Source organism: Lissotriton helveticus, chromosome 1_1 (assembly GCF_964261635.1).
Source record: "Lissotriton helveticus chromosome 1_1, aLisHel1.1, whole genome shotgun sequence".
NCBI lineage: Eukaryota > Metazoa > Chordata > Amphibia > Caudata > Salamandridae > Lissotriton > Lissotriton helveticus.
Window position 1 is genome coordinate 857528811 of NC_136057.1, and position 144179 is coordinate 857672989.

Genomic DNA, 144179 nt, shown 5'->3' on the forward strand with positions numbered 1-144179 from the left:
TCAGAACGCAGGACTGTGGCTCTCAGGGGGTCTCGGGGGTCTCAGGACGCAGGACTGTGGCTCTCAGGGGGTCTCGGGGGTCTCAGGACTGTGGACTGTGGCTCTCAGGGGGTCTCGGGGGTCTCAGGACGCAGTACTGTGGCTCTCAGGGGGTCTCGGGGGTCTCAGGACGCAGGACTGTGGCTCTCAGGGGGTCTCAGGACACAGGACTGTGGCTCTCAGGGGTTCTCGGGGGTCTCAGGACGGAGGACTGTGGCTCTCAGGGGGTCTCGGGGGTCTCAGGATGCAGGACTGTGGCTCTCAGGGGGTCTCAGGACGGAGGACTGTGGCTCTCAGGGGGTCTCGGGGGTCTCAGGACGCAGGACTGTGGCTCTCAGGGGGTCTCAGGACGGAGGACTGTGGCTCTCAGGGGGTCTCGGGGGTCTCAGGACGCAGGACTGTGGCTCTCAGGGGGTCTCGGGGGTCTCAGGACGGAGGACTGTGGCTCTCAGGGGGTCTCGGGGGTCTCAGGACGCAGTACTGTGGCTCTCAGGGGGTCTCAGGACGGAGGACTGTGGCTCTCAGGGGGTCTCGGGGGTCTCAGGACGCAGGACTGTGGCTCTCAGGGGGTCTCGGGGGTCTCAGGACTGTGGACTGTGGCTCTCAGGGGGTCTCGGGGGTCTCAGGACGCAGTACTGTGGCTCTCAGGGTGTCTCGGGGTCTCAGGACGCAGGACTGTGGCTCTCAGGGGGTGTCAGTACACAGGACTGTGGCTCTCAGGGGGTCTCGGGGGTCTCAGGACGGAGGACTGTGGCTCTCAGGGGGTCTCGGGGGTCTCAGGACGCAGGACTGTGGCTCTCAGGGGGTCTCAGGACTGTGGACTGTGGCTCTCAGGGGGTCTCGGGGGTCTCAGGACTGTGGACTGTGGCTCTCAGGGGGTCTCGGGGGTCTCAGGACGCAGTACTGTGGCTCTCAGGGGGTCTCGGGGGTCTCAGGACGCAGGACTGTGGCTCTCAGGGGGTCTCAGGACACAGGACTGTGGCTCTCAGGGGGTCTCGGGGGTCTCAGGACGGAGGACTGTGGCTCTCAGGGGGTCTCGGGGGTCACAGGACGCAGGACTGTGGCTCTCAGGGGGTCTCAGGACGGAGGACTGTGGCTCTCAGGGGGTCTCGGGGGTCTCAGGACGCAGGACTGTGGCTCTCAGGGGGTCTCAGGATGGAGGACTGTGGCTCTCAGGGGGTCTCGGGGGTCTCAGGACGCAGGACTGTGGCTCTCAGGGGGTCTCGGGGGTCTCAGGACGCAGGACTGTGGCTCTCAGGGTGTCTCGGCGGTCTCAGGACTGTGGCTCTCAGGGGGTCTCGGGGGTCTCAGGACGCAGGACTGTGGCTCTCAGGGGGTCTCGGGGGCCTCAGGAGGCAGTACTGTGGCTCTCAGGGGGTCTGGGGGAACTCAGGACGCAGGACTGTGGCTCTCAGGGGGTCTCGGGGGTCTCAGGACGCAGGACTGTGGCCCTCAGGGGGTCTCGGGGGTCTCAGGACGGAGGACTGTGGCTCTCAGGGGGTCTCGGGGGTCTCAGGGTGCAGTACTGTGGCTCTCAGGGGGTCTCGGGGGTCTCAGGATGCAGTACTGTGGCTCTCAGGGGGTCTCAGGACAGAGGACTGTGGCTCTCAGGGGGTCTCGGGGGTCTCAGGACGCAGGACTGTGGCTCTCAGGGGGTCTCGGGGGTCTCAGGACTGTGGACTGTGGCTCTCAGGGGGTCTCGGGGGTCTCAGGATGCAGTACTGTGGCTCTCAGGGGGTATCGGGGGTCTCAGGACGCAGGACTGTGGCTCTCAGGGGGTCTCAGGACACAGGACTGTGGCTCTCAGGGGGTCTCGGGGGTCTCAGGACGGAGGACTGTGGCTCTCAGGGGGTCTCGGGGGTCTCAGGACGCAGGACTGTGGCTCTCAGGGGGTCTCAGGACGCAGGACTGTGGCTCTCAGGGGGTCTCGGGGGTCTCAGGACTGTGGACTGTGGCTCTCAGGGGGTCTCGGGGGTCTCAGGACGCAGTACTGTGGCTCTCAGGGGGTCTCGGGGGTCTCAGGACGCAGGACTGTGGCTCTCAGGGGGTCTCAGGACACAGGACTGTGGCTCTCAGGGGGTCTCGGGGGTCTCAGGACGGAGGACTGTGGCTCTCAGGGGGTCTCGGGGGTCTCAGGACGCAGGACTGTGGCTCTCAGGGGGTCTCAGGACGGAGGACTGTGGCTCTCAGGGGGTCTCGGGGGTCTCAGGACGCAGGACTGTGGCTCTCAGGGGGTCTCAGGACGGAGGACTGTGGCTCTCAGGGGGTCTCGGGGGTCTCAGGACGCAGGACTGTGGCTCTCAGGGGGTCTCGGGGGTCTCAGGAGGCAGTACTGTGGCTCTCAGGGGGTCTCGGGGGTCTCAGGACGCAGGACTGTGGCTCTCAGGGGGTCTCGGGGGTCTCAGGACGGAGGACTGTGGCTCTCAGGGGGTCTCGGGGGTCTCAGGGCGCAGTACTGTGGCTCTCAGGGGGTCTTGGGGGTCTCAGGACGCAGGACTGTGGCTCTCAGGGGGTCTCAGGACGGAGGACTGTGGCTCTCAGGGGGTCTCGGGGTCTCAGGACGGAGGACTGTGGCTCTCAGGGGGTCTCAGGACGCAGGACTGTGGCTCTCAGGGGGTCTCAGGATGGAGGACTGTGGCTCTCAGGGGGTCTCGGGGGTCTCAGGACGCAGTACTGTGGCTCTCAGGGGGTCTCGGGGGTCTCAGGACGCAGGACTGTGGCTCTCAGGGGGTCTCGGGGGTCTCAGGACGGAGGACTGTGGCTCTCAGGGGGTCTCGGGGGTCTCAGGACGCAGTACTGTGGCTCTCAGGGGGTCTCGGGGGTCTCAGGACGGAGGACTGTGGCTCTCAGGGGGTCTCGGGGGTCTCAGGACGCAGGACTGTGGCTCTCAGGGGGTCTCGGGGGTCTCAGGACGGAGGACTGTGGCTCTCAGGGGGTCTCGGGGGTCTCAGGGCGCAGTACTGTGGCTCTCAGGGGGTCTCAGGGGTCTCAGGACGCAGGACTGTGGCTCTCAGGGGGTCTCAGGACGGAGGACTGTGGCTCTCAGGGGGTCTCGGGGGTCTCAGGACGGAGGACTGTGGCTCTCAGGGGGTCTCGGGGGTCTCAGGGCGCAGTACTGTGGCTCTCAGGGGGTCTCAGGATGGAGGACTGTGGCTCTCAGGGGTCTCGGGGGTCTCAGGACGCAGTACTGTGGCTCTCAGGGGGTCTCAGGGGTCTCAGGACGCAGGACTGTGGCTCTCAGGGGGTCTCGGGGGTCTCAGGACGGAGGACTGTGGCTCTCAGGGGGTCTCGGGGGTCTCAGGACGCAGTACTGTGGCTCTCAGGGGGTCTCGGGGGTCTCAGGACGGAGGACTGTGGCTCTCAGGGGGTCTCGGGGGTCTCAGGACGCAGGACTGTGGCTCTCAGGGGGTCTCGGGGGTCTCAGGACTGTGGACTGTGGCTCTCAGGGGGTCTCGGGGGTCTCAGGACGCAGTACTGTGGCTCTCAGGGGGTCTCGGGGGTCTCAGGACACAGGACTGTGGCTCTCAGGGGGTCTCAGGACACAGGACTGTGGCTCTCAGGGGGTCTCGGGGGTCTCAGGACTGAGGACTGTGGCTCTCAGGGGGTCTCGGGGGTCTCAGGACGCAGGACTGTGGCTCTCAGGGGGTCTCAGGACGGAGGACTGTGGCTCTCAGGGGGTCTCGGGGGTCTCAGGACGCAGGACTGTGGCTCTCAGGGGGTCTCAGGACGGAGGACTGTGGCTCTCAGGGGGTCTCGGGGGTCTCAGGACGCAGAACTGTGGCTCTCAGGGGGTCTCGGGGGTCTCAGGACGCAGGAATGTGGCTCTCAGGGGGTCTCGGGGGTCTCAGGAGGCAGTACTGTGGCTCTCAGGGGGTCTGGGGGATCTCAGGACGCAGGACTGTGGCTCTCAGGGGGTCTCGGGGGTCTCAGGACGCAGAACTGTGGCTCTCAGGGGGTCTCGGGGGTCTCAGGACGCAGGACTGTGGCTCTCAGGGGGTCTCGGGGGTCTCAGGACTGTGGCTCTCAGGGGGTCTCGGGGGTCTCAGGACGCAGGACTGTGGCTCTCAGGACGCAGGACTGTGGCTCTCAGGGGGTCTCGGGGGTCTCGGGGGTCTCAGGACGCAGGACTGTGGCACTCAGTGACTGAGACTCATTGGGTTGTAGTGAACACCTGGTGCAGGGGACTTCTGCCTGTTATTCCCCAGACGTGACTGCCTTACTGACTGTGTTACCCTCTGGGGCCCCATAAAACATGAAGACGTTACAAGGAGCCCTGCCTCACCACACCGCTATTACAACAACCACCCTCCCCAGGCGGCGTAGCTAGGGGGGGGCGGGGGCGGTCCACCCCAGGCGGCACCATTGAGGGGCGGTCGCGCTGCACTCGAGCTCCCTTGCGGCGGCATTTATCATTGATTTGGTGACGCCCAAATAAATTATAAATGCCGCCGCAACCAGTGTTGCCAGATTGGGTTATTTTCCCCCCCGCACAAATGGGAATAATGTCACGAGAGAAAAAAAGCATAAATAAAATTAATAAACCGAAGCACGCATGCGCAGAGTGAGTGACACTCGTAGGGTGTGCAACTAGACAGCGGAGCACGAACAGACAGGCTGAACCTGCATGAATCGACACCCCTCTGACGTAGGGGGTGTACAAAACGACGGGTGTGGAAATATAGTTAGAACACCGGTAAGGGGGACGCACTGCCACACACACAAAAAAACAAGTAAGTTTAGGTACTAACGCATATCTGTTTCGCCTAACTTAGACCGGAGAAAATGTCTCGAGCACCCCAATCAAGCACAGAAGCTCTGTATGAGAGGTAATAATACACGCTTAAAACTCTGCATAACGATGCTGCTTTTCTGTAAAAACTTTACTGTAACAAACACAAGAGTCACGATTAGCCTTGAGCACATAACAGAGTGGGCGTGAAATAATAGAGGGAGTCCAATTAGGATTTTGTTACAAAACACAAATAACCACACCAACGTCCGTAGGCACTTAAACTAACCACAACGTTCTAGTACCTGCCTTCAAAACGCTACCGCGATAAAAGACGCCACTTTTTTAACTTAGTAACATGAATAGAGACTAATACCACCAATAGAACACGGCTTGCTTTGACGAGTATAACCATCTTTAAATTACGCAAAGCATTTAAAATGCTGTTTAGGAGTAAAAGATGATACCTTTGAAATAAAAAGAAATCCAGAATCTCTAAGGGTTGAATGCCACATTTATTGTAGTTTTAGTGAAATCCTCGGTGCACCATCTAAAGTATGATTTTGCTCCGAGTCTGGGAGCGAAACGCGTTGGCTGTTTTGTGCACCTTGAAAAAAGAAAAAACTAATAAAAAGAAAAATATTTTTATACACTATTCTTCGTTTCTGCGAAATACTTTGACTTTGGTGCTGCCTCCAAGTATCTCAAAAATTCTCTTCTGGGTATCCAGTGGGACCTAATCACACAAGGTCTCGGAGGTTAACAGCACAAGAGACTTCATTTTACTTGGGATTTCTTGAAGTTGAGGTGCTTTTTTGGCTGGTCCGCTGTGGAAACATTGTTTTTCCATATTAGAAAAAGTCATGCAAAAACCAATCTAACTGCTAATTGTAATTAGAATGTAAAACATGTCTGTGTTATCACTCATATGTATACAACGTGAAGTGATTACCTGAAGAGCACATCAAAGAAAACTCCTCAATAAACAGAACTCAGGGGAAGCACAGAACTTTCTCGTTTTCCTAAAAGGCCAAATCAAAAAGTTAGGGAGAGACACTACAGGGGCCACAGCAGTGTTAGATGAGTGAGATGCACGAGCCCAAGGTAAAAAAAATTTGATGCCACAGTAGAAGAAAGAAGAGTGCTCCACTGTCCACCAAGTTCAAGGGTTGGAGGGACCGCAGTAGTCGGTAAACAACACAGGACTTCTCTGAACTGTTAATCCCAATGCCAAAGTAAAACACTTACGGTGGGGCGCGGCTAGAGCAGGTAGTGGCAGTCCCTGCTCGAATCCTGCTTGGACTCTGGCTGTTGGGGCACTAAGCTAACTCTGTTCCAGCTAAAATTGAGATTGTGTGTTTTTAGCTGTTTTAATACTTAATCATTTTAAACTTCCTCCACATTGCTGCTATATTCACCTGATCTTTGGTCTATTTGCTGTTATTACGCTTCTTTGCTTTCCCGATACTTGGCTGACACTTACCCCTGTTTTAGAGCCAAGGAGGTGTGCTGTCCCTGCCCTGGTCCACAGCAGCTTCCAGTGCCGATTGAGTGGTGGGCAGGGCGCCATCTTGGGTCAATGCTCTAGCTGGGGGAGGGAAGTTACATAAATTGCCCATGATCCCTCGGACGTGCAGCGGACGCGCGCAGCGGGCACGCCGAAGGTGCGCCTAAGGCAAGCCCATCTGCGCCCGTCCACGCCCCGGGAGTGCCCGTGGCCGGTTATGCTGCTGGTGCGAGGCCGGTTGACCTGCACGGTAAACAGCCTTTTGTCCGCGAGGAAATTGCTGGCACTGAACCCCTGTTATTATTATTATTATTATTATTCTGAGTTTTGTATAGCGCCTGGTTACCAATAGGCATCCCAGCGCTTACCAGAACATAACACTACTAGAAAGGTGCAGGGATTAAACGGAAAACAAAAAAGTTTTTAAAAGCTTACGGAAACGAAGAAGACTAGCCTCCGAGCGCAGATGTAAGGGCAATGAGTTCCACAAGGAAGCCACATTTATTGAGAACCTTCTGCCACCAGTTCTTGCCTTTTTCACCCTGCCAACCTGAAGAAGATGATGTTGGTGGTCAGAGCGAAGTGAACGAGGGGCCTTGTAGGGCTGGACCATCTCATCCAGAATGGGTGGACCGACTCCGTGCAGAACTTTGTGGGCAATACAGAGTGACTTGAATTTCACCCTGTCCCTCACAGGGAGCCAGTGCAATGCCCTCAACGCTGGACGGGCAGATTGTCGCCTAGGGAGACCCGTCAAAAGCCTGGCAGCCACGTTCTGCACATGCTGCAGTCTATTCAGGGTAGATTCGGGAGATGTTGTAAGTTGACAACATTCTTCATGAGTGGGAAGTCCTACACATCCTTAACAATTTCAATCATTTGATACATTTGTATTCCTGAAGCATCGATTTGGCTTGGTGATTGCCTCCTCTCGGGTTCTGTATGAGTACCTCAATCACCTGCCATCTTATTTCATCAATAAAATGTCCTTGTTAGTGATGGAGTTCTCCAAAGATGGTATTATAAAACCCTCTTCAAGGGTAGTCCGATATTAAGCCACAATTCTGAAAATACCACTTTTAGAAAGTTGGCGATTTCTTGTTCTAACCATTTGGTGCCTGCAGCATGGCTCCTTTAGCCTGACTCCTGTGGAGTGGTGTGGCGGTGGAGAGGCGTGGTGCGGCAGTCAGGGCAGCTGACTTCGGAGCAAGGGCTCATGGTTTGACCCCCTGTTCTGGCAGCAGCTCAGCTTAGCACCATGTGACTCTGGGCAACAGTTTACTTAATTTCCACGACGGCCCCCAGCGCCTTGAGACCCGTAAGTGTGAGTAGCTTTTGCTTTACAAATACTGGATTTATGTTTTACGATTTATTTTCTTGGGTCACATGACTAGCTGAGGGAATTCCTGAGGGAGGGGGCGTGTCTGATGTCTGACGGTAGATCGTTCCAGGTCTTGGCTGCAATGTGAGAGAAAGATCTTCCGCCTACTCTGGCTCTGTGGATGCACGGGGTTTCGGCAAGTGCAAGGTTGGAAGATCAGAGGTTTCTTTTGGGTACGTGGAAGTTGATTCTGTCGTTGAGGTGTTTGGGTCCGTTGTAGTGTAGGCATTTGTAGGTGTGAGTGAGGATTTTGAAAGTGACTCTTTTCTCCATGGGGAGCCAGTGGAGACTTTGTAGGTATTGGCTGATGTGTTAGTGTCGCGGATGCCGAGGACAAGTCTGGCGGAGGTGTTCTGTATTGTCTGGAGTTTGCGGAGTAGGGACTTGTTGATGCTGGCGTAGAGTGCGTTTCCATCGTCCAATCTGCTGGTGATGAGTGCATGGGTGACTGTCTACCTTAAGTCAGGGAGGATCCACTTGAAGGTCTTACGGAGGATGCAGAGGGTGTTGAAGCAGCTGGAGGTGACAGTGTAGACCTATCGGTACATGGTGAGTGATGAGTCGAGTACAATGCTGAGATTCTTGGCATGGTCTGAGGGGGTAGGTGGGCTTCCAATGGCGGTCGGCCACCAGGTGCTGTCCCATGTCTTCTCGGCATTAAGCTTCAGGCAGCTGTTGGTCATCCAGACTGCGACGTCTTGCATTCCTTTCTGGAAGTTGAGTTTGGCAGTCGTGGGGTCTTGGGTGAGGGAGAGGATGAGCTGGGTGTCATTGGCGTAGGATATGATGTTGAGGCCGTGTTGTCGGACGATGGCTGCGAGGGGGACCATGTAGATGTTGAAGAGGGTGGGGCTTAGATGTTGAAGAGGGTGGGGCTCAGTGATGAAACCTGTGGGACTCCGCAAGTGATTTTTGTGGGGTCAGAGAGGAAGGGTGGGAGTCTGGTCCTTTGGCTTCTTCCGGTGAGGAATGATCGTATCCAGTCCAGGGCTGTTCCTTGTATGCCTCCGCCACGTAGTCTGGCGACTAGTGTGCGGTGGGAAACCATGTCGAAGGCAGCTGATAGGTCGAGTAGGATGAGCGCTGCAGAGTGGCCTTGGTCTAGGAGGGTGCAGATGTTGTCTGTGGTGGCGAGTAGGGCGGTCTCTGTGCTGTGGTTGCTTCAGAATCTGGATTAGGACAGGTTCTCTTCAATAAATCATGCCAGTTTCCTGTTCCCTGTTTTCTCAGCAACTTTGGCTGCATAGGGTAGGAGCGAGATGGGCCGATAGTTTTTGAGGTCGGGGGGTCAGCTGTGGGCTTCTTGAGCAGGGTTCTGACTTCTGCACACTGCCAGTCATCTGGTAAGCGGCCTGTTTTGAAGGTGGTGTTGATGGTGCATTGTAGTTCGGGTGCAATGGTGGCCGTGGCTCTGTGATAGATGTGAGGGGGGCAGGGGACGGTGGGGGCCTTTGAGTGGATGCTTTTCATGGTCAAGGTAGTGTCTTCGACCTGATCGTGTCCAGTTGGAGATGGTGGGCTGGCTGGTGTTTCTGGGGGGTGGGGGCCATCTGTGGCGCCTGGTGGATGGTCGATGAAGTTGTCGTAGAGGTTTTTGATCTTGAGGTGGAAATAGGTTCCAGGCTTGTCGCAGAGGTCTTGGACTGGGATGATGGCTGTGGCTTTGCTGCGTGGGTTAGTGAGTTCTTGAATGACATTGAAAAGTTCCTTGGAGTTAGCCAGGATTTTGTTGCGGATAAAGTTCCTCTTAGTGGTCTTTTAAGTTTATCAAGTTCCTGTCCAGAGCTGACAGAGAAACAGAAGCACACCCTTACACTCAAGGTCTTTGTCCTGCTATGGGAGTAGTTTTCACACCTCATCAAGAGGTGACAGTTCAAATTCTTGCAAATGGGCCTACAGAGGCTTAGGCCGAAAAAAGGCAACTTTCTAAAAGTACATTTCCTATTAGTTATCACAAGTTTGATTTCAGCATTAGATTTGATTTGAAATAACTGATAAAAAGAGTATTTTAATTACATTTCTAGATGTTTCCTAATTGAAATTTGGATTATTACTTGTAATATTGTAATCCAGAACTCTTCTTGTGGACCAGGCAGATTTGCTACAGTGAAACTAGCTTTCAGGGCTTTTTCCCTTTAAGGATATGTGTAAAAATAAATGTCTACATCTCCTACTTATAAATACTATGCGCCCTCTTTTAGGGCTTACAAGGCCTACATGGGCGTGGCATCAATATTGAAAAGGAAGGTTTTGGCCAGTCAAAAGGGTTTATTTTAACAGGTGGAAGTGTAATTGTATAACTACGACAGCCAGGCTACAATGGTTGGTCTGAGGTTATGTTTGCATTGTCACTGTAGGAGGGTAGCACAATGGATGCTGCAGTTCACTAGAGATTTTTAACTTATAGGCCCCTTGTTACACTTTGTGCCATTTACTCGAGACTTTTGGGTAAGTAAATATGCCAATTAAGAGTATAGCCTCTTTCTTCATGTTTTAGGGATCAGAACACCTGCACTACGCTTGGTAAGTTTTATTTGGGTTTAATAACCCTAATCTGTGTTCCTAAGACACTAAGGACTCATGGCCCTTGTTAAGCCTCCAGTGTTCTCAATGGATATGCAAACTTGTGAGGGGGCTCACAAGGACCCGCAAACATAGCTGTCTCTCTCAGAGATTCATGAACCGTACACCAAAATTTCAGTTTTCAAATTTTGTTTTATACAAATAGAGGCTCATTTGCCCTCTAAAAGCTAATGGATTAATAAGTACTTTTCCTCTCACATTTTGGCGGCTATTCTTATTGTTTTTTTGGGGCTGGTTGTAGGAATAGAGCTGTAATGATAGTTGCAACATAAAGATTCATGTTGCGGATACCTTTGGGCCCCCTAGACCCAGCTATGGGACCACAGACTAAAAATGAATGACAAGAGTAAAATGCTTCTTTGACCAATGGGAGGGCTTTTATTTATTTTAATTAGGCCTGTTGGCATTCCACAAACCAAGGAATGAGGACTGCTTGTGGACTAACTGTGAACATTTCTAACAACTATCCCTTTCAAGCCCAGCAAAACATTTTTGTAATGTTAATTCCTCATAAGTTACTGAACAATTTACACAAAACCAAGCAAAGGCACTTCCCTGAGGAAAGTTCTAACTCATGCTAGGGTTGATGTAATGTCATTCAATGTTTCTTTTTTTCTGTAGTGAAGAGTAACAATTGTTATGGGAATAAAAATTTGAAAACAGTTTTGTTTACTCCTCCACTTTAAATGAGCCCCCTTTCAGACTTCCACGAACCTCAAAATATGAAGAATAAACTACAATGTAGTATCTGTCAAGTTTCGTACAGATGCATAAAACTGCTCCAAAGTGATTAGCAAACTAAAGATATTGTTGCCCACCCTTTAACTTTGCCCACCACCCCTTTTGTTGAATTTGCATTTTTTATTTATAAAGTTTTATATAGCGCAAACTTGACCCAAGAGGGTATCAGAGCGCTTTACATTTAGAATCGCTGCGTTACAAGTTACATCAGATGCAAAAGCATAGTAATGAACAGTACACATAAAACAATGTTACAGTAATTCGAAGGAGGGAGGGGAGCAAGGAGTAATAGCGGGGAGACGAGGAGGAACAATGCCCAATGTCCAGCTGGGTAGGTGACGGTCAAGGGGGAAAACCAGGGCCAGACTCCTCATTAGCTGTCAAGCAGCTCCACTGGTCATAAGCCATGTTGCTCTGTTCTCAGCGTTCATAAAAAGCCAATTTTTAGTTTATTTGATATGCAAAGGTGATATGGTGCTATCTAGACCCAGAGGTATCAGAGCGCATAACCAGGGAAACGTTGCATTATAAGGTACATCAAAAAGGATTATAAAGCGCTGGCTAGACCCGTAGGTATCAGGGCGCTATAGCAGAGGAAGATTGCGTTACAAATGATATCAGTTACAATAGCGTAGTAGGTACAGCAAACAAACAACGTGAGGAAGGATTAATAGCGGGGAGACGAGGAGGAACAATGCCCAATGTCCGGCTGGGTAGGTGACGGTCAAGGGGGAAAACCAGGGCCAGACTCCTCATTAGCTGTCAAGCAGCTCCACTGGTCATCAGCCATGTTTCTCAGGTCTCAGCGTTTCAGGAAAAAACAGTTTTTAGTTTAATTGATTTGCGAAGATTATATAGCGCTATCTAGACCCGGAGGTATCAGAGCGCATAACCAGGGGAACGTTGCATTATAAGATACATCAAAAGGATTATAAAGCGCTTGCTAGACCCGTAGGTATCAGAGCGCTATAGCAGAGGAAGATTGTGTTACAAAGTACATCAGTTACAATGGCGTAGAAAGGTACAGTAAACAAACAACGAGGTTGAGTGAATTTATAGGAAAAGGAGGGGAGGAAGGAGCCTTAGCAGGGAGACGAGGAAGAACTGTGTCCAAAGTCCGGAGAGACAAATAGAGAGGGAAAGGGGAGAGGTGGAGTGAGAGGGGAGAGGACGAGGGGAAAAAAGGAAAGGAGATAAAGGGAAAGTCAGCCCAAGGACCGTGTTTAGTTGGGATTATATCCCATCAAACCGGAGTCCCAGTACTCTCCGGACCCCTCTGTCATTGCCCACGCACCTGTGGAGTCCCAAGTCGCAGCATGGCACCCCGGGGTCTGCCGCGGACGTGCTCTCCACCAATATGCCGATGCCGGGGGGGGGGATGGCCCGCTTGCCCTCCTCTGAGCGCACTCAAAGGGATTTGGAGCACCCTGCTGACACGTCACAGCTGAATTACCTCATGCATCATGGTCGATGTGGTTCAATGTTGCTCGCTTCACACACAGTTCTCACAGTTTGTTGGCCAGTGCCAGTACCAGTATTCTTTTCAAGTGTATCCCCAGACACGCGTTTCTAGATTCCTCTTTCATCAGTGGGGAAAATGTTCATAGGTCGCTGGACGTGCTGCCGCAGTTTCCTCAGGGTTAGTGCCTATTCTCCTCCTCCGCACATTCAATCGGGGCAGTCTGAGGCTATCCGCTCTGGTAGTCGTGTGCGCCGCCACCCTCTGCTCTCAGGCTGCATCTTACCAGGCCATATCGGGGACAACAAGGTCAACAGGTCTGCTGTAGGACAGGAAAATATTTTGCTTACATGTTAACTTTGTCCTCCTCAGTGGATCTGTACATAATTTCATATACTCACAGAAAATTAAGCATGCTAAATATCTCCTGAATTTCACGCGGATTCATCGTACACCATACGTAGTAGCAGATATAACACAGTTTTTACACTGCTTTTAACTATGACCCCTTGACAAATTGCACACACTCTAAATACCAGAGTCCTCTGAAGATGCTAAGCATTAGCCTTATAGTGTTAACATTTGTCAAATGGTCCTCTGCAAATAAAAAAACAACGTTCAACTGCCAAAACAAAACTCTTCATACTGTACCTTTGCGAGGCAGAGGGAAAAGGAAATGGAGCACATTGCCAGCAATCTGAAGATGTGTGGCATAAGTAATACTCACCTGGGTATGATAACATGACCCTCACAGGGGCCATTTAAGTCATCGTCAAGGGTGAGAGAAAGACTGTCTGTGGAGGAGAGGACTGCACAGTGTAAGTGAGGAGTGCCTTCTCATTTTTTCAGCATCTAAGGTAGGGTCAGTCTCCTTTTGCAGTTCCTTCCCAGTGCCAGAGAACTCCAGCAGTGCCTTCTCAATGCCAGAGATCAAGATCAGTGAGAGCTTCTTTCAACAAAGCCTTGTGTGTGCATTGCTGGACATCCCCTTATCTCTTCTCGGCCCTAAGAGACGGGCAGGCGTACCTTCCTCCAATAATGTTTCCACAGACCTTTGTCACACCTCTAGCTGTGGCTTGCATACAGCAGAGGGCTGTGGCATTGTACCACAGCAGGGTGGCCATCCTCCAAGAGTGATGTCTCATTGCTCCGGGACACCAGAAGTATGAGCAACATCCAGCAATGATGACTCAGTGCTCTGAAATCTGTGCTAATGTCTGCTGTCCCCATCCGTGCTTTCTGAGCACTAAAGGGCTTCGCCAAAGTGATCGTCTTCTCGCAGTGCCTTCTCAGTGGGAAAAGATGCCAGTAATGTCATGATTGAAATAATGTCATCTTTAATTGCAAATAGGACATATTTGCGCGGATTAATTTCCTTTCTTTCCTATTTTATTTGAAAACCTTTCTAATTTTTGTGTTAATATTTTTATAACGAGTAGATGATTCTAGGAACACGATCAGCTGTAACTTGACTCTGTATTGTCTCAGTACTGTCCCTGATGCCCCCTCCCCCTTCCCAAATAGAGACATTTTAAGGCATGGGCATAGTGGACAATTGCTCAGGCCCGTCACCTTCCAAGGGCCCCCACTGTTAAAATGAATTTAATCTCAATTTGACCTCTGTCTATCTTATTTCTCTAAACCTCTCTCCCTCTCTGACTGCCTCTACCTCTAACTCTGTCTTTCTACCCTGTATCAATTCAAGTATAACTGCAATCAGGAGCAAGACATATTTAAACTTTTTAGTGTGATCGTGTTATAGTTTAACATGTAATTTAGCATATGTTGCCATCATCCTGACTTGAATTTGCAGGAAATAGGTCATAAAATAAATTTGTTCCTGACAGGGGCTCCCAAAGAGGTCTTGCCCAGGGCCCTGAAAATCCTTATAATGACACTGTCCCCATATACTCTCTCAGACTTCCATTCAGAGCTACAGCTATCTGTGGCAGTCTGCTTTCCCAGCCACAGGAGTGGGTGTGTACACACACACATTGTGACTGACCCTTCATACATGGAATACAACCAATCCGCATCGTGATATGTCGTGCTGCAGTTTGCTTGGCTGCCACAGTGAGCTCCTGGAGCTCAGCTCAGTTCCAGCCACTCTGGATGACGTATTATTCTCGGTTTCATAGCCATGAACTCCTTGTAGCTGGAAAGCTACCAGTAGCTCCAGAGCTACTTGCTAAAGGCCCTTCTTCTTAAAAACAAATTCTTCTTACTACTGAAATAGACACAAAACCATCCATGTGTGTTCTTCCTGTCTTTAAAAAAATCACATTTTTGTGAGTTAAACAAACGCTAAATGTTATTTCCCAAATGAAAACAAAGCATTCCTGCATCAGTGAAGAGTACAACTTTTTCACCGTGACCTTTAAATGAATACAAGTGCCTCTAACTGAGGATAATATTAGGATAAGCAAGTGCTGGCTGTGTGAACATTAAATATATTTGTGTATGCTACTTTTACTAGCAGCCCTCACATTTCACACTAGTGGGAACGATTTCTTGCTGTGACATTATGTCTTTGGCAGTGTCACGAACTCCATGAAATTATGAGAGAAAGCGGCTAGTTTGTGGTAAATATTGACATCATGCTATACGTTTCCTGTTAGAGTGTTGAACTTTATCTTTCAAATGAACACATTTTCTTAGTACTAGTTGCATCTCATTAGAGAAAGTACCGTGCACAGTTTCTAGGAAAAGCTTCACACTGGGAAGTCATGATGTGTGTGTTCCTAGACAGATGGCCTGGAAATAATAGTTGCTCAAATAACACCTAATCAAGCAATAAAATGATATTTAATAACTTTATATGCTCTCGTTACTATTTCAAATGCTTAAAAGAACTATAATCACAAGAAAATAAAAAACATCTAACAAACAGGATGTGGTTAGCTATTTTTGCAGTTAAATAACTTAAACTACAACAACTTCAATTAACAGGATACCCTAGATACCATTGGGGCGCTATACTGTTACCATGGTAATAGGGATAGTGGTAATACATTCTTTAACTTTATTTTAATAGCCTTCTTTGGTTTTGGCAGAAGAAGGATACCCCTAATATTCTGGTTATGCCTCTGGACAACATACATGTGACCCTAACATAAAGCAACGAACTGTCCCGGATCACACATGCAAAACCTGATCAGGATAGCCTAGAAGCATATTGACATAACCCCGAGAACCTAGATGTTAGTAAACCTTGAAAGATCACTATCAGAAATGTATCCTTAAATAAAAGGAGAAGCTGATCAGTAAAAGCTCTGCAAATATAATACATATTAGACCAATATCTTGACAGCACGCCCAGTCCAGAAATGGCTCGGGTTGCACATAAGGGTGTGCCGTGTTCCAAATGTAGCCTTCCTGATACTGTATATTTTTTAACCCCCTCATGTTCTGTGGTTCTCCTCTCCAATGCCAGGCCATTTTTAGATCTATCCGTCTTTCCAGCCTCATGCTTTAAAAAAAAGTCTTACAGAAATAGATACATATATAGAAGCTTTCAACCAACACTCTTTCACCATTGGTCTGTTGACAGTAACCCAAATTATACTCCCTCTCACCCCAGTAGAAGGTATAGATCAACAGACCAGCCCACTCCAGTCATTTGATTCTTTCACTTCGAGTGACTGCATTTTGCCCTTGTACATGTGCACATACACTTAATGCCCAAGAACAGAACATGTTAGACACTTGCACTTCCCAATGACTGATACTACCCATGTATAATAGGGTTTCATCAACTATTTCCATAACTCTCAAGAAAAGTATTGTAAATTTCAATGTTGATTCCTCACTATAAATCAGCTTTGGTATATTTACTTATCCTATAGAAAATGAACACAAGCCATTAGAGAAGCTAGATTATAGATGCAGATTTGAAGGTTGAAGCCACAGCCCCTCAGCTTGGTGCAGGTATTTTGAAGCAGTTGCATCTGTTGTGTGGAACGTCTGTTAGTAACAGGTAGAACTGCTACTTTATGCAAGAATATCAATGCGTTTGAATTTTACTTGCAAGGGACACCTAGTAACAACTAGTAGAACTGCAGCTTCATGTAAGTGTTTCAATGCTTATACATTTCACTCCAGAGGGACCTTTCCAGAGAGACACCTAGTAATGACTTGTGGAACTGCAGCTTCATGTAAGAATGCCAATGCTTTTGAATTTGACTTCAGAGAGACACTAGTAACAGCTAGTAGAACTGCAGCTTCATGAAATAATTCAAATGTTTTTGCATTTGACTTGTGAGGAACACCTAGTGACGACTACTGGGACTGCAGCTTCATATAAGGGTTTCAATGCTTTTGCATCTGACTCAATAGGGGCACCTAGTAACAACTAGTGGTAATGTGGCTTCATGCAAGAATTTCCATATGTTTGTTCACATAAAAGAGTCATATGTAGCATGAAAAAACTAAAGAAACATGTCTTTCATCTAGGTGTCAGGATGAGTTCCGGTTGTGGGTGAATGTTCATGATGGGACAGGAATGAGAGCTCTGGGGAGGAGTCTATAGACAGTGTGAAGTTTACACAGTGCCTGTCAATGTGTCATAAAGGTGTTCAGACTTCATTCAGATGCAATCTGGTCTACTAAAAGGCCTGCTCTTGCTGCCCATCCTAAGACTTGTTAGGTGTGGGTCATCAATTTCAGGTGTTCGATCCCACAGTACCTGGTCAGTCATAAAGGTTAATTGTATAGGTTAGATGCCCAAGTCGTGATATGTTAAACACGACTGGCAGTGTCAAAATCCACCCAACAGCGACCGCGATGAGTCATCCGGCAATGACTCATTGCCGGAGGACTCATCGCGGTCGCTGCTGGGTGGATTTTGACACTGCCGGTCGTGTTTAACATATCACGACTTGGGCATCTAACCTATACAATTAACCTTTATGACTGACCACGCGCTGTGGGATCGCACACCTGAAATGGATGACAGATAGATCTATTATCACATGTAGATCCATCTTCTTGGACCCACACATATTAAAAACTCTGAAAATAGCGGATATATTTACTAGATGACCATTGGATCACTTGTCCTCAATTTGGCGAGACAAGCCTTCCGTCATTAGCGGTGCTACATTTTTTGATCTTCGTTTATCATCTCTACTTGAAGACTCTTTCTACTAGCAGAAGCCCTGAAGAAGTCCCTTTTTGGGACGAAACGCGTCGGCTGTATGGTGCTTCATTTTTCTATTGAAATAAAGAAATCAAATCAAGGAACTTCTTTCTCCGTGACATATTGGAATTGTATATCAAATATTGATTTGCCCTATGTTAAATGTCGTGGTGCACCTGTGCTGTTATATTTAATTGATTTAGTTCCCTAGGGAACCAGTATTGTTACAGTGGGTGCTCTTCAGTGTGCACACGAACCCCTGTGAAATTAGTATGGGTACCAATCATCATCTGGGGCTACTATATGTTAGGTGCTGACCCTAAGAAGGTTAAACTGTTAGGTCTTCTTACCTGCACTTGTTAGGTGTGGGCTTATGCTAGTCTGCACTCCAGGGGCTCTCTACCCTACGTTGCTCTGAGGAGGAACTGCCCTATGGTGGACAGCATATTACAAAGTATCCATTCTCTGGATATCCTTAGGTTTTAGTTATTTGGAAAAATAACACCCCTAATCCTGTCCACTACTACTGTTAAGTTGTGCCAGCCTGCTGTATCCTCTTTACTTGGGTACACCTTGTTGCTTGTTGGGAAATCTCAATCTCACACCCACAAAAACATTATGGACTAAGCTAGGCCCTGATCAGTTCAGCTGTGCTTCCCATGTCCATTCCTCCTTCAAACCTTGTACTTCACTCTGAAACGTCAAAGGGGGCTACTAATAGACATAGAAGACATTAGTGTACTCTTTCGTTCTTATTCAGACTGGGAGTATCCCCTGGCAGAACTAGCAGAGAGATGCTGTTATCAGCCTCTAAAACTGAAAGCAGCACTGCATTTACCCAGCAGGGCAATAGTAGTTGAGATGAATGTAGTGCAGTAGGAACCGATTGCACTTCGCATGCACAGTGAATGGCAACATCCAGTGATCTAACTAATAACATACTATGGGGTATATTTACCAAGGTTTTGTGCCATGTTTGTGGCCCTAAAAGTGATGCAAATTGACGCAAAATCTTTTTTCAAATTTACTTTACATTGCAAAACTTGTTTTGTTCTGGAAAGTACGTAGCGGTGCTTTGCACTACCTTCAATTGAATTTCCAAAGACAAGAGCTGTTTTGCATTGGTTAATTGCAAGGGACCTTCCTTGGGTGGTGAATGGGCGTTCCAATGCAACCAGCAATATTTTTTAATGCAAATCCCCACCTACAAAAAAAAGTAGACAGGCTTTTGCATCTACAAGATACGGCGCATTCCTGTGCTTCTCCCCTGTGCTGGCTCAGAAACAGCAGCCGTGCACCAGCACAGACATCCTTGCACCATTTTGCAAGTGTGCCTGCACTGAGGGAATGATTGTTTTTGTGCAGGAAGGGACACCTTACTGCACAAAAACAATCATTAAAGGAATTTTCCTCTTTCTATGCGTGCTGCAAAATGCAGCAGCCATAGACAGAGGAAAAAATGAGGAAAAATAAAATTATTTCTCCTCGTTGCGCCTCCATTCAGGATGCTGACTCATTCCGAGGTTTAGACAATGTTGTAAATCTGGGAATGTGTCAAGTTCCATGGATGTTGCGTGGGAACACACCCAGAGCAACACCCATTGAGTGCCCCTTTTCACGCAGAGTTATGCATGAAAGGGAAACATATTTACAAGGCCATGAAAAGCCATGCAGGGTGACTTTATATTATCTTATAAACATGGGAAAGCCCAATGCTCTGCCGGTGCATCACTAAAAGTGACGCACCAGTGGCGCAATGGACTTATAAATAAGCCCCTCAGTAAAAAGAAGCCTGTATATCAAAACAAGACTAAAGATTGACGCTTCTTAGTGAGTGGCTGCAAAGACAGAACAAAGAAAGTCACAGCAAAGTGCAGTTGCAGCAGTTGCTGATCCAGTGCTGCACATTAATTGGGGAATGCCATGTAGCAGACAGAGCAGTTTCAAATGAAAAGGGAGAAGTAAGGGAGCAGATGAAGAGCCTCGTGCACTCAGACAGAGGGAATGGGTGAAGCTACAGAACGTGATGTGGGAGCAGCAGAACAGCTATGTCTGCAGTTGGAGTGGGTAACACCAGAAGAGGAGAGATGTGAGCGTGGTACAGACCTCTCAGTGCCCTTTGAGGTCGGAGACCCTACAGTCTGAAGGTGATGTTAAAGTTTGTCATTAAATATAACATTTTCCCAGCACATGTCCTGCAGGAACTGCATAAACAGTGATCTACTGTAGTCGATAATATTGTCTTGCCGGCATTATTTTAGGCAGTCTTCATCCATGCATCTTAGATCTCTCCACTGAAGGTGAAGGTTTCCTGACACTTCCCTCATTGTAACTCCCCATCCATATCCCTTGTTTTGGACGACTTCTCTTTTGCTGTATTCACCACAAAGTTTCTCCTGTGTACTCTTTCGAATTCCCACCCCCTTCCTTACCACATAAACACAACTAGCAATCGTGCAATCCCTGTTGCTTTTACTCTTCCTTGTGTCTCGTCCACCCTCACCCCCACATTGTAAACAAGCATTAAAAATGCAATAGGTCTCGCCTTTCATTAAGTTAAAGCCATTTGCTTTGCTACACAATACCATTAGCAAAGCAAATGGCTTTAACTTAATCAAAGACGAGACCTATTGCATTTTCAATGCTTGTTTCATTATTGGGTATAAGAGGAACACTTTCAATTGTGTGAGTTCTGTATATGCACTGCACAAAAACCTCATGTGTTTATCAGGCTATAATGCTGCTCTCTATAGTAAGAATCGAGGCCACATTTAGTGGTATTGGCAGCGGACTATCCTGTAAGTTCACTAGTACGCATCCTTATCTGGATGGGGGCAGGAATGTTTTTCAGTTCATGTTTAAAAACTTCCACTTTCAATAACAACTCTGCACATAATCTGTAATAAGGTTAAACGCTTCTGTGAGTGAACGATATACACGTCCTGGAATTTTAAAGGCACCTTATCATATTTAACACACTGTTTGAAGCATGATTTTTTTACGCGTCTAATATTTTCCTGGTGCAGCTCGTGAAAGAGGCAAGCCACGCACTTGGCTCGGCTCTGGCTCGGGTCTGCTGTTAATTCGATAGCTCGTCCACTTCTAATTTAGAAAGACCTGCAGGCACACTGCAAATTTACTACATAGCGCTGTGCGATCGCCTACTCGACCTTTCAGTTGAGAGGCCTCTCAACTGAGTTACTTTGAAACATATGGGTTCGCTTCTGGCTTTACTTTCCCTAGTTCATGCAGGGTATCCCTCTGTATGATGACATTAGTTCATTTAATCATATAACTGTTACTGTACACGGAAAGTACAGAGTCAGGGCATTTTCACCTCAGGGAAGCCCGCACAGGCACAGCACACCACCCACACAGTAAACATTCACAGCAAATGCAGCACCTCCCTTTTATGAGGAAGGGAAAGTAAAATACTCGACAAGGAAGCAGGAAAGGTGAATGAAAGTGCTTACAAGACGAGTCTGTCCCAGGGGAATCGCACAAGATAGTTCTATGAAACCCTGGTTGCAAAGAAAACACAAAGGTCACAGGTCAGCTGCTGATTTCATGGCTAGCTTAGCATTTCTATTAATACACCTAACAGTAGGTTCAGGGAAGGGATCACACAAAAAACTGTATTTGATCCAACACATTAACTATCAGTTTACAAACAGTAGAAAAGAACAGTTAGTCAATGAAAGATGAGACAGAGTAATAGAAGAACCCCTTCAGACAATATTTCAAATATCACAAAAACATTATTTATTAAACATAATACAAAGAAAATTGATCTAAACACAATTACGCTTAAGACAAAAGTGCTGGTATACAAAAAAACAAATCACAAACCAGACATGTGGCAAACGAAACCATTACACATTACGGTAAAGGAACAACACAAACATAAATAATGTGTCCTTGATTCAATCTTGGCCACAAAAAAGCGTTGACGGTGTTTCGACCGCTATATTATTGTGCGGTCATTTTTAGGACTCACAATTTACTTGAGCGTTATGTATCTGTATAAAATCATTAGGACCAATAGTTCATTATGGTCATCCGCAGGAATTCTAAAAATTATGGCACTGACACGTGAAGACACACTGCGTCGTAAAAACTTAATGGAATCTTGTCAGTGGTATCAAACTTCATCCAAGCTGAACACCCTTTTAATTGGCGACTCCATAAAAATGCCGGCAAAGATAATACTGCGTCAAAATCCGCCCGCTGTGAAACATTCCCAGCGAATGCAGCACTTCCCTTTTATGAGGAAGGGAAAGTAAAAAACTCGACAAGGAAGCAGAAAAGGTGAATCAAAGTGCTTTCAAGACGAGTCTGTCTCAGGGGAATCACACAAGAAAGTTCTATGAAACCCTGGTTGCAAAGAAAACACAAAGGTCACAGGTCAGCTGCTGATTTCATGGCTAGCTTAGCATTTCTGACCACATACTCTGCAATGCTTCTAAAAAAACTTCAGTTTTTGTTTCTCGAATGCCTTAGGCCTGCCAGATCGAGTTATGTATGCGGGGGGCATTGAGGACCATTGCAATATCAGTAGTCGCAAAGGTCACCATTTTTGTGAGGATGTGGCAAAGTGAAAAACCTATGTACGCTGAAATATTTTGTACAGAGGCTGCAAAACACACACACACTTGGGCAACTTCACAGAACCCAAACAGAGGATCAGAGGCCCTGATGGAATAGCCATGCAAAAGCTGGGATGCATGTTGGTCACGTAGTCATGTGACAACTGCTCGTCAATCAGAGCCTGTATTCACTTAGAACTGACTCACACCACACCCCAAGGTCAATAATTGTTTCATTATGATGACTGGTGTTTTGTGCGAGGTCTGGTGAGAGTGTGACCTCCCCCTGGCCTGCTGGAGTGGTTGCTGCCCTTGCTGCCACCTTTGCTAGAGGCTGAGAGCTGAGGCCGGTGACTCATCAATTATGCACATGGGAACAAAGTGGCTGAGAGAGGGAATCTGTGAACTGCTGGCCTGGCATCAAGGGCTCTCAGGGGAGGACAGGGAAGAGGCTGCAGTGAGAGGATGTGCCGGAGTGAGCATGGGAGGAAGAAGGCTGAGTGAGGGAGGTGTCGAGGCCGCAGGGGAAGGAGACGGCGCCGGCTGCCTAAGAAGGGCCGTGTCATCATTTATGCACACGGGAACAAAGTGGTTGCCAACGGGAAAAAAGTAAACATTGTCTTTTTGTCCATCCTTCCTTAATCTAAAACAGTCGAACATTTTTGTGCAGTTAATGCCGTACAGAGCTAGCTGAGAAAAAATCAGGGCTAAAACGTTATCATTGCTTCATGCCACCCATACCACGCACAAATTAAAAACGCCACACAAAAACATTCTGTAATGCAATACCGCCTCGCTCGTCACTGAGGCTAAAATAACTAGCCAGCATACACGAAAGCACAACAAAAGTCTGTAATGCTATACTGCCTTGTTCATACTGAGGCTAAAATACCTAGCCAGCATAGACGAAAGCGAAAGTCTTCAGTTACCAGGCTACAGTGTGAAAAACAGATGGCACACTGCACTTCAATTAAAAGAAGTGCAAGCAGAGCGGACTAAAACTGTAGTTAGGTGCCGCTGTATCAGGACTACACGGAAGTTAGCAAATGACCAACAGTCAACAGAAAGAGAGATAACAACAACACAACCACAAGTAAGCCAATAGCAAGCGGAAAAACAGATTACATGAAGTTTAAGTCAACATACAGATTACTTTATGTCTCTCTGAGACAGCGCATGGAGCGCATGCGCTGCCAAGGCGAGACCTAAAAATGAAAACCTGTCTTCCACAGCTATTTTAACTCACTTCGTTTCTATTTTTATACAGTGTCAAGTCAAACAGGTCCCAACTCTGCTGTTATTTGTACACCTCTTCAAGAATACATTTTGGAGGCTCTTCTTTACCACTTTAGTAAGATGTGGCTGAAGTAACTTTCGGTCAAATTACGGCAGAGAATCTAATTGTCCTAAGAGCTCCTGGATGGGTTTTAATGAGTGAATAATTTGCCCTTTCCTTTCTGAAAAGTATTTAATTGAGGGAGGGTCGCACTCCTCATGCCGGGCTAGATTTGTTCCAGTCTCCCTTCTTCTGTTTTCATCTCTATGGCCACCACATGTGAATGGAACAGTTAAATTGTCTCCAGATCCCATCTTTTGCCTCCTGTTCAGCCCTGGTAAATTACCCTTCCTTTCCAGCAGTGCTTAAATTGTAAAATATTAAGTGCCAGGACCCTCATCAGGAGCCCTCCTCAACTTGCACCACCCGCTGTCCCTGCCATCTCTGACAATTATGGTTTCAACATAATTACTAAGCATCATACTTGTTAGATTTGGGGGTCTCTAGTTGGCACAGGTAGTTACTTGTGACAAATAGGGACCCTTATCCTGACAATAGGGACCCTTACCTCTAGTCAGGATAAGGGGATAACACTCCTAAAATAACCCCTGCTCACCCCCTTGGTAGCTTGGCATGAGCATACAGGCTTATCTCAGAGGCAGCGTGTAAAGCATTTGTGACCACATACAGTAACCCAGTGACAACACTACAGATGGACACCACACAAGGTTTTATATAAAAAATAAAGTATACTTTATATAGAGTTACCACAAGACCATAAACGACAAAAATACACAATTCTATTACTTTAAGATGGTAGATTAAGCTTAGTTCAGTTCAGTTTTTAGATGCGACACTTTGCGTCAATGTACCTTAGGTTGTGTTGTGCTTCCACGGCAAGCAATGTCGCAGCGCAGGAAATGCGGCAAAGTTCAGGTGAAAAGAAATAAAGACGTGAAGATCTTCCAGATGCGGCACGCTTCTCGGAGATGCGAGAAGTTCTCGGTTCAATTCGGGGACTGCAGCGGCGACACCCTTGTTCCGCGATGCAGCCCAAGTGGCGGCATTCTTCTCCAACGATGCGTGAAGCTTCCGCACAATGCGACAACTGCAGTGGCGACATCCACGATGCGACGGCAGCAGCTCCGATGGCGGCGCGCTTCTCAGGGATGCGAGCTGCTCTTCGTCGATGCGGTGCAGTGCGACAGTTCCAGCGGCGACACCCTCCTTCGGAGTTGAGACAGCAGGCTTAGCGACGGTGACACGCTTTGACCTCGTTGCGAGACTCTTCTCTTGATGCAGTGCAGCGACACCCTCCTTCGGAGTAGCGACGTCAGCAGCAGTGATGGCGACACGCTTCCTCTTCGTTGCGGCACGCTTCTCTCCGATGCGGTGCGGTGCAGTGCGACAGTTCCAGCGTCGACACCCTCCTAAGGAGTTGCGACGGCAGGCAAAGCGACTGCGACACGCAGTTCCTCAGAAGGCTCAATACAGCAGCAAATATATCTTTAGAATTAATTAAAAAAGCTTTTGGAGGACAAATCAATGGTCCTGAAATGGTTTTTGCTCAATAATCATATATTCTAGTAAATAATGCACATCAATGTTCAACAAAAAACATACATCCAACAAAAACAGAAACCGAAAAACAAAACAGGTGTATAAGGAAATCTTGATTTTATCAAAAAAGTGAGAGGCACATAAAGTTATAGTACAAATATATAAACAGGCCTACAGGGAAAACAATATTGCAAAAAATCTTATGCTCTGTAGGTTCCCAGGGTTCCGCCAAACACGGAACCAATACTACGAGTGGTGAATGAAAATCTAACCATACCTATTTTCAATCTCTCCTCCCACAACCTCTCGGAACATGACATATCAGTTCTTTCCAATGGTTTGAGCTTTGTTCCAACATATAAAAACGATCTCTTTCAAACTAAATTAGAACTATACCGATTTTTTCGAACTGTCCGTCTTAAAAACTTCTTTGCCTCTAATACCTCAGACCCGAAGAACGGTATTACGGGATTAAGAAATCCTTCGACTTTCTATCCCACAAATGTGATGGTAAGAAAAGAGATTTTAACCTTTGAAAATGCTACTCTAATAGAGATCGAGAATCTCTTTAGAAATCCAATCAAATATAAATCAAATCTCCCGAAGCCACAACAACAGGCTCTAGAGAACCTACAAAATCTGCCAAAAGCTTTACTTAAACCCGCTGATAAAGGAGGTGGCATAGTACTTTGGGAAAGATCTAAATACGATGAAGAAATGTTGAAACAACTTGCAGTTCCATCTCACTATAAGAAACTGACTGGCAATCCCTCCACAAGACTAATAAAAGAGATTGCAGCCTTAAGCAAATTAGGTCTGGAAGGAGGCTGGCTTAATGAAAAAGAAGCGGCATTTGTAAATAATAAAACACCAACAGTCCCTGTGATATATATGCTACCTAAGGTGCATAAGGACCCCATTAATCCACCAGGTCGTCCTATTGTTTCAGGGTGCAATTCTATACTTAAGCCCCTAGCCCAATTTGCAGATTATTTCATCAGACCATTTGCTGTTGATCAAACATCCTATATAAGAGATACTATGTCAGTGATTAATACTGTAGAAAATTTAGATTTTGGCCCTTTAAGTGACTTATTGGTTTATATGGATATAGAAAGCTTATACACAAATATTCCACAATCTGAAGTTGTAAGCATTCTCAGTAACCTTCTAGAATTGCGACCCAGACCGCATGCGGTACCAACCTCTTTTATTCTTGAATGTGTGAGAATATCTCTCTGCGAAAAACATTTCTTTTTCAAAACACCTTCTTCTAACAAACAACTGAAAGGAGTCGCAATGGGGGCAGTCTTTGCCCCAGATATTGCGAATATTTATGTGTTATGCTTTGAAAACGAATATATCTGGCATGGATCAAATCCATTTGCAAGTAACATCCGCAAATGGCTTCGTTATATAGACGATGTTTTCATGGTTTGGCATGGTACCAGTCAAGAACTCAACGATTTTCATACATGGTTGAATTCCAGAAACATCAATTTGCAATTCACTATAGAACAAAGCACACAAGAGATGCCCTTTATTGATATAAAAATCAAAATCGACGATAACAATCAGCTTTACACTACCCTTTTTACTAAAAAGACAGCGAGAAACACCTTATTGAGCTACAAAAGCCACCATCCACAAGCTCTGAAAGACGGGTTACCGTTTGGTCAATTCCTGCGATTACGCAGGAATTTTACCTTCAAAGACGATTTTTTCTGTGAAGCTCAGAAACTCAAAGATAAGCTACAATCTCGAGGATATCCATCACGATTACTCAGAAAATCAATGAAAAGGGCGTGGTATTACAACCGTGATGCTCTATTGACAGTAAAAGAACGTAAAAGTAAAACAAACATAGTGTGTGTATCCACTTTTGGTACCCATTCAAATGCAATAAAGAAAATAGTGGCAAAACACTGGAATCTTCTTAATTCCATTCCTGAACTTATGCAAAAACCAATGTTCACGTTCAAATGGGGTATAAATCTACAGGACAGACACATTCATGCCTATGAGGATCTGTCACTTAAAAATATCGTTGAAAATATGAGACAGATAGTACCAAATATTGGTCACTATAAATGCAACAATTGTACAGCTTGTACAACAACAACAACTGTCAAGACTTGCAAAATCAACGACATTAAGTTCACAGCAAGATCATTCTCGAATTGTAACACCACGAACGTTATATACTGTATACAATGCCCTTGCCTACTGCATTATATCGGTAAAACTATCCAACCGATTAAAAAACAAATTCTCCAACATCAATCCCGGATTCGGTTTAAGAAGGAGAATGCTCCCCTGGTCGAACACTACCTTCGTCTCGGCCATAAAGAGACAGACATGATGTGGTGGGTACTTGAAGTAATCCAAGCCAACAAGAGACAAAACAGTGTAGGCAAATTAATCTGCCTGACTGATACAGTTATTCGAGGTTTGAACTCAGCCACTGAATGGCACACATTAGCATGCCTAGTGTAATCTACATACATAGATCAATGCACATTTTTAGTGATAGCATTTTTACAATGATTTGATACTTTAATCCACAAGTGCAGATTAATGCCACATTGCTCTGAAGTAGACCAAATATTATAATGTTTGTAATCATGCTTTATGGTGTGTGGTTCTACCTATAACAGTTATGTAGGCAGTTTCTCTATCATGATGGCTTTAGCTATCAGTACACTATCTACTGTTTATATATTGGACATTAGAACATGGATGAACAATTGTGATTCATGTATAGTTAATGTGATACTTCTATATTCAGTGTTAACAAGATCTACTGTATCCACTATATTTTGATTATCAGAATAGATATGTATATATTTAACATTTACAATGCAGAATGGTTCAGTTAAAATGTAGATATACTGGGTCAATTACAAACTCTGTATGTATTTATCCCTCTGTTGATGACTGTGTTTTGTATCTCCAAAACGATAGAAATAACTCTGTTAGGTGGTTTAACCTTTTGTAAAGTGTGATTCCTTTTTCTTAGCGCCCGGATTTAATAGGTTAGGGATTTTCCCAATATTAGGTTTGAAATACGCTAGTGTAACCATGGCTTAACTTTAACACACTACCTCCTGATAGACAAATTTTAATATATCACATCGATGAAAATAAAAAATCTATAATAGGACACTCTCTAGCTAATTGTAAAAGACGACCCTCGGAACAGCTTTATAGTCATGTTTTCGTAATTTTTTAAGATGTTTGCTTTTCCAAATAAACGGGCACCGTTCCAAGATGGCGCCGATGTAATGAACATAGTCCTCTTTCGCACTCCAAACTGAGCTTAAGATCGAGCCAGCAGCACGTTTTCTGTTAGTTCCTGACTCAGAACGTACCTGACGTTGCGGTTGGCAGGCGCTGTGACCGAGTGATCAGGTAAACGCGTTGCCATTTACCCGCAATTTCATTTGTGATAAATTGCTCTATATTTAAATCTTATAGAGTCCTTTTATCTATTGTTTCAGATTGCACTTTGCGACTGACTGTCCATTCAATTCATATCGAAACTGGTATAACAAAACTAAGGTAATTAATCTTATATATTTGAGTCGCCCACTAACGATAAGCTACTCTACTTTAGCGGGTATTCTGACACAGTGTGTATATATATATATATATATATATATATACATTTTTCAGATCGGTGTGCTTCAGTCTATACGCCAAGCAAGCGGCCCCATTCAGCATCAACACTCCATGCCATAATTATCGATGCAAAGCTCAATTGAATGCTTGATACATCGAAAGAAGGTAATTTTAAAGACACCGATGATGTTAAACAGTAGATAGACTGATTTTTACAGTATATTTAGCATATAACAAATATGTATGTTTCTGTAGGGTAACTTCTATTGATCTGCAACCAATGGCAAGCTCTACATCCATGTGATTCATAACGGACTTGTAGGTATATATATACAAATGTAGGGCAACCTCATCTCCTTTCTAGTTGGTAATTTGGCTAAAACAAAATGATAACTTCACTAAACAATATCCTCTTTTTTCAGCTCTGTCAATTGCTGAATTTTTAAATCTACACTTCCTCATCAGTGAATTGCTTAAATCGAATTTCGCTACCATGGAGGTACGTTAATAAATCCCCAAACTACGTACATTATAGATAAATAGAGGATAATAACATCAATGAAGGTAAAATCCCTAAAGTTGATGAAGCTAAATCAGCAAGACAAATTGTATATGATAGATATTGGGATAGCGTGTATCATCTTTTTAACCCAAATGAGGCTAATTCTGATTAACAAAGTCAATATTGAAATCATGTATCTCACTAGATGTAATAAATAATTATTTACCCAATGGCACTTGAACACTTGATGCTTAGCCCACCAGTCAACTTAGAAAGTTTATCGTTATGAAAATGGCTTGAGAAAATTAGTTATTTAGAAGTTGACATTTTTTAGATCAGCTAATGTTAGCATGTAACAATTCAAATAATTGATTATGTATGTCTTGATGCTGTCCTTTTTGTATGTTTTTGTATATTTTATAACACTGGTGTATTATTTAGGATTTAGATGACAATGATGGATCTAATTGTAATTGTAAATATTTGTGTTTCATTTTACAATAGGGCATTACAAATATTATCCCAACAGTCCTGAAGATGGTCTCACAGATATACACATAGGAGACCGAAACGTCGACCTTCGCTTTTTCCTTATCTAATTGATAAATCTATGAAATAGGAAAGGTGTTAGCAGAACCTACAGAGCATAAGATTTTTTGCATTATTGTTTTCCCTGTAGGCCTGTTTATATATTTGTACTATAACTTTATGTTCCTCTCAATTTTTTGATAAAATCAAGATTTCCTTATACACCTGTTTTCTGTTTTTCGGTTTCTGTTTTTGTTGGATGTATGTTTTTTTGTTGAAAATTGATGTGCATTATTTACTAGAATATATAATTATTGAGTTAAACCGTTTCAGGACCATTGATTTGTCCTCCAAAAGCTTTTTTAATTAATTCTAAAGATATATTTACTGAACAAATTCCCTTGGAGGCATCTCCTACCCTTTCACATTTGTACCCAAGCCCTCAAGGGTATATCGGGTTGCTCACTGTTATATACTCAATACAGCAGCAGGCACTTCCAAAGAACTCTGGGGAGCTGGGGGTTGAAGTCTGTTGTCCCTGAGACTTCAGCAGGAGGCAAGCTCTTTTCCAAGCCCTTGGAGTTCCTTCACAAGTTGAAAGCAAAGCACACAAAGTTCCTTTCTCCTTCCTTTGGCAGTAAGGCAACCACTGCAGGCCAATCCCCCAGGCACCACTTCAGCTTGGGAATAGTCTCTCCTCAGTTTCTTCTCTGTAAAGGTTTCTTCTTGTAGTCCAAAAGTGATCTAATTTCTTGGGATCAGGGTCCCAATATTTATACCCCAAAATCCTTTGTTCTCTGAGGGGAGAGGGGGCTTTGCCTAGTCCAAACCAGTTCTGAAGCACTCTGTTTACCAGACTTCTCCTTTCCTTTCACAGTGCAGGGCAGGCACATCAGATGCCCCACAGGAGGTGGAGCCGGCATTGTGGAAGGCAAGTACAGTCCTGGAGCACTTTGTTTACAGGACTCCTTCTCTTCTTTCAGTGTGCAGGGCAGAGACATCAGCCGCTCCCCAGGAGGTGGTGCCAGCATTGTGAAAGGCAGGCACAGCCCTATTCAAGGTTCAGGTGCAACTCCTCCCTCCCATCTAGATGCAGATCTCTCTATTCACCACTGGGTGACTCAGCCTGTCTCTAGGAATCCCCCAGCCCTGTCACTCACAAAACCAGACAAAGGAATACACAACCTAGCAGAGGCAGGTTTGAATGGTTAGACAAGCAAATACCTACTTTCTAAAAGTGGTATTTGCAAACACAGAATGTTAAAAACAACTTCACTGAAAGATGTATTTTATCATTCTGAGTTCAGGCCTACTAAATTCGAATTTCTACCATGTTCTCTGAGACAGTTAGGATTATAAACGTGTATTAATCTAACAGCCCATTCTGGCCTATGGAGAACAGGTAGCCTTGTAATAGTGAAAAACAAAAATGGCTGTAATTCACTATTAGGACATGCCACACACATCAGGGCTTGTCCTACCTTATACTTACAATGCACCCTGTCCTTGGGCCAACCATAGGGGTGACTGATATGAAGAAAAGGGAAGGTTTAGGGACTGGCAAGTGGGTGCACTTGCCCAGTCAGCATGACAGTACCAGAGTGCACACAGGTTCTGTAATGGCAGACCTTTGACACATTTTACAAGGCTGCTTCTGTGGGTGGCACAACCAGTGCTGCAGGCCCACCAACAGCATTTGGATTTACATGCCCTGGGCACACTCAGTGCACTAGACTAGGGTCTAACAAGTAACCAAATAGCCAAACATGGAACCACTGATTAATACATCAATTTACAATAGGGATCAATAGCACTGTGGCACTGGATAGTAGTGGCACAGTCCCCAAAGCATCTAACACCAGCAAAAATACATGAGGCAACAGCAAAAATGGAAGGGAGACCCACGCCAATGGTGCCAGGTCTAACAATGCTCCTATAAGTGTGACAATTCAGACGATTCCAGGTCCCCAAAGCTATGAGAATGGCTTGGGGGCAGTTATTAGCTATTTAATGTATATTGAATTAATAAGCAAATGTTGTTGTGCTTATATGTAAATTAGACAGACAGTGCCACCTTGTGTCAGACTGTCATAAGCACCGGTGTTGACAATCGAGTGCCGGCACCGAGCACCAGAAACCACTGCTGAAATTCAGCACTTCTTTCAAGGCCTCTGTTTCAACTGATGCGATTTAGATGACAATGATGGATCTAATTGTAATTGTAAATATTTGTGTTTCATTTTACAATAGGGCATTACAAATATTATCCCAACAGTCCTGAAGATGGTCTCACAGATATACACATAGGAGACCGAAACGTCGACCTTCGCTTTTTCCTTATCTAATTGATAAATCTATGAAATAGGAAAGGTGTTAGCAGAACCTACAGAGCATAAGATTTTTTGCATTATTGTTTTCCCTGTAGGCCTGTTTATATATTTGTACTATAACTTTATGTTCCTCTCAATTTTTTGATAAAATCAAGATTTCCTTATACACCTGTTTTCTGTTTTTCTGTTTCTGTTTTTGTTGGATGTATGTTTTTTGTTGAAAATTGATGTGCATTATTTACTAGAATATATAACTGCATTTTTCTCCCCTGAGGCGGAAGCCGGGGGTTCTCATCCTATCCCTGTGTAAGGTTATTCAAAAGCGCGATTGCTGGTAAAGAATTGTTTTAAAAAGTGTAAATATCTTAAAACGCATTTTTTAGCTTACCTGCATTGAGACTCTCGGGTGTGAGATTACTTCACACCGGGGCTTGTATAATTGATTGTGTGTCACGGAGCAGCCGAGTAAGGTGCTGACGCCGTGACTCTGACACTTCAGCCGACATTTTACTGGTAGGAGAGGGTTGCGGTCCAGCTGCTGGACGCCTCCCGCCCTCCCAGAATATTTAAGGCACTGAGTGGATTTCACGCTCACTAACTGCATTTTTCTCCCCTGAGGCGGAAGCCGGGGGTTCTCATCCTATCCCTGTGTCAGGTTATTCAAAAGCGCGATTGCTGGTAAAGAATTGTTTTAAAAAGTGTAAATATCTTAAAACGCATTTTTTAGCTTACCTGCATTGAGACTCTCGGGTGTGAGATTACTTCACACCGGGGCTTGTATAATTGATTGTGTGTCACGGCGCAGCCGAGTAAGGTGCTGACGCCGTGACTCTGACACTTCAGCCGACATTTTACTGGTAGGAGAGGGTTGCGGTCCAGCTGCTGGACGCCTCCCGCCCTCCCAGAATATTTAAGGCACTGAGTGGATTTCACGCTCACTAACTGCATTTTTCTCCCCTGAGGCGGAAGCCGGGGGTTCTCATCCTATCCCTGTGTCAGGTTATTCAAAAGCGCGATTGCTGGTAAAGAATTGTTTTAAAAAGTGTAAATATCTTAAAACGCAATTTTTAGCTTACCTGCATTGAGACTCTCGGGTGTGAGATTACTTCACACCGGGGCTTGTATACTTGATTGTGTGTCACGGCGCAGCCGAGTAAGGTGCTGACGCCGTGACTCTGACACTTCAGCCGACATTTTACTGGTAGGAGAGGGTTGCGGTCCAGCTGCTGGACGCCTCACGCCCTCCTCCGCCCTGTATAAAGGAAGCATGCCCTCTCGTCCGTGCAGCGGGCGGGCGCAGCGGGCGCGCCGGCGGCGCGCCAAAGGCAAGCCCGTCTGCGCCCGTCCGCGCCAGTACCGGGCCGAGGGCCGCAACCCCTGGGTCTTTTGTTACCGATGGCCACATAACCTACTCAGCCTTAGAGCTGACTGATCTTCGCCCCACGCCCGCAGACAATTGTACTAAGTTTAACCTAGACCTCAATGTAGACACTCCCCTTCTTGAATGTATGCACTGTTTGACTAACATATCTATAGAGAATAACCATATTCATGGTTCTAATCAGAAACATCCCACTAAAACCATACTAGCGCTCACTAATGTCCGGTCTTTGGGAAAGCATCGACAAGAAATATCAGACTTAATTAAAGATAGGAATATTGACATTATGTTTTTGACCGAAACATGGATGGATAAGTCGTCCGATCCAGACCTAGTGATTGCGGTCCCAAGTGGTTTTAGTATCCATAGACACGATAGACATGGGAAAAGAGGAGGTGGGATAGCGATAATTGCTAGAGAAACATACAATATCCGGACCTCACCGATTCCCTCGACCACCTGTGAAGCAATGCAATTTGACATCCATCTCTCCCCTATGTACAACTTTAGGGGTTTGCTAATTTATAGACGGCCAGGAACACGTTCCGGATTCCTCACGGAAGTCGGCACTATTCTGGAATCCTTAGCAACTGAGAATTCACTTACAGTACTCGGAGATTTTAACTTTCATCTAGATAGAAACGATGATAATGATACAATATCTCTTCTAGCTGAGATGGAAATTTTGGGGCTCTCCCAATTAGTAAACCAGCCAACTCATGATGCAGGACATACGTTGGACGGTATTTTCTCTAATTTGGAGAATCTCCAAATAACTGATATCCTCCCACTTCCTTGGTCGGATCATCATATAATTCTCGGCGCAATCACAACTCACGAAGCCTCTAGTTTGAGGACTCCCCCCCCAAGTCGCAAATCATCTAAAGCTTGGAAAGATTTGAATATTCCCAATCTTAAAACTCTACTTGCCAGTACCAAACCAACTTTGTCCAACGACCCGGACATGTCTACTAAGCAATTTCAGGACTGGCTAGAATATGCTATTAATGGGCTGGTACCGCTCAAATTGATAACTCGAAATAGGAAGACCCCCTCTGCCCCATGGTTTTCTCAGGAACTGAGAAAACAAAAACAACTTTGTAGAAATAGGGAAAGGTACTGGAGAAAAAATTATGACGAGGAAAGCAAACAAATTTACAAAGAGCATCTAACTCAGTACAAATTCATGATTACAGAAGCCAAAAAAAAGTATTTTAGCGAGCAAATAGAGAGGGCAAAAAACTCCAATAAGAAGCTATATGACATAACCAAGCAGTTAGCAGGAAGTGCTTCTGATCTTAACCCCCCTCCTTCACAAAGTCTCTGTGATTCTTTAGCACTATTTTTCTTCACAAAAGTGAACGATATTTATTCAGCCTTCTCCTCCAACGCTAATTACAGTATCAATGCCACACACCCTGGCTCCCCCAGCTGTGCATTCTCTCAGTTTGCTGATATTTCAGAGATCCAAGTTACGGATATCATAGGGACCATTAAATCTGGATCACCTCTGGATCCCTGTCCTTTGAAAATTTTGGTCCCTATTATGGACTCGTTGATTCCTGTCATTACGCAAATCTGTAACCTTATGTTCAGTACAGGAATCTACCCAAATTCACTGAAACATACCCTCTTGAAGCCCCTTTTGAAAAAACCAGGCTTAGATAAAGCAGAGTTGAAAAATTATAGACCTATTGCCAATCTGCCATTTTTGGCCAAGGTGGTGGAAAAGGCCATGAATATTCAGTTAGCAGCTTATATCGAGGAACACCATCTACTCGACGAAACCCAATATGGGTTCCGCAAGTTCCATGGAACAGAAACTGCGCTGAATAAGGCTGCGGATGACATAAGAGTCATCCGAGACCAGGGAGGCTCAGCACTTCTGGTTCTCTTGGATCTCTCTGCAGCCTTCGACACGGTCGACCATCAGATTCTGGTCGACCGTGTCAAAAAAATGGGTATTCAGGGGACGGCCAAGAAACTTTTGGCTTCCTTCCTGAATGAAAGATCGCAGGCTGTAACGCTGGGACCTTTCCAATCGGCTAAGTTGTCTCTGCCGTGTGGGGTACCTCAAGGTTCATCCCTCAGTCCGACACTATTTAACATCTATGTGTCGGACCTAGTAAAAACTATCAAAGCACACGGGATGAACCTTACCTCATACGCAGACTATACACAGCTGGTTCTGGCCATCAAGAATGATGGAGATAAAGTGGCAGAGAGTTTTAAATCAGGTATGCTAGCAATTGGACAGTGGATGTCGGCAAACTGTTTAAAACTCAATTCCGATAAAACAGAGGTGGTAACCTTCTGACACCTATCTCCGAGCTGGTCCCCTGTTTGGTGGCCAACATCCTTCGGTACTCTGCCAAAACCATCGCCCAAGGTCAGAAACTTAGGTGTTATCTTTGATAACGATCTCAATTTTGTAGCCCATGCTAATCAAACTGCCGCAACAGCTCTCTACAAATTGCGATTGGTGAAGAAAATCCTGCCTTTCCTTCCAAAGAGTGCAGGCAAGACCTTGATAAGTTCCCTAGTTTTATCTGCATTAGACTACTGCAATGGCTTGTTTGCCAATGCTCAGATTAGGGTCATCAAAAAAATGCAGACGGTACAGAATGCGGCAGCTAGGCTTCTATCGGGAACTCCAAGGTATGGGCCCATAGCTGATACCATCAGAAGCTACCATTGGCTCACCATAGGAAACCGCATCAAATTCAAGACCCTGTGCATAGTCTACAAATCTCTGCACCAACAGGCACCTCAATTTCTGATAGACCACTTAAATCCATACCGCCCCTCGAGACCTCTCCGTTCAGCCAATCTTAACGAATTGGTGGTGCCTCGCACTAAGTTGGTTACTTGGGGTGATCGCCGTTTTCTGGTGGTGGCACCAAAATTATGGAACACTCTCCCCCAGTCTATCAGGACTAGCCCCTCTCTCATGTCATTCCGAAAAAAATTGAAAACCTGGCTGTTGAATCAGTAATCATCAGACCCTCAGCCACGGAGACGTTCGCAGTAGTATTAGCGCCGAGACGCCTACGGGCAATTGTACGCGCTTTATCAAATGTCATAAATAAATAAAATAAATAAAATTATTAATTTTGTCTGATTTAACACACATGGTAATTACTAGATGTGATAACATATCACAGTCAGATATGTCCCCCAATAACCTTCAGGTCAAACTTGCAAGATCTCCCTGGTGAGAAAGTCCTGATGAATAGCAGGAAATGGGGATTTGTGTGCAGAAAGTTCTACAATCTGCATGTGATGGCACATTCTCATGGTCAAACTCGTAATTTACAATATTTTTCTCAAACGATAAATAACGTTCCCCAATATATAGGGTATTTACTGGTTGCTATAAAATGGATCACTGACAGAATATCTATGAGGAAAATATCGACCTGACAAAATATCGAGGACAAAATATAAAATACAAAAATATCGAATTCCTATCTACAAACAGGTAAGTACAAAAATATTGAATCAAAAATACAGTTGTAAAAAATATAGTTAGTCAAAATATCGAATTATAAAAAATGTCTTAAAAGTAATTTAAAATGAATTAAATAATAAATATAATTAACTAAAACATACTTAAAATTCGTAAAACCTCTTAAAATTAATAAATAATTAATGTAAGTAAAAAACATACATTTTTATTTTTTAATACTTATATATATTAACGTAATATCAATAAAAAATATTCAATATTTTTACCGTAGGATAGCGGAAGGGTAAAATGCACTATTATCACTCCAGTGAGTGCGACAGTAGGGAAAGCGTTGGCTAGCGGGAGAGTAAAAATTACTATTCCCACTCCAGTGAGTGCAACAGTAGGGAAAGCGCTGGATAGGGGGAGGGTAAAAATAACTATTACCACTGCAGAGAGTGCAACAGTAGTGAAAGTGTTGGATAGCGGGAGGGTAAAATTTACTATTACCACACCAGTGAGTGCAACAGTAGGGAAAGCGTTGGATAGCGGGAGGGTAAAAATGACTATTCCCACTCCAGTGAGTACAACAGTAGGGAAAATAATTATTTAATATATTAATAAAAATAAATTAAATATCAATACCAGTAAAAAAATTATTAAAATAATTACCAATTACATATTATTTAATAATTAATCAATTATAAATACAAATATATATGAGTTATTACAAAGTAATTACCTAATCATAATTAATTAACAACTAATTGATTTTCAATAACAAAAATTAATTAATAAATACCAATTAATAATAAATTAACAGTAAATTAATTATCAATACACAAAGGTAATTTTAATATGTAATTAATTACAATTAAATTACTTCCCACCCTATTCCCCTATGAACCCACAACCCACTACGGAAAATAAATTAATACAATTAACATAATTATCAATTACTCAATTACTAAAAATTAACTACCAATAAGAACTAATTACCCATTAAAAAGTAATTAACAATAAATTACAAATCAATACCAATAAATAAATAAAAATATTTACTTCATTACAATTAAATTACTTCCCACCCTATTCCCCAATAAACCCACAACCCGCTACAGAACGAAAAGGCAAAATTAAATTAAAAATAATTAATAATTACTTAAAATTAATATTTAATTTACTATAATTAAATTACTCCCCACCCTATTCCCCTATAAACCCACAACCCTCTACGGAATTAAATTACGCAAAAGTGTAATAACATAAAATTCATTGCTTAAAAAAACTTAAACATACATTACAAAAATAATTTAAACTTTTAACACATATACTAACATAAAAAAACTTGAAAAACATTCGATATTATAAATAATTCGATATATTTTAATGCTTATATTATATACTTTGATATTTTGACAATCAATATTACTTACCTTCAATTCGATATTTGGAACCACTATATTATATCCATTCAATATTTTGTCCATTCTATATTTTGACTTCGATATTATGTCCATTCAATAATATTTTTTCGATATTATGTCTAGTTACCCTATAAAACTTGTATCAGTCTTGAAGCACTTACAATTGATAATGATTGGTGGATGTGGAGTCCTCCTGCAGTTAATATTTTTGCTTTCTTGTCTCTGTCATGGCTTTATTGGCTGACCAACATCTAATATAATGAAAGTATCCAACATGTAAATGAATCATTACATTTGTAGATTTATATAGCGCAGCTGATCACCAGTGAGGGTATGCAGGCGCTGTCTTTGAGCACTGGGAGATTAAGTGATTGGCCCAGAATCACAAAATGTTGCGTGAGGGTCGAGCCTAGAACCCGGATCACCAGTTTCTGAGTCAGGCGCTCTGGTCGCTGCGCACAGTCAGATAGATATGTACAAATGCAAATACCCAGTTTCAAAGGTAATTTGTCCAACAAGTAATCCAAATATAAATGCTCAAGGTTGACAGTGCAAGCAAATAAATGATGACATGAACACATTTCTCAGGTTCACACTGAGATTGTGAAAGTGATTCATATGCATTTTGCCTCTGTGTTAATGTACAAGTTCTATCATTATTTTTACATATCTCCCCTATTTTACATTTGTTTCCCGAAATGCTGAATGATTTCCAAAATGTCATGATTCTGTGTATGAAATATTCCCATCCTTATGCTGTGCATCACAGTCAGAACATCCCCTTTGGTATTTCCCCTCAAAGAAACGCGAGAAAACATTTAAAACATCAAATATTTTTACGGCTGAAATTTTCTGTTCAATAAGAAGAGAAGATAGAACTTCCACAGAATATAATTTTCTGATTTTTTTCATGCAGATTGGTAAAATTCCCATTTTGCATGCAGAGCCCAGAAGACATCTCGAGTTGACTCACAAAGGTTTCTGAACAATTTGAGTAAGGAGCGCCATGCATAACTATGCTTATAGGTAAGCAGGGCATTTTTACTACAGCTTATAATTTCAGGCATAAATCAAGAGCATGGCAATTCGCAGATATAAGTGAAGCTTTGAAGAAACCAACCCCATTGCCAGCAAGAGGTGAGGAGCATTTCAAAGCAATTTACAACACAATCAAAACTAATCCGCAGAGTTGTTGGACCTAGAGGTGTTATTGGAAAACCTGAACCACAGCATTACCTATTCCCTGAACAGGTTTGTGCCTTCAATTTAAGAAAATGCAGAACGAGGGAAAGATTGAACACCAACTGATTTTGTAGAACACTAGCCAAACTAATTTGACAATGCAGCAACTTGAGATGGCACTAGAGGAGGTCTCCATTTGAGGAGGACAATCAATCAATCAATCAGGGAATTGTAAGCGCACTACTCACCCGTAAGGGTCTCAAGGTGCTGAGGGGGAGGGTGAGCAGCTCCCTTCTGGCAAAGCGCCACTTCTTGGGCGTCTTTCTGAAGATGTTCAGGGAGGAAGCGCGTCTGATGTCAATCGGGAGCTTGTTCCAGGACTTGGCCATGATGTAGGAGAAGGACCTCCCGCCCTTTCTGGTTCTGTGGACGCACGGGGTTTCGGCGAGAACGAGGTCGGCGGATCTTAGGTTTCTATTGGGTGCGTGGATGGAGATTCTCTCATTGAGGTATTGGGGTCTGGTGTTGTGGAGGCATTTGTAGGTGTGGGTGAGTAACTTGAAGGTTACTCTCTTCTCAATGGGGAGCCAGCGGAGGTCTTGTAGGAGTTGGGTGATGTGTTCCTGTCGGGGGACGCCAAGGAAGAGTCTGTCTGTGGTGTTCTGAATTGTCTGAAGTTTGCAGAGCAGCGACTTATTGATTCCGGCATAGAGGGTGTTTCTGTAGTCTAGTCTGCTGGTTATAAGTGCAAAGGGTGACGGATTTTCTTGATTCAGGGGGTATGCATTTGAAGGTCTTGCGGAGGATGCAGAGGGTATTGAAGCAGGTGGAGGTGACGGCGTTGACTTGGGTCATGGAGAGGGAGGAGTCGAGTACCATGCCGAGGTAGGTGGGCTGCCGAGAGCAGTGAGCCACCTTGTTGTGTCCCAGGCTGTGGGGGAGGGTCAGAGGACCTCTGTCTTCCCTGAGTTGAGCTTCAGGTAGCTGTTGCTCATCCAGGTTGCGATGTCCTTCATTCCTTCCTAAAAGCTGAGCCTGGTGGCGATGGGGTCCTTGGTGAGGGAGAGGATGAGTTGGGCGTAGGAGACTATGTTGAGTCTGTGCTGTCTGACAATGGCACCGAGGGGGGCCATGTAGATGTTGAAGAGAGTAGGCCTGAGGCACTCTGCAGTTGATCTCTCTGGGTTCGGAGAGAAAGGGTGGCAGTCTGATTACTTGGGTCTTGCCAGTGAGGAAAGAGCAGAGCCATTCGAGGGTGGTTCCCCATATGCAGGTGTCGAAGAGTCTGGCGGCGAGTGTGTGGTGGGAGACGGTGTCAAAGGCAGCGAAGAGGTTGAGTAGGATCAGGGCTGCGGTGTGGCCTTGGTTGAGGAGGGTGCAGATGTCATCTGTGGCTGGCAAGTAGGGTGGTCTCTATGCTGTGGTTGCTTCAGAATACGGATTGGGAGGGGTCGAGGATGGTGTTATTTTTGATGAATTTTGTTATTTGGTTGTTGACGGTCTTCTCAGTGACTTTGGCCACGAAAGCCAGGAGGGAGATGGGTCGGTAGTTCTGAGGTCCATGGGGTCTGCCGAGGGTTTCTTGAGCAGGGGCTTGACTTCCGCATGGTTCCAGTCATCGGGAAGGTGCCGGTTATGAAGGTGGTGTTGATGGTGCTCCGTAGTTCTGGTGTGATGGCAGCTTTGTGTAAGATGTGCGGAGGGCAGAGGTCCATGGGTACTCCTGAGTGGATTCCGTTCATGTTCGATATGGTGTCTTTGGTGGTGGCTGGGGTCCAGGCGGAGATGGTGGGTCAGTTGGTGGTGGAGGGGGGAGTGGTTTCGGAGTCTGGAGTTTGCTCGTTGAAGTTGTCATAGAGGGCATTGATTTTCAGGTGGAAATATGAGCTGAGCTTGTTGCATAAGTCATAGGAAGGGATGATGTCTGAGGCCTTGCTGGGGGGTTTGATGAATTCTTGGTGATGCTGAAGAGTTCCTGTGAGTTGACAGCGTTGTTGGAGATGTTTTTCTGGATGAACGTACGTTTGGTTGACCTGATGAGTTGGTGGTATTCAGTCATGGCATTCTTGTAGGAGGTCCGGTTTTCCAGTGTTTTGCTATTTCGCCAATTCTTTTTGAGACGTCTGCAAGTGCTCCTAAGTTCTTAGAGATCGGCAGTGAACCAGGTGGACTTCCTGGGGCGTTGTCTGTAGGGGTTTGCCCAGGGGTGCAAGTTCGTCTGCGCAGTTGGAGATCCATCTGTGTAGTTCTTTGGCTGCGAGGTTGGCGTTGGTTGAAGGGGGGGGCGTTGCGGTTGAGGGTTGAGTTGAGGTACTTCTCAGTGACCTTGCTCTAGTTCCTTTGCCGTTGGCGGGGTTCAGGTTTGGGGGTGGTGGGTTTGTTGACGTGTAAGTGTACGCAGTGGTGGTCCGTCCATGGGGGCTTCGTGGTAAGGCTGAAGTGGATGTTGTTGCCTCCTGCGAAGATGGGGTTGAGGGTGTTTCCTGCTTTGGGGGTGGGGGTGGAGATGAGTTGTTTCAGTCTGAGGTTAGCGAGGTTGTCTAGGAGGGTGGAGGGGTTGGGGTCATTGAGGTTGTCGAGGTGCAAGTTGAGGTCTCAGATGAGTATGTAGTCCGTGGTGGTGATGGCGTGGGGTGCGACGAGGTCGGCATGGGTGGTGGTGAATGCGGTTCGAGGTCCAGGGGGCCAGAATGTTAGCATGCCGTGTAGTGTGGATTTGGGGCTGATCTGTATCTGGAAGTGGAGGTGCTCAGTGGAGGACTGGGAGTTGCTCGTCGAGGAGGTGTGAAGTCAGGGGAACTCTTGTGTGCAATGACGAGTCCTCCTCCGGGGCAGTCTGGTTGGTCATTCCTCTGGATCTTGTATCTGTCAGGGATGGTGGTTGCGATGTCTGGGGCGGAGAAGGTGTTGGTTCAGGTTTCTGTGAAGAAGGCGACATCTAGCAAGAGGATGTCGAGGAGGTCCCAGATCTCTCTGGGATGTCTGTGCAAGGAGTGTATGTTGAGCAGGATGAGTTATTTCAGTCCAAGGTTAGCTAGGTTGTCTAGGAGGGTGGAGGAGTTGGGGTCATTGAGCTTGTCGAGGTGCAAGTTGAAGTCCCCGATGAGTATGTAGTCCGTGGTGGTGATGTCGTGGGGTACGACGATGTCGCCAATGGTGGTGGTGAATGCGGTTCGAGGTCCAGGGGGCCAGTAGGTTAGCATGCCGCGTAGTGTGGATTTTGAGCTGGTCTGTATCTGAAAGTGGAGGTGCTCAGTGGAGGACTGGGGTTGCTCGTCGAGGAGGTGAGGGAGCTCTTGTGTGCAATGACGAGTCCTCCTCCGGGGCGGTCTGGTTGGTCATTACTTTGGATCTTGTATCTGTCGCGGCGGAGGTGGTGTTGGTTCAGGTTTCTGTGAAGAAGGCGACGTCTGGCTAGAGAGTGTCGAGGAGGCCCCAGATCTCTAGGGGACGTATGTGCAAGGAGTGCTTGTTGAGGAGGATGCACTTCAGTGGTGTTGGCGTCTGGCGAGGGGCTGGTTCACGTGGGGGTGCGGTGGGTGGGGAATATCTGGTGGCAGTGGCGGCAGGAGAACTGGCCGTGGGTGGTGTTCGACATGGACAGCTCGCAGTTAATGTTTCTTCCGGGGTTGAGTGCGAGGTGGGCGGCGGAGTCGTAGCGGTGGATGCTCGTAGATCCAGGGCCCCCTGCGCTGGTCGCAGTTGCAGGTGAAGTTACAACACCGTCACCACAAGAGTTCACAAGCTCCATATTTTCAAATGCATTAATAAAACACCAAATCAAACAAAAGCCATATCTAAAAGACCAGGAAATCACCAAAGTAGAAGCCTTAAAGAAACATTCCTGTGCCTCATGCAAGCAATGTGAAGTCCCATCCTACTGGGGCTTTTATGTAGAGGCTCAGACCTCTACATTAAGAATAAGATGGCACAGAGTGGCACACAGAAGGAGGGGACATCTAGGTTGTGGGAGAACACATACAGGGCTCGAGCACTCGGATACTACTCTCCCCTCCGGAAAAAGACATAGAATGTCAGCTTGCTAAATCAGATTGAAGTATGTGTCCGGTGTTCATCTCGGGTTCGAAGATAAGTCTTATATCCTTAGTCACGATTTACCCACTCAGACTAAGCTCTAAGCAAACCTAAGAACTCACTGATGCCAGCCTCTATGAGCTCACCCTGTCTCTCTGTCTGGTAAATGTGTGTTCTCTCTGTAACAAAATGTCTTACAGTAAAAACACATTTTTGTCCGCCGCTACCACTCTGAGTCATCATTGTGACATGGATAGATTTCAATGACTCTTCTAGGTCCCCGCTCTCCAAAGTTTGTTTGCTTCTCTTATGCACCACAAACCAACTACAAATACAGAGGGATTGCCACTCTGATTGACAAAACTAGCATCCCTCCTCTTTGACCCACTATGCCTTCGTTCATGTTAATTTCACACAACCTCATTTGCGACTCCTGAAAGCTAATATTCCAGTGTCCTACAATTCACAAGGTACTATCTGTTCTTTCATCGTCATCCTCATCATCAACAAGTTGATTTCGGGGATACTTCCCTTAACAACATACAGTAAATTCGTCAGGAAAAGAAATCACGAACGTGCTATCTGTTTTTTCATTAAAGACCATGGCTAGCTCATGGACGTATTTGAAACCACCATTGCACTTATTCTATTTGGGGACTTCAATATAAAAATAAAAGTCCATATTCTAAACACCCTATTTTCACAACTGCGTTATGCAACATCTTGATAATGTTGACCACTGCAAAGGTTCCTTAAACATGCTATTGCTAGCCATAGACAATGCAAAATATAAATATTTTCAAAACCCATCTCATTTCTCACTCACTGGCAAGGATTTTGCCACCTCCATTTTCTCAAATGCCACCACCACCAGAGACACTCTCACAATACTAATTAACATCCAGTTTCCTCACTACTCCTCTCACCTACTACAACAATCAACGCCATTCTCAACTTTACTACCACTTCACGTAGAGAGCTCATCAGTAAGCTCAAATCAGGAAATCGGGAAATCCTTCATGCATTACATCTGAACGCTTTAGCTCACAATTTATTTATTTATGCATTTTTATATAACACAGACTTTACCCAAAGGTGTCAGAGCACTTCACAATACGACCAGTTACGTTACATGAGGATAATGTTACAAAAGTATATGTTACAGAAGCAAACGAGATGCAAGAAGAGGTATAATACAGCATTAGATGGCAGTCACTCACAAACACACTAGGATGACACTTGTACAGGCATAGAATACAAATTTACAATAGTGAAGGTAATTCCTTGGGGTACTTGAAAGGACGTGTATTAGTTCTGGAAGTGTCTCTGGAAGAGAAGAGATTTGAGGTCGGTTTTGAAGGTCCGGGTAGAGGTGGTGGTACGAAGCTGTGGCGGAAGCGAGTTCCAGATTTTCACTGCATTGCCTGAGAAGGACTGAGTCATCCATCTTTCCCTTTTAAAAGTGGGGGGTTCAAGCAGTAGTTTTTCCGCTTGACGAGATGGTCTAGAGCCTCCAGAGATTTTCAGTTTATTCGCCAGATAGCGAGGGGAGGAAGTGTGCAAGGCTTTGTGGGTGACACAGACAGTTATCGCACCATTGTCTTTCTCCTTAAAGGCCATTGATAAAAAAAAATGAAAGAACAGACTGAGCTGTCCGAAAATGTACCCTCCTACGTAGGAATACATAAATCGCGAAAAAACACTTTGGGCATAGAATCTAAGCCCATGGGGGAAACAATTTCTACCTATCTGAGTACTTTACTTAAAAAGACACAAACTCTCACCCATCAACCAAGGTGGCATGCTTTATCATTTACTTGCGCCTCTTCAAAACCTCAGTACTAGTACAATGGATGGTCCTGGAGATGCCGGTTGGATTATAAAACATAACAAAATGAGAAAAAATGTTTTTTGGTCAACATCATAGCGGTGTAACTTTGAGTAAAAATATCCCACTCCAAATGCATGCAAATACCATTTCCTAATAACAGTGCCACATTCATATCAGATTTAATAAAATGTGCTTTCATTAATATATAGGAAACAACCATTTGTTCTTACCCCATGGAGAGGATACAGTGAGAGCCCTCTGTAGTCGCACACTATGGAACAAGATATAATCTGGAGAAAATTGGGTTATTAGTTGAGAGAGGAGGAAGGGGAGCATGGCTAGCACAGCCAAGATGGCAGACGCACTCTAACAAGTATGCGCCAAGACACCCCATTTCTCCGCAAACATCCTACTTTCTGGCAACCATCAGGGGCACCAGATGTACGTCCCGCATACTTGGCATCACTTTGTCAAGATGGTCTTCTCCTTTCTGTGCCAAGGACACTGAAATCGGCAGCAATAGCCTGGGGAGCTGTCGCTACTGCCAAACATAGAGCACTGGTCCCGCTACAGTGACAAGACCTTGCTGCCATAAAGACGACACTGAGCTGCCTGGCTGCTGGTGCCGGCTGAGGTCTGGCCCAAACAAAGACAATGGTGCTGGAAGACAGAGGCTGATGTCCGGTTTGTGAGGTGCGGCTCAACACAATACGCCCTCTCACAGTAAGGCCTGTGCTCAATTTAAAGTTTATACCAGAGCACTGCTGTCCAATCTACACATAACCCTGCACCACCAGCAGTGCTATGCTTGACCATCAGATCAGCCCCCCAAGAGCAAAGTCACACTGCACTCCACAAACAAGGGTAAAGGAGTTCCATGAAAACTAGTAGCCAGGGTTTGCTTGGTCAGGCGGACACTCGGGCAATGGGCAAAGGGCCGGTATCCAAGGTTCAGCTCTGGTCTGCTTTTTTGGGCAGCCTGGGGGGCCAATTTGGGCTGTGACTGTTGTTCAGATGCTGCCATGGGCCCAGCGGGTGCCTGAGTGGCCTTTCTGGAGGCAGATGCGCGTCCATTACCTACCTTTTATCAATGGGCACAGTTGTCACTGCCTTTCTCTCGCTGGGCTGGCCCATTAATGTGTGCAAATTGAGTGGGGGCAAGGGGCCCGAGCAAAAGTGGCCTCACTTGTTTTCAGGTGTGTTTCACCTGTGTAATCTAATCTGTGCATTGTATTGCAGAAAGGCAATATGCAAATGTGGGCTACTTTTTATTTGCGTGCCCGGGCCAAATTTTAATCCCAATCCCACAAAGCCGTAGCCTGCTCATGGTTTGGGGCACCCACTCCTTGCTGGGGGGCTCAGAGGGGGCGGGCCCTCCCTCATCTGCCCTTCCTTTGTACTCCGCAGTAGGAATCGCCCATCAGGCCCCTGAAAAAAGGTGCACTGCCCCAAAATCTAGACTTGTCAGTGCCTGTCTCTATTTCTTTGCTGTAGTGCACTAAAATGAGGCCAGACACATCTACAGAGCACACCGCCCATAGATTGATCACAGTGATTGTCCCCCCTGTGAGGCACTGCTAGTGCCCCCCAACATTACCTATCGCATTGCTTCTGGAAGCAAGTACGCATTTGAACGTCGGCATGGCCTTCTTTGGGCCTTTCAGCTAAAGATATGAGGCTTGCCAGAAGGCAATACCAGTAAACCATAAAACAAATGAAAGTGTGGAGACCCCCTGGTCTACACCATCTGGGGGTGCCACTCATTGCAGGGGCTGCACTTCATCCAATGCTGCAAATATGCATCCTCCTCACCCTCTCACGCACAATGCCCCAGGTGGCTATCACCGCTGAGTCCCTCATGCCTGATGATTGCTAGAACATGCACCTGATCTCCCTACTGTTGCCCCCCTGGTGCCCTACCCAATGTGAATTTCCGCCTAGATACGACTAGATGAGCCAGCCTGCTCATGCTGTGGCAGCTGGGTGAGCCTTCAGACACTGGCAAGCAGGCCCGCTGTCCTAGAGACCTGGACCTTTCCCATCCATGGATTCAATTACATATAGCATCCAGACTTAAACTACGCGACCACTTGCCCCTGCTGACACAGCGATTGGCAACCCTACCTCCTTGGACCCTCCCGATCACTCTTTGTCCCTGGGGGAAAAGTTGGACATCATTCTGGAGGCTGTGGGGAGGACCCCGGCATCCATAGAAAGCACCCCATTTTCCTTGGAAAACAAACTAGACAATATGGTGGAAGACCTGACACTGTTACACGCAGACCACAGTAAACTGGCTGACAAGGTCCACATTGTGGAACAAACTCTTGCTGAACTCCAGCGGAAATCCCAAGTGATGGAATCATCCCTGCAGACACTTGTGGATCGTATGGACACCCTTGAAGGCAGGGCGCGGAGGGTTGCTCCAGAATCACAATGTCCAAGTGGTTGGCCTTCCTAAAGGAGCAAAAGGGCAAAATATGTTGAACATTGGATGCGCAAGCTGCTCCCTCCGACCTTTCTATCACAGTTCTTCTCAGTTGAGCAGGCCCACTGCGTTCCAGCATGGAAATCCCCACCTGATATGAACCTCAGACCCTTACTTTATCTGCCTGCTTCACTGTCATGACAGCAACTCTATTCTGTGGGAAGCCAGGAAGCTATGAGATATTGTCATTGATAATTCATGCTCAATGTTTATTCCAGACTACTCAGTGGATGTGCAGCCTCAGTGGAACTCCTTCTTGACTATTAAATGACTCCTATTGACCTGGATCTGCGGTACTCCCTCTAGTTCCCTGCACGTCTTCGCGTTGTGGCAGAGGGGTCGATGAGCTTCTTTGAGTCCCCAGGTGACGCCTGGGACTGGATGGAGTTATTGGCACTCTCACCTTCCTGTGAGTCCCCATTGAAAAATGCTGTGACTCGCAGTCCCCCTGGACTCCACCAGTGCAGACGGCAAACACAAAGCTCCACCAGCCCAAGGCTTCTCCTGGTCTGGAACACGCCATACAAGAGAGAAGGTGACCTCTGCAGTTAGCGGCGCTCATACAAGAAGCTACCCAGACCTCGAGACCAGACAATGACCACGCAAAGACCTCCAGAAAATGCAGCTCCTCCACTACATGGCCATCTGAGAGGAACTTAACAATCCCCCCTGATGTGACTTCACAGACGGCATATGATATCTTTTGAAATACGCTCCACGTACCACTGCAGTCAGTTTGAGATAACTCCAAGACGGCGACCCACTGTGGACTAACTTGCATGCGAACTAGTCTTTTCCTTTTCAGCTTGCATATGAGCACTATGATCCCGTGCTCCTTCGCCATGCATTGTTGACACTCTGCATTAACCTTGGGCTGCAACACGGCTGCCTGGTCCATGCAGCTTGCCCACCCCTGGTTGGCACACACGTTTTCACTGCATGGGGTGCAAAAGCTTTGGCTTCTGCACCTCCCCCTCTCACCCTCTTTGCTGTTGTTCCGCTGATTCTGATACACATTATTTGGCAGTTCTGGTGGACATTTGTTGTCTCTCTGCTCTAATAATATTCAACGTTCCTTCTTGGTTTTACTCTCAGCTGCATTTCTCTGTTCTCGAGAACCGACCCCGAAAACCATCCCTATATGCCATTAGCGATATCCATGTGCCGGAATCCTATTTCATGCGCTGCAGCTAACCATTATATCCTTGCATATTGGCAACATAACACACACTAATATCATCACCTGGAACATGTGAGGAATGCAGGGTGGCAATCTCGAAATTATACTTACCCACAGATCAGGGAGGGCTTGCAGTACCAAACCTTGAACATTGTTACCTCGCATCCCAACTCCAATAAGTAGCCACATGGTTGCCGACCCTGCTACGACAATGCTTGCCTGGTGCCTACCAAGTACCTTTCACCTGTTTTACCCTTGCATGCAGGAGCCAATACCTGACCCCGTGTTTCTGGGAGTAGCACATCGCTGCTTTTGCAAAAGTCTTTACCCAATGAGATCAGTGTCCCCTATGCACCAGCAATGGCCCTACTTGGCACAAACAGAGGATGGACCACCACTTCATTCACGGAACTTGCTGCCTGGCATGCGGTAGGCCTTCCCACCCTGAGGGATCTCTATCTCGATGGGACCCTCCTACCATATAAGTCCTTGATAGAAGAAGATGGTCTACCCCCTGGCCCTTCCTCCTATTCAACTTCCCAATAGCAGTGCTGGGGAACAAATGGGGCAGCATGACACGGGAACATCCGACAAACCTTACCATGCAGTACCATCATGTGATGGGACCAGGTTGGCACTTGATCCATTGGTTTGCTGACTTGCTGCGAGTCCACACTGCATTACAGCTTACAAACCTCAGTCACTTATGAGATGACGATCCTGCTCATCCGGTCACAGACAAAGAATGGGCTGGATTGCTGGAAATCCCTGTCCACATCCCACGCAACGCCTGTTTCCACCTTATAAAACTTTAAATTATATACAGAGTATACTAATCCCTGCCAAAGTAAATAGCTATTTCTACCACACAGAAGCTGCTTGCCCCTTGTTCTAAATTGAAAGATGCTGATTTCCTCTTTATGTTATGGACCTGCCCATCCCTAAAATGATACTGGCAAGGGGTCATGTACCATCTGTCCGCCTGCACAGTATACCCTGCATTACACACATATAAAACATGTCTTCTGGGCCTTTACTGCAGGGACAAGAAGCAATAGGTCACATCTAGCTTCTTTGACCTAGGGTTGCTGACAGCTAAGCAACTCATTACTCGGTGATGGAAATCACACAAACCCCCAGTGCTTGTGGCGTGGACACAATCCCTCATCAGATGGGCTCAGGCGGAAAGCGTCGCCTTACACAGGGAGGACAGTCTAGGGCTGCACAAATTCCCAATATCAACCAACTGGGATATCATTCTGACTGATCTGAAAAGCACCACTCAGCACGCCACTGTTCTCAGACAGACCCGCCAACAGGTAGGGTAGTGCCAACGGCCGATCAAGGGGCCACCAACTGAAGGGTCTACATTGGGAACAAACCTCATCCCACACGTTATACTCCAGGACCCAAATCTGCTGTTTTAACTAGATACACAATGTCTTCTCCTGCTTAAACACAAAGTGTATGGCTTTTATGAGAGATGGAAGGCTTGGGTTTCTTTGATTGCTGTTTAATTATAAGTTTTACCTGTTTACTTTCTATGAGTTTGTGTTACCCTTCTTATGGGTTGATATGCTTCTGTCATATCTTCTCTCCTAGGAGGGTGAATGCATTCTAACAACAATGGTAGATAAATGTATGGTCAACCCATCTCCACATCGTGCATGTCAGTTGGGCCCAACTTATTGTATCTCATGACACTGCACTCCTGGAGTGTTGTAAAGATGATCTTAATGTGATGTACCTTACTTTTTGTAAACCTTACTACTAATCTAAAACAACAATAAACAGATTCAAACAAAAAAACACTTTCTTTCTCAATGTGAAGCACAATGGTCACTAAATTAAACTGTTCTTGAGCCTCTGGTAGCTTGGAACAAAAATGGTCAGGCTTAACTTACAGACAATGCGTAAAGTATTTATGCAGCACATAAACAATAATAAAGTGAAAGCACAACACAAGAAAAATCCCTAAACCAATTTAGAAGAATGGAGTAAATTGTAATAAATTAAAGGATACCAGAACTACAAAAGTCCAATCAGTAGAACCAGTGATAATGAATTTCATAGTTTTTAGTGATTATGGCACCAAGAAGCAGAAAAGTGAAACTTTCAGTTATTCTGCTGATGTTAGATTGTGGGAAAGTCCCAAGCCTAGGCCAAACACGAGTCAGATACAGCGACCAGGTTAGTCCTGTTGAAGAGTTACATTCTTAACTCCAGCCCGAAGAGTTCTGTTTGCATTGGCGGGGCACTGATGAGGAGGCTTTCGGCCCAGGCATTAGGTTAAGAGTCGTGGACAGATGTTGCTATAGCGCGAAGAGCTGCTCATCGCTGGGTGATCATGATTGAAGGTCCCTGTTGGCGCAAAGATCAGGTCTTGTGTTGCTGGTTGTTATGGACAACCGCTGTCGATAGGAATAACAAGTCCTGCTGAACTTTGCGTTGGCGACGCGATCAGTTGATTCTGGCACACAGTGGTCACTTCAAATTCTTGAGGAGCACAAACCTCAGGCCAAACTTCACCTTTTCTGCAGGAAGAGCTCTCAATGTTTTCTGGCAAGGGTCAAAGACCTGGGGGGCCCTCTTGTGGATCAGGACTCACTCCAGCAGTGGCCAGCAGCTGGCTCAGGTAGGTCCAGGCAGGTCCAGTTGGTGCTGGTTAGCTGGGCAGTTGCAGGGAGACCTCTGGAAGCTTGTTGTGTCCCTGTAGATCACACAGGTCAGTCAACTGACCCATTGGCGGAAACCTGGGCTGAAGGAAAGTAGGTCCAATCGTCATTTGTCAGAGAGAAGGCAGTTCTTCCAGCAGCGGGGCAGTTCTTCTTCTGAAACTTCCACAGGTCCAAGAGTGTTCTGAGGAGTGGTCACTCTTTTATACCTGGTGTCAGCCTTTGTGTGGGTGAGTTCCCCGACCTACCCACCAAACTAGTACCTATCAGTTCTTCCTCTTCTCCTCGTCCTGGCTTCAAACTGTCTAGGAGGACAAAAGGTAGGGCAGGCCTGGTGTCAGGTTCCTTTGTGTGTGCTTCATGCAGGTACCTTGGAAATTTAATCAGGGCACTAGGCAACTCCTCCCCAGCTATCCTTTCAGGAGGACCATCCCCTCTCACACCTTTGTCTCACTGTCTGGAAGCAATACACAAACACCAACAGTAGAGTCGTTCACAGTCATGTGGCCCATGACATTGACAGAAAGGAACAGTTAGTTTGGGAAAGACAATTCCAACATTCAAATGCATTACGCATGCATTCTGTAATGCATGCTTAACTTCTCCACTCTAGTTCGGGACCTGCATCATTTTTTTTTAATTGTGCTATATTTTCAGTTGCACTATTTTTTTTAGTTGTACTAGGTTTTTCTTCTCTCTCGTAGGTATGGCTGTTTTCCATCTCATAGGTAGTTAGACCTTTATACACCATTGTGGGTAAAGCTTCATGTTTTACATCTTATTTTTATCATGTATTATGATTCTTCATGTGTGCAGCCGTATGCATGTCCAGCTCATTGAGAAACCGCTCTTGAACACTTTGGTATTGTATATTGGGATGATACTCATTGTGGTTTTCCTGTTACAGAAAGCCTTGACGAAGGGCAATTGTGAATGCCAGAAATGCCTTGGGATCAGCCTCACCGCCAGGCATTTATTTGCTAAACCTGAATTAATTCTCATTTATGGACATTGGTATTCAAGACTCATTTCGTATGAAAATGAAATCGGCTTGAGCAACACACCGCTTACCAGTGCTTTTTTCACCTGAGGACGCTTTATTTAAACCTTAATTACTTCATCATTTTGATTTGTTGTTGATGTTGTTGAAACATTTTACATTGTAGTGTCTAAACATATTCCACTGTTGTTGTGGATCACATTAATACACCTTGTGTCTAGGACGCATGTCCTAGTTATTACTTTCACTTTGAATTGGGTTGCCGAGCAGAGCCTCCCCACTAGGTGCACACTTCAGATTGTAAATTTTGAAAAATTTGCTGTTCACTGTATTGCGTGTTGTTCATTTTGAGTGCAACCCAGCTGTTTCTCTTTTTTTCCCTACTTTTTTTCTCAACATTCTAAAAGTGGCATTTTCAAGATAGTAACTTTAAAATCCGACGTTACAATTAAAGAGGATTTTAAATTACAATTCACTTGGTTGTAGAGAGCATAACTCTATCTGCACCCAATTTGAAGTTAGCACTTATTTCATGTAATAACTCAACTAACTGTTTGGGAGAGATTCGCCTTACAAAGGGGAAATAAGACTTCAGGACTGTTTCACTGTCAGGACAAGTAAAACTCAAAGTCCTACTTTTTAAATACCATAAATACCATTCACCCTGCCCAACGGGTGGGGTGGGCCTCCCTTTGGGTGACTTATGATTTTTTAGAAAAGAAGGTTTAGGTCTTGAAAAAGGTTTAGTTTGCCAGATTGTAATGACAGTGAAAACTGCACTGCAGGGTGCAGTGGCAGGCCTGAGATGTTTTACAGTGCTACTTTAGTTGGTGGCACAATGAGTGATGCTGCCCACTGGTAGCCTTGATTTTATAGGCGCTGGATACAAGTAGTATCATTTAATATGGACTTACAAGTAAATTAAATGTACCAACTATGTTTAGGCAATTTTGCCATGTTAAAAGGAGAGAGCATAAGCACTTTACGCCTGGTTATTAGGGGAAAAGTGCACAGAGTTCTAATGCCAATAAACATGAGTTAAGCAAATATCTGGGTGTGAAGGCAAAAAGTTGGGAAAATACCACACCAAGGATGCTTGGTCTAACAAAACAATATTTCATTTATCAGGTACAGAGGGCTTTTTGGCTGGGGAGCTGTTGTAAAACTCTGTCCACTCACCCAATTCATCAATAGGATTTTCCATCTGGTGACCTACACATCCGGAACCCCTAAGAAAACGGAGTATTATGTTCTGATGCTGTAATGAGCGCCAACAACTCAGGACATGATATCTCACCTAAAAACCTTGACAAATTCTCAGAGTTTTTCATTACTCTCCGAAACTATGTGCAAGACACAGGGTCGCCGACCAACACCCGGCCAAACCGTACACCTACCCCCTTGCCCAATTCAGAATACCCGAACCCCATCATTACGCCTACAACCTTCCCTAACGCTATGGACCTGAGTCCACCCCTCCACATGAGTCCACCCCCCCCCCCACGCTTCCCACTGGGAATCCACGGCTCCCATCACATTGCACCTTAACCCATCAGGCCGCCTTCAACCACCCCGAGCGAACCTAACACTGAACCTTTGACCCCCTCCCTCCGTGCTCCCTCCTCGATCTCCAGGACCACTACCTCTACGTCACCAGTGACCTGGGCTACAGCAGGTCAAACCCGCTCCGCTAACACTCAAGCCACTCCCTCTATGACCCCACACACAATCCATCCTAGCCACCAAGCCCACACCCCTCAATGACTCCTACGGTACCAGTTCAGGCCAACACTTCTAACACTCAAGCCACCTCTCCTACGACTCTTAGTTCAGTCCACCCGGGCCCTCCTACACCCCACTCCACAGACATCATTTCCTTACACTCCAGAGCTTCCATAATAATTCAGAAGCTCCATTCCTCCTTCCTCGATCTTCCAAAACTCCTCCACCTCGCTGAACTCTCCTTCGCAAAGCTCATGCCCCAGACTGCCTCCCTTCTTATCCCAGAGCTCCCCAAATGACCACTACTGACAACCTCAAGACATCTGCGCCCTCACAAGCACACTAGCTACCTGTCCGAGGAGGAAACCCTTGACCTCGCCCTCTCCTACAACCTCTCCCTCACCACAACTAATCCACTAGATCTCACTGAAAAGGAAATCCAGGACCTCCTTCTGGACCTTAACACAGCCCCTATTTCTCCCTGTCTACCTGTTGTGAGTGACGTGAGTGCCGCACACCCCATCCACACGGTAGCTATCGACCCACACAGATCAGCCCCCCCCCCAGTAATAGAAGAATGCTCAGAAGCAACCTCACGCCAGTGCCCTTGTCCGTCCCGACCCTAGCCACCACACCTCTCCCTGCCCTGACGGGTCTCTTAATCAACTGTCGCTCGGCAGTGAAGCATGCGGCTGATGTCGCCGCACTCATTCTGAACAACACCGACATAGCCATTCTTACAGAATCATGGCTTAATGAATCCTCATCCCCATGCCTCGACCTCTTAATCCCCCCCTAACTTCAACATTGTCAGGCTCAACAGACCTCATAACAAAAAAGGAGGCGGAATTGCCTGCATCCATCGCTCCAACCTCCTTGTCACTGAGCTTTCAACGAATACTACTGACTCCTGCGAATATCTAGCCCTCTCAGTCTTCAGTAGCACCATCCACATTTGTAACTTACACATCTTTTATCACCCCCCAGGCACAAACAAGCTTTTCACTGACTACCTCATGGAAGTCATTACGGCTAAGAACTCCCCTAACTCCAAGGACATTTTCCTCGGCGACTTCAACCTGCACTGGAATGATCTTAAGGATCCCCATGTCAACGCCATTAAAGACCTCCTGGCCAATCTAGCCCTGACCCAAGCTTGCCCTCTCCCAACCCACCTGAAAGGAGCCACTCTTCACTGGATCATCTCCAAGGAAACCACCGTCAAGCTCACCTCGATAGAGCCCTGTGACTGGTCTGACCACCATACCATCCCCTTTCTGTTACCTAGCACACACAAGACATGGACACCACAACAGGTACTCCCAAAGCACTGGGTCAGAGACACCAAAAACCTAGACATCAACAAGCTTGGGATCCGCTGCAACACTGACCTACCACTCCCCCCCACATCACCTCGGTCAGTGACCTCAATGATCATTACTCGGCTACTATGTCAAGCATCTTGGATGACCTAGCCCCTCTTAAACTAAAAAGAACTCAAGTCAGAGATAAAAACCCATGGTTCACTGGTTCCCTCAACGACGAGAGAAGATCCCTCCGACATCATGAAAGAACCTGGAGACAGCACCCCTCAACAGATCACCTAAAACTCCTTCGCCAGGCCACAAATATCTACAACAAGAACATCGTCAACTCAAAAAAAGAATTCTTCAGAGCGGAACTAGGAAACGCCCAGAACAGACCTTGCAAACTCTTCGAGATGGTTAAACTACAACCGAACAAACTGTCCAAAACAGTGAAAGAAAACCCCAAGTCTCTCATCTCCTCTGAGGCTTTCTCCTCATTTTTCACAAACAAAATCAAAACCTTAGATACTGAACTCAAGGCCGCCTTCTTCCCCCCTCCGAACTTTGACCCTGTGCCTCCTCCTTCCTTGTCGCCACGATCCTTACCAAAGAATTTAGTTTTATTTTATTTATTTATTTAATTTTAGTTCTCACTGGTCCGAATTTGCATCCTATGACGAAGTCACTGTCGCGAAAATCCTGGCCTCCCTGAACCCCAACAACCACTTCAATGACCCGCTCCCTTCAAACTGTCTCGCGACCGTTACCAAATCCATCATTCCTGCCTCCCTCCTCATTAATGCCTCCCTGCAACAGGGATCAATACCGACCTCGCTGTCCTACCCATTCTGAAAAAAAACGTCGCTGGACCCAGCCTCCCCAGACAACTTTAGACCAATTTCCAACATTCCGCTCCTGGCGAAAGTGCTGGAAAAGTGTGTACAATTACAGCTAAGTCACCACATCAACAACTACCATCTACTCGACAACTGTCAATCAGGCTTCCGACCCGGGCACAGCACCGAAACCACCATGCTCCACATCGTTGATGACACTCTTCAAGCCCTTGACCAAGACAAAACCTGTCTCCTGATCCTCCTTGATCTATCATCGGCCTTCGACACGGTCAACCATGCGATGCTACTCGAACGCCTTAAACTCAGGATGGGATTAGAAGGCACCGTCCTCGACTGGTTCAGATCCTACCTCCAGAACTGATCTCAGAGATTTCTAGTCAATGGCGAACTGTCCGCTCCCTCCGCGGTCACGGTGGGAGTCCCCCAGGGATCAACATTGTCCCCCACCCTCTTCAATCTCTATCTGGAACCCCTTTCCGAAGTCCTGCGCAATGCAAAGATCTCCTACCATATGTACGCTGATGACACTCAGATCTACATAAAAATCTCATCTCTGGCAGAGATCCTCACCCTGAATGAAGCCCTGAAGCTGACCGTCAGATGGCTCTCCTCCAATCAACTAAAACTTAATGCCAAGAAAACTGAGTTCCTTCTAATCTCCCCCCCCAAGAACAACCCCAACATCCAGACATGGATTAAAGCCATCACAGCCTTAAACTGTTCCCCGACCATTGTGAACTCAGCCAAATCTCTGGGAATCACCTTGGATTATAACCTACATATGCGAGACCACATCAACACAATGGCGAAATCGTCCAGATTCCACCTGAGCTACCTATAGAAATTGAAACCCTTTCTAGACGCTCCGGACCTCAAACTCGCTGTCCAATCATTAGTCATCTCTCGACTGGAATACGGCTGCTCCACCCTCTCTGGCTTACCTAAGATCTCGCTGGTACCCTTAAAAGCCTGCCTCAACGCAGCCGCCAGACTACTTACAGGCTCAAAAAAATTCGATCACATCACTCCTCACTTGAAAGCGTTAAACTGGCTCCCCTTCGAGGCGAGGATTCACCTCAAGCTGGAATGCATCACGCACAAGGCCCTTCACTCTAACTCCCCTGCGTATCTTACACAGAAGCTTGTGTTATCTGGAGGAAACAGAAACTCAAGATCGACCAAGGCCCTCCTACTTTGGCCTGCACGCTTTAGGAAAATAACAACCTACAATCGGGCTTTCACTGGAGCTGCACAAAGAATATGGAACTCCCTCCCTCCAGACATTAGAAAAATCCCTTCCTTTGCTCGCTTCAAAAAAGAGGCCAAGGCCTTTCTCATGGGTAAATTCCTTGGCTAATTTCCTTCCCTCAGCCACCTGAAAGACTGTTGCCCTATCCTGCGTCCTTGTACATCACCTTTCTTGTTCATTGTATTATATTTGCCTGCTGTAAGCCTATCATATCCCCCAGGTACAGTACCCGTCTGCTACCCTGTCCCACCTTCATCCCCCTGATTCTCTGTAAGCTCTCCTATGTACTAAGTTTTATCGTTTTACCTGTTTTTGTGTGCTATGACCCTGTATTACTATATTGTATCTGTGAAGCGCTCTGATACCCTCACGGGTCATGTTCGCGCTCTATAAAACCTTAAAATAAATAAATAAAAAATAAAAATCTGGCATTAAAGGATAAACATTTTCATGTGACAGCAGCCATATGATACATAGCAGAGCATCAATAGGGACGTTATATTCTGATTGGTTGGGTGACAGTATGTGATCGTATCCCTGTATCATCATTGCTTTTTTTTAGTTCCACACATAGATAGGTAGGTTAGACGTATGGTTAGGGAAATCTTTTGCCAGTTTAGTGCCAGTTTAGTGCCCTAGGCTGTATAAACAGACAGAAATAGTCGACCATAGTTTAAGAGTGTTTTAGACATGACATTCTCAATGGAAGTAGGACCTTCATGTCAAGTGTTAATCCTGCCTAATACAGAGATATTTATTCATGCAAAACAATACATTGTGAGATTTCAGCCAGGAAACAGTGATCATGTGAATTACATTATTAGTAATACAATTTGTATGTGATCTGCTTTGCCTGAACAAATGTCTACTGACGTAAACATAAATTTAAGCAGACACTGCACCTACCACAGTGTAATGTCCTGTCACAGGTGGTAGGCCCCATAGTGAGTTATTCACCCTGAGCTTGCTAAATGTTAAAGATTTAGAGTGTTCTAAAACGTTTCTAGGCTTTTTCCATGTTTGAAAGAAATTAGTGGTGATTGACATCTTGTTTTGTTTGTATTCAGACTCCTCCCGAGCTTGTTAATTATTTTCTTCACATGGTTAGAGCAGCCGCGGCCGGTAGTGGGAGTACCGGCCGGGTGGTGACGTGGGGAGGGGGAGGGGCAGGGTGGGGGGTAGTAATGTATGGAATTCGGACCTTAACAGGTACGTAAACATAAAAATAAATAAAACGAATTTCGTTGCGCGCACTGCATCAGAAAATGCGATGTTTTATGTTTACTTACCTGTTAAGGTCCAGATTCCATACATTACTACCGGGATACGCTTATCATGTGCCTCACTAACGAGTCCAATAAGGATTTTATTGTTTGAGTTGAAAGTGAGGTCCTGAATAAGATTCAGGATGTTTTTAGTATCATTAAAATATGAGGGCATGGTATTAACAATTGATCAAAGAAACCAGGTGCAAAATTTACTTAAGGGTTTTAAAAGTGACTCTTATTCCTGAACCAATCAGATTACTGAGGGTAGGGGGTGTCTTTTGGGTCTGTGTATCTTAGGGAGAGTGTAAAAGTACTGTATCTTAGGTTACTTTGCTACTAGGAAATCAGATTCATATTTAAGGATCCACCTTTCAGCTGCTGCTCTACCATCATTTTAATTTCTGTTAGTAGCTCATCAGTTGGATCCTCCTCTTCCATGATTTTGTAGTTGATTTGGCGAGAAAAAAACTCTGATAAATAGATTTTCCTTGTATAAAAATAAACAACAGAGCAGGGTTAGAACATAGAACTACCAAAGCCCATCTTTTACATGTAGACAGGTTGTTAAACGTCCAGGGGGTAGTGGAAGTTGAATCTCAACCTCTAGGGCTTACATGAAAGTGAGAACATCTGGAGGCCAAATATATGATGGAGGTTAGCAGGCGGACTTGTTCCAAAGGCCTGTGTTGACAATCTCAGGACTAGTATCCTCAATATTATTAAATAAAATATTAAGATTTTTTTTCCCCAAACATTTAGCTAATTTGCATCTAACTTTAAACATATCCAACCGAGGGCTTAGGACAAAGACTAGACTTTTATTGAGGACTAGAATTTTTAGATCAGGTATAGGAACAGGTATTAGGTTTTAACCAGATTTAGGTTTTGCTGGTGCTCAACTTTGTTCCTTCCATTTGCTCTCTGTTATTTTTTTAGAAATGTGCCCTTTCTACAGAGTCACCTAGATGTTTTTTGCTTCTTACTGAACCTTATTTTTGCTGGCTATAGAATCCTGTGCACTTCATCTCATCTAACCTGTGGCAAAATGCTTGTGCTCTCCATTTCAACATGGTAAAATTGGTATACACCTGACTGGTTTATTTAATATTGCCTGCAAGTCAGTAGTATATGATACCAAGCATACCCAGGGTCTAAAAATTAAAGGCTGCCAGTGGGCTACAGCACTCATTTTGCCATCCACCGCAATGACATTGTAAAACATGTCTCCAGGCCTATCATTGTATGATGACCATGCAGTTATACACGTCTTTTATTGCTCTAGCTACCATGAGCATTTTTAGCGGACCTCTTCACCTCCAAGGCAGTGTATTTTACAGAAAGCTGATTGCACTGTCATCCTGCACCTGTTCTCCTCCTGGTTCCTATCACATGCTACAGGTCTTTGTCCTACCATGTCCTCAGGGGACACAAGCAGGCTGGCTTTACTGGTCCTTGGAGAGATCCACTGACCCTGGTCAACTGGGGCAGAGTCCTTGGTCCTTTTGGGCATCAGGGGATTTCTCCTTCCAGTTGTCCATAGCTGTCACAGTCCGAGGTTCCAGAAACAAAGAGCAAAGACGGCACCAGCAGCACTTTCCCTCGCTTGTACAAGTTTTTAAAAGAAGGTGAAAGGTTCTAGAAGCCAGGCACCCCATGCCAATCCTAGGGTGCCACATCAACTCTCAACCCCTGTCCCAACTCTCCTGCAGAGCATGCTCGAATAGTTCAAAATGGCATCATCCAGGAGTCACATCTGCTCTTGGGATCTCTGCTTCACCCCTCGCCGACCTCACTGGCAGAGCCTTTCCCACTAAAACTTCAAAAAGGATCCCCTCCTGTGTTGGCACCAGTTGTCTAATGTTCCTCCATTGTTCAGCGGGCCTGGGCTGTGCCAAGCCCTGGTACGGTGTGACAGATAATTAACAGATGCAGACTTTCATTCCCATCCATCCCCCCTCAGAAGTTGATAAAAGCACTGGTAATTTCTCCTTTTGTGTGGGGAGACCTTTGTTCATGCTGTTGGAGAGCATGGTAATTAACATGGCCCAGTAGGGTGACAAAGGTCCTGGATTCGGATCCTGAGCTGAGCTAGGCAAATATGACTATTCTGGATGACCCATAAGATGGACATGTATAGTCTTGGGGCCTGTGAGTATGCACTGGGTGCACCTTTTCCATCCCAGTTTCATACCTCAAGATACTCTGTAGGCCTAGGGTAAGAACAACTGCACTCTAAGGCAGATTTCCACTTCAGACAAAACACTAAATCACACTGACTACCTATAAGTGTCCACTAATGTTATAGGGCCAATCCCAGGTCAATATCTAACCCTGAAGAGTCTCCTTACCGCCAGGCTACCTGTGTGCAGTTACCAGGCAGTGCGTGACAGTAGTTTCACATGCAGAAACCACATGCGTGTGCATGTGTTCATGTGTAACCAGCCAACTCCCTCTTATCCTAGCTGCATCGCAATGACCTTACTTCAAAAGGCAATCACCAGCGGTAAATGCACGTTGTCCATTTGCCATCTGATTATTGTGGATGAGACACATCTAGTGAAGCAAACCCAGAGTAGAAAGTCCAAAAACAATCACTGGCAGTTTGTGCTCCTAGGCGCTATTACTTTTCAAAACTTTAAAAAAGCACATCTCTTGTTCCCCTTATTGGAGTTTTGTTATTGTGGTGTCATTTTGTTATTAGATTTTTCGTTTTAGTTTTGGGATTTTTTTATTTTATTTTAGTACTCTATTAGTACTGCATAACTACTTTACACATAGCGTATAAGTTAAGCCTGTCTGCTCTCTGTAATGGGGTTGAGCTCAGGATAATATACTGATTTAGTGATTGACCCTAACAAAGATTGTAATTAATATAGAAATGGTACATAACCCCATAACTAATAAACCTGTTTCTTACAGTTATCGTCTGACTCCCTTCTGCCCTTTTAACATTGGGGTTGTCTTTCTCTTTTTCCCAAACTTGTCCTCTGCCTAAAAATGGTTGTCAACCTCGGGGAGTGATGGGGGAGGCATTTTGGGTGGTATCTCTTTATACATGTTGGGACAATAGTCAATTCTCAAAGGTAAACGTACACTTTTTTGGTATTCACTAATGACAAGTTTAATGTTGCTAATAGTAATTTTATGACTGCAGAGACACCACACTCGTGGTGAAGACTCCACACATGAAAATATAGGCCTGTCCTATGTTTTATGTATTTCGGTGTCTGCCCTGACTGCTGGGAGCCCGAAGTTGTACAATTATCATTAGTAAAATGGAACTTGTCGTTTGTGAATAACAGAAAATAGTAAATTTACACAGAACTGTAAGTATTCCTTTTTCAATCAGGCCCCTTGAGCTGACCTTCCCCTCCTTCCAACTACCACAACTATCCTGCTTGCTCTTTTTTCCAAGAAACTGGCATGAATAGGTTCAACCATCTTAACATACGTAACGCTTATCAATCAGGCCCCAATGCGATCCATGCAACTAAATCTGCACTTTCTCAGGTAGTCAAACTCATTTCCTCAGCTCACTACAATTATCTCTCTCTCATCTATCCTCACCCTCCTTCAATACATGTTACTTTTCTCACTTCACACCATTTGTATCACTAGCTCTCTCCTACATCATCCTTTTGAAATTGTTATTTCTGTGCAGCAGGAGATTTTAATCAACCCTCACTGATCTAACTGCCTGTTGGCATTCCCTAAGTTTCTGTAATAGGCCTGTTCATTTTCTCTCTCTACATCACCTTCTATGGTGCCATCACCTCATCTTTTAGGTCTTTCTATCTTCTCTGTCCTGGTGGTTCAAAAATGTTATTCTCCTTTCCCATCTGCTCTCCATTACCACAATCAGACATATCTGATTGCCTTAGTACGATTTACTATTATAATATTTACTATTAGATGGTCCTACACTTGTTCATTATTAACTCTTCAAAACAGAGGTTTGTATTTTCCCTGCTTCACCCACACTCATTCCTCTAATGAGTTCCATCGACTTCCCTCCTGACACTTTGATTTCCCCTTCCTCTGTTATACATCATTGAGAACTTTACAGACCCTACAAAGCAAGGATCATTTATCACTGCCACCACAATTCACTATAAAGTTCTCAAAATCCAGAAAAAATTCTTGTCTCTACCATTCCATGCTTCCAAAGAATTAATCATTTCACTTGAACTGAGTAAATTGAAATATTGCAACAAACTACCTAACCCTCTTTAGATAAACGTTTTGGCTTTGCCACTCAACACTCCTTGGATAGGTTTTTAGATCTGCCATTCAAACCTTATTCCGCCTTCCTAAGCATACGCCCACCAATTCCTTTTAAAATGAAATTGGATGGCTGGCAGGAAAACATGGCACTTCACATGCTACTGACACTTGTATTCAAAGTACTCCACACCATCCCCCACTGTTTACTTGGCTGATATTCTGACTCAATACATCCTACACACCCACAAATAATCTCTGCTCTGCCAACTTCAACCTCCTACATACACATAAGCATCCATGTGCAGAATCCAGATTCTGATCTATCCACTTCCTGCCATACGTGCCTCTCATTCATTGAATTTAAAACTGTGCTAGTGAATCATCTCATGTGATCAAATACGAAAAACAACTAATCACAATCTTGAAGCAAATAATGTTTTTAAATGGAAATTCCATTGTGCAACCTGTCTATTGCTGTTTCTAGGTTCACAAAATAACGCATTTACACAACATCTCTATAACTCACACTGGTTTATGCGACTCTATCCTGTAGCCTGGGAGAGAGCGAGAAAGCAGGCGAGGAATGGTGTTAATTCCTGCATGAGAGAAATAAAACAACATGACCTTCAAAGTATGGCCTCTGAGACCCTCGGGAGGCTCTTGCAGTATTTCTTATTATTTATTCAGCAGGAAACATTTAGATTACAAATGGTATGCATGTATCAGCAGGAAACATTTAGATCACAAATGCTATACATGTACAAAAAAGTAAACTACTATATGTTGGGCTTGAGTACAGCATTTCTAAATATAACCCTTCAATAAATAAGTATACAATAAAATAAATGTGAGATCCACAAAAAGCATCTTGGCCTCAGGCTCAGTAGCTTTTCCTGCGCAGTGAACTTGCACGAGATTAAGCCAAAGGGAAATAAGCCATATTTTTTTCTGCATTTAAAAAAACGGATTTGTTCTTTTTTAAAGGGAACGTGGAAAATGAAATAAAATAATCTCTATCCGTATCCTTACATTTGGCAAATTAAAAGACCTGACTTTGACCAAGTTTAAGCAGAAGTACTTTACCAGGGAACACAAGAGCGAATCGTGTGCTTTGGATTTTTTTAACTACCAAACCAGTTTTTGTATGTATGCATTTATGAGTGTTCCACATCACTATCTTCGTTGGTGCTTTGCCTGCCTTTGATCACTTCCCAATATAAACCCACAACTCGACTATCCTTACCACTTTACTTCTGGGCCAGGAAGTGCAGCTTATGAAGATGGGGCTAGCTCTGCCAGTTCTGAGCATGTTTTACTTTTAACATCAGTCTGCCTACCTTCAAATTCAACTTAGAACGACTAGTCTTATGTTCATGTCACCGGCGACTGATTTGTTTATATCAATATTACGTTTTGTCAGGTTAGGATAGGGCAAGAATGTAAATACTTTCTTCTGCAGTAACAGCGAGAACGGTGCCTGCTGTCTGTCTGCTGTCGTTTTTATGGTTTTTCAGGAAAAGTGCTAGTAGGTGATTTTGGCTTGATAAACTCCAGCAATAATAGTCATTTTTATTATTTTAATAAATCATGTAACTAGGTCAATAACTTGACATTTTAATGTTAGGCTATTTTCCGATGTGATCAAATAAACATATAACACGGACTAGAAAAGAGAGAGAAACCGTGTTTACCAATTAGGCCCTCAAATACTGTTACTTATCTGTGACGCGTAATTAATTAGTTCATACTTGTATTCAAGTTCATGCTTGCCCAGGCTTAATTAAGATTCCGTTTATAGCCAAGAGTAGGAAGAATAGCTTGTTTTAAACACGTTGGCCATAGAACAAATCATTTTCCCTCTTGTAAAGTGAAAAGATGTTCTCAGTCTTCATTTAACACACAAAACAGATACATCATGGGCAGCAAAAGTGCAAACTTCAACAAAGAACAGGCACAGCACAACAGTAGCAGTGGAAGCTAGCACCAGCAAAATACCATGTCCATTGGTGGCAGCAGGAGTGTGTGGAGATTGCTCCTTAAAATAAGCAGTGGCAAAGTAAGTAGGTCTCGGCAAGGCACGAGCTATTGCCTGCTCAATGTGAATGTCTTTTAGCTATGTAGTCTAGCAGCACATCTGCTGCTCAGTATGCCTGAAAGTCACTGAAAGCCCAGAATCACAGGATGCTGAGCTGACGCAGAGTCTCTTCGCCCCCTCCCCCATGTTGAGTTTATTGCCCTGCGCCTCCTAACACAAAAAAGCGCTATGAGGTGGCCTGTGTAGCCAGATAGTGCTTTTTTCAGTCACTTTCAGGCATGCTGAAAAGCTGCTAGACAACATGGCTAAAAGACATTCACATTGACAAGGTCAAGCTAGGGCATTGCAGAGATCTATTGGCTTTGACAATGCTTATTCGCTTTTGACGTGGTCTTGCTGAACATTGTGGAAATGATAGCGAGAAACTGTTGAGGATGTTTGAGGTGAAGCAAGGGTGTGGCATAACCGCCAGAGCTGCCGACAGGGGAACTGGTGAACCAGTTTTGAATCTCTGAGTCAACTAAACAGATTGTGATTCTACGAAAAACATGTGTTTCCTCCTACGTACAACGAGTGTGCATTTGTATAATGTACTTGGTGAGCACATAAAGCGCTCCAATACATTCGGCTTGAATTAGCACTATGGCAAGATGGAGAACAGGACAAGCGCTCCAATACCATTGGATCGTGCAAAAAAGAAAAAAGCAGCAGCAATGAGGGGGGTAGTGGGGGTGTGGGTCAAGCAGGGAATCAGGAAAGGATTAGAAGATGGGCAAGAAACAAAGGCAGCGGGCAAGAGGAGGCAACAATGAAGGATTACAAAAATAGATTAATTGAAGCAGGATGAGTGACAAAAATGAAAGGCTCATTGTGGAATGTAACTGGTGAGCACTTAAGGTGCTTTAATACCACTAGCTTGTGTTCATGCTATGGCAAGATGGAGGACAGAGCAAGCATTCCAATACCATTGGATCGCGCAAAAAAAAACAAGTGCTGGTAATGTTTTAACAACTTTTTAAGAAATTCCTTTGTGTATGTACATGGTAATGCATTTTAGTGATATGTGTGTATGTGTAGAAGGGAGTTGACCTGAAAACACAATTACTCTGATGGAGTACTTGAAAAAAAGACAATATAGCTGCACAAACTGGGTGCAGTGTAAAGAGACATGTACTTGGCCCATGAGCTATGGGTGACAATGTGTCTGGTGATGCCGGAGAGCCACATGAAGATTTTTCAGAGTATGCATAGAGTGAGGAAGCAGCCTAAGGGAACTGCGTTGACCTGGTTCTTATTGGCTAGTTTGCTGTCCAGTATGATGCAAAGGTTTCTAGTGTGTTCTATGGGTGCTAGGCAGCGCACCCAAACCAACAGACCACGCACGTAACCTGGGCTTCATCCTGGACTCCTCCCTCTCCATGATCAGACAAGTCAACGCCGTCTCCTCGTCGTACTTCAACATCCTACGCATGCTACGCAAGATCTTCCGGTGGATCCCCACCGAGACCAGGAAGACGGTCACCCAGGCCCTCGTCACCAGCCGACTGGACTACGGCAATGCCCTCTACGCCGGAACCACCGCCAAACTCCAGAAGAGACTCCAGCGGATCCAGAACGCCTCAGCACGACTCATCCTGGACATCCCCCATCGCAACCACATCTCTGGACACCTGAGAGACCTACACTGGCTCCCGGTCAACAAGAGAATCACCTTCCGTCTCCTCACCCACGCACACAAAGCCCTGCACAACTAAGGCCCAGGATACCTCAACAGCCGCCTCAACTTCTACGCTCCCAAACGCCAGCTTCGATCGACCGGCCACGCTCTCGCCGCAGTCCCCCGCATCCGAAGAGCCACCACAGGGGGAAGGTCCTTCTCCTACCTCGCCGCCAAGACTTGGAACTCCCTCCCGACCCACCTCCGCCTGACCCAGGACCACCTCGCCTTCAGGAAGCAGCTCAAGACCTGGCTGTTCGAGCAGTAGCGGACCCCCCCTCCCCTAGCGCCTTGAGACCCTCCGGGTGAGTAGTGTGCTATACAAATGCTTTGATTGATTGATTGATTGATTGAAAGTCCCAGTTCTGCTGACACTCGGAGTCGTCCCACAGGGATGTGTTACTCCCGAAGATGAGCACCTTTGTTTTGTCTGTGTTGAGGTTGAGGCAGTTTTATCGCATCTAATGAGTGATGTTGGTCATGCATAGGTGGTAGCTGGACGTGGTGGTGATAGGGTCAGTGGCTAGAGAGAGGATGAGCTGAGTGTCGTCAGTGTATGATATGATGTTCATTGCATAGGTCCTGACCAGGGTGGCGAGTGCGGCCATGTAGGTGTTGGACAGGGTAGGACTGGGAGAGGACACTTGGGGTACGCTGCAGATGATTTTCTTGGGGCACAAGGTGTAGGGTGGGAGTTAGACGCTCTGGGCTCTTTCGATGAGGATGTGATCCATTGGAGGGTATCCCCTGGAATCTCCATTTGGTGGAGGCTTTTTAGGAGGGTGATGTAGGACATGGTAACCAAAGCTGCAAAGAGGTCAAGGAGGATCAGTGCGACAGTTTCTCCTTAGTCTAGGTGTGTCCTGATGTCCTCGGTGGCTACGATTAGGTGGTTTCTGTGCTGGAATTCGAATGGAACCCACATTGGGATGGGTCCAGGTGATCGTTGTTCTCTAGGTGGTTGGTTAGCTGGCTGTTGATGGCTTTTTCCAGAACTTTGGAGGGGAACGGGAGCAGGGCAATAGGCTGGTAGTTCTTGTGGTCTTTGCGGTCTGTGGATGATTTTTTGAGGAGTGGTTTGACTTCTGCATGTTTCCATTCCTCTGGGAAGGTGGCAAAGGTGATGGAGGTGTTGAAGATGTGATGAGTTATATGCTGATGGTGTTGTTCCCTCGGTTAAATATGTGGTGGGGCAGGGGTTTCCTGGGTGGATGGAGCTCATGATGGCAGAGGTATTCTGCTTGGCGAGCTGGTCCTATTCTGTAATCCTGAGGATGAGGTGGGAGTCAGTGGAGTTGATAAGGCTGTGGATGCTGGCAACAGGCAGTTGGGGGGCGAAGTGTTCATGAATAGTGGAGAGGAGTTGGAGAACTCTTTGATGACATTGAAGAGTTCCTTGCTGTGGTTAGAGGTGGCCTTTAGGTGGGTGGTATCATACAGCTTGCACCTCTCTAGTAAAACTGGAAAGCAGAAACAACAGGTTTGTGCCAGACTGATTCCATGCACACCCTCAGGATACGTTGGCCTATAGTCCTGCTAGCCCACCGTGCATAATCTGTACCCCTAACCTTACAGGGTAACAATTGTGTTTGCAACTTCAGAACATGACAACCCAGATCCCCCAAGGAAATCAAAGTAACAGATCTAGAACCCTTTCGTTTGGACTCTTATGCATACCCAAAGAAATACACAAGAACTTTTCAGCAAGTCATTTCAATATTTATTGAAGCATCGTGATACAATAATTAGCATTATGAGAATAGTAAAATGATTAACAATTCCACCATTGTGCTAAAACAATGAATACATGCTCACATATAAATACTGTGTAGGGTATACTCCTACCTAGAGCTTCCTATCCTAGTCTTGCCTTGTGTGAGTGATCTGCCAAATCCCTGCTGGGTAGTCTAACCCCCTGCTAGGGTAAGTGTCATCAGGCTGTCTGTCTTGGTGTAGAGCTGGACATGCTTTGTGGGTAAACAGGAATCGGCTGAGCTGGAATTCCAGCATGCAGTGACCTCACAGTGTCAGCTGAATGCTCCTCTCCCTTAAACAAAGAAGTGGTTCTGTATATATAGTAAACAACACTCATGTGGCCATGCCAAAACTCCAGTCAGGCCCCAATTGTTTATTCTAGCTTGATATGTTCATCACCTACCGGAGAATAACAACATTGACATTTGCTCAGTAAACTTTATCCCTTGTACTGAATGTGCAAGGTGTCTTGATAGTGTGCCTATGAAGTAGAAATGGAAGCAATGTCAATTCAGAAAATTTTATCAGGCATCGTCATGCAAGCAAATGTATGTCAAGAGTCCTCATGTGTAAAAGAGAAGGCAACTTAAAAGGCAGTCATTGATCCTAATTCAATGGCATTCCCACCGATTCTTTTTGTCCCACCCCTCACCACTGTTTTGATTGGATGAATTGTATCCATCCACTGCTGAAATCCTGGAACTTTTTTATTTATGTTTTAGGAGTCCTTGGTAGCATATGAATTCCTTACATTACTCTCCCCATCCTCTCTCTTCCTTCTTACGACCCACAATTTCTCAATTGTTTCACTGCCCCTCCCATTCTCTTCATTCATTGTTAGTTTTTTTGTTTGCTTTTTTATTGCTTTTGCAAAGGCCTAGCAGCTGCACACTGCTACAAGGCCTCTTCTTCCTAGCTCATCCATTGCTTCTCCACATGCTACCTTCCAGCCACCAATTTCTTGCTTTTTGAAAAATATATATATATTTTTATGATGGACTGGAAGCTTCTATTTGTGTGTCATTGCCCGGCATACATTATTTATCGTTCCAAAATGGTAGTTGACCTTGAAAGAGTAAATTGATAATAATCTATTACAAAAGAAAATATTTGCAAAATGGCCACGTGCATGAGCGTGCATCTGTGTACATTCTCATGCACTGCTGCCTAGCTTGGAAAAGTGTGTTCCACTTTATAAATATATCACATTCTAAGAATGGTGCCGTTGAGGGCATATGTATGTGCACTCAAGCGCATACATGTTGAATGGTTTTTGGTCATAAAGAAGTCAAACCAAAGAACATTAGCAGAGCCAATAGCTCTGCACCCTGATTTCAAAGATAAGACCTATTGACTTTGCAAATGCTTGCTTTACACCCTATCACACCAGTCCTAAGATCTCTATTCTGCTCCATAAGCACTTCCCAACATCAGATATCATCTCTTATTTTCATCTGTTACACTCCTTTTCTGGGGACAAAACTAGTATTTTCATTTTTGCAACCCAGAACTACTTTTAACTGCTGAACTTTATTTCTGGATGTGTGTCTTCGTACTCACTAAATCTTAATCCATAAAAAAGTGAAAGTCTCTTGCTGACAGTCTTTCATGCTGGACACTTGTTTTCATCCACACTACACGGTAATCATCCCCCCAAAAATGCTCTTTTTTCTAGTCTCCCATACACCCAATACTCTATCTCCCCATTCCTACCTTGTTTTCCATCAATACATTCTACCTATCAACCTCGGCTAAAAATATTGAGTAATTCTTGACTACTCTCTGTTTTACACAGTTTACACACCACATTATCATTAATTCCCATACCCTATTTCAGATTTTAAAAAATTCAATGGAACAAGTCATACAAATATCTCAAATATAAAATATTTTTATGAAAAGTGAAACTTTGCTGCGTTAAAAAAGAGATGGGTCACTTTGCAATGCGCCCTCCTTGCGACAAAATGGATGCGTCATATTTACTGTATGACGCATCATGTCGCACGGAATTAAAGATACGTCAGTTTTACTGACATATCTGTCGGTGCAAAAATGACGCATTGCTGGAGTTGCATCTAAAGTGTGACGCAACTCCAGCAATACAGGGGAAGGCCCATGGATATAGCACTGCGTCATCCTTACGCCTGCCATGAGGCAGGCTAAGGTTTTGAGGCATTTGAGTCCTAGAATTGACGCAGTGAAATTCTATTAATTTCACTGCGCCACTTCTATGAGGCTTACTTGCGTGGGAACACCCCCCTGCATACATTATACCTGGTGCAGGTATAATGTGGCGTGGGGGTTTAGATGCGTCACTTTGTAAATAGGGCACAACAGGGGGCATGATTTACGCCGCCAATGCGTCACAAAAAGTGACGCAACGGCAGTGCAAAACTGACGCAAGACCTCATAAACAAGGCCTTAAGTGCCTATGTTGCCTGATGATATTATGGTCCCTAAACACAGTGAGGAGTCAACAGCTCCCTGCATGCCCCTGCAAACGACAGAGTAAAAGAATGCATAGTTTAAGAAATTGAGTTATTGCTTGAAGGGGTGGGACCCCTTTTCAGACAGCCGCCACAATTCTTCTTAGTGTGAAGTCACAAGCAAACCCAAAATTAACTTGGGCTCAACCCTCGGGTAGCTTGGCACGGAGCAGTCAGGCTTAATTCAAAGTCAATGTGTAAAGTACATTTTGCATCTTAACATTTTTGTACAAAATCACATTATTTGTGCCCCAAAATGTTTTCCACACTCATGCTGATATTGACCAACGTGCTGTCAATCAAATGTGAGGTCATACTGACGCACAAGTTTTGCACCTGATATGGCATCTTACTACCCCATGTTCTCTCTGTACTCAATGATACCTCACAAATGCATATTACTGCTATCCAGTACCGAATCTGCTACTCGGGCTCAACAGCCTACACATTTTTGTATTATTTTATTAAAGCCATCAAATTTAAAACGAAAAAAGCTTCGTATAGATCAGACCCCAGAATGATTCTGACAAACCCTTGTCAAACCTATGTTCTCAAGCATATTAAAAACTAACCTCAAACATGCCCGACAGCCTAACCAGAAACCTTAATTAGTGATAAATATAGTTCCAAACTGGGGACCATTTAAACTGACCTACTCTGTTTTTGACAAGGATATACTCTACTGCACAGGCACACTATGCATTTTCATTGTACTTTCAAAGTACACCGAAAACCATTATGAGAAACCCTTCCTAGCTCAGGTTATAATAATGGGAAACGTGAGCTAAACATCACCCAGTATGAAAATGTAAAGGTCATAACATAGTCCTCAGACATCAACCTCCATACCTTTACCACATTGTTTGAAACCCTGAATACCTTAAAATGTTCTACCATGGCAGGGAAAGTTAACACTAATACTATCTGTACTGACTACAACACCACTAGCTGTAAATGCTTCCGTTCTGAAATGATGAGACTGAAAGAACTATAACGAGTGTCTTTGAAGTTACATCAAGGGCAGTGAAGGATGGCACTTCTACAGTAGTGAGATTTATTTTTTTCCGCTGAGGGAGAAAATGGAGAGCCCGATAAGGACCCGTCCCAGCACCTATTTTTTTAAGAATTGCCATGCTTAGCACTGGCAAGACCCAGCCCACTTAAAGCACTGTGATTCTATGCTATATGCACATATAAAATGATAGTTGTGAAACGGATGTATTTGTGTGCAGGAGTCGGAATCTGTCTACAAAATCAATCACACACCTGTACACATTATTGTAAGCTACTCCAATAAATAAAATAAATACGTGCATATCATAATAGAGACGCAACCCAGGCTCTCCAAGGGCAGATCGCAGACTGTAAAAAATACGAACAAAGACCGATCCATCACACAGCCCACATGTTTTCATTTCCCAGGACAGCAGATAGCACAGAAATCACACAACCCAAAACACAGGAATGCTTTGTCAGCAACGATTTTACAGCCAAAATTGCACTTCTTGGGAATGCAACAATTACATGCGTTTGAAAGGGACATTTCATAATAAACATTCCCGCACCCCCCCTACTATTTATCTTAACTAGACGGTGACCCCGATGCCTTTTTTCAACTCTGCAAGTGGTTTCTGCCAGAACTACAGCTGAGCTCTGAATTTAAAGGAACTAGCAATGAAGGAAGTGAGAATGAGAGGTGTGGGTTGGAGGATGAGGCGAGGACACAGTGCAGAATGAAGACAGGGGGTGAAAACGGCAGAGATGGAGGTGAAAGAGGGCGAAGGAGACAGAGTGGAAGAATGAAAAGGAGAAAATAATTGAAAGGGGAAGAGCAAGACAGTGAGAGAAAAACAAACAGTGAAGGGGAGGGAAGTGAGAAACAGAAGTATGGGAAAGGTTGACAGGACAATCCAGTAAGCAATGACCAGGTATGCAAGTGCACCATCTGGCAAGCTTCATGGTCCGCCATGGCAATAAAAAAAACACATGAAAGCCGGTGCTGTGCTCAAACAAAGTGCAGCGCCCCAACAAAATATAACATGAAAGCGGGCGCTGTGCTCAGACAAAGCGCTGCGCCTCCACATAAAAATTATTGTTTTTTAAACGTGACAGCACAAAGTTAAGAACATGAAAGCACAAAATTAAGGAAATAGTCGATAACCCAAACACATAAAGACCTACAGCATAAGTGAACTGTAGTTGGCTGGTGCACCTTCTCAGAAAATGGAAGTGATGTATCGGACCACCAACCAATAAAATCCAGGAATAAGGAGCAACATAGGAGTGAACCAATGGCAAAGAGCAGGCGGGATTGCTGTCCTTAATACTATTACAACACGTCTTCCAGACAGCGCATGCTCTGCCTAGGCTCGACATAAAAAGATGAGCAAGGGGTGACATAGACCTTATATAGATCTTTCAACTCGTCACAAAATGCAATTGCAATAAAAAACAGTGACACTTGTAAATTGAAGTGACACTTGTTAATTTATATTCTGTAAAACATCAGACTATCGCATAAAGGGAACAGTTTGTCGCGTTTGATTCGCAAATCATGGTTACAAATTCCCCTGAAGGACGCACCAATAAAATAATTACTGTTTTATATTGGATTACAAAGGTCGGCAATTCCAAGGTACCTGACACAATTTTCCGAAAGGTAGACTACAAATACACTTCCATTTAGGTCAATGCAGCTTTTTGACTGATCAGTGTGCATTCTGGTGTTCACTGTTCACTTCTTTTATTGATGCTGTGCAAAGACCCTGAAAGATAAAAGCATATTGGGAGCCTTGCCAAAAAATCTACTTCTTATGGAGCCATAGCTCCGAAGGTAAATCATTTAGTGCTATGCATGAAGGAGCTTCATGCTGAGGCTGCACACCCTGGGCCCTTTGCTGAGGTGAGTATTTAACAATAAAAGTCGTGCGTTTGTGAGCGGCACCATGTGGTAAGCAAAGGGAGGATGCGGACAAGGAAAGGTAAATCAGATTTCAGATGAGATGCCTCGAAATGCGTCTGTGGGACACAAGCCATTTAGCTTCTAAGATTGTACAATGCAAGATGTACTTTAAATGCAAAGAGAAAAGGTACCCAAACTGCAAACTTTATTTTAGGACCATTAACCTCACCTCGACCTTTGCCCTTCCCCGACCTTCCTCTCCCTCAGAAATCACGCAGGTCTAAGTAGAGGTTGTCAAGCCAGGAAATTCACAGAAAGAGAGGTGCGCCAAACGTCTTGCTTGGCTCCAAGAAGTTATGTTAATAATGGCAGGTACATTGATTAGCAAAACAAAGAGGACTCTGACTTCCCAAAGGTCTTCATTGAGACAAGTGTCCATTGCAGCCCCTATAGCTTAAAACTCATCCAGCAGAAAGGCAACTTCTTCGCTTTTGTGAGCTCAACTGTTCTGTGTCTCTTGTTTTTAGGTCTAGGTTTAAACAGCACAGCCATTAAACAAACCTTCTGTAACAATACACAAGGAGTGAGCTTTGGACCCACTCATTTCAACCATTAATTTTCATATAGAGGCCGTTTATAACCACTGGCTACAGACTTATACATCCTGGCTCAGTCGAGAGGAGTATTCATCCTTAATGCTATTGCCTGTTAGCATGTATCCTTCCATTTGCATTCAAGTGCTTGCATTCTATGTCTTCTGTTGATCTCCTCCCTTATGTCTATCTTTACTTTACTAATACTGCATGCATTAGCACATTAAACCCAGATCTATTGGTTTTACCAGTGCTTATTTAGCTTTAAAAACTGCAGTTGGGAAGGAAAATGGCAGTTCCTGTGATGCTTAGGTCAGGCCTTTGGGATGTGGCAGAGCCAGTCATTCAGCCCAAGCCAGCCTCGAGACTTACCTGGCTTGCCCAGCTCTTGTTCAGTGCCAAATTAACATTCATAAAGGGTATCTTTATATTACTAAGGGATCTGTCTCCCTCCTTTATGGCAAGGTCTTTCTAAATGATGGACAAGGACTTGTGATAATTATCATTATACTGGAACTCATTGTGAGGGTAATTTCTTAGTAAATCAATTTACCTAAACACTATATCCATTTTTTTATGCTGGATAATTTATTGATAACCTAGGTAAATATTTTGAAAGAGCAAAATGTTAGAAGGGAAATGTGCTACTTGTTTGCAACAAATAATCAGGGACATCATCAGAGACACTCTAGGATTGAGGCCCAGAACGCTAATCTGACCAGATGCCAGTGGTACGGATTCTACCCAAAAGCACATCTGTGCACATCTACAGCTATTTGTGCTCACATGATGACGGCATAATTGCCTTATCAAGCGATGCACAGCTTGACACCCGTGTTGTAGTTAGAAAACGTGGCATCTATATCAGGAATTGTCATAATTTCGATGAACTAGCCAAGTGACAATCAGGGAATCACAACGTTAGCAAATTGATGAATTAGACGAAGGCAAAATAAAGGATCATATGTACAAAACATTAGCAGTCAGAAAAGGTGCATTTGGGCCGTGTCTGACTCCAAAAAATGCTTCTACATATGTACGAAACACAAATTCTGATCCGTGTTTAGGGTGTACCTTCCAAATTTCAAATCTGAATAGGATGTATGAACGTTCTGCGGCCAAATTAGGGTTGCAAAACATTCATACTTACTGACTCTCTGAACGAGATGGTAAATTATTAGCAACGGGGACCCCTTCCCCTTTGAAAATGGATACAAAATATTTTTTTATAGCAGGCAGTGGACGGCTGCCTACGCTTAAAAAAAATTCAACTTCAAATATTCATTTTTTCTTTTAAATACATCCTGTTTTCCTTTAATGAAAACGGGCTACATGTAAATAAATAAATACATACATTGCTATATTTTAAAGCAATCTCAGGCATGGGGGTCCACTGTCCCCAGCAGGCCACCATCCCTATGATGGCTTCTATTCCCAATCGGTCGCAAACTGAGACCTACCTCATTAATATTTTTGATGTAGGTCCATTTGCGACCTACTAGTAATCGCTAAATAAAACTAAAAGAGTTTCATACATTAGGGATAGTGATTTCCTAAATGCGATTCATAGAGAAGCACGATTAGGAAATCGCTATCAATAAGATCTGTGCATACAGCCCAAAGAGTGTGTAGAAAAACCTGTGTTCTGTAGTAGGTTTTTACATGAAAAGAGGGAAGGAAGATGTTATCTCCGATGGCTTTAAATTGAAATTGGATGGCTAGGTGTGAAGATTGAAAAGCTACATTTTTTGCACATGTCCTAAAAAAAGATACAGACAGCTGCTCAGTAATGCCTTTCTGAAGCATAAGTTATGCATACGTACAAATGGAAATGCACATCTTGTGAAAAATAACACCTTTTCATTCCTCCCAGGAACTGGGGATTGTGAAGTGCCGTTAAGTGGATCGGAGTCCCTTGCTGCACTTCTGAAGGAACTTTACCAATAAATCTATTTGTTCATGTTTTTTGCCCGACCCAAAATCCCCACGTATTATTCACGAAGGATACAGTCAAAACTTAATTACACAGTAATCAGCAGCACTAAAGTTAACACGCAATTACCTAAGCTCACAAAGAAGATACTCCTCTCTGTAAGTGACCAGCACAATTTCGATTTCATTTCGATTTCCATACAGAGCAGAAACAGCTAAACCACATTAGTACAGTTACAGCAAAAAATAATTATTAAAGTAGTAGAATGGTCTTCTACTGCTCATAGAAATAAATTCAAATAGACTTTATCATACTGAACTCTCCAACCTGAAAGTCACTAACACCTCAACTGTGCCTGAAAACACACCTATATATAACAATTGAAACAAACACTTATGTTCACTGCTACTTAATTCATGAAATACAAATTAAAGCTTCAATGGTAAAACAGTACAACATTTGATTGGCAATCAAATTCTACTACGTCAAGAAACAAATAGAACTCAGACTTATATATATTGGACCATAATTACTCTGAAGCAGTTCATCCACGGCCCATAGCTTCTCTCTATTGGCCATGGACCTAAGTGGAATATTATCACTGGAGGAATTCATTAATGATTGCCTTTGGAAGTACAATCAGTTCATGACTACATAACCTAAAGTGATTTGGGTTGATTGTGTGAAGTAGTCTCCAGGTTTTCACCCTCTACAAATGAGGGGATCAATACAAACTTAAAAACAATAACAGGACTTTAAAACCCATACTATGATTTTTACTCTGATTTTACCTCGGATCACACTGTGAAAGATTCTTGAAATCTTACAAATGGCATCTTGGACAAAAATTCCATAGCCACATGCCATAACCAAAGGAAAAAGAAGATGGCTGAGTAAATAAAGAAACCACGTCTGTCTTCAAGCATATCAGATGTGCGGCATTAATAGCTCTAAAATCCAAAGCCTAATTTGATATCTTTGTATCTTTCACTCGTTAGAAGGCCATAAACCATCAATGTCACAAATGAATGAAGTAATGATATTTTGATCAAAGTGTTCCATTACTCTCGGAGGCATCCATGAGATTTCCAATTTCTGAATTGCCTTACATTTTGCGCTGTGGTAAAAGCAAAGTTACCCGGAATGTATGACACGACAAAAGGGAGGGAAACACAAAGTTTGATAGAAACCTTACCCCAGACTGTCACTGAGGCACCAGTGGAAGCAAGGAGTATATATGCTACACTAAAACAGTGTCTTCTGTATACACAGGGGACCTTCTATTTGTTTATACTTTCTATAACTCGATCAATTTAGTGCCACAAGTGACTTTTTGATTTTAAATTACATTCCACTAAGTAACGAAATTGTACAATCTAGTAGAATTAGGTAACATCAGAAAGGCCTGACCACCTGACTTTCGTAGCTTAATCATTAGCTCATTTCACAAGTCAGGGACGTTCACTACCCAAACAAAATCAATAATTTCCCGTTACAACTGTTTTAATAAAGAAGTAGGCATTGGAAATGGTATAGCCTGGAAAGGAAACTAGACTGTGGCCAAAATCGCCATGTTCAATGTCAGCAAGCCCATCAAAACATGCCAAGCATCATATGTACCGAGGAGGAGATTTTCAAACATTTTGCGCTGGTTTAGCGCCACAAAACTGATGCAAACGAAAACAATTATTTTTTCCTATTTTCTTTCCAGCGCAAAACTTGTTTTGTGCTGGAAAGTGCCCTGTAAGTAACGCAAAGCATCGCAAAACCCTGCTTTACGTCACTTTGTGCCGAGGGGATGTTACATGGGTGGTACATGGGCATTCTCATGCAACAACACACGCCTTTTGACGCAAAACCATATTTACATAGATTTGTAAACATGGTTTTGCACCAAAAGTTAACACCCCTTCACAGGAGGTGCTAATAGGACACATGCTTTCATTTCTCCGTGCTTTACCCACATTCCATTCATGCTGCACTATGCAGCACATATACAAAGTGGGAAAAGCTTTGCATTGTGCCTAGCATAGTATTTTGTACAGGAACGGTACCCTTCCTGTACAAAACCTATGCTACACTCAGGCACATACTCTAGCGCTGCGGCGCTATGGTGTGTTCATGGGGCACAGCAGCTGAAATCAGAGCTGGCTCAAGGGAAAGGGGAGGAGAGAGCCATATGTTTGAAAATATGCTGCTCTCCTGCTCCCTCCCTGTTACGCAAAGCAGCGCAGCCCCGTGAGGGGCTGCGCTGCGTTGCGTGAATTTTTGAAAAATCTCCCCCTTAGGGGCAGATTTACAAGCCCCCTGCGCCACCAGTACGTTACTTTTTTGATGTACTGGTGGAGCATGTTACTGCTCCATATTTACAAGGACAGGAAAAGCCACCCTGCGTGGCTTTTCCTATCCTTGTAAATATGGCCCCTTTACATCCAGCACTATGCGTGAAAAGGGCGTTCCAATGGTGTTGCTGTGGGTGTTCCCGTGCTACACCCATGGAACAAGACACAGTTCCAGATTTACGAGGAAACGTACATCTGGAAATGTGTCTGTAGCAAGAGCAACGAGGAGAAATGTTTTCATTTCTCCTCGTTTTTTCCTCTTTCAATGCGTGTTGCATTCTATTGCACGTATTTAAAGGGGAAAATGCCTGTAGTGATTGTTTTTGTGCAGGAAGGTGTCCCTTCCTGCACAAAAACAATCTCCCCATGATGCAGGCATCCTTGCACCATGGTGCAAAAGTGCTTACACCGGCGCATGGCAGTAGTTTGTGCGTCAGCGCAGGGGAGAGCACAGGGATGGAATGGAATGGATGTAGATTTATAGAGTGCGAATTGCTGCCCGAAGGCGTCCAAGCGCTAGAATGACCAAGAACCTACATGGAGGCTAGCTGGAAATTAGAGGGGCAAGTTAAAAAGAAAAGTTTTTAACTGTTTACGGAATGTGGGCAAATCGCAGTTGGCTCTCAGGTGAAGGGGGAGTTTGTTCCATGCCATGGATGCGTTGTAGGCAAACGTCCTGCCGCCATGCAACATATTATTGTAAATATGTTGCATTTCTGTGCTTTGGAACCGTACCATCTGTCGAAACCACTGCGCTCTTCTGACGCCTTGTTGGTGGTGGTCAAGAGAATAAAGAGGAGAAAAGGACGTTGTTCCTCTTTTTTCTTTTCTTGCTGCCACCACTTGGAATTCTCTTCCTTTTCATCTTTGGGTACTTAAGGACGTACATGCCCCCAAGCGCTACCTTTCGACCTGGCTGTTAGAAGTGGCGTATCGGTAATTTGCTTTAGGCACAGGTGGTCAATGAGTCTAGCAGCACCGGGAACTCTCTGAGTAGCTGTCCGCTCTATAAATTCATTGATTGATTGAAAGTTATTTGCCTTAATGTTAATGGCCTGACCCACTACATCAAACATAAGAAAGTTCTTAAGTTCTTAGGGAGACGGAGGCATGATATTCCACTGATACGAGAGACACACGTGACCCCAGAAGCGAGTGACATGATAAGCAGGGACTGGGTATGACATGTCATCCATGCGGGCGCAAAGGGTGAAAAAAATGCACCGAGTGTGTACCTAGGAATTTTCCAGAAAAAACGAGTAGCAGCACTTCTCAATAAATCGCTCTCACATAAAATCTTACAAAGATCGGAAGACCAAGCGGGGAGGTACATGTTTGCAAAACTCTAAATCAATGCTACTTACCTCATAGTAGGGTCTAGATGCGCTCCAGCCAGTGACAAAATATACGCTGGTTCCCTTATCTTCAGACTCCTTGTTTCTTTAGCTAGGTCCAAGGTAATCCGGGGCAGGCCGGTGGAATGGAATATCACAATAGCCTCATATTGAACAGGACAGGTACCCCTGAGCTGCATCACGACAAAGACAAATCTGTTTTAACTGACCTGATACACGATAATTCCCTAGTGGAACCATGGTGCTTACTCCATCCAGGGAGAGAGATACTACACGTTCACCTTGTGCCAGCATCACATCCGTACAAGGATTGAATAATTTCTTATAAATGTCATGTCATGTCATGTAAAATGTTCTTATATAGCGCCTTATCACCGCAAGGTCTCAAGGCACTTGCTTTGGGAACCCGTCCTGGCTTTTCCCTGTGAGATAACCCCTACTGGGCATCCCCAAGGTTAAAGCCAGGCATCCCGCCGCGGGGGGGCCATAATGGAGATTAAGCAAGCTATTGCCCAGAGTTCCAGAGTGTGAACCCGTGATTCGAGTAGGCACCGAAGCGAGAATTATCGAGTCCGTGGACATTTTGGGCTCAAGACCCTGCCGCATCGGGAATTGAACCATGGTCCCGGGTCTGACCTCTGCTTCAGGGTCTGCCTCCTCTAACCAGTGAGCCACACTCTTATTGGCTACACATCTTGTCAAGCCTCAATATTATGGAATGGGGTCTCAGACCATGACTGTATTTAAATTCACCTGGACATAGGCATACTAATACTTCCTAGACTACCGTGGCCTATGAACATGTTACAGTTCAAAGGCCCTCAGGATAAGGCGTAACTGTGCTCGCATCTCAACCAGTTCCTTAAGGATAATAAAGACACATGACATCTGCAAATAACAGACAATTTTGAGGAGAGATACTGCGATTTTAAAGAGGCACACACAAGAAGCTAGAATTCTGGAATCAACAAACCGCACTTTCCATAAAATACTCTCATTCCCAACTTTTTTTATCTGTAGCAAATGGAGATTCGGGCAATTTGTGACCGTCAAAAGGGTTGTAGGATGTATCAACCCTATTTTGCGAATTGGTAACCTGTTACTTACTTGCAAAATAGGGTTGGCGAGCCCCTATCAGGAAGGGGTGTGCCAAGGCTGTCCCTTCCTAATACTGCATCGCAAAGGCATGTATAATTGTTTTGTGACTGTAGTGCCATCCCTAAACAATCCCAATTTACCGCCTTCTTCAAGTAGGTGGTAAGCCACTCGCAAACATGAAGGGGTTCCCTTTTGTAACTGGCGGCAATTTTTTTTTTTTTTTTAAGAGAAGGCCTTGGTCCCACAGACCACTGCCTACTCTTAAAAAATGAAACTGAAACCTTTCATTTTTCTGTTTTTTAAACTCTTCCCGTTTTCATTAAAGGAAAACGAGCTGCATAAAAAATAAAAAAGTTGGTTTATTTAAAAAAGCAAACGGAGACAAGGAGGTCTGCTGTCCCCCGCAGGCCACCAATGCTGTGTTATTGCCCATTCCCAATGGGTCGCAAATTGTGACCTGCCAGGTCATATGCGACCCCATTGGAAATCCCAAAATGTGTCTGAGACACATTACTACATGGTTGTACATGTGGCCCATAGTGCCCTAAACCCCTTGCTAGAAGCCAAATCAGAACTCAATGGTCTCTATACATCGAAGTGGAGGAATCATTATTCTGCCTCCACCAAAGGCACTGAAAACGCAGGGCAAATGCAGGTCGCCTACGAGCAATAGTATTTTAGGTAATGAACAATTGATAACTTAAACACCCTGGTTGAGAGTCGTCCTCAACAACAACTGCCTATCTCCCAAAGCACCAGCAAAACCACTGCGCCCTGGCTGCCGGATGCGCCAGCCTCCTCGCGACATTATATTATCTATATGAAGAGACAGCTGCCGCCTGGAACAAAGGAGAAAGAAATAAATCTGAAGCGAGCAGGCGGTGGCAGCGTGCCGGGAGCTGCAGGGCCTCTCCAAAGAAAAAATACATTGTTGTTTGCACGCACTTCCTTAAACACAGCACAATCTTCCCAGGATCGAATGATTGCAAAACGAAACATCTCTTTGCATAATAAAAATCGGCAGATTTACTAGACAAACCACAACGACTGTGACTAGAACACGTAATGGTAAAAAGCTCGTGTTTCCGAGATAAAGTACTACCAGCTCCGCTGTGACTTCTACTGACTGATGCGCTGTCACAACAATACTATATCCATGAAGAGACAGCTGCCTGAAGACGGGAAGCAATCTGTAGGAGCGAGTCAGGAGCTGCTGGGTCTCCTACAAAACAAAAATACACTGTCAAAGCCAAATAAGCACTGGCAAGGCCAAAAATAGCCTACGAGCCAGCCGCCCACCGATGTACACTACTGTGCGGGTAAATAAAATGTACTTATGTGCAGCGACAAAATGCCATAACTCACAGCGAGAAAAGCCACTGGATAAAGCAGGCTGTCCCATTGCCCCCGCTGAATACTGCTGGTGGACGTAAGCAACACGTGGTTAGCGTTTACAGACCAATGGAGACGACCACTGACTGAAAGCTCATGGAAGCATTTACATACTTATGTTTTCAGAAAAATTCATAAATAAAAATACGGTAACCACTCCAAATTTGCGAATCAGAGTGTTTGGGACTGCTAAAAAGTTTAGCACATCTGGCCCACGCTTCTGAGCAAACCTGTTTTAGCACTGGTGGAGCCTAGTGATACAATTGTTTTTGGCTCCAACCCCCATGACCTCCTCCACAGATTCACATAAATGTTATTTGTTTTAAAGCGCGGGTTGGGGTAGCTTTACTAATGAGAATGTTTATCTGCCCAAATTAATCCTTTTTTAGCAACATTAGGAATTGATAATGAAAGAATGGGGGAAAAACATAACACCCTAACCTATATCATGAATTTTGCATGCAGCTCTTTGATGCCAATTCACAAATCACTGCTCTATGTTGGGATTGTAATTTATGAACTGCTGTAACAAAAGGACCTCTGTGACAAAAGCAGTAATCCACTCAGCTATCCACATAAAACACAGTTATGTGATCTGCATGGTACACATTCTTTGCATTAGCCATATTAACCGTCAATGCTACTTTATGATGAATCAAGCTGCCACTAAATGAAACTCCCCTTGCCAGCAAGAACATTAATCATCAAAGTTATCTTGACATTTTTATTGCTGCATGAAAACTGCTAGACACACAAAGAACTCTGCAGCAGGTGCTTTTAAACCATGTTATTGCAAAACGCAGGGCCCCCCAGGTCACCACAAGGTGCGGCTGCACCGGTCGCATCACCCTAAAGCGACCCTGCTTTGGAGGCTTTCATTCACATGGCGACTATCTTTATTCTTTTGTAGGATTACATTAAACTACCTATGCATTCCTTTGAATAATATGCTCAGTTTGTTACAGGAACAGTTTGCTTTGGAGCACCCCATTTTTGATCACCTGCACATTCACTGTTTTGAATCATTTTCAGTAGCACAAGGAGATCGATTTATGACCTTAAGCCACTCGTGCTGGCCCATCCTAACTTTTGAAAAAGTTGCAATTTTTTGTTCATATTCTTCCACTAACTGAATAGTTAACACAAAAATGAATTTTGCGAAAAAATAGACACATTATATTTTCCTCTAATGTATCTAATTCCATCTAGTCCAGCTTTTTCCCACTAACTGAATAGTTAATACAAAAATGAATTTTGCTAAAAAATAGACACATTATATTTTCCTCTAATGTATCTAATTCCAGCCGGGCCAGCTTTTTTTCATTTAATTTTGTTTTAATTATGTTGGATTTTTGTCAAGCCCAACTGTCTTTTTTTAAAAGTTCACTTGTGATGTTAGACTTGAGAGTTGGGGGGGAGTTCTGGCTTCTAGGCATTTATGCTTTGGCAAGGAACTCTAGGGCCATCATTACAGCCCTTTGGGGGATCTTATAATTATTGCACCTGTTAAAATCGGGCACACCGAGATTGTAATTCAACAGGCCCTTTATCACCCTTTACAAATTTGGCCTTTAAAAAGAGTAACATGTGGAGTTTGATGCTTTCTGCAGCAAAACTCTGCACATATCGGTAGTCACTGGGCATTTTCCATTGTTACATTTTGGCAGGTTTGCCCCACTGGAATGTACCTGGTGAAAATTGTGTGGGTACCGTTAGACATAGCATCCTTAGGGTGGTCTTTCCCCAAAATGGTTGTCTTTAACCTCTACATTTTTCTGAACCATATTTTGGGCCTTAGGACTCTGAGCACTTTACCACTGCTGACCAGTGCTAAAGTGCATGCGCTCCTTCCAAAAACATATGTGTAATTGGTGTATGAATGATTGGCATATTTAATATTCCTGTATGTCCCTTGTAAAGTGGTCCGCCATATACCCAAGGCCTGTAAGTTAAATGCTACTAGTGGGCCTGCAGCAATGATTGTGATTTCCACACAAGTAATCCATCAGACCCATCTCAGGTCTGCCATCGCGGGCCTGTTTGTGCAGTTTACTGCCACTTCGACTTGGCATTTGCAACTACTAAACAGCTATCATACTTCTGGACCTCAGTGCCGCGTTCGACACTGTGAACCACGCCACATTATTACATCGTTTGAGTGGCTTGGGAGTGTCGGGCGCGGCCCTGTTGTGGCTGACCTCCTTTTTAGAGGAACGCTTTTTCCAGGTATTTGAAGGCGAGGTGGCATCATCAAAACATCCACTCAGCTGTGGGGTTCCTCAGGGCTCCTCCCTGAGCCCCACGCTGTTCAATGTCTATATGCAGCCTCTGGAGAAGATCGTTCTCCCCTTTGGTGTGCGGATTGTCACCTACGCAGACGACACTCAACTCGTGGTCTCTTTGGACCACGAGGGGGGTTCGTCGAACACTTTGGGTCCATGTCTAGAGGCTGTAGCTGGGTGGATGCAACTCTCCCACCTCAAGCTCAATGGGGAGAAGACCGAGATCATGGTGCTTGGTAATTCCTCTCCAACCTCCTTTCTGGATGACTGGCCTCTGTGTCTCGGTACTCCCCCTCCTCCTAAAGAGCAGATAAAGAGTCTGGGAGTCTGGCTGGACAGAGCGCTAGACTTCTCGTCCCAAGCTACTATCACTGCCTCTGTATGCGTGGGGCTAATGAAAATGCTCCGGAAAGTGCTCCCTCTGCTCCCATTCCAGGCGAGGAGGGTCATGGTCCAGGCCCTGATTCTCTCCCGCCTGGACTACGGAAATGTTTTATATCTTGGGGCCCCGGCAACAGTGACAAAAAAACTTCAAGTCACTCAAAACTGTGCCGCACGCCTACTGTTTAATATCCCTCGTTGGCAGTCGGCGAGAACTGCCCTAAAGGAGCTTCACTGGCTTCCAGTGGCCTCAAGAACACTATTCAAGGCCATGTGCATTCTGCACAAATCCCTTCATCAAACTGGCCCGGCAGTACTGTACCCTTTAATACCGCCTTATGTGCCGCTCAGAACCCTACGTTCAGCTTCACTGCACCTGGCAACCAAAGTAAAAATCAAGAGAGCCCGATGGGGTGGCCGCTCTTTCACTTACTCAGCAGCGAAGGCATGGAATTCCTTGCCTTTGTCCCTCAGAAAAAACAATAACCTGATGTCATTTAGGAGAGAATTGAAAACCCATCTGTTTTCAAAAGCGCATTAATCCTACCCTGCAGTCGCACACAGAATTCAGTCTCAAGCGCTGCGAGGCCTTCGGGTGGTTATGCGCTATATAAATGGAATTTTCAATTCAATTCAATTCAATACTTGCCAAGCCTTAAACTCTCCTTTTACTACATATAAGACATACCTAAAGTAGGCCCAAGGTATCCCTAAGGGCAGGGTGCTGTGTAACTAAAAGGTAGAACATGTACTTTTATGTTTGGCATGTTCTGGTAGTGAAAAAAGCTACATTTGTTTTCCTCTACTGTGGGGTCTACTCCTTTCATATGGTAGCATTGAGAATCCTCTTATGCACGTTTACGTGGTAATTCCTGATCAGAAAGGCGTAGCTCCTTCATGTTTTTCATCTTTGGAATGGTAATGATAAATCCTCCTTACTGGTGTAGTTGGATTTAACATTACTGTTTTAGAAATTCCACTTTTAGAAAGTGGACATTTCTCTGCACTTACTGCTCTGTGTGCCTTGCAGCCTGTCTCCAATACAGGTCTGGTGTGGCTGAGATCTACACTTTTGTGCTTTCCCCTTAGACAGTCACAAAAACAGGAAAGATAGGTGTATCTGAATGCCCATCTGAATACATCTGCATTCTGATGGTTCTGCCTGGGCAGGATGGAAGGGAGGGGTTAACACTTCACTGAATAGGTAGTGTTCTGTCCTCACACAAAGGGCTGAGTGATCCCCCAGAGCTAATCTGGTACACAGGGCTGTATTGACAGGAGGACCTGTGCACTTCCAAGAGCTGCTTTGAGTTCACACCTTCATCAAAGGCACTTTTGGGTATATGTAATGGGTCTCTGACCCCATCAAATCAGAGACTACTGGACTTCTAACTGAAGGTATACCGGGAAAACTGCTGTGCTGCTTAAAGGACTCAATTGGACTGCTGATCTGGAAGACCTGCTTTTTCGGCTGGTTGCCCTGCAGCTCTCTGATTTTGCTGACGGACAGCTGGACTCCGCCTTACTCCAAGTGTGCTCCACGGGCTTGTTGGCTTGCCTCCTGTCGCTTGAGACTCAGGGATATCAAAGTGTCTATCCCTGCTCTTTTGTCTGGCCTACTGGAAGTGGCCCAGATACTTAGAACACAGACTTTTATGCATCTTCTGTGCGCGTGTTGCAGTACTGGTGCATTGACCCGTAAGCGGGGTTAAATTCGGCACATCGACCTGGTTGTAGGAGTAAAAGCAGTGCATCGGAACTAGCACGCTGCAGCTTGAAGAATCGATACATCTCCTCAACTGCATGGAGAAACCCGGCGTATCACTTGATGTTGCTTGACTCGAACATCCATCTACAGAACTGACGCATCGCCATCAATGTGTGGAAAAAAATAGATGCATCCTCAACTTGCGGGATCTGCATTGACGCATCTGACAATGTATCTCACTGCTGTGATCACTGGAGCCTGCGTGGGTACTGTAGCTTGCCGGTGCTCCATCGTGGTTGGCCCGCACTTTGACTTTGTCCTGGTTCATCGTGACCTCAAGTAACCCGTATAGCGTAATTTGCTTCTAAGTGCTATTTTTTGCTTATTCTTTTGAAATTCAATATCTCAGCTTCTATACATTCGAATTTTGCAATTTTGGTCTTGTTTTCTTCATGGTATCATAAACTATCTTTTCTAAACATGTGTGGATATTTTGTGATGTATTCATTGTGTTAGTGTGTGTGTGTGTGTATGTGTGTGGCACAAATACTTCACATATCGCCTCTTTAGGTAAGCCTGTCTGCTCTGTGCCAAGCTACCAGAGGGTTAGCACAGGCTACATTTTAGTGTGTACTTAGCTTACCCTGACTAGAGTGCTCATTCCTGCCTGGTCTGGTTGCATGCTCAGTCAACCAGGAATTCAATTTCTAACATTGGTGATCAGTGGTGAGGAAAGGACTTGTGTTTGTGCAGTACCATATAGCAACTCATTGTTTACTACAACTCTATACTAAGAGCAATTCAAGTTTTTTCAATTCTCCCTAATTGGCCTTTTGATATTTTTCTGCTAAACTATGTCTCAATCTGGAAAAGCAGCATCTGCACCCGTACCTGCACCTCCAGCTCAAGTTGTGTAGTTTAATCTAGCACAATAAGAGTCTTATACTGTAGCTAAGATGAAGAAGATATTTTGCCAGAAGTTTCAGGTCTCTATGAGTGGCTTCACTAGGAAGGTGGAGCTGCAGAAAGCCTTATGGGACCCTGCGGGGATCCTGGTTGCAGGGGATAATGACCTATATGAGAAGCAGGAAATTTCTGAGGGGGATTTTGGAGCCTGAGGTCGCTCTGGAACTGCCTGTTTGGGGGGCGGGGTTTAAGCTAGATAAAGAGCAGGGTCTGGCTGAGAGGAGGTTAGGTCAGAGGTTAGCTCTGGAGGAGAAGAAGCTCTCCCATGAGGTGAGCCACCTGAGCTAGATGGAAAGCCCTGGAAGTAGCGTCCAGAAACAGTAATGGTGGCAGCTTGCCAGCAGTGTCTTCTCACGAGTCAAGATTCAGATTACCCAAAGATTTGATTCACAGTTATGTGGTGGGGGCTGATATGGACAAGTGATTTGCAGCCTATGAAGTGGGTCTAAGAGTGCACAAGGTCTTAGAGGAGTTCTGGGGTGGGAGTATATGGAGGTACATACCCACATTGGAGAGGAACACTCTTCAAGGGGTGAGGGACCAGACATGCTACACTGCGATGAAGTGCATCTTGACAAGTGCGTTTGGGATGATCCCTGCAAAGTATAGACAATGATTTAGAGCCAGCCACAAGCTATCCACACAGAGCTGGGTTGATTGTTTAGACTAATTATATTAATTTTAATATGTTTTTAAAGCACTTAGATGGCCTAAGGAGTCTTGGCGCTGGTGTCCTTGAGTAAAAACAGATAATATGTAGAAATGGTGGTAATAAAAAGCTATATTTTGTGCAAAGAGATGTTTTAAGTTGTTTCCTAAACTGCAAGAGGGGGGAGTATGCTTTGAGGTATAATGGGGAGCGTGTTCCATATTTTTATTGTGCTATCAGAAATACTTCTCCCTCCCCATGCAGCTCTGCTAGTTTAAGGTCTAGCCATTCATTTAGCACACCTGGAGTGAAGGGGTCTTCTAGGAGTGTAACTACAAAAATCTTTTCTCAAATAGAGTGGCCCTGTATCATGAAGTGCTTTGTAGGCCAAAACAGTGCTTTAAAAGCCACTTTCTTCCCAACTAAAAGCCAATGAAGCTGCTTGATTGAGACTGATGAGTATTTTGGAATTTTCAGCAGCAATTGAGCAGCAGCATTTTTGAGTACCTGTAGTTTCCTCAAGTGCCTTTTTTGTATGCCCATATGAAGGACATTACTGTAATCAGTCTTAGAACGCCCTATTGTTGTCATTACTGTGTTTTGCAAATCAAAAGGGATGAACTGCAATATATTTTTCAGTGTTCTTAAAAGATAAAAACATACTGAAGTAGTTTGATTTATATGGCCGTAAAAGTGAGTTTACTATCAAAGATGAGACCTAGATTTATGACCTTAGAGACTGGAGAAAGTAGAGGACCTAGGTCCTGAGGCAACCAAGTAGGGTTCAGAAAGTGGTGTCTTTCCCACCAGTAGGACCATTGTCTTTTCCGAATTTAATTTAAGATAGTAGTTTCCCATCCAGCTCACAACTTTACACATACATGTTCTAATCTGTTTGACAACCTCCAATGCAACTCCTGAGATTGAAACTACAATCTGTGTTTCCTATGCATATGATACAGTGGAGAAACTGAATGATCTAATTAGTTTGGCCCAGGGTGCAACATATTGTTAACAAGGGTCGGAATCAGGGAAGATCCCTGAAAGACTCCACAGGGCAGGGTAAAATATGTGGATCTTAGGTCTCCAATACACAACTGCTTGTTCCCTATCTACAAGAAAAGATGTCAACAAAGCAAATGCTTATCCACCGACACCTATGTTTTTCAGTTGTTTGGTAAGTATTGAATGGGAAACAGTATCGAAAGCTGCAGATAGATCTAATAGGATCAACGTTGCTTTACCTCCACTGTCCATGATCATTCTAATTTCTTCCACAGCCGCAACCAGTGCTGACCCTGTACTGTGGTTTTTCCTGAAACCATATTGCATGGCATATAAGGTTTTTATTTGCATCCAATAATGCTGAGAGTCCAAAGTTAGGATGTTTTTCTGGTATTTTTGCTGAAAATTTAAGCAGAGAGATGGGCATGTAGCTTTTTACCTCCTTGGGATTCAGTGAGGGCTTTTTCAATAGAGAAAGAATACACACTTTTGCCCAATCAGTCGGAAAGGGGGAAGAGTCGGAACACCGCGGTCTTAACCAAGGGTGTTCCGACTATGCAAGTGAAACCATGCATGTCTTAACCATGCATATGCCTAAACCAATCATATGTGTGATTAAGCCAGTGCATGGTCTAGCTGATGGCTAAATCTAAAATGGTGAAGAAGAAAGCAGGAAGACACCAGGTGAAGTGAGTGGGGCTGGGAGGGGGTCAGTGTACGTTTCAGCGCAGTGGAAGAGGTAGTTTAAGGGATAGCGCGGGTGGGGGTTCAAGGTAGTGTAAATAAAGGGGCAGGGTTTTAGGCTTCAAGGCAGTGGGAGGGAAATGGATAGTCGGGATAGGGTTTAGGGCTGGGGTCAGTGGTAGGTTTCAGGGCTGTGCAAGGTGTTGGGGTAGTTTAAGGGACAGCACTGGGGTAGGTGGGAAGGGGCAGGGATTTAGCCTTTAGGGCAGTGGTAGGGGAAAGGGTAGTCGTGGTAGATTTTATTGCTGGGGTTTGGGGCAGGATTCACGGCAGTGGAAGGGGTAGTTTAAGAGACAGTACGGGCCATGGGGGTAGTAGAAGTAAAGGGGCAGGGTAGGGCATTGGGAGGGGTATGAGTAGTCAGGATATTTTTTAAGGCTGGGGTTGGGTAGGTTTCAGGGCAGTGGAAGGAGTTGGGTAGTTTAAGGGACAGTGTGGGTGATGGATAGTGTAAGTAAAGGGGCAGAGTTTTAGTCTTCAGGACAGTGACAGGGGAATGGGCAGTCGGATGAGTTTTTAGGGCTGGGGTCGGGGTAGGTTTCAGGGCAGTGGAAGGGGCTGGGGTAGTTTAAGCGACAGCCGGAGTGGAGGTAGTGAAAGTAAAGGGGCAGGGTTTTAGGCTTTAGGGCAGTGGGAGGGGAATAGGTAGTCAGGGTAGTCTTTAGGGCTGGGGTTGGGGTAGGTTTCAGGGCAGTAGAAGGGATTGGGGTAGTTTAAGGGACAGCACAGGGGGTGGGTGGGGTCGGGTAGTATAAGTAAAGGGGAAGGGTTTTAAGACTTAGGGCAGTGAGAGGGGAATGGATAGTCAGGGTAGTTTTTAGGGCTGGGGGCTGGGGTAGGTTTCAGGGCAGTGGAAGGGGTTAGGGTAGTTTAAGGGACAGCGCAGGGGGTAGGGTGGTTTAAGTAAAGGGCAGTGTTTTAGATCTTAGGGCAGGGTACGAGAATGGGTAGAGTCAGCACAGGGTGGAGGGGTTCGGGGTAATGTTAGTAAGGGGGCTGGATTTTAGGAACAGCGCAAGGGTGCGGCAGTCAGGTGGGGGTCGGGGTAGTGGTGACCTTAGCCACACATACCCCTTTACCATTCATGCCTATACCACGAAATTGCTTGGTAAAGGCATGTGTGCTAAAGGAATGTGGGGTTAAGAAGCATTCGTGGTTTGGGATGCATGGCAGAGGCACGGTTGGTTTAACCATGCTGGCTTCTATCATACAACCATCTCAAAGGTTCCTGTATGGATGATTAATTCATAACTGTGGTAAGGTGACCAGAAATTACCTTTGTTGACAATTGTAAAATAGTTGAAGGACAGGGATTTGACGGTGAGCTACATTTTGTGGATTCAATGAGCAACTTAACTTTATCTTCAGTCAGCCCTACAACTCCTGCAATAAAAATGTAGCAATATGATAAAAGCTTGCTAATACACAAGTGAAGACTTAACCCATCAATCCGCGCAAGTTTTATTATCGCTTCGCGGTTCAGGGGCTGCATTGATAATAAGGCGATGTTGAGTCTGCAACAATTTTAATGGAGTTTGAATAAGGAAGCCTACCTTGCATATCATTAGCGATAAATATCGCTTATGACTAGCAAGGCGATGAGAAAAGTGTCTGAAAGCTTGTGCTACTGCATGTTAGCGCAGGCTTGCTTATAAAGCGGTAAAAATATCGCCACTTTTTCTGCAAAAAGTGCTACAAAAGCAGCGATATTGCCCGTGATAATATGCCCCTTAATTTTAAAGGAGCCCATCCTTGATATTTGTTTTATACAGCTGCTTCAACCCCTGGTGTATAGTAAGCTTTCTGACTCCAGGGAGCTTGATAAGGAGGCTGACATCTGGGTCAGCACCAGAGTGTCTAAGAAAGCATTTTTAGGGTACTACCAAAAGGGTGGACAGGCTTCCCACCAGAAGGAGGGGGAAGATAAAAAGACAGAGTTCTCTAAAGGCCCCCAAAACAACTCACAGGGGAAAGGGTCTGGTGCTCATTCCCAAGCTGGCTACCAGAAGAACTACCCTGACAAAAGTCAGCAGCTTAAGTTCATTAAGTGCTATGAGTGCTACAAGTATGGACACCACAAGGGGGATCAAAAGTGTCCAAAATGAGCACTACCTCCCACTAGAGGAAATATTCCAGGGGTGTCTAGTATAGTACTGTAGAGGAGTTTGCCCCAGTTAAAGGGGGGAGGGTTTTAGTGGGCTTACCCTGGTGTCCCTGGGTGACAGTGAGAGGGTTCCTAAAATCCATGTAACATCAAATACTACAAAGTATGGGCAATGGCTCCATATCCATGGGCAAGGTGTGGAGGAAGTGAGGGATACAGGAGCAAGCATGACTGTGGGAGGGAGTCTGCTGGTTTCCCAGAAATGGTAATCCCTAATGCATTCCACCAAGTTGTGGTGGCTGACAAGAGAGAAGGTCACTATCCAGTAGCCCCTGTCCATTTGAGTGGGGAGGGTGGCCCTTGTCCATTTGAGTGGGGAGGGTTTAAGGTTTCCTTAAAGTTGCAGTAAGCTCTGCCATGCCTGTGGACTATTTGTTGGGTAATGACCTTGAGCACACTACGTGGAAAAAAGAGGAGCTCAGAGCTCATTTAGAGATGTTATGTTTACCTGATTGGATCAGTCCTCCGACAAGGTCCATATCTGCCTTTGATAGGAGTCAAAAAGTGCTGGAGCCTAGAATAATGACCCAGCCAGCTGATAGGAAGGGGAAAGACAGAGGGTGTGGGAAACCAGCCCCTGAGTGTATCACAATGAGGTAGATAGGGCACCTCCGGTGGCCACCCAGGAGCCCACTAAGGAGGGTATTGCTCCCCTTGGTGACCGGCCTGTCATTGCTGGATGGCATGTAGAAGGAAGACAACCCATGGAGGAGTTCTGTAAGTCACAGAGAGAGTGTCCAACCCTTGAGGGCATGATGCAACAGGCTGAAACCCAAGCAGCAAGTAATCCTCTGGTAGTTACCGCATTTACTTGAAGGACAACCTCCTTTACAGTGAGCCTAAGGTTCTGTGTATGGGACAACAAGGGTTCAGGTGGTGCCTCAATGCCACAGGGCCTTCCTACAGGAGCTGGTTCATGAGATTGCCCCTGAATGACACCTGGGCCAAGAAAATAACTTTGCAAGGCTTGTCCCACACATTTATTGGCACAGGATCAAGAATTCCTCACATATGTTCTGTAGAACCTGTGTTACCTGCCAGGCTAGTGAAAAGAGAGGACCTTCACCCACTGCCTGTTGTTGGAACATCCTTTGAGAAGGCGTGCAACAACATTGTTGGGCCTATGGATCCCAGATTGCTTCAGACAACAGGTTCCTCCTGGTTGTGGTGGATCATGCCACTTGGTATCCCGAGGCAATCCCTCTGACAACCATGACTGCACCTGCAGGCGCAAAAGCCCTAATGAGGTTTTTTACCCAAATGGGTTTCCCCAAGGAAGTTATGTCTGTCAGGGGCACAAACTTCATGTCTGTTTATATGCAGTCAGTCATAAAACTTTATTAGATTTCAAGAAATCATAAAAGCATGCTAAAAATACACAAATAAATTACACAACAGCAAAACTCTATTTAAATTCAGAAAATTAAAAAGAAGGCAAGTGCCAATTACACATTCCTCAAAATATTCATTGTCAGCTGTCAAACGTGCAATGTACATTTTAACAAAGTGTAAATCACAACACCCCACACATCAATTTCAGTGCCAAACCTAGGGCAACTATTGACCATATCATTTTCTAATTAAGAGCGCCCTCCCTTATAAAATTGAGAAGTGAATAACAAATTTCATGTGATTCTAATAAACACAAGAATCTAAAACCATCTTGGCATGAATTTGGCCTGTACATTCTCAGTGAGGGGAAAAAGTTGTTTTTACAGAGTGATACAGTGCAAAAGAGATTAAAAGTGTACTGTAGATTGATTTTATATGTTATCACATGGGCATGGGGGAGATTTTGTACCCATCCACATTGTAATGGAAATGCCAAAACAATATGTACAGTGCCAAGGCAAAATCTAGTCAAATAAAATCTATGCTGAGAATTTGAAACATTATAATCCTAAGGAGTTAGGTCCATCAGGGCATGGAGTAGGCTGGACCCTTTTTAAAGTACACAACACAAAACGTGCCTACACCACCCTTATTTTTACACAACACAGTTTATATAGGTCAAAAACTATTTATTGAATTTCGACCTGGTATATTTATTTTATACCATTCATTTTTTTCTGTTTTCTTTTAGGACTTTTTTGGCATTAATTTGCAAAAAAGGAACAACTGCACATTCATATATTTACACTATTGTACATGATCATTTACAAACATGAATCAAAAAATCAATATATACACTAAAGAAAATCAATGACATCATCCATACCAAAAACAATTCTTACACAAAAACGACACATATTATGTACATGTATATTTGATATCAGGAAATGAAAGACAAAATCAAAAGACGAGGAATACAGTCAAATGAATGAGATTAGTCAATACTCTGTAGACTAGCTACTGCTAGTTTCTACTGTAATAAACCATTTATTCCTCCAATTTTGCCGACGCGTTTCGAGACCAGGAAACCAGTTCCTGGAATCTCATCAGGGCTTTTTCTTTTGTCTGTAAGTGATGTAAAGAAAACAATAAAGTTTTATTTACACAATTCGATGCTCGTCTCCATTTAAGCTACACAAAGGTCCTTTCAGACTATGTCTGACTCAGACTGTATCTACATACCAAATTCTTTTTAGGCGGGGGACTGTAGGGAAGATTTCCTTGTTCTCAAAAAGGCCTAGAAGACAAAAGAAAAAGCCCTGATGAGATTCCAGGAACTGGTTTCCTGGTCTCGAAACGCGTCGGCAAACTTGGAGGAATAAATGGTTTATTAAAGTAGAAACTAGCAGAAGCTAGTCTACAGAGTATTGACTAATCTCATTCATTTGACTGTATTCCTCGTCTTTTGATGTTGTCGTTCATTTCCTGATATCAAATATACATGTACATAATATGTGTCGTTTTTATGTAAGAATTGTTTTTGGTATGGATGATGTCATTGATTTTCTTTTGTGTATATATTGATTTTTTGATTCATGTTTGTGAATTATCATGTACAATAGTGTAAATATATGAATGCGCAGTTGTTCCTTTTTTGCAAATTAATGCCAAAAAAAGTCTTGAAATAAAAAATAAAAAATGAATGGTATAAAATAAAAATTCAAGGTCGAAATTCAATAAATAGTTTTTGACATATATAAACTGTGTTGTGTAAAAATAAGGGTGGCGTAGTCACGTTTTGTATTGTGTACTTTAAAAATTTGAAACAAGCAACAACTAGAATTGCATCGCTGGGGTGTAAGAGGTATCAATAGGTTAAATAAAGAACAGTCACCTGGGAGTTAATCTTTGATGGTTGGCCGATGCCCTATCCCAATAAGTGTCCTTAATTTGGGCTTTAGATAGTGGCGAGATATGAATGGGTCATCAAAAAAGAGCAGTGAGCCCAAATTGACGTAGCTTAGCCATGGAAGCTTCTCAGCATTGCAGGTGTACTGAAAGCTTAGAATTTGTCTGGGGAATTCTAATTCAGCTGTAGACCACAATTTTACCCATAGTAATAAGGGAGTGAGCGCTGTACAATCCTCAAGATAGTTCAAACCCACTTCAGGGTGGCAAAAGCAGGCTTAAGGTTCTTGGGGGAACATCAGAAGCATCCTAAGGAAGGCCTTCTCAACAAGTTGGAGTTTGGAGCAATCAGTGCACACCCATACCCCTGCCCCATAAGTAGCAACTGAGGTACATTTTGCTCTATGCAGCATCATCATTTCCCTGACGGGCTTCTGGCCAAGCTTAGTTGTAAAATTAAAAAGAGCTTCCATCGCCCAAATAACTTGCTGTGCCCTTAATTATATGAAAAGGATCCCCAGACAAGAACAGTTGATAACTTTATCCAGGATTCCTTGAAGATAAAAGGTTTTCATTTTGGTTGATTTTGGGCCACAAACCATTACATAGAATATGTTGAGGTTTACTTCCAGATCTAAAGACGCAATGAGATCTGAAAAAAGCATCAAGGGATTTCCAGAAACTATTTGCTGTTCTCAGGACAGCATCATCTGCATAAAGAAGTGAAGACATGGAAAAGTTGCCAGCCCTTGGGTAATTTCGTTTCTTTTGCAGTAGAGAGGCCTCTTATCCATTCATCTATTGAGGAACAGAAAAGGGGCAAGGATACATCCCTAGCGAACACCCTGAGCTTAGATTATGGGATCAGTGCTATCACCTTTGGGACCATAACAAATCATCACCATGGTGTTTTGGTGTAGTCTCCAAAGTAGAATGACCAACGGCTCCTCCACCCCCATACCCCATCATGCTCCAGAGTTTATCAAATTGTACAGTGTTGAATTCAGGTGTCAAGTACATGAAGGCCAGATGCATTGAGCACTGGACTTGGTGTACTTACTGAAAAAGCTAAAGTCAGACACTGCTCAAATGTTCCTCTGCCTTGTCTGAAGCCATATTGCGTCCTTGAGAGTATGTTGTTATCGAGGAGCACCCTCCCCAGGACCTTGGCCGTTGTGTCTATCAAGGAAATCCGTCTGTTGCATGCCGGATCGTTTCTATCCCCTTTTTTAAAAATAGGGACATTGGAGGCCTCTTAATGTGTTGTGGGATGTAGACCAAGAACAGTAGCCTTAAAACTTTTAGTAAGAATTGGAGCCCAAAGGAGGGGATTATTTTTGAAGAGGTCAAGTGGGACACCATCCAGCCTGGTGCTTTTCTACAAATGCCCTGGGCAATCGATGACCCCACCTCCTTAACCGAAATAGAATCACTAAATCGGGAGGCATGTACCATGTCATCTGGTGTAACAATATCCCTTTCCTCAATATCAGTTGCTTTATTTAGGATATTAAAAATGCACGAAGAGTGTGTGGTCCATGCAGTTTGTGCAAGCAATTTTAGTTTTAGGCCCCCCAGTGAACAGTGGCCGGTTGGCAACTTCCCAAAACTTCTGTGAGTTCTTAAGCCAAACTGTGCGCCTTGGCTCCCAGGGGAGCCGCCAAACCTTGCCAGGGGAGCCACACACCAAGTACTTTAATGCATTTAATGTTGAAGGCGTTCTTGGCTTCAGTTAAACTAATTAGACTTCTCAACGCAAGATGTTGATGATTTGTAAGTGACATGCCTAAAGCTGTAAACATAGTGCTTAATTGATGGCATGTCGAGGGAGATGACCTCCATATTTCACTAGATCCCCACATTCCAACTCTCCCAAAGTATGCGGAAGATGCCTGATTTATTTGGTTAGACTTGTTAATAGTTTCGTTTTTTTCCAAATGAATTTGACACCAAAGTTTAGTTTTTCCCAAAAGCATGATACACCAATGCAAGTTATCAGGAAAGTACAGTTGTCCTGTCTATTAAACACATCAAGTATTATTAAGCATTTGTACTTAAATCATAGGTACTTCCAGTTCACATTTCTTTCAGTACACACACATTTCCAGACAGGCCTGCTCTCTCCTTGAGCATAGGGAAGTAAAATATCATATACTGCATAATGCCAACATTTGGAAGCAAGAAAGAGGGGCATTTAAAAAATAAATCTGAGGAATTTATTTTACTTGCATTAATTTGGAGGCAATTTTAGGGAGGAGACAGCAAAAATAAAGCTGTATGTGGTTTAAAAAAATGTGAGTCACCCTGCTGAGGCAGGTGTGTTGGCACCTATGACATGGGTAGAAACTTAAGTACATGCAAATATTCTTCAAATGCAGATACACTTTGGCAATGGGGCCTACATGCATAGGGGTGCTATCTAGCACTATAAGTGGGATAAAAAAGTTTGAAAGGGTACTGTAAAAAAGGCATGGGCAAAGAAGTGTAACGAGGAATATTTTATTCGATGCGCCACCTTAGTAATACGAAACACCCTGCGCATATGATAATATAGTCATCAGCTTCATTCCAATTAATTTCAGGGAGAAAAATGCAAGTACTCCAGAGGCCGGGCTCACATCTCTCCCATCCTCCAAAAAAAAAACAGTGGGGAGCCATGGGCAATGGCCAATGGGTCAAGGGAGCCGCAAGTCAAAAAAGTTTGGCAACCATTGCCTTAAGGAAACCAGCTGCTAATAGGTCAGACCAAGCTTTACTTCTGAGCTCTTCCTTCCTGGCTTCAAGTGTAGCCTTACAATGCTTCCATGCTGCAATGACCATGTCCTCATTTCATGGTGCAACATGAAGGATGTGATTTTGCTGTTTGCGTGCTTTACTGCAAGCGTTGTCACACCAATGAAAAGGATGAGCAAGGTGTGTGGGGGGTGTTAAACTATTAGCTCAGATGATATATTTTGACGCAATGTCTCAAAGTCTCTAATCAAGGCAATGGGGTAATCTCAGCTGACAAACAACTACACTAGGCTAAGGTAGTCTCTGACTATTTTACATTTGAAGGCAAGGAGCTCAATCCTCTCCCATTTTAGTCTAAGGCCTTAGTTTGCACAATGTCCCCCATATATTTTATACTTGAGTGGGAAACTAGAGGATTGTGATCACTAATACAATGAGCAATAATAGTAAAATCCTAGGCTCGCTGACTATAGTTACCTCAAAATAGCATAAAGTCAATTATACTTGATTTGGTGCCTCCTGAAAAGGAGGTGAAAATTGCAAAAAACACAGTTGATGGACAGAATGTAGAACAATGTCATACATTCACCCCAGTACAAGGATCTGGGCCTAAATCCATCGTTTTTTTGCACTCCACACCACCCTGGGTTAGACACTGGCTATATGCAAATCAGCTCTGACCCTGTGCATCATGGGAACAGTCCAGTCCGAACTACCAAGCCATGTCTTTCCGAGACCGGAATCAAGCATCCAAGGACCGGTTTCTGGCTATCAGCCTTCATCAGCCTGGATAGCTTGACTCCAGTGGTGTGGAGAGCCTGGGACTCACGTCTGAGCATTCCCAGCACACTCGGGGTGAAAATTGCAAAAAACACAGTTGATGGACAGAATGTAGAACAATGTCATACATTCACCCCAGTACAAGGATCTGGGCCTAAATCCATCGTTTTTTTGCACTCCACACCACCCTGGGTTAGACACTGGCTATATGCAAATCAGCTCTGACCCTGTGCCTCATGGGAACAGTCCAGTCCGAACTACCAAGCCATGTCTTTCCCAGACCGGAATCAAGCATCCAAGGACCGGTTTCTGGCTATCAGCCTTCATCAGCCTGGATAGCTTGACTCCAGTGGTGTGGATAGGCTGGGACTCACGTCTGAGCATTCCCAGCACACTCGGGGTGAAAATTGCAAAAAACACAGTTGATGGACAGAATGTAGAACAATGTCATACATTTACCCCAGTACAAGGATCTGGGCCTAAATCCATCGTTTTTTTGCACTCCACACCACCCTGGGTTAGACACTGGCTATATGCAAATCAGCTCTGACCCTGTGCCTCATGGGAACAGTCCAGTCCGAACTACCAAGCCATGTCTTTCCCAGACCGGAATCAAGCATCCAAGGACCGGTTTCTGGCTATCAGCCTTTATCAGCCTGGATAGCTTGACTCCAGTGGTGTGGAGAGCCTGGGACTCACGTCTGAGCATTCCCAGCACACTCGGGGTGAAAATTGCAAAAAACACAGTTGATGGACAGAATGTAGAACAATGTCATACATTCACCCCAGTACAAGGATCTGGGCCTAAATCCATCGTTTTTTGCACTCCACACCACCCTGGGTTAGACACTGGCTATATGCAAATCAGCTCTGACCCTGTGCCTCAAGGGAACAGTCCAGTCCGAACTACCAAGCCATGTCTTTCCCAGACCGGAATCAAGCATCCAAGGACCGGTTTCTGGCTATCAGCCTTCATCAGCCTGGATAGCTTGACTCCAGTGGTGTGGAGAGCCTGGGACTCACGTCTGAGCATTCCCAGCACACTCGGGGTGAAAATTGCAAAAAACACAGTTGATGGACAGAATGTAGAACAATGTCATACATTCACCCCAGTACAAGGATCTGGGCCTAAATCCATCGTTTTTTTGCACTCCACACCACCCTGGGTTAGACACTGGCTATATGCAAATCAGCTCTGACCCTGTGCCTCATGGGAACAGTCCAGTCCGAACTACCAAGCCATGTCTTTCCCAGACCGGAATCAAGCATCCAAGGACCGGTTTCTGGCTATCAGCCTTCATCAGCCTGGATAGCTTGACTCCAGTGGTGTGGAGAGCCTGGGACTCACGTCTGAGCATTCCCAGCACACTCGGGGTGAAAATTGCAAAAAACACAGTTGATGGACAGAATGTAGAACAATGTCATACATTCACCCCAGTACAAGGATCTGGGCCTAAATTCATCGTTTTTTTGCACTCCAGACCACCCTGGGTTAGACACTGGCTATATGCAAATCAGCTCTGACCCTGTGCCTCATGGGAACAGTCCAGTCCGAACTACCAAGCCATGTCTTTCCCAGACCGGAATCAAGCATCCAAGGACCGGTTTCTGGCTATCAGCCTTCATCAGCCTGGATAGCTTGACTCCAGTGGTGTGGAGAGCCTGGGACTCACGTCTGAGCATTCCCAGCACACTCGGGGTGAAAATTGCAAAAAACACAGTTGATGGACAGAATGTAGAACAATGTCATACATTCACCCCAGTACAAGGATCTGGGCCTAAATCCATCATTTTTTTGCACTCCACACCACCCTGGGTTAGACACTGGCTATATGCAAATCAGCTCTGACCCTGTGCCTCATGGGAACAGTCCAGTCCGAACTACCAAGCCATGTCTTTCCCAGACCGGAATCAAGCATCCAAGGACCGGTTTCTGGCTATCAGCCTTCATCAGCCTGGATAGCTTGACTCCAGTGGTGTGGAGAGCCTGGGACTCACGTCTGAGCATTCCCAGCACACTCGGGGTGAAAATTGCAAAAAAGGAGGGACAGGTGAGGAATTTAGTTTTATGCAATCGGACATAAAAGCCTAATCATTGGAGGCAATAATGTTGTTTGAAGCAACTCCGTATTAGGAGAAACTAAAATGCGTTATTGCCTGACCATCCTCATTTCCAAGCCACACGCCCTTGTGTTACTAAAGTTACACAGTGAACAATTAAAATCCCCAACCCACAAAATACACAGGGCGAGGTTAGAAGTACTGCCTTTCACAATTTTCTCACATAACATATCAGCACCTTGAGTGTTTTTGTGATCAAATAAATTATGATAAAAGTTGATCACCAGGGTATCAGCTATACCCAAACCGGTTATCAGCAATAGTTGGAACCAAGGCGAGGAGTTTAGGAGTTTGACTTTCACATTACTACATGTATAAGAAACCAAGATGGCCAAACTTCCCATTGTGCTCCCAGAAGTAGCGAGTATGGCAAGATTATAGTAAGAGCTGAACCAGTTCATATGGAAATATGTTAAAGACCATGTCTCCTGGATTCAAATCAAGTCATGGCCTGAAATAAAGCCCAACCAGTCCTTGTTTCCAAGCTGGGTGCGTATGCCTGCAATGTTCTAAGATAGTAATTTGAGGAGGGGATCAGTGCCACAAGGCAAACGAACAACTCCTCTCCTATTTCCTGAGGCAGCATCTGGTGATGATAGCATAGCGGGGGGCGTGGATGCACCTGGGTTGGTATCAGTCAATCGTTCTCCTCCAAATTATGCATTCAATGTGGAATGAGTGTGGGTTAACTTACAAGTTCTCCACCCCTTATCATCCACAAAATAATGGGCTTGTTTGGAGATTCAGAAAGACCCTGAAAGGCATGATTAAAGTCCAATCTGAGGCCTTGAGAAATAAGTGGGACATCCTCTTACCATGCCTGATGTTAGCTTTTGTGGATTATAGAGGGCTAAATTCAGTGACAAAAGTGGATGCTCACCCCATCCCCTGGGCTGATGAGCTGATTGACAGGTTAGGGCTGCCAAGAATGTAAGTACCTTTGATCCTACATCAGGGTTCTAGCAGATTGTCCTAACAGAGGGAGCAAAGGAGCGGTCAGCCTTCTCCACTCCTGTGGGCCACTATCAGTTTTGGGTGATGCCCTGTGGATTATGGAATACTCCTGCCACCTTCCACAGGTTGATGAACCAGGTCTGGAGGCCTTCTGTGCTGCCTATCTGGATGGCATAGCTTTCCTCAGCAGCAGCTAGAAGGACCATTGTTTTCTCCTCCAGGAAGTGTGTCAGGCTATGCAGCAGGCAGACCTGACTAATAAGTGGCAGATAGGGCAGGGTTCAGTGGTGTACATGGTGGGCAGGGGGAATGTGCAATCCCTTCAGGCCAAGATAGGAACTGTCTTGGCCTGGTTGCCACCCAAAAAGCCAGACTGAGATCAGAGCATTCTTGGGCCTCACTGGGTACTATAGGAGGTTTGTCAAGGGCTATTGCACCATTGTTGCACCCCTTGTCTGAGCAGACTTCCAAGAAGCAGCCACGAAATGTGATCTGGACAGAGGAATGCTAAACCACTTTTGATGATTCCTTGAAGCAAGCCATTTCTGACTTCTCCAAGGAATTTATTATCCAGAAAAGTGCCTCAGAGCACGGTATAGGTGCAGTACTATTTCAACTCATCTCATCTCAGCCTTCCTCTCCAGGAGCTTATTTCCCCAGGAAACAAAGGTGGAGTGCTATATAAAGGAAGCTTTTACTGTGGTCTTGGTACTGACAAAGCAGATGTAATATTTGTTTGGCACTCACTTCCTGATTTAGACTGACTACAGGCCCCTCAGGTGGCTCATGCAAATGAGGTGTGAGAATCCAAAACTTTTGAGGTTGTCTATTTCCCTACAGGCTTCAGGGTGGAACACAGACCAGGTGCAGACCACTCCAATGCTGATGGTCTATCTCGGTTTTTCCACCTTACTGAACAGAACTTCCTCAAGACTGGGTAGATCTCCCCACTTTCAGCTCGGGGAAGGGACACATGTAAGACCTGCCATCCTTAGGGTTGTCTTCCTCCAAACTGTTTTCTTTTGACCTCTACATTTTGCTGAATCTTTTTGTTGGCCTTAACACTCTGAGCACTCTACCACTGCTGACTAGGGCTAACGTGCATGTGTGTAATTGGTGTGTAAATGATTGGAATATTTAATTTACATGTAAGTCCTTTGTAAAGTCGTATACCATATACACCGGGCCTGCACGTTAAATACTACCAGTGGGCCTGCACCACTGATTGTGCCTCCCACACAAGTTAGCACTCAAACCTGTCTCTTTGCTGCCGAAGTTCCAATGCTCCTGTGAATCCAGACGCCACGTCTTTGCTCAATTCAGCGCGCTGCAGCAGGAGGACGCGAGCGAGAGGACGCGAGCGGGAGGAGGACGTTGAAAACTGCTGACGGCTCCGGCCCCTATTCGCCACCCACTCTCCGGCTGATTTCCCCGCCGGCTCTCAGCTCCTCAGCGCTCTGGGACCTACGATAGAACGGAGCCACAGACCACCAACGCTGAGCGCATCCCCCCAAATCTGCCTAATTACCTCGACTGGCCGCTTGGAGTTTGCAAGCATAGCGGATCAACTCCTAACTTTCATCTCTGGACCTTCAAGCTCCACAGCTGCCATTATCACCTCGCTATCCGCAGCTTGTTCCCTGCAGCCTCCCTGCAGCCTAAACACTCCTGCTACCTGTGGTCTCACACCCTGGACCGATGGACCACCGGACTACAGGACGTGTAGGGAAGCGTAAGGCAGCAAGCGGTAAGCGGGGCTGTGGGTCTGTGGGTCTGCAGGTCTGCTTCTTGCCATGTAGCCATTTTGCCATTTACCACTGCAGTCCACCAGCAGTTTCAGCCCGTCTTGTTCCTGTTGCCACGTGGTGCTGCTTTGTCACAATCTCTCCTCACCCCGTTGCTGCCGCTGCCGCTGCTGCCTGTTGTAGCCTCTGTTACTGTCTGCCGAAACCTGCCTGATATTGCTTGCCACCTGCCGCCTTTCCACTTTTCCGCTGCCTCCATTTTCACCATTTACCACCCACGGCGTGGGGGCATTGGCAGAGGCGGCGGCTGGCATCGTGGTTTGCGGGTCTGCAGCTCTGCTTTGCTGTGGTTCTGCTGGGGGTAACATCAGCGAGACGGCGGGGGCAGGGCGGTTGGACATGGTTGGCCTGCACCCCATCACTTCTTGCAGAGAGCGGTGGCAGGCAACAACCAACCAACAACCAATAACTGCCACACCTCACCCTTTGCCCTCCGCCCTCAACCTCCCCAGTCTCCTTGAGCCTCACCAGCTTTGACAGCAGCCCTCTCAGCCCTTTTACCAGCACTTTCATCAGCACCAGCACCTTCATCAGCACTTCATCAAACTCTTGGCTCCCTCAGGTCTGGAGTGCAGTGTAGTGTAGCGCCCTGTGCGACACTAGGGGGGCTGGGCACCACTGAGGCTAAGTAAGGCTGAGGTACTCCCTGCTGGGCTGCTGGGCTGGTGCCCGGGGGAGCCTGGGACGAGCAGCGATAAGAAAGCAAAGAGGAGTGGAGAGTAGAGGATAGGAGCCTGATCAGCAGCGTGTTCAGCAGCCAGCACCTCACCTCTGTGGAAAGCATCTTCCAGGTGCAAGGAAAAGAGTGAAGAGCGAGTCCGCTATATCAGCACCTAGCAGTTTCAGTAATTGGGACACCGGCTGACACTCCTACTTCCACCGACTCAGCTTCTATCCGGAACCCCTATCGGGCTTCCCACCTGTACAGCCCACTCAAATTCACTATATATTGTTTGTTAAATGTGGTAAACCAAACACGGCCCACAGAGTCAGTCATGAGATCGGGCAAAATAAGGAAGACCCCCTTGAAGTAAAAATCAAAATCCAAACAAAAACAAAGTAACGGTAAAGCAAGCACAGAAGTGTCAACTGATCTACAACTGGGGTCAGTATCTACTAAAAAGAACACAGAAAGTACAGAAAGTATGCCAGAAAGTATTCCAGCCATGGGGCCTATCAGCATCTGCTCTGGCACAGACCCTCCCATTAATGGCGATGACCCCAGCGTAAAGCTAAGAACGGGCGAATCAACCACTTATCAACTAGTTAACCCTAGGCAGTCACCAGGTACACAAGGGAGACAAGGGGACTGTGCCCTTATAAGAAAAAACCTTGCACTTCCAATCCAAAATTTACACCCAAACTTTACACGAAATGTGCGTTTTTGGAAGATGCGGGCACCACAATCTATTTAAAGAGCGTGAATGTTAAAGGGTTGCAATCGCCTTCACAGCCAGAGAAGTTTGGACCAACTTATCAGCCAACGAATCAGTCAACCATTCAGCCAGTCGATCAGGCTCTTCCTGTGTCACTTACCACGCCATTTGAGCCTCAAGCCCAACCTTCACTTCACCAATTTAATAACCAAGTTGAAAATCAAGACAAATCCAATCAAAGAAAAACATCTATGACAGATGACCAAATTCCACCAAAGAGTGCCGCCGACACCAGCTAACCAATCAGCCAACCAATCAGTCAGCCTACCAGGCTCCCCCTACATCACCTATCACGTCATATAAATCTCAACCCCAAACCTCACCTCAAGAATTCAGTAACCAAGTTAATAATCAAGTCAAAACCGACCAAAGGAAAACATCCGCTACCGATGTACAGACCTCACCAAAAAGCATTGTTTATACCAGGCTAGCTGAAAATGCCTCTGAAGAGGAAATAGGGGGCAAGAGCTGGAATTGACCCATTAGGGGGCACGTCCCAGAACCAGCTACCAGATCGATTGGGAATGGCTCCCTTGTTGTCGTCAAAAAACAGCTCCCCACTCCAGCAGAATAAATCGAAGTCAGGCAAATCGAGTGCATCAAATTATCTAGGGGTCCCCCATAGCTCCTTGGCCATTAAACCATAAGAACGCCACACAATGTCTACTTATGAAGACTCGCATATATCAAGCCTGGACTTGTCTTTCCTGTCAAACGAGTGGGAGGAGCTTGTTGCTTCATATAATCTAAAATCTGCTCAAAATAACATCTGCTGTACCACGCAACACACCACTGCAGGAAAGAAGCAATTTCAGCAATATTGTGCCCACTGAATCAATTTGGGCTGAAATTTTAAGCTCAATGCATTATTCAACCACAGCTCTACAATATCAATCGCACAAAATAGACTTACAGCTTACGGTCCTTCAGACACTGGCTGATTTTACGTCAAGGATCGACAATAAACTATCAGAGCTCAATAACTTGATCAAGCAGGGACAAGAAGCGCTGCACGGAAGTCAAACCATCCATCTTGAATGCACCTGTGCACCAATAATTGATAAGTTAACAACACTACCAATTATGTTAGGGAATCTTCTATCAGAAATAAAAGGCAGTGCTCCATTGTCTGTTACATCTACAGACGATCAGCACAAGGGATGGATCAACTCGTCTGAACTCCAAAAAACTGAACCAACGGCATCTAGCTCTTCCAACATTGCGGTAGATAGTGACGGAACGCCAAAAATAGCCCCAATAAAAACGGCTGCTTCACAAAAAAACCCTACACCTCGGAGAGCTCATAGTAAACAAAAACGTAAGGGTCGCAATAAAAAAACACTATCCCTTGCCTTAAACATATTGAGTAAACCTCCCGTTAATGCAGTTGAACAAGTCTCCGATTTTGACGAAACTGGGTCCAGCTCCGCCCTGCCTGACAGGTTGGACGATTCCATCATAGAGCCCTTGGCAAATACGGCTGCCACCTTGGGACCACCATCAACTCCAGCAAGAAGGAAGATTCCAACAGTGAATGAGAGGTAGAAGCAAACACTAATAGCAAATGACCCAGTTAGAAGGAACACCCCAATAACGAATGAGAGGCATGAGTCAACATTAACAGCACAAAATTCAGGAGCCCGGAAACGTATCACGGAAGATCAACCCCAGGGGGCACCATCTAATGAAGTTCACCTGTTAAAAAATGAGGATCAACAAAAACAATTGAAAGGGGACCCTGCAAAGCGGAGCTGCCCACCCAGCAAAATCAAGTCTCCATATGCCCTTCAGTCAATCTCTCGTAAATCTGACAACCAAGGAGCAGATCAGAACAACCCTCTGCAACTAAGGCCCCACTCACAGGACAAAATTCTTACTTACAGAATAAAGGAAAGTAGAACCAAGAAGTGGTCAATATCACTCTCATTCCGGAATACGAATCACGGGGGAGAGATGACATATTAAATTGAGGGAACATTTTACAACTCTTAAATTCCATCCCGACCTTCGGAAATATAAACTCATCGGACTTACTTTCCATAGAATTCCTTCCAAATAATAACGGTTTGGGCCTGGAGGTGACAAGGACAAGATGGAGCTCAAATGAAATTGCAAACAAAATCAAGGAAGAGGAAAGCACGCTCAAAAACTGGGGTATAAAAATGGCAGTCGAATTGAAATCTCCTTATCCAACCCCGTTCTTAAAAGCCCCAACCATCGTCCCAGACAAAATGACCACATCTGTATTAAGAGGGGCAAGAAGCAGAACCCCAGGCAAACTCACCGCTTGTATAGAGGGATCTAATTTAAGCAGAAGCTCAGGGCCATTAACTTTAATTGTGAAATCGGGACTAGAGGCACGGTTGCAAACAACACGCTCAATACTAACAGATCATCCAAACTGACAAAAGTGTGATACTCCATAGACAGCTCTACTTGTGCAAGGTCAAATTAAGCTCTGCATTTGGAACATTAACAGCCTACAAGCCAAACTGGGCGACCACGAAGTAATCAATTATTTGAAAATATTTGATTCAATACTTCTCCAGGAAACCTGGGAAGACGCCAAAGAACTCCAAGGATATTTCTCCTACTTCGTCTCGGCAATGAAGGCCTCTCATTTTTGGCCGCTACTCTGGGGGAATAATGATGTTGGCTTCAACACCTTAATCAACACCTAAGTGCACCCTAAACGAAAACAAAAAGCTGTAACACAGCTGTCAAATGAAATAAAACGGATTACGGAGGAGCAACAACTGCCCACATAATTGTTGCTGACGATTTCAATCTACACCTTTTTGGGGTAAGCCAAGATGACAGCCATGTGCACAAACTTACATCACTTTTGGGGATACCGAACCAGGGCCAAGCAAATAATAGCAAACCCTCAAGATGGGCCAAACATCTGCTACAAGAACTGGAACATCTAATTTTAAGAGCATTGAATGGCCGCTTCTTGGATGATAATCCACTAGCTGCTACTTTTCACTCCTCAAAAACATCCTCCTATTTAGACTACACATTTGTAACACTAGCCATGTTCGATAAAATAGCAACCTTCAAAATTGGTGACATGGCCCAGAGCGATCACCTCCCACAGGAAGTATTGTTGAATGCGAGGCCAGTTGCTACACTAGACACCTGGAGCCCGATTGCAATCGAAGAAGTCTCTAATCTAAAGCGGTTAAGGTGCAATGCCAACAACATCGATGCTCTATCAACCGCCACCAAAACTTTATTTGAGAGAGAAAAAGGTACTTGGAACTCCATTGTAACAGCATGGGAAAACTTCATTAATACCTCAGTGGCAACTTTGCGATCAGGACCGGCACCAAATTAAGACAACCAGATGATGAAATAATAAAAGTGTCCTCCAGCCCGGAAACCAAGAGCCTCAAACGCACCACAAACCAAACCCTTCGGCAATTGCAAAAACCACAAGGGAACTTGGATTTGCGGTCTACTCTTCACCAAACAAAGGTCCTATTGAGAAAGAGGATGTGGAGGAAAATAAGCCAGCATAAAATGTGGGTTAAATTATTGCATGATGCCAAGCAACACAACAGTGCTAAGTTTTGACAAACAATTCATAAGTTAGAGGAGAAAGAGGATGTGGAGGAAAATAAGGCAACATAATGATGAAATGTGGGTTACATTATTGCATGATGCCAAGCAACACAACAGTGCTAAGTTTTGGCAAACAATTCATGAGTTAGAGCGACCGAATCATCCAGAAATCAGTTCCAACATACCAGAGGCTGACTGGGTAGATTACCTCTCCGCCCATTTTAACAACAAGGGAGGGGAACCAAATAAGGGAGCAGACACCGCCGTACCGGACACCGAACCCACTAACATCGGAAAAGCGCAACCAAAGCTCACTTGGTCAACTGCACCAACAACCATAACCAACAGGGGATCCTGGTGGCTGTTGATTTAGACTCTACAGATCTTACTATGGAGGTAGAATACGCCCCCACGGAAAAACAGATAAAAGGCCTAATAACCAAGGGTAGAGATATGGGAGCCCCCGGCCCAAACGGGATCCCCCCGATACTGTATAAATACGATGCCGTCCTTTGGAGCAAGGCTCTACTACCAGTCTTCAAGGGCTTAAACACCACAGTCACCATTCCGGAATCTTAGAAAGTATCAATTATTAGCCCAATCTTTAAACAAGTCAAAAGATATTATCCAAATAATTACCGACTGATTGCCCTCCTCGACGTTCCGCAGTGGGCAAGGAACTACGACTAACATATTGGCTCTAATGTTGATAATGGATGCTGCCAAAGTTTCAAAAATGCCCCCTTTCCTGTGCTTTATTGACTACACAGGTGCTTTTGACCTTGTCGATCGTTCGAAACTTTGGGGAAAACTGGATAAGCGGGGTATATCAAACACCCTTTTGGACCGGCTAAAACAGCTGCATACAGACATATGGATCAGGGTCCAATTAGGTGCAGGGACACACATCTCAAAACGAATCATGACCTCAAAAGGCCTCAAGCAGGGGTGTGTCCTTGACCCGATCCTTTTTAATCTTTTTCTGGCCGACCTGCCTGGTGAGCTGGATAGCTGTGTATTCCATGCTCCAAAATTGGGAAACAAGCTAATGTCAAACTTGCTTTATGCTGATGACCTGGTCTTAATCAGCATCTACTAAATACAACAAACAGTTTTTCTACTCGGAATTCCCTCAAAATAAACCTTAAGAAGACTAAAATTATGGCAGTCAACTACCACAAAAAGAAGATAAATAGTTGGTTCCTTGACGGCCAACGTTTGGATCAAGTACAAAGTTATAAATACCTGGGAATCCTAATGGATCATGGAAGCTCATTTAAACTTCAGTTAGAATCCATGTAAAGAATGGGGACTATAACATATTTAGCACTGAAGTCACTGAAGAGACGGCTTCCCGACTTCACGCTTTATCCCTTTTTACAGGTCCTGAGGGCTCTAAAAGGTAAAGATGCAGCAGTTTTAGACGTTATAATAGCCAACTCCTACAGAGCAATTTTCCACCTCCCAAAATATGTCCCCCCGGCACAAATCGGGTTAGAATTTGGGATCCAAAGACAGATGGTGGAACGAAGAAGCACCTACGTCAAAAGTTGGCACAAAATACGAAGTGCTGAGGCAGGATCTTTCAACTCCCACCTATGGAAAGCCTTGCTCAATCAAGAAAAATGCCCAGCCAGGGACTACCTGTTTGACTCTATTCAGGTTCTGGGCCTATCGGAACTCTGGGATGCTCCAACGGATCATATTCGTTTAAAAAAAAGCAGTGAGAAAAACAACATCTATGCTATCTGTCTTAGATGACAAAACAACTCTTACTAAAAAAGCCCACGCTGGAGTGTGCTTAGTGACTATGTAAGGCTAAAACCTCAAGCCTACTTGAGTGCCGGAATCAAGATAAGCAGGAAGGAAAACTTTCTAAGGTTGCGCCTGGGGTAATTGCGATGAAACCACACCTTCCACCATGGGAAAGGAAACAAGGCACTCCGATGTGTCTGCAACTGCCCTAACTTAAAAGACATAAGATGCACTTTGTTACATTCTTTTTTTAGGTATCATGGCATCCGGTCCTGTAGGCAGGCAGTTAAGCTTTGCTTCAATCCCAGCAATGTCCAGCTTAACTGTCGACTAACAACATTTTTTGAGATGGTAACTAAGAGACTTAAAACCTTTTCGCTGTCCGAAACCCGCTAAAATGCTCTTTAAGTGTAACATTAACTTACTATCTTGTTTTAGTTGTACTTGCACTTCAATTACCAAGACTCTAACCTGGACAGCGGACCTGGTTAAGCTCTGCCATCCGACCGGAGAAGTTGTGGTAGTCATTCTCAGATAACTACTTGTTGTTCATTCTCGGTTCGAGAATAAAACAAGTAGTGGAGTTATTATGCAAAAATCAATAAACGGCAATATAACAGTCAGAGGAACCATGAAATGCTCCTCTTGTAAATCATGTGATATGATTATAGAAGGAGAAATGTTCACCCACAATGGCTATACCACTCAAGCCACAGAAATGTGGAACTGTAGAACTTCAGATATTATCTACTTCATTCTATGTCCATGCACACTTGGATATGTCGGTGAAACTTCGCGACCTATTCAAACAAGACTGACCGAACATCGTTCGGCCATCAGGACGAAGAAACTTTTATCACCAAAGGTGAAACATTTAATTGAGAATGATCATAAACCTGATGACTTTCGATGGAGAATCTTAGAGAAAATCAGGACCCCCAATAACAAGGGGGGCCTAAAAATACGCAAAAAACTGGAAGTTTTTTGGATTTTCTCAATGGATACTTTCAGAAACGGATTAAACAGTGAAATCCCTTGGGAGAATGCTATTATTTGTTTCCCATGGTTCTCCCATGATGTATATATTAGTGAGAATGGAGATAGCTGGGGATATGAGAGAACAAAAAATTTGAGATTTGAAAATTCACGGTTCTAATTCTTCGCCACCATAGAATTAAATTAGAGGAAATAGGTTCTTTAGATTTTAACAGACAAGTTTTTGGCTGTAATATCGTTTTACAACATATTCATGGCTATAGTATAATATTTTTCATGGCTCTTTATTTGGTTTTGTTTGGCTACCTGTACTTAAGAATATATATAATCTTTACAAATTAATGGATGATTCCAGTTGAAGATATATATCCCCTTTAGAAATTAGTAGATTATTTTATTGCTTCTTTGGAGAAAATTACACAATTTTTCCCTGGGAAAGCGCTTATATGATCGGATAATTTAGTTCTTCTTTTAAGTCTATGTACTCTGACTATATAATAGATGATCGTGCTTGTCATCGTTTTCGAGTGCTGCAGCACATTGCTGGACATATTTTTATATATATTGCCCGAATTTTAATATACAATTAGAAGTCATCCATTTGGTAAAGATAATATAATGTTTTTGATATATAAGACCTTAGATTGCAATGTTTTTCTACGGCATCCATTCGCGGTTTTTTCTATGTGCTGCGCTATCACATGACTCTACAACACGTGATAGATGACGTTCTCTGACTGAATGTGGACTTGCCTGATAGTATTTAAGCGCCAGGAAGAGAGGAAACTGTTGGATACACCTCCTCTTCCTGTGACGTCAGACGCCGGAGGCCATCGCCAGCACCGGAGCAATACGCTATCAGTAAACGTTTGCAGGTATACTTCTGTTCCTCGGTTAGAGATACGGTTTTAAGCATCGTCTAGCTTATAACGTACTGATCCCCTCTTTGTATATCTTTTTTATGCATATACTCTGTCGTCGCAGTGTTAATTCAGATATCGAAAATTACACATATATGGAGACTATCGAAGGTAACTCGAAATAGGAGATCTTTAAATCCTGGTGTTCCCAGATATTGTAGTTTCATATTTATGACATACTGGGTTTGACTTTATCTTATATACTCTTTTCATTTAAAGAGTTTGCTGTTGTAATTGGAAACCAAAAGGCTATGAATATTTGATCATTACGACTGTTCTCAGATTAGGGAGACATTCGATTGCTCCGGAATAACAGGCCAACAGTAGAGTTTGAAGGTAATTCAACCAAGGGTTACTATTTGATTGTATATAGAGGTCTTTTTTTTACTTCCCTTCTCCTACATGTTAGGTTTTTGATTGGTATATTTCTTTTTATTTAAATAGTTGGTTGCCATCAACCTATATTGCAAGGCCAGAAATTGCGTAATATTACTTCGTCTTGGCGTGTTCATTATTTTCCAGGTAATCCCAATTAAATGTATTTAGTATCAGAACGAAAAGCTAGTATAGAAGTATAAAAGATGTACAAGGGTCTTAACCTAATGTCATTTACAGAGTGAGACAATAGATATAGGAAAACTATTTTTTAAGTAGGTAACCCGATTATGAATAAACTTTAAGATTATTTTGATAGCCATCTTAGTACGTAAAAAATAGAAGCAAATATCCGGAAAAGAACAACATTACATCTATATCAAATTGCATTACAGTATGAAGATGGAGGTTTTCTTACAATACATTTTATTTGAATATCACTGAGTGACCACGTTATCAAAAGGGAGCTACATGTAAGCTATTATTTTAATACATTCAGGAATATGACCTATAGATATATACGCATGCTCATTTCTGATAATATAATGTTTTATTACAGAATTTTAAAGGGAATCTAAGTAGCAACCTATACAAGATTTAGTTACTTCGATCCTTCCTGATACTTCAAAATAGCAAAGTAAGTCCAGATATCCTAATAAGAGGTGGGAGCATTAGTATATGTACCGATTGATCACATGTTTGTCTGCGGTCCATACATATGATTATGGGTCTTGATGTAGTTGAGCACTCAAATACAATAAAGTATTTTTTGTATAGAAATCCTTTTCTGAAGAGGAGGAATTACAGAAACCTTGAATTTTTGTCTAATGTTTGGATTATATTTTTATCTTTTTAATGAAGCATCTGTTGAATGTAATTATGTAATGTTAACAACATTTGCAAAGAAAATGTATATATGAAATAATGAGATTATAATATGAGATGATAGTGTCATTGTATTTTTATCTGTTATTTTCTCCAGGTAAACTGTGGTTATTTCCTGAAGAAGGCGCCCAATATGCCGAAACGCGCATCGATAATTACTGCCACTTTAATTGAATTTGTATGTATTTTTATGTATTTTATCTTTGTCTACTTGTGATTATATGAAATGTATTGATTGCTTTCATTGATATATAGTATGTATTGTGTTACCACACAATCTTTAATGGAACTATTTCTTATGAATTATTAAAATGAATATTTCTTAGATACAAATTTAAATTGTTTTTGTTCATTCTCTCGTGCATTATTGTTTCAATAAATTGCCTAGGAGGGGGCCTTTGATAATCACATTAATTCTCAGATAGCATTACATTAGTCGTATGAGTCTAAGATATTCTCTTTAAAAACAGCTAATTGTATACGCAGTTGATGTCCCTTTTTACATTATGTGGTTTTATATGCTTTTAATTTAATTTATCTGTGTACAATGGGAATCTGTTTGTAATGCATTTGCAAAGATTTTAATTAATCAAGCAAAATAAAATATCTTATCTGTCTCAGGCCTACCATTACAGAGCCTGTTTGTGAAGTTTATTGCCACTTCGACTTGGCATTTAAAACTACTTGCCAGGCCTTAAACTACCCGTCTACTACATATAAGTCACCCGTAAGGTAGGCCTTTGGTAGCCCTAAAGGCAGGGTGCTATGTAAGTAAACGGTAGGACATGTACTTTTCTGTTTATCATATCTTCGAAGTGGCAAACAGCTAAAATCATTTTTCACTAGTGTGAGGCCTACTCTCCTCAAAGGGTAGCATTAAGAATTCCGTTACCCGCTTTTAAGTGGTAATTCCTTATCAGAAGGGAGTAGATACTTCATGTGTTATATCTTTGGAATGGTACTGATAAATCCTCCTTACTGTTTTAGAAATGCCACTTTTACAAAGTGGTAATTTCTCTGCACTTACTGCTCTGTGTGCCTCGCAGCCTGTCTCCAATGCAAGTCGAGGGTGGGAGACAGCTACACTTTGTACATTCCCTCTAGACAGCCACAAGCACAGGAAGGATATATGTGTTTGAGTATCCATCTACATACATCTGCATTCTGATGGCCCTGCCTGGGCAGGATGAAAGGGAGGGGCTAACACTTCACTGAATAGGTAGTGTCCTGTCCCACACAAAGGTATGATTTACCCCCACCATAGATAGCCTGGCTTCTAATGTGTTTATGATAATACAAAGGCTATTTTTGATATAACCTTGTGTGGAGTTCCTTTTGTGGTGTGCCTAGTGTGTTGCTGCTGATGTGTGTGTTACATAAACGCTTTACACATTGCCTCTGAGATAAGCCTGACTGCTCGTGCCAAGCTACCAAGTGGGTGAGCAGGGGTTATCTTCAGTGTGTAACTCCCTTGCCCTGACTAGAGTGGTGGTTTCTGCTTGGCTTAGGCACAAGCCCTAGCCAACCAGAAATCCCATTTCTAACAGTCATACAATATTGGCTCCCATCACCCGGTCACACAGTTAGGAGCTGATGTTGATAATACAAATAGTGGATTTCAAGCTAGACTTTAGAAGATGTAAGCAGCTGATGTCCATTATGGTGCGAAAACACCCGACGACATTGGTGACATCCTCAGCCACCTTTTGTTTTTCTTATTTTTTGGGAGACGGAAAGATGGAGATGGGGGCAGGTGACCATGGCAGAAGAGCCTTTTTCAGGCAGTTTCAGCATAAAGCCCCACCACTCCAACGCCTTGTAATTGCTAAATCATCCTGCTTAACCTAGACCACACACTTTGCTGCTCCAATAATGAGAATTCTACTTTTGCATACTGTTCCTTTTCCATTCTATGCCAAGCAACATATGAATCCAGGCCACAATATTTTAAGTTTATACCTCTGTCTTCGTTGCTTTTGATTTCTCATATCGAACCACTTGTTTTCTAAAATGTGTGTCATGCTTGTGAAGCCAACCACAACATTTCCCAATTGCAGTATGTGGTATTGGAGACTTTTGAGAGAATCGAAGGAAGAGACAATAATCGATTTCTTTTGCAAAAAGAAAACCACTGGATTTTTTTATTAAACTCCAGCAAACCGAATGGTCTTAATGACCGAATTGAATTTCTTTGTTACATATAACAGCATGTATTTGTATGAATTCAAGATATTGTCCATTTATTGGAAGCCTTATGTATGGCCGACCTGCACCCATTTTTTTATCATATTTTTTTGTATCCTTTATTTTCGATACTTGTCCACATTTTTTCATTTAATTTGTTTATTACACTAACATTCGATCATCATGACACCAATATACTTGGCACCCATTGGTTCATAACACACCCAGTAATCGTGAGTGAGTTCCCCTTAACAACTACACACATATTTATTCTCCAGTAGAATTGGCATCAGTTGGTTCACAATAAACCACGTGACCGCGAGTTCCACCTATCAGGCTTCGCCTTACACTCAACCCCACATTCACGAGCTCTTTAACTCATTACGTGAATGGTCAGATCGTATAGACGACGACCCGCGTCACACGCGAGCAACAACACGACATGGACATTTAGAAACCGCGCTTTTTGCGCTAACTAAGTACGTTTTTGACATTCCTTTTAACGCGTGTCTCGATATCACATCCGCTGGTCAGAACGCACGCTTTTATTTACATGTTCGTTTATGTTTCAGTTTCAAACGGGTACCGACTACAGAAGAATAACACGTGAGAACATTTACATGTATTTTTTTCTCTTGAGCTTTTGCATGCACTCACACTAGGGCACATCACACGTTATTGATGGGAAAGTCACGAATATTTAAATGTCTAGCCATGCTTTTTTGTTTATGTGGCACACGATTATTCGACACTGAATATATTTTTGTTTGGTCTTGCTTCTAGCTTTTGTCCCGGACGAAGGGCGGATAGCCCGAAATGCATTGGACATGTATTGTGTTATTTCCATTGATCAATTGATGAACTTTATCACTAAATATGAGATGTTTTGAAATGGAACTGATGAAAACACAAGAAAAGTTTTCATTTTGAATAAAACTTTATATGAATCATTCTTTGAAAATTGTGCAATTGGATCATTAAGTGGAACGCCAGGGGATGCCTGTAATGACCATTGCAGGCACTTCTTTGTACTCTACTTCCCAACGTCTTTGATAAGGGACGCCACCCAGGCTGCATACCTTACAAAAAAAAGAAACCTTTCTCCATTCGAACTTTTCAAGTAACATTCCTGTTGTGCGACCTCCCATTCTACCTTTAGTATTGTTTCATTTTTCCTTGTCATTGGGTGGTCTGCACGCCACATAGAAACTTTTTTAAAAAAAGCTGTTTCACATCGTATCAATTGATACTATTCACCCAAGATGCAATACGAGGAAATAGCGAAAAGCACTGAAGCAAGAGCTGAAACATTTGCCTTTGATGAAGGTGAAGCTTCCAGAATTTACTCTCTGATTGGGGAACAGATTGACCCTACGTCTTCCAATAAAACCAAAGAACAAAATCTAAAACAACTACTATATCTATCAAAAAGACATATAAACCAAAAACTACATGCAAATACATTGATTAAATACCACAGACTCCAACGAATACCGAGAGGACTTCGCATTGCCCTTAAGCCTTCTCTATGTAAGAATTCACAGACATTTCGAGACAAATGGTACGCGATACTTAATAAGTGCTCTCTCGACCTTATACTATTAATTATAGAAGAGTTATCTGGCATCTTGAATGAGCTAAAGAAAGAAATAGAAGACACCACGGAAGAATTATCCTCTATGCTCACAGAAGAAGAACTCAGTACTCTACTACAGGATGTGAAAGATCAAATTGACAAACATACCCAGGATTTGAATGAGAGGAAAATACGTAAGTTCAGGCGTGACATGCTTGACTACAAGCTTGGAGAAGTGTACACATGGGCAGACGTATATGCCCAACGACGCAGGAACCGGCCATATACCCCATATACGGACACCTCTTCCTCTGGAAGCGATATGTCGAATAAACCACCCACGAACAAATCACAACCTTCAACGAAGAGTTCCACCACTTCCCAAAGAGAGCAACACAGAGAAGATGTACCATCGACATTGAACACTTCTAATGTTTCGGAAGTCCCTTTTTTAGAACGAGGCCCCCCAGAAACCGAAGACTCAGGAGGGGAAAAAGAAGGACCCCACACAAGAACGCCAACCTCCAAAGACAGGGACAAGACCATTCCGAAAGAGAAGGAGAAGAAAAAACCGACGAAAAACAATTAGTCATTAATATTTCAGATTACCATCTCAGAGATGAAGAATTGAAGTTATTACAGAAAGGTACTTCTTACGTTCCAACCACGACCACCAACACACTAGAGCTAGAAATTAGCTTCTTTAAACTAATGCGTAAACTAAGACTCAGACATTTTTTTGACAACGTGTCGAACAGACCCGTCATACAAGACCAGGATCAACTGAAAGGGTTGAGACCGAAAAGCACATTCATGGCGCCCATGAGCCACAAGTCACTTGATCTTTTTGAAGCTCTTGTCAAACAAGATCTGTTGAAAATTAACTGTCAAAAGAAACGGCATGACAACATGACCAAAAAAGATATGAGCACCCTAAAAAGACTTGCTAGCAACAAAGACATAATTTGTACTAAAGCTGACAAAGGCGGCAGATTAGTGATTATGAATTCTACCATGTATAAACGCAAGGTACAAGAACACATCAACGATAAAGACACTTATGCACCCCTACTATACAATCCGACCAATGAATTCCAGACGAAACTCAACGATCTAATCAACAAAGCTCAAAGCGAGGGAACCATCACTGAAAGAACAAGTAAATTTCTAAAAACATCACATCCCAAAAGCCCGTCATTTTACATGATGCCGAAAGTTCACAAGAACTTATTGGATCCTCCCCTACGCCCAATAGTCTCAACAAAAAATAGTCTACATGAACCAACTGGGCAATTTATAGACCGATTGATGCAACCCACAGTACAAGACATGGTCACGTACATCCGTGACACAACAGACTTCCTTACTAAACTTAATGCTTTGGAATTCAACCAGCAAGAACAATTGATACTTTGTACAGCTGACATTAAATCATTGTACACATCGATCCCGCATGGCCCAGGGATTGAAGCCATGGAAGAAGCCATACTATCCACAGACTAAGATTGCAAATTAAAGACCTTTCTGATGGAACTTTTAATCTTCACCTTGTACCATAGTTATTTTAAATATGAAAATACGTGGTATCAGCAACTGATCGGTACGAGCATGGGCAATAGCGCAGCACCGGTATACGCCAATCTGTTTATGAAATCGTATGAAAATCAACATATCTTAAGCAACCCACGCTGGATAAAGAATCTGAAGATGTTCGTGCGATACATCGACGACTTGTTCATTATATGGAAAGACTCAGCTGAATCACTAGAACAAGCCCTTATGGAACTCAATAGCAAAGAAGAAAGAATACAGTTCACATTAGAGATATCCACGAAATCCATCACGTTCTTAGACGTCAAAGTGATTCTAAACGGAGGAAAAATAGAAACTGAAATGTTCCGAAAAAAGACTGACAGAAACAATACCCTCCATTATGACAGTTTCCACCAAGAGTCTTTAAAACGGCATTTACCCTTATCACAGATGATGCGGGCGAAACGCATCACATCGAATCCGGAGAAAGCCAAAGATACCATCAAAGCAATGGGAGACAGATTTCGCTCTAGAGGGTATCCAGAATCCTTAATTAAAGAAGCTGAACACAAAGTTGAAAATCTACAGAGGAGTGAGCTATTAACTATCAAACAGAAATCAAAAGATGAAAGAACGACAGTGGTGTCAAAATACTCCACAGTGAGCCACAACTTCAAGAGAATCATCAGAAGTCATTGGAACATCCTCAAGGCAGAACCGGATTTTAAACAGTCTTTTGAAAAGCCTCCGATTTTTGCATTTACCAGAAATAAAAACTTTGGAGAAATGTTGAAACACACCCCAAGTGATGCTAGACAATATCGTGGAACTCGCCCATGCTTACAATGTGGCAATTGTAATAACATTATAAGAGGATATCAAAAAGCGCACCCAATGCAAGGCCACAAAATCAATTTGAAAGTAAACGCAACCTGTGAGAGTTCAAATTTAATCTACATGCTAAAATGCCCTGGCGGAAAAGTGTACGTCGGCAAGACGGAACGAAAAATTAAAATCAGACTAAATGAACTTAAGTCTAATATACGCACTAAAAATGTAAATCTTCAGTAGCTACGCATTTCATGGAAGCCAACCACAACATTTCCCAATTGCAGTATGTGGTATTGGAGACTATTGAGAGAATCGAAGGAAGAGACAATAATCGATTTCTTTTGCAAAAAGAAAACCACTGGATTTGTTTATTAAACTCCAGCAAACCGAATGGTCTTAATGACCGAATTGAATTTCTTTGTTACATACATAGCATGTATTTGTATGAATTCAAGATATTGTCCATTTATTGGAAGTCTTATGTATGGCCGACCTGCACCCATTTTTTTATCATATTTTTTTTATCCTTTATTTTCGATACTTGTCCACATTTTTTCATTTAATTTGTTTATTACACTAACATTCGATCGTCATGACACCAATATACTTGGCACCCATTGGTTCATAACACACCCAGTAATCGTGAGTGAGTTCCCCTTAACAACTACACACATATTTATTCTCCAGTAGAATTGGCATCAGTTGGTTCACAATAAACCACGTGACCGCGAGTTCCACCTACCAGGCTTCGCCTTACACTCAACCCCACATTCACGAGCTCTTTAACTCATTACGTGAATGGTCAGATCGTATAGACGACGACCCGCGTCACACGCGAGCAACAACACGACATGGACATTTAGAAACCGCGCTTTTTGCGCTAACGAAGTAAGTTTTTGACATTCCTTTTAACGCGTGTCTCGATATCACATCCGCTGGTCAGAACGCACGCTTTTATTTACATGTTCGTTTATGTTTCAGTTTCAAACGGGTACCGACTACAGAAGAATAACACGTGAGAACATTTACATGTATTTTTTTCTCTTGAGCTTTTGCATGCACTCACACTAGGGCACATCACACATTATTGATGGGAAAGTCACGAATATTTAAATGTCTAGCCATGCTTTTTTGTTTATGTGGCACACGATTATTCGACACTGAATATATTTTTGTTTGGTCTTGCTTCTAGCTTTTGTCCCGGACGAAGGGCGGATAGCCCGAAATGCATTGGACATGTATTGTGTTATTTCCATTGATCAATTGATGAACTTTATCACTAAATATGAGATGTTTTGAAATGGAACTGATGAAAACACAAGAAAAGTTTTCATTTTGAATAAAACTTTATATGAACCATTCTTTGAAAATTGTGCAATTGGATCATTAAGTGGAGCGCCAGGGGATGCCTGTAATGACCATTGCAGGCACTTCTTTGTCATGCTTGTGTATGCCATCCAATTTTGATGAGAAATCTGCTTCTAGGCACTCTTCTTTGACAGTAAATAGATATTTAGCCTGGTTGGGGGGGGGGGGGAGTTGTTAAGGTGCGTATGTCCTGCATCACGCAGTTTAAGGGAGGAGAGTTAGATTAAACATTGGGTCTCTTGTAGCCGCAGCTGACAAGCTAAACATGAGACCACATTTCCTTCTCTACTCCAGATATTGTGTAAATGTACTTTAAACCTAAAAACATGTCCAATGTGTATCACAACATATTCTGATAGTTCCGTGCAAAGAAAATGATTCTTGGAATTGTCCTACATCATGTTCTTCTAAAAGAAGCAGTGAGAATGATTCTTTTTTAATAAGAGTCAACTTAAAATTAAGCACACAATTGGTCTTTTTTTTCATTTTGGGGTGATACATTAATTATATGGGTTTTGCAAATTGCTCCTAAGCATACTTTTTAAAGAAGCATAGTGACACCCATTCACGCCCATAACAGTCCAAATAATATCTCTCTTTAAAACCCCAGGTGAAATTAGCAGAATCCATTCGGGATCATAGCATTATTATAACGAAATGAGAACGGGTATAAGAATAGTCCATTGGGCTGTATGATTCTCAGAAAAAAAATGTGATTCCAGTTATTGGCATGGAGTAAGTGAAGGTAGAGTTGTTAGAGTAAATATACACTTTAACATAAATAAAGCTGGATTAGCTTCTGGTTGAAAGTAATTTTTGGCGGAAGGTAGCTTGATCCTTTTCAGGAGAAGAAGCACTCATGCCACATTTGCATTGTTATGGTTCTGCTTCAATGGAACACATAAGGATTCAGATTTCAGGTTGGATTTCAGTACACAAAAACAAAAAAATAAGTATCTTTTGGGTATGATGGACAACCTTTTGATCGTACGTACTTAGGTTTCAATAAGTATTCAACTGTATTTTTTCCCACTTCTATCCCTCAATTATCCTATTCTGTCCAACTATTAAACTTGCATGTCAAGCGCTCAAATTAACTCCTATTTCCCTGTACTAATTTACAACTAATCTTTTTTGGTTTCCGGAGTAGTGTGCCAATCACTGGAAAGCACTCAACGCCTCATCAGTGGTATTACGAGCTATATAAATACAATTATAGTTACCATTACTTTTAAAGGCTGCAAAAGTGGTGTACTCCCTGCGAACGTTGTTCATAAGAAATTTAGGGGCGTATTATCAAGCACTGCTTTACAATTATCGCTGCTTTAGCGGCAGAAAACTGCAGCTAAAGCGGCGATAATGGGCTTGATAATATGCCCTTGAGAATTCCAATAGAAGCCCATGTGGACAACAGAACATGGGTTTCTATTGGAATTCTCAATGGCCTATTATCAAGCCCATTATCGCTGCTTTAGCAGCAGTTTATTGCCGCTAAAGCGGCGATAATTTTAACGTCATTTCTTGATAATATGACCCCATTTTCCCTGAATATCCTTGGTTAATCCGTGGCAGCTTCAGACCTATCAGAGGTTACAGGATGGTTTGTGAAAGTTTCATTGTCATTATTTTATCAAGGGGGTTGAGGGAGGACACTGGACACACTTGTGCATGCTTAAACAAATACACACAAAAACAAAACACAAACACACAAAAGACGTACGCACTCGCTCACAAACCACTTCAGCTGTAATTTTTGTTAAATCGTAATAGTGGGCATTTTAATCCCTCTTCAAGCTGGCTGCCTGCCTTATGGTGCACATGACATGGCAGGCTTTCAGGCTGAAATAAACTTTTAACGTAATTGGAGCAGTGGTGGAAGTGGGGGAAAAAAAGTAGGGGAGCTGTGAGCGGAGAATCAGAGGGCAGGAATAACCTAAGGATTGGATCAGTGGGCGGAGTCAGCGGTGTAGCCAGAATGCACAAAACATCCCAATTTCTAGCATTTCTTTGGCATTTCACTGCCCAGTTACAGCTTATAATGTAATTTAATTCAACCAATGGATGCACATGATTCTTTAAGGTTTAATATAAGTTATTGACATTAAAATACATTAACAAAGGGGGATATGTTTCCCATCACAGAATGTCCCAAATAAACTTAAAAGTGAAAATACAAGCCATTTGTCTCCGAGCCATGGAGTTTCTGTCAACAGCACTTCTCCTCCCTTTTTCCACAATGGCAGTTTAAACATGAACGGCAAACTATCCTAGTTTGCAAATGTTTTCTATATAAATATGGCGCCCTTCTCAAGGGTCATATGACCTTAGTGACAGAGTCACTGTTGCTCTAGGGTGTGCTGCTTCATAGGCCTGCCCTCACGACTGGTAATGAACTTTAGTATGAATTGTGGTGGACAAGCGCTGATGATTATTCCACACTTGCCACTGCTAGGGTCCACCTGCTGGTGCTGAAACACCAGGGTTACTAAGGTCTTGCTGGGCCTTCTATGGTCTAACATGGGAATGTGCTCCCTCAGGAAATTGGTCTGGTGGACTGGTCATGAAGGCTGAACTTGGTTTCCCCAGTTCGAAATGTGGCCGCTCTGAACATAGTGCCACATCCTCTCCCCCACTGAACACCATACTGCCCTACTGAGAGAAACTTGCACTGCCTGCAACAACAACCCATTTGTCCCCCGCTATAAACACTTGGATGTAGCTCAATTTAAATGACGCACTAGACAAGAGCAATATACTGCCTACAAAAAAAGTAACATCCTGGAAAAAAGCAAACTCTCATAGGGAATGTAAAATTAAGTAAAGCATATGATATGTAAGCAGGAACAACATGGTTACCTTAAGGCTTTTACACACACTATTCAGAAATCAGTGAGTGCTTTTGCCTGAAAAGTTAAGTACTTGACTACAGGGCATTTCCCATATAAGCAATGGACCCATTTCAAAGTCCATTGCCTATTTCCTTACAAAAGGTAAGCAGTATGGTAAAAAGACCACACATCTCTGAACACAGAGACGCAGAACACAATTTGTTTTCCAATCCACACATTGCAGTAACTCCAGGATTGGTGCACTAGTTCCCCACCCAGGGAAAATAATGCTGTTCAAAGAAAGACAAGAAAACAAAAGTAGTGCTTCACTGGCAAACGCTGTAAAAGTGGCTCTAATGTGTATGGGTGTGAATAAAATCAATCTGGCCAGTTTGCTACCACTCTGTCTTGCTTTATTTTGTTATTTGTTTTACATATGTTTAACCTTTTATTCCTGAGGCTGCACTTTGGCCAAGAAAAATGTCAGACAAATAGGACATTTCCAGCAAAGGTGTGTTTTTTCTTTTTTTTTATCAATTTCACGGGGGAATAAATAAACGAAAGGAGGAAGCAGAGGGTGAGAACATTTCTTGAAGTCACAGTTTTCAGTAAGTGATGAGGAGCTGCTAGACAGAAACAAAGGGAATAAGAGGAAGGAAGAAAGAGGGGGCAGCTGAAGCGGCACACTGTTGTTGTATTCTCTGGGCAAGAAGGAAAACACAGACTCCTTTTCCTTCTCTGCCCGCCCATTCCCCAACGGTCACTAAGCCGAGCCTTATCTGTAGGCCTTGGCTATTTCTGCCCTGGGACACATGTTCAAATTTAAAAAGTAGGGGAACAGAATCTATGGAATTAAAGAAGTAGGGGCACGTCATGCCCGGCCGATCCCGCCCACTACGACCACTGAATTGGAGGTGTAAGACCTAGTTGTACTCTGCGCTCAAAAGCCAATCTTTGGCAGACCCAATCACCCCTTAGAAGCCAGGACAAAAGGTCGCACAGCGCCCAACGCCATTGGTGCTGGCGGTGGAAGTGGCGCACAGGTATTCTCCTCTTCAACTGCCTCGGTGTCAGTCGTACGTGCTCCTGCCACACTGCAGAGCCTGTCTGGCTATCTCTCTGAGACTGGGTACCGGTACCACTGTCACAGACCAAAAAGGAGTTCCAGTACTCAATTGGACAAAAATTTAAAATTGCTGGTACTCAGTACCTGTGGGGACAGGCCCATTAAAGAACTGCAAAGCCCTTGAGGCGAGGAACAAAGGTGGCAGGAAGGGCTGCCCCTTGCAACACTAGTGCCACCTGCTGCCTCGCCCCTGTAGAGCCTTTGGAATGACCATCAGGTGGGCCTCGTGGCCAGCAAGACTGGCTGGGCTGCAGTAGTTGGTTTAGTAGAAGTACCCTCCCCTCTCACCCCCTACAGAATCTCGAAGCAGCATACTCCTTTAGAAAACACATTCATTAGTTGAGAGGGGGAAAATCGTAATATAACGAAAGGCTCATATGGCATAATCTGATTTAACCTCATATTAAATGGAATAATGTACTGCTGGATTGGAACACCAGAATGCATATTACGGGACGACTGTTTTCTACCGAAAACCCTCAATTTTATTAACCCTATCTGATTAAATTAAAATCTCGATTGGTAACGCATCTTAAACTGTCGCTGTTGCGCAACCCACATTTAAAATGGGCAATTCGCGATGGCGTCAAGCTTTCAACCAAGGTCAGAGTTTTTGCAGGTGTTGAACAATACAATACCGAGCTTTCAGTGATTTGTTATTACTATTTATTATTGTGCACGCTGGAAGCTGCTACCGGGTTACCATGGCAGTAATCAGCCAGCCAATGCCGCCTTCCCTGGGAGCGCTGTTAACTCTTTCACTCGCGCGTCAGCGGGACCCCGCCGAGAAGTATTTCCTCGGTAATGATATATTTCAGGCTGCCAGGTACAACTAGCGAGGGTTTATTTTGCCTCGAAAACCTCAAGCCTGCGTTAAATGAATTGTTCAACGTTCCCAGCTATGAATTATTTCAGCCTTGACTCCGACAGCGACAAGAGAGACTTGGCAAACGATCAGATTTCGCGTCGTGCCACAACATTGGCTCAGTCACTGCACTTGGACGTTTCAGAATGAGTTTGGATGGAAATAGCCTCTAATAACGGCCAATATCGCAGAGTGTTTAAATATAGCGAACCGTGAAGAGTTAACAGCATGATATTGAAGTCAGCTCGCTTTAGGGGGTTCGTGCTTCCAGAGCGTTCACCATTTCCCAGCTTGATCACACCTTGTTGCTGCCTTGTTAATTATCACAAAGCGCCGGCTCTTTAGCATGCAGAAGAGGGCCTCGCTGTGAATATGGACAAGGATTTCTCATTTGAATCAAATTATAGAAGCACATATTGTCATGCACCGGGGAGAGGGGAATGAATACAAGTGTGTGTGCCTGTGTGAGGTGTGTGTGCGTGTGTGTGTGTGTGTGCTTGCATGGCTGTGTGGGTGTCCGTGAGATAGATATCGTAAAAGATGTCGGGGGAGAGCGACTTCTTGGGGTATATTGAGTGGTATGCCCGCCTTCTTTTGTTTACCTATAACATTCAAAACAAAAAATGAACCGTAAACGTGATAGACACGTGAACATAAAATCTAAATCTAAAATAAATCTAACCACAAAGCAAATAATGTCATCACCAAGTTATTTGCACAAAAGAGCCAAAGAGTATAATGCTTATATGCTTAATGCTTATATGTATGTGTCAGAGATTCGTAAGGTTATGTCCTTAAATTGTATCTGTTTGTGAATTATGCCTTCACCATCAGGATACAGGGAGGAGGGGAGATTAAAGGGAAATGCCGAGTCAGTGAAAGTGTGTGAGAAGGCTGTAAACATTTTGGTCATGAAGAAAGAAACCACATCACTAGGCCGTATTGTAAGATGTCATCGGCTTATCACATAAAATGTCTGAAGAGGAAATGCGCTTCCTAGAACTCACTCTCTTCAGCACCAATCTCGTTCTCTTCTCCCTCCACTCTCAACAAACACAACTGTCTCATGACACTCTCAGGGCTGAATCTTCACACGGGTGGGGGCAATTGACAGCTGGACCTGACCTTGGCGAAGACTGAAAGCCAAAGCCATGCTCTGGATGACTGGACTGAGCATGCATGTTCCATTGTGGGTGTGTCAGAGGCGGCTCCAAGTCAATAAAGGGACTACGTCAGCACTAAGGTCAAATATTATTGTCTTAAAAAAGCAAAGAGGCTTATTTATGAGCCCTTGCAGCACTTTTGTGCCACCGGTGCGTCACTTTTTGTGACGCACCAGCAGGGTAAAAAATGCGCCATGTTGTGTCATATTTACAATGCGACGCATCTAGGTAGATGCGTCACTTTGTATACCCTGCGCCACATTGTACTTGCACCAGGTATAATATATGTGGGGGGGCGTTCTGGTGCAAGTAAGCCTCGTAGAGGTAACGCAGTGAAATCTATGAGATTTCACTGCGCCACGTCTAGGACGCAAATGCGTCAATATCTCATGCCTGCCTCACAGCAGGCGTAAGACTGACACAGGCACATTTCACATGGGACTTTCCCATGTGTAATGACCCCTTGCTGGAGTTGCGTCATTTTTGTGACACTCCAGCAATGCGTCATTTTTGTGCCTACAGACACATCAGAAATACTGACATATCTGTAACTCCTTGCGTCATAATGCATCATACTGTAAATATGATGCATCCAGCATGTCAGAGGGAGGGCGCAATGAAAAGTGACGCATCGCTGTTTTCACGCAGCGAAGCGTCACTTTCATAAATGAGGCCCAAAATGTCTGCCCAACAGCTTTGATGCCGAGACACGTGATAGATGTAGCCAAGCTCCAAGAGACTCATTTGAGACTGGACAGCCCTACATTGACTTATAGAGGTTTGCATAATAATACACATGTGGCTGGCTTTACTTCCAATGCTAGGGGTGTATTGACCTGGGTGAACCCGAGGGCCTCCCTGTCTCTCGCACCCAGAGCCACGGACTCGGAAGGCAGATACACCATCACGAAATGCGCCTGCAAGGGCATGACCTTCCATGTTATCAACACGTACGGTCCCAATTTTGATTGCCCCTCTTTTCACATAACGCTGGCTAGCAGGGTCAGGGATTTAGGGGAAGGATATGTACTTTGGGGAGGGGACTTCAACATGACGCGACACCCGGCGTTAGATCGTTCAGACGGCCCTGACAGACGCCCCTCTGCCTCTGCCCGAGTGTTAAAAACTGAAATGACAAGACTGGGACTGCAGGATGTTTGGAGGGTCAGGCACCCGACGCAAGGGGGGTATACGCATTATTCGGCACAACACAACATTCATACCCGCAATGACTATTGGCTGTTGTGTTCGTCCCTCCTCTCTGCGGTGCAGGCCTGCGCGACGTTACCCCGTACCTATTCGGATCATTCCCCGGTATTTATCAGGCTTCGTGCCCCGGCACAGCGTCCTCCTCCTTTTACGTGGCGTCTTGCACCGTACGCACTTTTGGATGACTTCTTCAGGGAGGAGATGGCAAAGGCTATTGAAGAATTTTTTAAAATAAATATCGGTTCGGTAGATTCCTTTTTGACCGTTTGGTAGGCCTTTAAGGCATACATAAGAGACGTGGCCATCTCGCAACACGTGGGCGTCCTAAAGTCCATACGGGAGCGCTTAGCACTTCTAGAAAATACACTTAAGGATATAGAAGCGCGCCGCCATAGAGATAATAGCGTGGAGCTGACCCGGGAACTTGCGAAAACGCTTTGAGAATATCACGATGAGGCAGACGCGGAGGTGAAATACCTAGGGAAATACTCCATAGCCAGATCGTACGGTGAGGGAGAACGCCCAGGGGCGGTTTTGGCTAGACTCGCCAAACAGCATAGGCATGGTACTAAGACACCGATACTCCGATCGCCACAAACGGATGAGGAGTTGACAGAGGAGCAAGTGGCTGAACGGATATATTAATGCCCAGGCTGCTTACGCTGTTTGAGCAGATGGCGGAAGAGGGGACGATGCCACCCACGACGAGAGAGGCCATTATAGTGGCTATTCTTAAACCAGGCAAACCCCCAGAAGACCGTGCGTCCTACCGACCACTATCCCTGATTAAAGTGGACGCAAACCGACTCAGTCCGCTGATCCCTAGATTATTGGCCCCGAGCAAGCGGGCTTTGTCCCTAACTGGAATCTGGCATATAACCTTCGCACAGTTTTTGCGACATTCCAGCACACACGCCCGGAGGTCCCGGCGGTCGCCGTCTTCCTGGATATGGAAAAGGCCTTCGACTCTGTCGAGTGGCCTTTTCTCGGACTTGTGCTCCGACGCATGGGAGTAGGGGACCTCTTTATCCAACTGCTGGACACTCTTTATTCCTCCCCAACGGTGAGAGTACGAATTGGATCACTCATTACAGAGCCCTTTACAATAGGCCGGGGCACTCGACAGGGTTACCCCCTCTCTCCTCTCTTGTACGCCCTTGGTCGCGGAACAACTGGTGTGCGCACTCCATGAATATCATGGCCACCGGGGAATTCGCTTTCCGGGATACAACCTGATAGTTTCTACCTATGCGGATGACACCTTGCTTTATGTGTGGGACCCAGAGGAAAACCTCTCGAGAGTACTGAGGGAAGTGGTCTTGTTCAGTTCGCTGTCTGGGGCACATGTGAATTGGAACAAAACTGTCATGTTCCCACTCACCCCTGCCACCAAGAGGGTAGAATCTGATTATCTAATACAGTGGACCACGGACTCGGTACGATACTTGGGTATCCGGCTACACACGGACCCAGAGGTGGTCCTCCGGGAGAATTATGGAGTGGCGATCTCCAACCTGGAAGACACGATTGCTAAATGGATTGATCTCCCCCTGTCCCTGCTGGGACGCATATCATTGCTGAAAATGGTAGTCCTCCCCCGCCTGCTATTCTTGTTCAGTAACATCCCGATGGCCCTGTTGAGCGCTTTTTTTCAACAGTTGCACGCACTGGTGCTGCGTTTGGTCTGGGCTGGTAAGCAGCCCAGGGTGGCGTGGAACATTCTTATCCGACCCTATGAGGAGGGTGGCCTTAACGCCCCGGATCAGGAGCTTTATTATCGTGCTGCTCAAGGCACACATGCATATGGTTGGATGCATGGCCCTGCGGAAGCACCACATTTGAAGATCGAGGGAATAGTGGCCTTCTAGATTCGTTAAACGCTGTGATGCACGCCTGGTTCCATCTTATGGATGCGCAGGCTTGCTCATTGCTGTACGCCCCGGTCGCACCACTGGCTTGGTGCACATGGGTAGGCCCTTGTAGGGACAAAGGTGTTTTATCTGCTCTTGCTAAATTGAATATCAATACTATGGGTGACCTCTTCGCTGGTGGCTCGGCCCGTACTTGGGAGGACATTGACTCGGATGGAGATTCGGGTGCCCAGCTTTTACCACGCTTCCAGTTTCACAGGGTGCGACAGGCACTGAGAGAGATCCTGGGGGAAGAAATGGAGGAACCGCAGGTGGTCCTGGCATATGAATTTATGGCTTCTGCTAAATCACCTACTAAATTAATATCGTGACTATACCGTATTACGCTAACGGAACGGACAACGCATTATGCGAAACCCCGACTGGCGTGGCAGGCGGACTTAAACGTGGGCCTTCCTGAGGATAAATGGAGGTATTGTTGCGCAAGCGTTCGGGAGGTGTCGCGCAACGGCCGACATCACCTGTTACATTTTAAGTTTTTTAACAGGGTCTACTATACCCCCGAGGGGCTGTGCCATTATGGACTACGAGAGAGCCCCGGCTGCGAGAGGTGTAGTGCACAGTCTGCGGACTTCCTACACCTGGCCTGGACTTTCCCGAGGGTGGCGGACTTTTGGTTAGCAGTATACAAAAAAGTGAATGTCCTCACCGGTCTGGCGTCAACCCCTTCGCCGCTTCTCGCCCTGCTGGGCTATTCCAAAGATATTGCGCCAGCGTTGCGGAGACTGACAGACATGGCCTTTCTACTTGCTAAACGCTGTGTTGCACGGGCTTGGATGCGAGGGCCGACTCCGACGATGGCCAGATAGGAGAATGACATGCTATATTGCTGTACGCAGACTGGTTTATACAGTGACCTACTACCCCCCCCGAAACCGGCCGAAAAATTATTGGGCGTTGTACTTGGAGAGGAGGGCCGCGCGAGACAGTTCCGATACGGGGTCCGAGGCTTCAGCCATACAGTCTGACGGCGCACAAGACGAAGCGTCACCACTTGACGAAACAGAGACATCACATTAGTGGACTGTAGAGTACCGCAAATACTGGAGACAGGCAGGAAGAAGTGACCGTTGATGACACCACAGTGTTAGGGGGTACGGTTGCCTACTGTACGGGTGATGATAGCTTATATTGGAGCTGGGGAGCCGCTGCCGTCAACATGCAATGTATGCTTTGCCAATAAGTTGCTGTATAACTATGACTGTGTATTTGCTGCCATTGTGCTCTTTGTATGTGCTGTGTATGAATGCCATAAACACAATAAAAAAAAATAAAAAAAACACCTATTTGTAGTGCCTGACTCTCAGCGGGTAGCATTGCAGAGTAGTCTGAGGCTTACTCAAGGGAGGTGGTGTGGGCTAGTAATCGCCATTTGCAGGTGCGCAAAAATAACACTCAATAATTGATTGTCCAGTCTGTACTTTGCTTTATAAAAGTAAGAGTACATTTATTAAACACACACACTACTCAATCCTATGCACCAATTTACAAATATACATAAGCTGTTGGAATTACTTTGTGACATTGAGTAACATCTCCACCCTCCCACAGGTGGGGTCTAATACCACCACTCCCATGTATGCACATCACCTTGCCCCCAATGCAGTGAGTTAGACATAACCTGGAGTGAGAGCCCTGCGCACTGGCACCATCCCAGTGGCAACCTACCCCATTACGTCAACCAGCATTAAAAATGGGTACACATGCCTTGGTGACACATAACCCTGACTGAGCATCTCCTGCTAACCATAAAGAATGCACCTCTACATCTTAACCCCTTTGTTGCTGCCATCGGCCAACGGCCGTCGCGAGCACTACCTTGGTAGTGCTGCGCAAGTCCGTTGGCCGACACGGCCTAGCCCACACAATAGAACCCAGCACTGCGGTAAAATTATCGCCGCGGTAAAGGTGTTAAGGGCTAACAGTCTGGGTTGTTACTCACCTAACAGCAGCAGCAAGAATACATGCTTAAGCACCACTTTAGAATGATAGTACTCAACAATTGGATATTATTAAAAATGTATTGCAATTACAGCCCCAAATGGCATCACAGATGATCACAGGATTATGCATGTATGACCTGACACCCTAGTAGGATTGTCTGATAACATGAATCAAGTTTGCATATGATATCATCTTACACCAGCGCTTCACATTACACCTGTTACCTTCAGTCCCTCTATATGAAATAATAGTAGTAAAAGCATGGGGTGATTTATTTATTTATTTATTTTATTTAAAGAGTTTTATATAGCGCTGGCTAGACCCGGAGGTATCAGAGCGATTTACATGAGAAACAACAATGTAACGGAAAATGTTCAACAATAACACAATAAATCCCAAAAAGTAGGCATTACAATTAGGAGAGGAGAGAAAGGAGAGATACAAGTAGTGGAGGGGGCAGGGGAGGTGAGAGAGGGAGGGTAAGGGAAGAGACAATACGGAGAGACGAGAAGAAGTCTGTCTAAAGACCAACTAGGTAGGTGAAGACCAAGGAGGGAATCCACGGCCCATCTCCTCTATAGCTAAACCAGGTAGCTCCATCAGGCATCAGACAAAATAGTTCAGTCTCAATACATTGAGAGAGGAGAGAAGTAGAGATAAAAATAGAGGGAGGAACCAGGAAGAGACGACAGGAGAGATGAAAGGAAGTCTGGCTAAAGACCGACTGGGTAGGTGACGTCCAAGGAGGGAATCCCCGACCTGTCTCCCCTATAGCTAAACCAGGTAGCTCCGTCGGGCATCAGACTAAAAAAGTTCAGTCTCAATACATGGAGAGAGGGGAGAAGGAGAGACATAAATAGAGGGAAGACGCAGTAGGAGACAACAGGAGGGATGAAAGGAAGTGCAACAATGTGGTTTAACAGTATAACAGAAAAAGATCCACAATTACACATTACATTAAACCATCAGCAGTACATTAGGAGAGGAGAGGAAGGAGAGAGAAAAGAAGTGGGGGATAGGTGAGGTGAGAACGTGAGAATAAGGGAAGAGACAACCGTAGAGACGAGAGGAAGTCTGTCTAAAGATCGACTGGGTAGGTGATGACCAAGGAGGGAATCCACGGTCCATCTCCCCTATAGCTAAACCAGGTAGCTCCATCAGGCATCAGACAAAGTAGTTCGGTCTCAAGAGTCGAGGGAAGAGGTTCGCAGAAAAACAGGATGGGAGGGAGAAACGGCAGAAAGATGAAGGAAAATCTGCCCAAAGACCAGCTGGGTAGGTGACGGTCGAGGGGGAAGTCCCAAAACCCATCTCCTCTATAGCTATCAGGTAGCTCCACCGGGCTATGGCCAAATAGCTAGGTCTCAATGGGAAACATTAAATTAACATGGAGGTCAAAATAAATGGAGCGTAGAGGGGAAAGAACAAGGAAGGTGAGAAAGGGAGGATAGGGGAAGAGATCACAAGGAGAGACAAAATGAGATCTGTCTAAAGGCCGACTGGGTAGGTGACGACCAAGGAGGGAATCCACGGCCCATCTCCTCTATAGCTAAACCAGGTAGCTCCATCGGGCATCAGACAAAATAGTTCAGTCTCAATACATTGAGACAGGAGAGAAGTAGAGATAAAAATAGAGGGAGGAAGCAGGAAGAGACAACAGGAGAGACGAAAGGAAGTCTGGCTAAAGACCGACTGGGTAGGTGACGACCAAGGAGGGAAACCCGACCTGTCTCCCCTATAGCTAAACCAGGTAGCTCCATCGGGCATCACACAAAATAGCTAGCTCTCAAATTACGCTGGAAATTCACAGGTAAACAGGGTGGAGACTAGGGCAAAGGTTAGTAGCAGCAAAGAGGAGAGGAGTAGAGCAGGAAAGGGTAGGGGGTAGGAAGTTCGGTAAAAAGTTCCCATGTATCTGCTGCGAGGTATTCAGAAAGCAGGTCCATTTCATTCACCGACGCCACAGTGGAGTTCTCCATGCGGTGCACTGAGTGGGGTCCGGAGCAGGCACTTTCAGGCTCTCCTCCTCCTTGGGCCAGTTCGGTGTTTGAGGCGTTGCCCGGGGGGGGTGAGGGGTAGGTTTGGTGTCTGAAGGGGTGCGGGAGGGGTTATTTCGGTGTCTTTGGGGGTCTGTTCGGCATTGCCCCCCCAAGAGTCTGAAGATTCCAGCATGAGATGACGAGTGAGCCTCAGACGGGACAGAGAGTGAAGACCGTGGTTGCAGGTTCGTTGGGGGTTCACTATAGTTCATTGGGGGTGAATTTTCTTGTCAGTTTTAGTCAGGGGTCAGAGGTTGGACAGCCGGGGCATGCTAGGATAGAGATGGGTGCTTTGAAAGAAGTCTGTTAGGTTCTTGGTATAAAAGCTCGGCGGTGAGGAGGTTAGTGAGAGCAGGGCGCCGTCATTTTGAAGACAGGCAGGGAGTTGCGAGGTCGGGACTTTGCTTGGAGGTTCAGGGCTTCTGGAGAACCGGGAATTGTCAGGAGGGACGGTGAGAGCGAGGATGGGACAGTACCCATTTGTATCTTCTTATCTCCCGCCTAGAATCAAATAGTACAATCTTCTTGGTTAGGGTATTGGCCAATTTTTTGTTATATTTCGATCAGGCAGCCATTTTTGGGTTCAAGTGGGGTGAAACCTGTTTTCCCAGCTTGTTGTGCTTAATTGTATTTATTTCACCTGCAGGACGTCTGCAGCGGCCGCCTTTTTAGGGTCAGGCGGGGCGGGTCCAGCTATCAGCTTGCTGTGTACAGTTCAATTGTATATCCCTTTCCCTAGGTAGTGATTTTCTCAGCAGCAGGGGAGGGGAGGGGGTCAGCAACAGACCTCGATTAGAAACTTGATATGGTTCCACGATCATTTGTTCAGGGTGGCTGCCATTTTAGAGTCAGACGGGGCAGGTCCTACCTTCCCAGTTTGCTGCTTTCATCAATTCTGTTTTAGTCCCCTTTTCCAGTTATCAAATCAAATATGCCCTGTCCCGCGGTGAAGAATTTCTCGACAGCATGGGAGGGGAGAAGGTCAGCAACAGACCCTCGATTAGCAAATAGTTATTATTCCGACATCATTTGTCCGCGGCAGCCGCCATTTGATAGTCAGGCGGGGCGGGTCCTTCCTTCCCCGTTTGCTGCTTTATCAAATTATCCCCACTGTATCATTGCAGTACTGTCGCCTTATCTATCAATTCACTCACCATCATGGGGGTGAAATAGCAGGTCGAGGCGGCGTGTGGGCAGTTATATTCCCGCAAGACCTCCGATCGAAATCCCTGTCCCCCGGTGATTCCGCTGCGTCTTCCCCGGATGTAGCAGCGGCTAGCTGATCTTGTCCCCAAGAGCTCAGGGCGCTCCCAGCAGCGGTCTGAGGCAGCGCAGTTCAAGCGGGCAGCGGTCCTCTTGCAGGCAATGTGATGCGATCCTCCTTGCCCCACATTTACCATTGGAGTCCAGCGAGGAGAAGTCGTCGCGCCGGGCCGGTGAGGATCCTCTCAGATGTAAGCTGCTCTTTATTCCCTAACTGTTCCTCATTTTTCTGTTCATGGTCGGGTGGCCGGTGGGTCGAAGGTGGGGTTAATTCCAGGGATTTAAACCAAATTTGGTGATCCCAAACCCAGGAGCTCTTTCCAGCTGGTGAATATTTGATGAGCGGCTCTCCCGCTTTGCTGGGGAGAGCCGCGCTAAACCGCTGGCGGCTTCGCCGCATCTTCAGGCCTTGTTGGGGGGCCCTGTCCCACCCAGACCCCCAGATGAGTACATGTAGCTCAGGGAGCCCACCCCCGGCCGCTCTGCCCGTTTTCGGGTCCCGGTCCCACCCGGGACCCCCACTTGCCTCCGTGTTGGAGGGCAGCCTGGGGATCCCACCCCTGGCTGCCACCGCTGGCTACCCGAATGGCCAGCACTCTTCTGTGATGCCGCGGGAGCCGGACGAGCACTTCTGGTCTGCCCACTCCGGCGAGCAGACGCGGACTCCTGCAGTCCCGTCAGGACCTCGGGGAGTGCGGGGGACTCCCCCAGCCTTCTCCTCGTCGTCGGGCCCGGAATGGGGTCTCGGGCCCCTGGATATCTTCGGGGGGCGCGACGGCGGTCCCCCCTCCTCCACCTTCGACGGAGGCCAGGGTGGGCTCCTGGCCTCCTGTTGGGCATTTCCACAGGGAGTGCGACAGCACTCCCCGGCTTGAGTTTGGGGCCAGGGGATGGGGTCCCGGGCCCCATCCAGTCCTGTTCGCGGGGAAGGGGGGCGTGTCGGCACCTCCCACCCCGCCTCCCCACATGGGTCCCCGAGTTGGGCTCCCGGGCCCCTCCCCTGCAACTCTTCAAGGGGAGCGCGAAAGCGCTCCCCGGCGTAGTGTTCAGCGGGGCCCAGGGTGAGCTCCTGGCACCCCACGAGTGCAGCTTCATAGGGTGCATGACGGTGCACCCCGGCTTTATTTCTTTGGGGGGCAGCCCCCGGGGGCCCATTACAGACCGGCAGCGGAGCCCCATGCGCTTCGTTACTGGTCTCATGAAAGGTCAAAGGTCGCCTATCTTCCAGGGGCCATATCTCAGCCCCTGGGAGTCCGATCTTCTCCATTTTGGCTCTTCTTGCTCCTGGTGGCCTCAGGGTCCCCAAGAGGGTCCCATTCTGCAGGAAGCTTTCTTCACTGGCTCCCTGCACCAGCCTTTCGCCTTTCTCCTCTCCTGCGCCACTCTTCTGCTTGCGCAGGGGACCAGGTGGCTGCTCACTGGTCCTGGACTCTTCTCTTGGCACTGTTCAGAATCCTGGGATCGTCAGGGGGGTGCTCCTTCCAACTGCCCATTGTGCCAGGCTCCAACACCTTCTGCCTCTGCAGACCATAACCCAGAGAGAGCTTCTCTTCCTGTGCAAGTACTTTTTAAATGTTGAGCAGGGGGCTGGCAGGAAGTCTCTATGTGTCCTATCACACAGCGACACATCACTTGCCTGCCCCTGCTCCCTCCTTCTTGGCCAGCCTCTGGGTTGTTCAAAATGGAGTCGTCCAGTGTTGCCTTCACCTTTATTCAGCTTGGTGCCTGGCACCCAGCAACAGCGGTTGATGGATTGGGTTGTAGCTCCACCTATCTCCCTTCCTTGGAGGGAAGATCTTCGCTCAGGGAAGAAAGGGCATTAATCTAACCTTCCAGGGCTAGACCCCAGCCAGGGACTCAGAGAAATATGACATTTCTGGACGACCCAAAAACAGTACAAATATGACTTTGGACTCTGCAGAATACTTCTTTTAGCATCCGCTACAATGGACTTTAGTTCGTGTGTGGAATCTGTAGGCCTTGCGGAAGTCACTCTAGCCATGGGCCCCACATCCGCATAGGGAAATAATGAAGTGAAAACACAGTAAAACACACTGACTTTCCCTGGCATGTTTCTTTCCAGTGTATAAAGCATATTCCATGTCACCACCCAATTCTGCATAAGTCCTGCCACACCATTCAATTTGTAGCTGCTCTGGGACTGCGCAACCTAGGAATCTCCCCTGCGCAGCCCCTACACATGTGCACACGCATGTACACATGTGTCTGCATGTAACCTAGTCAAATAAGAAAATCCCTGGAGAGGGTAATTTGGCAAATAGTTGTTTCACTCACTCACACTTCACACTACAGGCAATATTTGAATCACTGGTCATAAACTAATTTATACCGTTCACAGTCTTTTTTATTAAAAATATATAAATAAAAAAGAAGAAGGAATTCATTACATAATCAATTTCATAATACATATAAAATCAAAAACCTTATATTGTGCAATAGATAAAAACAATATTAAAACAATTGTGTTGTTGTACAGGGATGAAACAGGCAAAAGAATACACATTCTAGGGTGTCAACATGGTCCTATCAAAGTTAATAAGCGCATTATTTAACACAAACACGTATTTACAATATTAAAGTAAAAAGAAAGCGGAACCCCTTTTCAAGAAAAACCTCTATTAGTGTTACTGATTTTGAGATTCAAACGCCCTTACAGTACTTTAGACACAAATCCCATGTTACGATAAACCAAATATCAAGGATTTCCTGGGCTTGAATTCTACAAGACAAAAAAAAAGGCGTCGACGCGTTTCGGTGTAACTGCCCTTGGATGTTGGCACACCTTCCTCAGGACAATTCGGAATCGTTTGGGGTTAAAAACAAAGATCCTTCCTGTGTATTAGAAAAGGACCAATCAGTACATGGAAACTTTTGTAATTCAATTTCGAGGACATCTACTTATCTAAACTCAATATTCCTCCTAAGTGTAGAATTGTACACTTGCATTGTGGGCACATCTACATATAAAATCACATTATATATTCTGATATTACCCCGGTAGAGACAGGAATTTCCCAGTTGGTATACTTATCTATGTTTCTAAGTGTGGGGTTGTATATGTACCATCTAGACACATCTTCATTTAACCCAGCATTGTATATTTTGGTGTTACCCAAATGGTAACAAGGGTTTCCCTCATGATATAGTCTATAGCAAATTTAATACAGTTAATTTAATACAGCCTCCGTTATAACGTAGTCGATGCCCAGTTTTTTTTCCATACACTCAGTCACACCTTTCACTCAACATAACTGACCTTATGGTTAGGGATCAGAATTTTTTCTATTAGATTGTGGCTGTTTCCTCACGCAACTGGACCTTAGACTCGATCTATCATTGGAAATTACGTAGAGTCTAATGGTAGAATACACAAAGATATGTATTACCTGATTGTGAATTATCCGTGTTGCCGTTATACATATATGAGTATCTGTAAAAACTCGTAACTCAAAGAATATTGAATTGGAATATGTATTACCGTAGGGGGTGTTCACTATCCCTTACGTCTCATGGATTGCCCTCCGGATATGGGGACCTCCAACCATTATCTTGATCGATTTTGTGAATAGGGACCCTACAGGGGATAATACCAATATACATCTTTGTAGGGGTTTAAGATTTACAGATTTCTCTGTGCTTTGGCTATTGGTACAGTCATGTACATACCTCACGATGAAAAGGGTGATTACTTCCCCGAGCTGTTCTTACTTTGTTGGGCTCACCCCCGCCTCAGGATAACGGGTGGTGGGTTGAAGAAGCTTCGGATGATCTACAGGGGAGGTAAATTTCAGTTTGTTGCTCTTTCCATTTATTGCTTCTGTCGTGGTCATATCATTATTTTTTATTTTATTTAAGTACTCCCTATACATTGTAGTATTACTCCTGATGTTATATAGCCCTATTCTCGGTATATGGCTAAGGAGATCTCATTATTAATGTTTGTTTTTCTATCGTTTTATCCTCATTATCTGTGTGTTTGTATTCGGTTGCTTTTAGCCCTCTAACAGATGCTGAGGCATCGCTGTCCCCATGGTATTTTTAAGAAGGTCAAGAGGAAATAATCGAGGGCATAGTTACAGATTGTAAAGCCTTGCAGGTCCGAGATTCAGCATGAGGGACCGCGATGCCATATACCGCTTAGCCATATACCGAGAATAGGGCTATATAACATCAGGAGTAATACTACAATGTATAGGGAGTACTTAAATAAAATAAAAAATAATGATATGACCACGACAGAAGCAATAAATGGAAAGAGCAACAAACTGAAATTTACCTCCCCTGTAGATCATCCGAAGCTTCTTCAACCCACCACCCGTTATCCTGAGGCGGGGGTGAGCCCAACAAAGTAAGAACAGCTCAGGGAAGTAATCACCCTTTTCATCGTGAGGTATGTACATGAATGTACCAATAGCCAAAGCGCAGAGAAATCTGTAAATCTTAAACCCCTACAAAGATGTATATTGGTATTATCCCCTGTAGGGTCCCTATTCACAAAATCGATCAAGATAATGGTTGGAGGTCCGCATATCCGGAGGGCAATCCATGAGACGTAAGGGAAAGTGAACACCCCCTACGGTAATACATATTCGAATTCGATATTCTTTGAGTTACGAGTTTTTACAGATACTCATATATGTATAACGGCAACACGGATAATTCACAATCAGGTAATACATATCTTTGTGTATTCTACCATTAGACTCTACGTAATTTCCAATGATAGATCGAGTCTAAGGTCCAGTTGCGCGAGGAAACAGACACAATCTAATAGAAAAGATTCTGATCCCTAACCATAAGGTCAGTTATGTTGAGTGAAAGGTGTGACTGAGTGTATGGAAAAAAAACTGGGCATCGACTACGTAATAACGGAGGCTGTATTAAATTAACTGTATTAAATTTGCTATAGACTATATCATGAGGGAAACCCTTGTTACCATTTGGGTAACACCAAAATATACAATGCTGGGTTAAATGAAGATGTGTCTAGATGGTACATATACGACCCCACACTTAGAAACATAGATAAGTAAATGACTATACCAACTGGGAAATTCCTGTCTCTACCGGGGTAATATCAGAATATATAATGTGATTTTATATGTAGATGTGCCCACAATGCAAGTGTACAATTCTACACTTAGGAGGAATATTGAGTTTAGATAAGTAGATGTCCTCGAAATTGAATTACAAAAGTTTCCATGTACTGATTGGGCCTTTTCTAATACACAGGAAGGATCTTTGTTTTTAACCCCAAACGATTCCGAATTGTCCTGAGGTAGGTGTGCCAACATCCAAGGGCAGTTACACCGAAACGCGTCGACGCCTTTTTTTTTTTTTTTGTCTTGTAGAATTCAAGCCCAGGAAATCCTTGATATTTGTTATATCGTAACATGGGATTTGTGTCTAAAGTACTGTAAGGGCGTTTGAATCTCAAAATCCGTAACACTAATAGAGGTTTTTCTTGAATAGGGGTTCCGCTTTCTTTTTACTTTAATATTGTAAATACGTGTTTGTGTTAAATAATGCGCTATTAACTTTGATAGGACCATGTTGACACCCTAGAATGTGTATTCCTTTGCCTGTTTCATCTCTGTACAACAACACAATTGTTTTAATATTGTTTTTATCTATTGCACAATATAAGGTTTTTGATTTTATATGTATTATGAAATTGATTATGTAATGAATTCCTTCTTCTTTTTTATTTATATATTTTTAATAAAAAGACTGTGAACGGTATAAATTAGTTTATGACCAGTGATTCAAATATTGCCTGTAGTGTGAAGTGTGAGTGAGTGAAACAACTATTTGCCAAATTACCCTCTCCAGGGATTTTCTTATTTGACTTGTCTGCAGTACCCTGTTCCCTGGAACATGTGGGGTCTTCTCTCATCTTGTTGTCTGCATGTAACCAGCCAGGTGTCCCTGACTCCTGGCCTGGACAAGCCAGGGGGACAACAGTAAAATCTCCAAGCAGTCTCCTTCATTATGAGTTCACTGTGGGTGTGTCCCAGATTATGAGTAACCCTGGGCGTAGCGAGAGTAGATCAGTAAATTGTGTTAGGTTTTCTGCTCTTCCTCAAAAGATTGATCACCTATGCAAAAGTCCATAAGATGCCGGGTACATTTTCAACTTTCCCAAGACTAGGGTCCTTTTTATCTACTGAAGGTATAAAACGTGTGCTACTGTGGAAAATCGCATCTCTATTCCCCAATAATATTTTCTAAAATAAAAAATTGTCTTCCTAAAGCATTGTACATTCTGTGTTCATAAAAAGTACTATTATCACAGAATTATCCAAGTTAAGTAAAAACATGTTAGAGTCCTTGCATGTTACATCCAGTGAAAAATAATCTATAGTGAATAGATTAGTGGGATGCAGTTGTTGGAAGTGGCGATATAGGAAGATTAAAGTGATTAAGCTGTTCCTGTGGCCTCGCTGCTGGCTAAGACAATTTGAAGCTGCTGTACATTTTTAAGAAGACTTAAATGATGGAATGTACACACTAGTTCATTAAATTGTCTCTTTTTTGTGCTTACAAACTCAACATTTTTAATTCTGTTTGATATAGTTGGAACCTGTGTCTGGATTACCTCTATTTTTCTTTCTGTCATTTTTTTCCATGATCTGCAATATTGTTTCACCTTCATTATTAATATTATTGGTATGCTTTATTTTTCATTTATTGATAACACCTATTTATTTGGCAAGCTGCAGGATCTTTCTCAGTGGTTCAGGAAACCTATGTGTGCTTAGTTTATTTTTAAACAACTCTCTTTTATTGATTTTAAAAACATAAGGTACCAAGTACAATTGTAGGAAGTATACACCTCTATGCAAAAAAGCTACCAAAACGGCCTGATGCGTACATCACAAAACAAAAAGGTACCAAATCTACAAAGTGATTTATAATGTTTTTAAACTTAACATAAGCTCTATTGTTAGAGAAATAAAAAAGGCAGTTGATTTGCACAAAAAAAATGGCAGGAAAGATTGTTCTATGTGTGAATGCGATTGTTGATGTATCATAAGCCCACCTGGTTAGTTTCTGCTCAGTTTGTATAGTTGAACTTTCTCTTTTTTTTTAATTATTTATAGTTGATGTACACAAGATGGTGATCTACTTTCTAAGAACATTATATTTTTCATGTTCTTGTGCTTCCTCTTTGTTATTACCTTATCCTTAGGTTGATAGACACTTTGCAAAGTTCAAAAGAGTAGCAGCTTTTCTATCATTCAGCCCTTCTGGTTTATAGAGCTCTACAAAATCCCTTAGGAGGGATTTTGGTTTTGATGGAGCTGGGGAAATACAAAAACAAAATTGTACCCCGTTCGAAGTTAATGACCTCATAACTTTAATATTATTAACTGTGTGAAGCATGTGAACTAATCAACAAATGCACCTTTTATGTTCACACTACATTTGGGAAACTAATGGCTATTTTGCAAAAATCTAATTTATCAATAAAATGTGAATCAAATTAATATAGGTTTGTGATTACGTAGAAAAGAAAAGTAAATTCCATGTATTTATGTTTGTAATAGAATTATTATCATGGCAAAGAATGCAAATTGGAAAGTAAAATGGCTTTAAATGTCTCTTTTGCTAGGTAACATCTAACACGGGAAATTAGAATAGTGGGTGGTAAACTGAAGGGCTTATTTTCCATATCTAATTTCTGTTGAGTTTGCTTTCGTATTAAGGGAGTGAGCCCGAAGCAAGATGGCCGCACATTAGTGCAGCTCTGCTGGTCGGGGCTATCATCCGGCATTTATCCTGTTGCTACTATACCATCCACAGCTGCTATCGCAAGTACAGGACTCTGTATATCCTGGGCGCCAGACTGATAAGCTTCTGACCTTCTGAAGTGACTGTTTGGGCAAGAAATGACACTCGAACGGCTGTGGCCTGCAGGATGGTGGTGTCGGGGACCAGCAAGCTGTGAGAGGTGCACGGCTGGCGCCT

At 44.4% G+C, this 144179-nt stretch overlaps 1 long non-coding RNA gene across 1 annotated transcript; it reads left to right on the forward strand.

Annotated features, from left to right (window-relative positions):
* Positions 1-4672: 4672 nt before the first annotated feature.
* Positions 4673-114524, forward strand: LOC144771007 (uncharacterized). Its single transcript, XR_013599093.1, has 4 exons — positions 4673-4732; positions 4812-4865; positions 39152-39261; positions 114425-114524. It is a non-coding gene; the product is annotated as an uncharacterized LOC144771007 (long non-coding RNA).
* The last annotated feature ends 29655 nt before the right edge of the window (positions 114525-144179 follow it).